The 105,000-nt window shown below is 42.2% G+C and overlaps 6 protein-coding genes across 6 annotated transcripts; 2 read left to right on the top strand and 4 right to left on the bottom strand.

Annotated features, from left to right (window-relative positions):
- Positions 1 to 22,368: 22,368 nt before the first annotated feature.
- irf8 (interferon regulatory factor 8) lies at positions 22,369 to 28,549 on the bottom strand. The gene is made up of 9 exons (XM_072695493.1): positions 28,474 to 28,549; positions 28,215 to 28,382; positions 26,957 to 27,140; positions 26,772 to 26,875; positions 26,456 to 26,564; positions 24,916 to 24,963; positions 24,306 to 24,692; positions 24,079 to 24,194; positions 22,369 to 23,041 (listed from the first exon to the last, which is right to left on the bottom strand). The coding sequence occupies exons 2-9, from the start codon at positions 28,380 to 28,382 to the stop codon at positions 22,853 to 22,855; spliced, it is 1,305 nt and encodes a 434-aa protein (XP_072551594.1). The 5' UTR covers positions 28,474 to 28,549; the 3' UTR covers positions 22,369 to 22,852.
- A 4,365-nt stretch (positions 28,550 to 32,914) lies between these two features.
- dusp22a (dual specificity phosphatase 22a) lies at positions 32,915 to 59,838 on the bottom strand. Its single transcript, XM_072695085.1, has 7 exons — positions 59,504 to 59,838; positions 58,357 to 58,390; positions 56,290 to 56,372; positions 55,659 to 55,708; positions 47,516 to 47,590; positions 46,536 to 46,707; positions 32,915 to 33,766 (listed from the first exon to the last, which is right to left on the bottom strand). Exons 1-7 carry the CDS (start codon positions 59,522 to 59,524, stop codon positions 33,569 to 33,571), a joined length of 633 nt encoding a protein of 210 aa, XP_072551186.1. The 5' UTR covers positions 59,525 to 59,838; the 3' UTR covers positions 32,915 to 33,568.
- A 934-nt stretch (positions 59,839 to 60,772) lies between these two features.
- Positions 60,773 to 63,690, bottom strand: cox4i1 (cytochrome c oxidase subunit 4I1). The gene is made up of 5 exons (XM_072694899.1): positions 63,633 to 63,690; positions 62,724 to 62,800; positions 61,445 to 61,609; positions 61,202 to 61,333; positions 60,773 to 61,096 (listed from the first exon to the last, which is right to left on the bottom strand). Exons 2-5 carry the CDS (start codon positions 62,797 to 62,799, stop codon positions 60,960 to 60,962), a joined length of 510 nt encoding a protein of 169 aa, XP_072551000.1. The 5' UTR covers position 62,800; positions 63,633 to 63,690; the 3' UTR covers positions 60,773 to 60,959.
- Positions 63,691 to 66,017: 2,327 nt separating this feature from the next.
- On the top strand, positions 66,018 to 70,897 carry emc8 (ER membrane protein complex subunit 8). The gene is made up of 5 exons (XM_072694898.1): positions 66,018 to 66,645; positions 67,760 to 67,836; positions 67,930 to 67,999; positions 68,115 to 68,209; positions 69,597 to 70,897. Exons 1-5 carry the CDS (start codon positions 66,433 to 66,435, stop codon positions 69,754 to 69,756), a joined length of 615 nt encoding a protein of 204 aa, XP_072550999.1. The 5' UTR covers positions 66,018 to 66,432; the 3' UTR covers positions 69,757 to 70,897.
- A 1,408-nt stretch (positions 70,898 to 72,305) lies between these two features.
- Positions 72,306 to 77,242, top strand: gins2 (GINS complex subunit 2). The gene is made up of 5 exons (XM_072695491.1): positions 72,306 to 72,460; positions 72,558 to 72,672; positions 74,640 to 74,739; positions 74,959 to 75,085; positions 76,300 to 77,242. Exons 1-5 carry the CDS (start codon positions 72,371 to 72,373, stop codon positions 76,426 to 76,428), a joined length of 561 nt encoding a protein of 186 aa, XP_072551592.1. The 5' UTR covers positions 72,306 to 72,370; the 3' UTR covers positions 76,429 to 77,242.
- A 1,014-nt stretch (positions 77,243 to 78,256) lies between these two features.
- On the bottom strand, positions 78,257 to 103,878 carry gse1b (Gse1 coiled-coil protein b). The gene is made up of 15 exons (XM_072695807.1): positions 103,869 to 103,878; positions 102,216 to 102,424; positions 95,319 to 95,485; positions 94,804 to 95,001; positions 93,599 to 93,778; positions 93,132 to 93,514; positions 92,545 to 92,875; positions 88,836 to 89,440; positions 88,242 to 88,354; positions 87,794 to 88,058; positions 86,347 to 86,460; positions 83,820 to 84,212; positions 83,134 to 83,448; positions 82,116 to 82,219; positions 78,257 to 81,588 (listed from the first exon to the last, which is right to left on the bottom strand). The coding sequence occupies exons 1-15, from the start codon at positions 103,876 to 103,878 to the stop codon at positions 81,451 to 81,453; spliced, it is 3,525 nt and encodes a 1,174-aa protein (XP_072551908.1). The 3' UTR covers positions 78,257 to 81,450.
- Between the last annotated feature and the right edge of the window lie 1,122 nt (positions 103,879 to 105,000).

Below are 105,000 nucleotides of genomic sequence, written 5' to 3'. Positions count from 1 at the left end.
TCTCATCCTGCTTGCCCTGCTGAAGGTCATGTGTGGTTCAGAAGGACCTAGACAGACCTCTGATGAATGAGGGCTCCTCTGCTTCTCTCAAGGAGAAGAGGCAGGAAACCGTAATTCAGCACAGAGCTCGCCTCTCTCTCTCTTTCTCTTTCCCTCCCTCCCTCTCTCTCTCTCTCTCTCTCTCTCTCTCTCCCTCTCTCTCTCTCTGTCTCTCTCTCTCTCTGTCTCTTTCCCACTCACTCTATTTCTGGATACAGGAAGAAATAAAGACGCTTCACTCTGGTAGGATTTTTCTTCAGCCTGGCTGTGACAGTGAGGCCTTACAGTGCAGCTGTGTGTGTGTGTGTGTGTGTGTGTGTGTGTGTGTGTGTGTAGTCAGTGTGTGTCTGCGTCTGAGTGTGACCCTGGATGTTGTCGGATTGGGGTGGTGGTGGTGGGGGGGGGTTGTGCTGCCCTGTGTAGGTACATAAATACCCATCTATAAACCCAATGACTGACACACTTTCTCTCGCCCTCTCTCTCTCTCTTTCACACACACACACACACACACATCCTGTTGGACACACTCACCATAAGACATTAATTGCAATCTATAAATGTGTCTATTCATACACACGCTAATACACACATGCGCGCACGCACACACACACACACACACACACACACTTACCATGGGTCCTGTGGGGTTCCTCTGCAGGCAGTGTCATCCTGAGGGATCCCAGTTGTCTGAGTGTTTACACCACACTGTCCCCATCCGTGCTCTCTCTCTCTCCCTCTCTCTCTCTCTCTGCACGAATGGATGGAGGTCGGATTAGACTCATAAATATGCCAGAGTGTGAGGGAGATGGTCGTTGATGGATTTACACTGCTGCTGAATTTAACAGCGCCGTCTGTCCGTCTGTCTTTCTCCCGAAATTCAGAGAAGCTTTATTGGCATGTCTGTAGTAAATTGTGGTGTTGCCAAAGCATGCAAATCTATCACACACACAGTTAATCACACACATTCAGATATACATACATAAACAGCAACGAAACTCTGAGTATATAATTACTTGCATTTCTTTTGCTATTTACACAAAAAACATTGAGTATCAGAGCATCGGAGCATCGGAGCCAGCCCCCCGCTCTCCCCCAGGCTTTGTGAGCCTTGTTCGTATCCAGGACGTACGTAGGACGTTTCAACTGGAGCGCCCCACATGTCGGATTTCCTACTGGGAAAGTCAGGAGAGTCTTCTCAACTCCAAATTCAAAATCCAAGATGCCGGCTCTGTACATGAGCCTTTTCACTTGTTATCATGGGTCATGCTGCTCGCCATCAGCAGCCGGAGTCTGAGAGGGCATAATTGGCCTTGCTCTCTCAGGGGTGGGTTGATGGAACTTCCTCCCCACCTCATCACTCCTGGTGTGGTGTTGGTCAGCACAGGCGTCTGTATGTGTTGTTTCGGAGCTGGGGAGCCGTGCTTTCCTGGGCAAGCTGACTACCTAGCGATGCTACATGTGCTAGTCTTCACCCTCCTGGTTTTGGGGGCATTGCTAGTGATAGGGGAGTCCACATGAGCAGGGATTGGAGAATTGGCTTTCTTAATTGGGTAAAATATATACACTACATTTACATAATATAGAAATTAAAAATTGACATTACGTATAGGGATGTCCTAATCGGGTTATTTTGCTCATCGATCCGAGTCTTAATGCTGAGTGTTAGCTGATATTAATCCAATCCGATATAATCCTGATATTTGCATGTGTATAAATAATCCAGCCCCACAGTTTAGATCAGATCAGCTGCTGAATAATAGGTTCAGTAAAATCCCTTTATTTTTAGTGGCAGTTTCTAATGGCGCCTTGAGGCCAGCAGATGGCGCACTGAACACTGTGGTCAAAACAAAGACTTGGAGCTGGATTAAGATTAAAATAGGCGATAATGTGTGTAATGTGCCATTACTTTTGCACATTGAAGGTCTTTTGGGCGACGTTAGGGACATAAGTGGGGGAATAAGGGCAGATGCTGTGAGTGGACAGTACACCACGCTGAAAGGAGGTTCACAGGGTTCTCTAAAAGAGCGAAGGCTGGGTGCGGCAGGTTGCTCTTTGCTGATCTGTATCTGGACCTCTGGGACAGGCGCTCCAGAGAGGGATTCAGGGATCAGATTTCTGTTAGTGATGGAAGTGTGAAGCCTGTGTGTGAAAGTGAGTTAACACTGACAGATAATGTAGTCTGAGGGGAACTTTTTTAGGGCACAATGATGGAGGTCACAGAGGTGAACAGCCCATACCGCCTGTCAGACCATCACCAATCCACTGCATGGAAGAAGGAGAGTGGTGCACTGTTTCACTGTGCAGCGTTGCCTGCACAAGCACAAGCTTCCAGAAAGAGTCTGGAAAAAAACTCTGACGTGCTGCAGAAGATCAAGAGAAGCAGATGAGTTCTGGAGGACAGAAGTATTGGGACACCTGCTCATTCATCGTTTCTTCTGAAGTCAAGGGTATTAAAAGAGCTGATCCTGCTTTTGTTGGAGTAACTATCTCTACTGTCCAGAGAAGAAGACTTTCTACTAGATTTCCTTTTGGAGGAGGAGCATTGCTGTGAGGATTTGATTGAGCTCAGCGACAAGCGCATAGTGAGGTCAGGAGTGTTGGCTGATCACCACCTCACCTCATCATCCCCAACTCCATATTCCAGAAGTATTGTTTGGAGCTCCACCATCATTCCAGAGAAGTCCCAGCAAATTCTGGATGCAAATATCAAAGCAGCTGTAAACAGGATGAAGCTGAAAAGAGAATGACTACTGCAACAGCATGCTAACGACCCAGACTACGCCTCAGAACCACCACGGACTACCCGAAGAGACTCCCACTGAAGCTTTTGGGATGGCCCTCACAGTCCCCTGACCTAAACATCATAGGAAATTTGTGGATTTGAGGCCTTCTCCAAAACTGAAAGTCTCCCTCAGTCTGTGTCCAAACTTTTGCACAGACCACACTGATTATTATGAATTTGTTCAAGGGTGCCAAAACTTTTGCACAAAACTTTTCATATAATCTCTACTTTGGCTCTCAGCTCTGCCCAGACCCTCCGCAGGCTCAGTGACTCCGGCTCCTCTCGCCGAGTTCATGATGAATAACTTCCCGTCTAGCGCCCTCTACTGGAAGTGCACGCACATGGCCGTCTGCAGCCCTCTCCAGCTTGTTCCTTTTCTTTGACATCAGACTTCTGGGGATAAAAATGAGCATGGATTTACAGCGCTTTTAAAGCACATTTATATAGCGTGTGTCCATTAAATAATGACATCATAGGTCAACTCTAGCGTCTAATGGAAGAGGAATGGCCGTGACTGATCAGTATTCGAGGCCTTGGCAGGCACTTAGCCCTGAACAGCACAGATGAGCCTCACGCTGCCAACTCTTCAATTAGAGCGTTGAGCAATTGGGTGGTGGAGATAAATGAGAGAGCATCATTAGGCTGCCTGTGGAAAGAATGGGGAAAGGTCCTGCCCTGTCGCGGTTTCTGGGCGACTCGGTGGGGAGCACTTTTTAAACATATGACGCACAAATAAACTGTATATACTGTCCACATGAAATCGTCAGGGGTGGTCAGCGCAGCTATGGCCTTCTCTAGGAAAAAGGAGAATTGAGGTGATTTCATGCTGATTCGGCCGGCCGTTGTTCGCTGTAGCACAGATCATTTAATGAAGTTGATTCTGAAGTAAATGTATCTGATTCTTCATTTTCAGATGTAGTTTAGTTCAATGACCTTATTGACCTCTTTAAAATGAAGGGTTAATGTCTTTAGTCTGTTCTATAGAAAGCCTGTGGCTCAGCGGGTTAGGAGTTAGGGAATGTAGAGTACAAAACTTTATTTCTCCATTTTCTAAGACTTTAATTAAGAAGATTAAAAAATACTTAAAATAATCACCTAATCTTATACACTGTCTCTGTCATGCAAAAACCTTTTATCTCCAAAAAGTTGCAGGACAAGCAGAAAAAACTTTGATTCCAGGTCATTTTGGTAATTTTTAGTGATTTGGGAGCATTTCTTATTGGTTTATTCATTATTAACCAAATTCAGATTATGTCAACAAAATAAAAACACCAATAAATGGAGAAACAAGACATTTGTTTGATTTTTTACTGAATATTTCAAAAGCTGTTTTATGTTTTTTACGTTTTACCTTCTCCTATAAAAGTGTCATTTTTAATATATGACTTTTTACTATATATATATATATATACAACACTATATGTTACAATTCTGTACATTCGAACTACTGATAACATTAATAATTATCTTTATTTTTTGTAATAACTCTGGTAATTAAAAAAAGTCAACTAAGTTCAATGTAATATAATGAAAAGCAAACCAAAATGTATATATAAATCCAATCAAATTAGAGTTTGTCACATAGATAATTATACATTTTACAAATAGTACGGATTTATAAAAAATGATAAAGGTATTAGAATAGAAAACAGAATATAAAAAAAACACAAAACAATCTTTAATCAAATCAAAATTATATATATTTAATATATATATATAAAAGTATATAGCAAGAAATGTGTAAAGTAAAAGTGCACAGTTTTAATGTAGCAGAAGCATGGGGTATTAAGATGATTTTTAAATATAATAGAATCATCAGTGTAAAGTTATTTTCGGTCAGGTTTTCTGCCTCAGAACACTCTGGTAAATGAGGCATTCTGGGTATTAGTTTTATTAAAATGATATAGAAAATGTATCCACTTCAAAGACGTCCACTTAAAACCAGACGACTATTAGAGAGATATGAAACCTCCATCACAGCCGTTTCCACACGGGCCGATCACACAAAAGCAGTTCTGTTCAGCCCGAGAGAAAAGGAGCTCCGCTGTGGGAGTTCTGACCCTCGTCTGATGAGTCAGTTGTGTTATTTCAGTAATCCTCCATTCTCTCCACTGTGGTGAGGATGAAGCCACAGATGCTGTATATGCGGCCAATAAGACGCCAAGCTTCCAAGCTGTAGCGTCCCCTACCCTCTGTAACAGTCTGTCCCTCAAAATCCACCTGAAGCAGTTGTAATTTTTTTAAAATTCTCTCCACCTTCAAGATATGTCATCACAGGGGGCTTTCCTGCTCTCTAAACCACAGAATCTCTCACTCTCTCTCACTCTAGAGATGGGTCGGACACTGCTGCAGCAGACGAGTGGGCGTATCTGCAACAGGTGTAGCAGTGGTGCAGGTAAATCCCCTTAAATAAACAACATCCCTTCTGATCATTCAGCTCAGATCCCTGTAGAGAAGTACTGCCAATAGAATAGGACTCTCTGGAGCAGATCAACATGACCCTATTGGCTCCATGCTGCCTAATAATGCCAGGCCAGGTGTGGGCTAGAGGGGTATAAAGCCCCCCCAGCATTGAGGAGCTGTGGAGCAGTGGAAGAGCTGTGTTCTCTGGAATGATGGTGGTGGAGCTCCATCCAGTACTTTCATTGTAATGAGTTGGGGATGATGAATTGGGGTGGTGATCATCCAACATCCTGAATTCACTGACATACTTTTCACTGAATGCAGTCAATCAAATCCTCACAGCAATGCTCCTCCAAAATCTAGTAGAAAGTCTTCTTCTCTGGACAGTAGAGACAGTTACTCCAACAGAAGTAGGATGAACTCTTTAAATATATTCAAAAGAAACAATGATGATGAGCAGGTGTCCCAATACTTTTGTCCATATTGTGCATATAGAAAAAATCTTATGTGTGATTATGTAAGAGTGTAAGAGCATTAGAGTGTAAGAGTGTAAGAGTGTAAGGGTGTAAAAGTGTAATAGTGTAATGGTGTAGGGAGTGTAAGAGTGTAAGAGTGTAAGGGTGTAAGGGTATAAGGGTGTAGGGAGTGTAAGAGTGTAAGGGTGTAAGGGTGTAAGGGTGTAGGGAGTGTAAGAGTGTAAGAGTGTAAGAGTGTAAGAGCGTTAGAGTGTAAGAGTGTAAGTGTATAAGAGTGTAAGAGTGTAAGAGCGTTAGAGTGTAAGGGTGTAAAAGTGTAATAGTGTAATGGTGTAGGGAGTGTAAGAGTGTAAGAGTGTAAGGGTGTAAGGGTGTAAGAGCATTAGAGTGTAAGGGTGTAAGGGTGTAAAAGTGTAATAGTGTAATGGTGTAGGAAGTGTAAGAGTGTAAGAGTGTAAGAGCATTAGAGTGTGAGTGTAAGTGTATAAGAGTGTAAGAGTGTAAGAGCGTTAGAGTGTAAGAGCGTTAGAGTGTAAGAGTGTAAGTGTATAAGAGTGTAAGAGTGTAAGAGCATTAGAGTGTAAGAGTGTAAGTGTATAAGAGTGTAAGAGTGTAAGAGCGTTAGAGTGTGAGTGTAAGTGTATAAGAGTGTAAGAGTGTAAGAGCGTTAGAGTGTAAGAGTGTAAGTGTATAAGAGTGTAAGAGTGTAAGAGCGCTAGAGTGTAAGAGTGTAAGTGTATAAGAGTGTAAGAGTGTAAGAGCGTTAGAGTGTAAGAGTGTAAGTGTATAAGAGTGTAAGAGTGTAAGTGTATAAGAGTGTAAGAGTGTAAGTGTATAAGAGTGTAAGAGTGTAAGAGCGTTAGAGTGTAAGTGTGTAAGAGTGTAAGAGTGTAAGAGCGTTAGAGTGTAAGAGTGTAAGTGTATAAGAGTGTAAGAGTGTAAGAGCGTTAGAGTGTAAGAGTGTAAGTGTATAAGAGTGTAAGAGTGTAAGTGTATAAGAGTGTAAGAGTGTAAGAGCATTAGAGTGTAAGTGTGTAAGAGTGTAAGAGTGTAAGAGTGTAAGTGTATAAGAGTGTAAGAGTGTAAGAGTGTAAGAGCGTTAGAGTGTAAGAGTGTAAGTGTATAAGAGTGTAAGAGTGTAAGAGTGTAAGTGTATAAGAGTGTAAGAGTGTAAGAGCGTTAGAGTGTAAGTGTGTAAGAGTGTAAGAGTGTAAGAGTGTAAGAGCGTTAGAGTGTAAGAGTGTAAGAGTGTAAGAGCGTTAGAGTGTAAGAGTGTAAGAGTGTAAGAGCGTTAGAGTGTAAGAGTGTAAGAGTGTAAGTGTGTAAGAGTGTAAGAGTGTAAGAGTGTAAGAGCGTTAGAGTGTAAGAGTGTAAGAGCGTTAGAGTGTAAGAGTGTAAGAGTGTAAGAGCGTTAGAGTGTAAGAGTGTAAGTGTATAAGAGTGTAAGAGTGTAAGAGTGTAAGTGTATAAGAGTGTAAGAGTGTAAGAGCGTTAGAGTGTAAGTGTGTAAGAGTGTAAGAGTGTAAGAGCGTTAGAGTGTAAGAGTGTAAGAGTGTAAGAGCGTTAGAGTGTAAGAGTGTAAGAGTGTAAGAGCGTTAGAGTGTAAGAGTGTAAGAGTGTAAGTGTGTAAGAGTGTAAGAGTGTAAGATTTCTACAGTGTTATGGTGGTACCTCCCCTCCCCTCAGCCCCCTCAGTTGCTCAGACCTTATCTGCTGGAGCTTTTCCTGTGTGTGTTTCCTGTCAGATTACTGTAATTGCTGGGATAACAGCTGGGACTGAGGGACTCTACAGAAGGGAATGCCCAGGTACTGCACCCTGCAGCTCTGCTCTTCTGTGGCACCTCTCACACACTCTTCCTGTCATTCGTTTGTTCTCTCTGATTCATATTTGAAGAACAGAACAAAATATAATGTAAAAGCAACCCAAAAGCTTTCTAAGGTGAAGAAATCTAATGCCTGAATTAAACTGAATCAGATTTTAATCAGAATTTCACTTAATCAGGACAAAACTGAAGCAGAAAGACCCGTAAAAGGCCTGTAAAGACCTGGCAAAGCATCTCAATGGAGGAAACTTTCGGTGCATTCAGGACCATCATGGCTTCAGACTTCAGGAAGTTGTTCACTGCAAAGTATTTGCATCCAGGCTTGTCCAATTACTTTTGAGCCTTATTTTTAGGAATGGAGACACTGTAAAATGCCTGTAATTCCTGATCGGTTAATTTAATATTTGTGTTAAACCTATTAAATTTAAGCTGAATTAAATTCTGAACTTCACGTCCTAACTGCTTTATTTCAGATGTGTTGTCAAAAGGCAACAAACAAATGACAAAAATTGTGTCGTTGTCCAAATATTTATGGTTCTGACTCTCTCTGGCACGACTTTTTTAATATTCACTAAATGCCAACCTTAAATAATGCCTTATAAATGTTCATGAAGAGCTTATTAAGCATTTGCATGTCTCTGGTTTAAGGAGATCTTTCGAAAATGACAACAGCTCCCTCTATAAACAACGACTGAAATCTACGCAAATGATTGTTCAGAGTCGCAGAGCAAAACCAAACAAACAAACTGCAATAGATGCTGATTACCAGATACCATCTGTTTGTCCTGAAGGAATCTGCAGGACTTCTAGAAAATTAGGGAATGGAATAGATTTCTTCGCATGCGTCAGAAGCTCAGGCATTTGACCCTTCCTCTTACGCAAAGCCCAGGAGTCCAGCAGGTTTTCGTCCACCAGCACTCTAAAAAATGAAGGTGCTACCAAAGGTTCTTTGAGCGATACCACAGAAGAACCATGCTTAGATCCGCTTACTTTGTATGAGTAAACAACTTTAAAGAGTTCTTCTTTCCATGTCCAAATGTTTGTGGACACCCCTTCTAATGAATGCATTCAGCTACTTTAAGTTGCACCCATTGCAAAGCTACAGATCTGCAGATCTACACACACACACAGCTTGTCTAGACCCTGTAGATAAAGAAGTACTGCCAATAGAATAGGACTCCATTGGCACCAGGCTGCCTAATAATGTCAGGCGTGGGCTAGAGGGGTATAAAGCCCCCCAGCATTGAGGAGCTGTGGAGCAGTGGAAGAAGAACTGTGTTCTCTGGAATGATGGATGGTGGAGCTCCATCCAGTACTTTATTATATGGGATGAGTTGGGGAGGTGAGGCTTAAAGTTTCATTTGATTGCATACAACATCTTGACCTCACTAACGCTCGTGGTTGCCGAATGCAATCAAATCTTTAAGCAATGCTCCTCTAAAAGTTAGTAGAGGACAGTAGAGACAATGAATGAGCAGATGTCCCAATACTTTTGTCCGTATAGTGTATGCTTAATTTTATTCTTTAAGAATATAGAAACCCATATAGCTGGAAGGTGTTGATGGTAGATATTGTGTTTATAGATCGTAGATTTGATGGACACTTCAGATAAGGGATAATATCTGTGGAGGAAATGTCATTGTGTATGTTTTCCACTGTAAATACGAAACTGTCCGAATGGGGAAGTGGTTGAAAATGAATAATAACACAAATTCTTCATCAGCTTGTTGAAAAGTTGAGAATGACTGTGTGGTTTCAGAGCCGGGTGCACATACTGAGGGTAAAATTAGTTGTGTTATGTCAAAGCTGTTGCAGCAGAACTATCCAGGACTAAATGACTGTAATACTCTGCAGGTGCTGATGGCCAGTCATGCAATGCACTGTATGGAATACGAGCAGAGCGACACTAGAGGGCGACACTGGAGCAGAAACTCTCAGAGAGTTGCAGTGCTGGTCAGTGAAGCAGTTCCTCCTCTCAGGTTGAAGCTTGGCTGACTGCATGAACACCACCATGAAAACCACCTGCCTTATAGGTCCCATAGAGGCATGACCTCCACAAGGCCTCTGAAGGTGTCCTGCTGTGGTATCCTTTAGGTCTTGTAAGTTGTGAGGTGGACGGAGCCTCCATGAGCATCAATGAGAGCCTTGGGCACCCGAGATGGTTGTCCTTCCTTGGAGCACTTTTGGTAGGTGCTGACCCCTGCGTACCAGGAACACCCCACAAGACCTGATGCCTGGTGTTCAGAACAGCCAGCAGTGCAGCACAGCATGCCATCTAGTCCATGCAAATTGAAGGAGCCAAGGGATGTTGCTGCAGTGCCTCAGGTTGGTCTTGATGATATTTTTAGATTATTCAAATGTCAGCATCCTGCTCCTGCCAACCGATCTGGGTCCTCGCTTCAGAAGCACTAAAACAGACACACAGTCCTGTACTGGTGTAAAAGTACTGCACATACTGTATAAATACATCAGCCCGTTCAGAACCGAACACTGGATCTTTCAAATCCAAAATAATAACTAAAATAATTTCTAATAAAATACAGTACAAATGCTGTGGTTCTACATACAGCAGTAAAGGGGTTACACTACATCCTTACATCCATCCAAAAGGCTTCTACATAGTACACACACTAAGAAAGAGTTCAATAGAACCAATTTTGCTGAAGATGTAGTGGAACCTTTTAACCCTAACCCTAACCCTACACCTAAACCTAACCTTAACCCTAAACCTAATCTAATCATAACCCTGCACCTAAACCTAACCCTAACCTTAACCCTAACCTACACCTAAACCTAAACCTAAACCTAAACCTAACCTTTTAACCCTAACCCTACACCTAAACCTAACCCTAACCTTAACCCTAAACCTAATCTAATCATAACCCTGCACCTAAACCTAACCCTAAACCTAATCTAATCATAACCCTGCACCTAAACCTAACCCTAAACCTAATCTAATCATAACCCTGCACCTAACCCTAACCCTAAACCTAAACTTAACCTTAACCCTAACCCTAAACCTAAACCTAGCCTTAACCCTAACCCTAACCCTAACCCTAACCTAAACCTAACCCTAACCCTAACCCTAACCCTAACCTAAACCTAAACCTAAACCTAAACCTAACCTTAACCTTAACCTTAAATTTAACCCTAACCTAAACCTAAACCTAAACCTAGCCTTAACCTTAACCCTAACCCTAACACTAACCTAAAAAATAAAGGTATAGATGTTCTGCGTCTGTTAAACAGTTTTTATTTCTGATCTAAATTGAACAGATTTAGTGATTCATCACTTCTGCACATGCTTCAGAATATTATATTTTATAAACAGTAATCAACAGTAAAGATGTGCAGAAGTGTCTCTGAGGAGGATGGGCCTTATTTATACTCACAAAAAACACCAGCAAATTATTACCAAATATCATATATTCTGCAGTGTGTGTGTGTGTGTGTGTGTGCTGGAGGGTGGCGAGTGTGTGGAAAAGAGAAGCAGGAGTGTGTGGTTGTGCAGGTCAGAGTGCTATGCTGGAACAGGTTGGCTGAGGTCTGACCGCTGCCTCCTCTCAGCTGCAGCAGGTTATTTTAGCTCTCTTTTAATATCCTGAGTGCAGCACCTGTGGCCTCTGCGGTTTCTCCCGGCGGAGGGGTTGTGTAATCGCAAATACGCGGCTGAACCCCTCGGTGGGCGCCTGGAAAAACACTGGTTTCATCTCAAGATTTCGTTCCTCATTCATTTGTAACATTTCCAGTTCTATCATCCAAATTCATCCATGAACTAAATCAGAAACCATCAAATACATAAACTCTCTCTCTCACCTCTGCCTCACAGGCTCCCGGCTCTGTGGCCTAGTCCCTGTAACGTCCAAACACTACAAGAACCTCTTTCGCTAGGGGGTTGTGGAACTCCCTTAGTGCTATCTAGAACCTTTCAGTGGTATATAAAGCCACTTTAGTGCTGTATAGAACCACTTTTACTTTAGTGGAACCCTTCACTTTCTGTGCTATTCAGAACCATGTATCCAACTACATGTAGTGAAGTGGAACCATTTTAATAGTATTTAGAACCATTTTAGTGTAGTGGAACCCTTTTAGTACTACATAGCACTATAATACTGAGCTGAGATAAACAACTGAGCTGCATTCATTCAACCTGCTGAAATAACAGACAGATCAACACATTTAACTATGAATTAACAATTAATCAACAAAAATATTTCTGCACAAAAATACTTCATATTCAGTTTTAATAAAAGAAAGCTGCATTACAAAAAAAAGTCCATTGTAAAACATAACCCTGATCAACATAATGAGGTGAAGATGATATAGTGACCTCTGTTTAGTGGAATAGAGTAGAACATCATGCACCTTACCTTATTATTTTATAGTGTTCAATTATTATTATTATTGTTGTTGTTATTATTAGCAGTAGTAGCAGTAGTAGTACTGTTGTTGTTGTTGTTGTTGTTGTTGTTGTTTTATTAGTAGTAGTAGTAGTAGTAGTAGAGATCAATAATGTGTTGTCTTATCTTCTTCTTATTATTGTTATTATTATTATTATTATTGTATTACTATTATTATTGTTGTTGTTGTATTACTATAATTATTGTTACTGTTGTTGTTACATATTGTTATTATTATTAATAATAATAATAATAATATTGTTGTTGTATTATTAGTAGTAGTAGGAATCAATTATGTGTTGTCTTATCTTATTCTTCTTATTATTAGTAGTAGTAGAGTAGTAGCAGCAGTATTAATATTATTATTATTATTATGTGATGTGTTCTATTTCTGTCATTATTTTGATTGTTTCTGTCATTAATTACATTTTTTTTGTTTTATTTATACACTCTCTTCCTCTTTAATATTTGTGTGCTTTGGTAACGCTGTAATTAAAACACAGTCACGCCACTAAAACCACAGAATTAAAATGAAATTCAGTAAATAAAGAGAAAAATGTAGAAATTGATCAGTAACTCTTTCAAAGCGCGAGCAGCTTCCCTTACTTCTGTTCTTTCTGAAATCCTTTACAATCAGTATAAGGTGGGTGAACGCACATCACATCTATAAATATAACTGCTGTGTGACAGTCACCCAGTCACCTGTGACAGCCCCCCCGCCCCCCCCTCTGGGGGGTAACCACACTCAGAGATGTGCAGATCAAGTTCTCTTTCGGCAGAATATGAAACAGGGGTGGCGTGGGACGGGCCCAGCTTCACATAATACTGTCTCATGACTTCAATTTTTACATCTGCGGTGTGTGATAGCGGCATGCTCGGCTGCTCACACACACGGCAGAGTGTGTGTGTGTGTGTGTGGAGCAGAGAGGGACTCGGCAGAGATCTGTAAAGAGGTTATTTATGGAAGCGAATTTCACTGATTAGTCGTTTCTGCAGGTGAAACTGGGGACGAAAGCAAAGCTTTTGAATGTGACATAATCCCACAGCGAGGCGAGTTCAGAGGTCACCGCCCGCAACTGATCATACATGCTGCTGTGAGTGAGGGCTTGATGCAATCCCTTGTTGAGCAATGCTGTATTTTTAGGACAGTAAGGCCTGTTTTTAAAAAGAGCAGACGCTGTAGCGCCTCCTCAACCCAGAACTCTTCCCCAGCCCAGGCTTTTAACCTGTTAGCTGAATGTCACAGCGTCTGCTGACTCCGTCGAGGCCTCAGTTCGGGCCTTTTTTAAACGGGGTGAGGGCTAACGAAGCGGTACACACCCTGTTTGACCATGTACTTTTCCATTAAGCATGTCTACACGCAGTCCCGGTCAAGTGGCCACTGCTCTCCATGACTAACACCCAGTTGCACACGTAACCGCCCTCCTTCCTCTTTTCTTCTCCTCTTTAGAGAAGTCCTTCCTCCCCAGGTTTTTCCTGTTGTGTGTTAGATTACACACTCAAGGATCAAATCAGGGTTTCTTCATCAATCCACCGTCGCTGGGCTTCATTATCAACATGTGATTCATATCAGCAGGTCAGCGCTTGGCTTAAACACTCGAGTCCTTCCTCGTTCTTCTGAAAGGCCTCCAAAAGGACCCACCACACGCCCCCACGTTCACAACAACACAACCTGCAACGCTGAACTGCAACACTCCAGCATCCCCGCTGGAGATCCCAGACCCCGAATACACAATAAGGCCAAAAGTGTTGGGACACCTGCTCATTCATCGCTTCTTCTGAAATCAAGGATAATAAAAAGAGTTGGAGCAACTGTCTCTACTGTCCCCCTTTATACCCCTCTAGCCCACATCTGGCACAGTGCCAATAGGTTCATGGTTATCCGCACCTGAGAGTCCTATTCAAGCTGTGTATGTGTGTGTGTCTGAGCTAAAAGTAGCTGAATGTATTCATTAGAAGGGGCGTCCACAAACATTTGGACATGTAGTCGTGGAATATTGTAAAAAATGTTTGTTGTTATAATTATGTTCAATTATGTTTATGTTTGTTGTTTTTTTGGATGCACTAGAAGTGTAATCATCTGATCCAACTAATCACTAGTTCTTGATTAGCTGGATGGGGTGTGTTAGAGGGTAGCTCTCCAGGAGGAGAATTGAAAGATCACTTCCTTATGTGGAAATCAGAGAGAGAGAGAGAGAGAGAGAGAGCGAGAGCGAGAGAGTGTTCAATAAGATGCTCACTCAACCATTTGAGTATAATTTTAGGGAAACCCGGTCCAGGTTCACAGCAGACCTTCAGACACGGGTTCTGTGCTTTTAGAATGTGATAACACTGCTTTCAACACGGGAGACGGCAGGAAATTAATTACTGTAACACTAATAACCACTGACTCTGCAGCACTGGTGAAAACCACATTCCCAGTGAAGCAGCTGACTCTAGCTATACCTCACAGTTTCCCGACCCGGAGGAATGTGGTCACTGCGTTGCTTTCTGAAGAAGCCCTGAGGTCTGAAACGTGACTCGGCCTAACTGTGCCTGACTACTGAGATAAACCCGTAGAAATCAGAAATCATCCTACTATCTTTTATTGCTCACTGTCCACCCCACAAGACCTGATGTCTGATGTTCTGGAGATGTTCTGACCCTTCAGTCATTGTCTAGAACATCACAGTTTGGTTCTTGTTAAAGTGTCTCAAATTCTTACACCTGCCCATTTTTCCAGATAATCAAAATATATATAAAATAATGCATGATTTTAAATAGTAAACAAAATAATATATATATATATATATATATATATATATATATATATATATATATATATATATATATATATATATATATATATAGTATGTTGTATTATATAATCCTAAGAATTTTATTAGAAGCATATTTGTGGCTTTTACTCCTGTATTTATAGCTGAGGGTCTTCACACACGCTGAAGCCGCTGCAGGTACTGCTGTGAGCCAGCAGAGGCCTAAATTGGTCGCTCTGGGTTTCGACTGAACTGATACTGATTTGAGGAAATGTGTCAGTACCTCTGGTCAGTAAGTGGAGGGTGTGGTCAGGTGTTTGTGGGCAGCCCCCACTTTCCCTCCACCTGCTGCACCTCAGACACCCACACACACACACACACAAGCTTTTCTCCACCACTCTCACAGTTCCCCTCTCGCGTCAGCACACACACGCCCCGCTCTCCCCAGAGACCCCAAAGCCCCCCGATTCTCAAGCTTCATTACATAATTCATGCAGTTGTTTTCCCAGAGGATTCAGCAGCGTTTCGGCTCTGATCTGCCCAACTGAAGCAGGCTCTACACCCCCCTTCAGTTCAGACATGAAGTCTGGAGTAATTACTGTAATTACATTACTCTTAATAATGTAATGAATTACTTATTTTGTGGAATTGGTGATGAGTAGATTCTGCATTATTTTGATTGGTCTGTTTTAATGTCAAATAATATTTTTTAGGGAAAGTAAAAACAAAAAAGATTTTATTCCATATAATTTTATTGGTCCATAAAAAACAACTGTGTGTTCTAATGATGTATAATTCTTATTGTATTTTATTATTTGGGGATATCAATTTGAATTGAAACATTGATTCAAAATATTATATTTATCTTTAGTGAATCACATTATTTCCAATATGTATTCCTTTAAATAAATGTTACATCTAAGATTAAATAAATATACCTAAAAAACATAAATATATTTGCTTTTATTCAGAATATAAAAGGCATTTTCATCCATTTCTTTTTTATTAATTGATTTGATTTTGACATTCAGTGCACTGAGGTGTTGAGTGGAATTTACACACACTGCATGTTCCTTTATATGATATATATATATATATATATATATATATATATATATATATATATATATATATATATATAATGACAATTATCATAAATGATTATATTTTTGTTTAATATTTAATTACAATTTTAATAATACTCTGTGTATATTACACAGTATTTCTTAAGTTCTGTGCAAAAAGTTCCCTGCCCCCAAAATTAGAATAGAAATAACTTTAACTTTAACTAAAATTCAAATCTGAGCAGTAAGTATTACTCAGAATAAAAATAATATTAATAACATCCCTACAAAAAGCTCTCAGAACGTCTCCAAAGTTCTCCTCATGGAGTCTAGTATTATTTAGAGTTCTCCTCAGATCAACACCTGGTTTGGTGGTAAATCAGGGCTTAATGATGGTAAATCAGGTGAGCTGCTGCTGCTGCTGCTGCTGATGATGATGATGATGATGATGGAGTTGAACACATCCTCCACGCTGTGCTGGCTGGACTGGGGGGCGTCCAGGAGTAACCTGGAGGAACCAAGCTCTGTTCTTCAGACTAGCTCACCAACAAGATCTCACTACTTTCTTTCTTCAGAATGAGAAGCTCTTGTTTCTCCTTTTTACTGGATTTATTTATTTATCTGTTCTGATGAGATCTGGAGCTTCTACTGTAAAACTCCCTCACTGCTGAGAGACGGGGGGTAGAGTGATGTCAGTAAGGGGATTAGGGGCCTAAAGCCTCTTAACTGTATATTTACTGTGTTCTTTGCTGTTGTTTCCTCCGTTTAATGTGAATTCAGTGTGAGGTTCTGATAAAGCTCACAGTGATTATTTTTAAATATCGGTTCATTTTTTCCAGTAATGTCATTTTCTTGCATGCAAATAGATCCTCTGAACTGATCAGTTGTTTCTGGAGATACTTTGACAGCGGATCCTCTTTTCGGTTGCTCCGTCCGTAGACGTTTCAAAGAAAAGCCGAGTTGACAGACAGTACACTTCCAGAGTGTGCGGTGATTGTGATGCAACCAGTTGCGGGGATTCACATCTTCAGCTTAATTCTGGGGAAATCAATGCTGACGCTGCAGCCACAGCCACAGCCAGCAGCCTTCTTCTCCAAACACCAGCATCAGCACTATGGAGTGATGCAAACGGTGCATGCCACAGGAACCAAGAGGCTAAATGGATAGCATGCACAGATGACTTACTTCTTCTCCCTTCATCTCCTTTCCAGGGGCCGGTGCACGTGCCCACTCAGACGATCGCTCTGATGTGCAGGACCGGCGACCGGGGCCTACAGATCGGCCTCTGGTGGCATTAGAGAGGGCTGCAGAGTGCAGCTCCCTGCATGGGGGCAACTGCAGACGGGTTGCTGCACTGCTGTTCTCCCCAGCTTTGCCTTTTCTTGTGGAAAGACGCTGTCACCACAAAGCAGTGTCGCAATCCGACAGACAAGCCGACAGACAGTGCAGCAGTTAGCAGAAAACGTCTCACGTGCTGATCAATCCCACAAACCCCAAACCCGAATCTTCTCCATCCTCTTTATACTGTACTCTCTGCAAAATCTGAGAGATCTCATAGAGATTAGATGTGCTTGTGTTGCTCTCTGCAACTGCATACAATACACACAGCATGGGCAAAAGTATTGGGACACCTGCTCGTTCAGTGTTTCTACTGAAATTAAGGGTATTAAAAGAGTTGATCCTGCTTCTGTTGGAGTAACTGTCTCTACTGTCCAGAGAAGAAGACTTTCTACTAGATTTTGGAGGAAGAGCACCGCTGTGAGAATTTGATTGCATTCAACAACAAGAACGTTAGTGAGGTCAGGATGTTGAATGATGATCACTACCCCGACTCCCCATTCAACTCATCCCATTCAAAAGTACTAGATGGAGCTCCACCACCACCATCACTCCAGAGAACACAGTTGTGCCTGGCATTAGGCAGCATGGTGTCAATGGATTCATGTTTACCTGCTCCAGAGAGGCCTATTCTTTTTCCTATTAACCCACATGATCATAGCTCCTCCTAGCAGTAGCACTAGGACTAAGGACTAAGGACTTAACACACTTAACACATTAAAAGTCAGCCACCGCCTCTTTTCCCACCGCTGGAGGAAAGTGCCGGGGCCGCAGCTCCACTGCTTCAGCTAACAGACGCCATCAAGAGAACACGGCCTCTTGTGCTCCCTCAGACTCTGGCTGCTGATGGCAAAGCGGCATGGTTCGGGATTTGAACTCGTGACCACTGAGCCACTCAGAGCCCAGGAACTAGCAATGTTGACGAAAGACCTCAGAGATAGTCCAGACAGTTAGCAGCAAAAGACTCTAGTCTGTTCTAGGCCTTGAATCCCAGGAACAGTGGTTACCCATTATTGGAGAGTAGAGTTGAGTATTGGTGATTGGATACCCTTCCTGTTGTAATGTCTTTAGACTGAACTCATTAGAAATGGTCAGCTGATGAAATTCCAAGGAGTAAAAAATACTCTACAACCATGAGCTCCTGTGAGCAGCTGGCTGAGGAATTGAAAATGAAGCTGCATGCTGCTGCAGTGCAGAGGAAGCCTATAAAAAGAGGTGTCCAGCCTGTAATTTCCTGCCATTAAGAAATTACAGTTAAAGGGAGCTGTACAAGGAAAGGCGAGATCTGAATGATCAGGAAAACTTAGAACTAAGCTGGAATAGAAAAAGTAAACCGCACCGGCAGAAGGGTTCGACCAGTACATAGGCGCTGGTGCACTATTCTACTGTGCAGCATTGCTTGATCTGTATGGAGTATTCGGTGGGAAATCGTACCTCGTAATAAAAAAGTCAGTGTTTGCAAAATAATGATCATCAATCATTTGTTGTTTTCTTTTATTAGTTTTTTCTCTTTTTGAGATCATTTGAAACTGGCAGCAGTTCTATATTTAACACATAACATTTAATTTGTTCTTTATTAAAGAAATAAAATTATATATAAATGGTCTAATATGTATATAGTTATATATAATATATATACACATAAAATCATATAAAATCTTATACTTTATTTGACTTTTAGAATGGCTTGTATTAATACATTTTGAGATCCTGAAAAAATAATATTACAACTTCAAACTTTTAATATTCCATAAGCAATTTTGTCATCATAATTATACACAATTATACATCATAATTATACTGTAGTGTGGCAAATATTTAAAATGCTTATATTTCACAGAAAGTTCACCAGCAGCAACCAATAGAGAGAATTAAAGAGGTGCAATTATAATAGAATTATGATTTATAAATCTTATTGTTGTTTCTGGTTTATTTTTATTAGCTGTGCATAGATTATGAATTTAGAGAAAGTATAGTACAGCTAAGCCGTACATAAACAAACAAAACAAACAAACAAATAAACAAAATAAATAAAGTAATATGTAAAAATAAGAAAAATGTCTACAAACCACATATAATTCATATTCATCTGTTCTGATAAATCTGAGTGATTTGATTTCTTTAATTTCTATCTATTGATGAAATTATTAAACAAATTATTTCCAGATGAGTATCGTGGCTCATCCTATGTGGCGGTGTGTGTTGCCAGTCTTGTGAGCCTCTGTTTTGGGTACTTTGCAGAAATCCCCTTTGCTCATCTAACCTTCTGTTTTCATGTTCCAGAGAAACGCCGGACTGTGAAGGCTTCCACCCACACATTCCACTGTCTCTCAGCCTCGCTGATAACCCCAGCCTTTTCATCAAAGCCTCACAAAGCCTGGAAGAGGAACAGAGAGTGAGAAAGCGTGTGTGTGTGCTGTGTGTGTGTGTGCAGTGTGTGTGTGCAGTGTGTAAGCAGAGAGAGTGTGTGTTCACTCTTAAACAAAATAGAGCTGAAAATGTTTCCTTTGCTTCATCAGACGACAGTGGGAAATATGATCGATCAGTAACCGTGAAATTACAGGTGAAGGTGACTGTTTCACACACTCTGCTCTTACCTGAGGTGGTCAACTGTTTTACTGCCCAGTACTGCCCAGTACTACTCAGTACTACTCAGTGCTACTCAGTACTAACTAGTGCTACTCAGTGCTACTCATTACTGACCAGTGCTACTCAATACTACTCAGTACTATACTGTAATACTTATCGCTACTTAGTGCTACTCAGTACTACTCAGTGCTGTTCTGTGCTACATTGTACTACCTAGTACTACTCAGTACTACCCATTGCTACTGAGTACTACTCAATGCTACTCAGTACTACCCATTGCTACTGAGTACTACTCAATGCTACTCAGTACTACCCATTGCTACTGAGTACTACTCAATGCTACTCAGTACTACCCATTGCTACTCAGTACTACCCAGTACTACTTAATGCTACTCAGTACTACCCAGTACTACTAAGTACTGCCCAATACTACATAATGCTGCTCAGTACTACTTAATGCAACTCAGTACTACCCAATACTACTCAGTACTATCCAATGCTACTCAATGCTACTCAGTACTACTTAATGCAACTCAGTACTACCCAATACTACTCAGTACTATCCAATGCTACTCAATGCTACTCAGTACTACTTAGTGCTACTCAGTACTGCTCAGTACTATCAAACGATAGTGCCACTCAGTACTACTCAGTACTACCAAACGATAGTGCTACTCAGTACTACTCAGTACTACTCACTACTACTCAGTACTGCTCGGTATTAGTCAGTACTATCCAATGCTACTCAGTACTACTCAGTGCTGCTCTGTACTACTCAGTACTATCAAATGATAGTGTTACTCAGTACTACTCAGTACTACTCAGTGCTGCTATGTACTACTCAGTACTATCAAATGATAGTGTTACTCAGTACTACTCAGTACTACTCAGTACTACTCAATGCTGCTCTGTACTTCTCAGTACAACCAAATGATAGTGTTACTCAGTACTACTCACTACTACTCAGCACGACTCAGTCATTATGTAAGGCTGGGGCCTCCTTCGCAGTGGGATGGGATTCCATTCCTCTCTGGGAGCTCTGTGAGGGGATGTGTCAGCAGAGCAGAGAGAAAGTGAAATAGGGATGTTTGTGAGTGCGTCATCAACAGGGATCACTACATCCCAGCAGTCTCCCTCTCTTCCTTTCTCTTCCTTCTTTCACTCTTATCCCCTGACGACCCCCTGGTCCCTTCCTTCCCTGTTTCTGTGGGCGGACACATTCACAGGCAGGCCTGTGATGGACTGGTTTAGGTGGTTATACTGAATGCCCTGTATCTCACTGTTGGAGTAATGCGTGCAGAGTTGAATTGAAAGTACTGCAGAGTGATGTACAGTACTGAGCAGCAGCCAGAGGCCACCCTTCAAGAGGTGAAGCTCCTCCAGGATCACACCAAACTACCCCAGACTACCACAGACTACCCCAGACTACCCCAGACTACCCCAGACTACCAGAGACTGCATACAGTACAGATGTGGAACACATTGTGTGGACACACAAAAACCAGGCTGCAGAGATACAATATATGTCCAAATATTTGTGGACACCCATTCTAATGAATGCATTTAGCTACTTTAAGCTGCACCCCTTGCAGACACAGATGTGCAAATGCACACACTCACATAAACATGAAACTATGCTGCCTAATAATGCCAGGCGTGGGCTAGAGGGATATAAAGCCCCCCCCCCCCCCCCCCCCCCCCCAGCATTGAGGAGCTGTGGAAGAACTGTGTTCTCTGGAATGATGGTGGTGAAGCTCCATCCAGTACTTTTGGGATGAGTTAGGGATGATGGGGGATGATTTTCGTCGCTGAATGCAATCAAATCCTCACAGCAATGCTAGTAAAAACCTTTCTTCTCTGGACAGTAGAGACAGTTACTCCGACAAAAGCAGGAGAAGCTATTTTTAATGCCTTTGATTCAGAAGTAACAGTGAATGAGCAGGTGTCCCAATACTTTTGTCCATATACTGTGTGTAACACATTTTTATTTCCAGTTTGAATCTTCTTTCAGTGCACCTTCATTAAAGCTTCCATTTTCAGTGTTTCTGCAGAGTCTCCAGAGCCCCAACACCTCACCCGTTAAACAATAAGGTTCAGTATTGGATTTTGGTAATGGTGATATTGAGTGGTGAGTTATGGAAACTCCTGTTATGTCATTCAGAATTTCCCTACCTTATGCAGGTGGACTATCACGATCTTCTCTGTATCTCCTGAAAACTGAGTAACTGAAGAACAGAACAGCAGCTTAACAGGAGGAGGAAAAAAACCTTAACTTTCAATGAAGGCTAAATGCCATAAATGTAAAAGATTTGATCAAATTCTGATACAAGACTCACTTTCTATGAATTGTTCTTTTTTACATTGTGTCACATTTTCATGATGAATGGACCAATAGAAATGCGATGGAAATATTTTTTAATGTCATAAATGGAATGAAAACAACAATTATTTTGTACTTTTGTACTTTTTTGATCTTGTAATTGTAACTGTAATGTAAATAAATGAAAGATTTTTCACAGTACTCTATATAAAATACAACTTTTCATCATCCTACTAGTCATGGCAGCAATTATTTTAAAAATGAAAATATATTTACAATCTTTTACATTTGTTATATATTTTTTATGAAAAAAACATAAATAAATTTTTTTTTTATTTTAAAGTTTGTTTAGTCAACTCTTAAAAAACCAGGCCATAATACTAGTATAAAAAATGTTTATTTCAAGAGTATTAATACAAAACACCAGGATAGTAAAACCTATCTACTTATCAGCTCACAATAAACAATCTTTCATAAAGAAAAGGAGAAAAATAATCATAATAAGTTGGTCATATGCAATTCTACAAACATCTTGCAAGAACTTTGTCATTTCTAAGCTTTAGGACTGAAATACATTTTTTCAAAAGTTTCCCTGAGAACATTTTCTGATTTGCTTTGAACTGCCGTCCCTGCTGGACCTGAGAGAACGCGGTGCTACATGTAGCTTCATCTAACTGCTGTTGTGCTAATGCTTCCTGCTGCCATGCTGCCATGCTGCCATGCTGCCATGCTTTACAGACACGTTGTAAAGTACTGCAGAAGAGTCTTCCTGGTCCTCGTTCACTGTCTGAGTTTTAAAAGGCGTCACTGTGAGTCAGTTTCTGAAGCTCCTCTGGATTTCCGCTGATCTCAGAGCTGTGCTTCAGGCAGTGATGGGCAGGTTGTCCCGGTAGCAGGGTGCCCGCTGGGGAGGGTAGTTGCACAAGTCCTGGTAAATGCGAGCCATCTGGTCACTGGCCATCTCATCGGAGAGCTCCAGGCTGCTGCTGCTGTACTGAGCCCTCCTGGACATCACTGCATCTAACAGCTGCTGGCAGTTGACTGCTGTGATCTATTCAGAGAGAAAGCCCCAAGTTTATTCCCACCCAGCCTTACAGCAGACTGAGCAGCACTTCCTTATTCAAACAACTACAGATCTAGCAGGCTAGTTTTACAGTGGCCACTGACAAATTCACAGTACTTACTTAATAACCTAGAAATCATGGAATAATTGATCATTTAATGGTATTTACTGAACCATTTTTAGTAGTTAGTAAAAACCTAATAAAAGTTACTAGTGCTTTCTAATTTATAATAATAATATTACCAGTAATTTATAGTATTTATGAACTAATTTAAAGTTGTTTAACAATAACATAATAGTTACTGAAAAATATGTATTAGTTACTGAATTATTTATATTAATTACTGAATTTATATAAGGCACTGAATATTTTATAGTAGTTACTCAATAGTAACTAAAAATAGTAACAATTTATAGTAGTTATAATAATTCATAGAATTCGGGGTATTTACTGAACCATTTATACAAAATAAAAAAATACAAAATAGAAGTTAGAGAGTAATTAATAGTATTTATGAACTAAGTTATAGTCGTTAAGCAATAACATAATAGTTACTGAATATTTTCTATTAGATACTGAATCATTTATAGTAATTACTGAATCATTTTTATTAGATATTGAATCATTTATAGCATTTACTGAATTTACATTAGGCACTGAATATTTTATAGTAGTTATTCAATAGTAGTTACAGAATAATTTAGAGATTATTAAAATTACATACTTACATACTTACAGAAGCTAGCTAGTAGTTTCTGAATGTCTTACAGTAGTTAATCATTTGTATAAGTACCTAAATCATTTATTGAATTGCTTAATAAATGTTATAGTAGTTACTGAATTCCTGCAGTAGTTACTGAATAATTAATCTTAGTATTAATAACTAAATAATAACGGTTCATTTATAATTTATTATTAATGTTAGCAGATAAGATATTAATGAAGATATTAAGACTAAGACCATCTTATAATGTTCACAGATTTCAGACATATGGGGACAATAGTGAAATGTCCTCATTCTTACCTGCACAATGATTAGCTTGCTCTTGGCTGTGCTGAAGTCATTGAACTCCTCACCAAAGCACAGAGAGACGGTGGGATCTGGGGCAGGGTACTGATTATCCTGATACAGCTGCAGGGCTAAGGAACACAGAGGTCCAGAGAAAACTCAGACTTCCAACAGACCAAAACACTGTAATCCAATCACATCCACCAGACTAGGCCGAACACCTTCATCAGAGCTGATCTTACCTTGAAGAAACCTGCCAGTATCGAAGATCTTGACCACAGCGTCTCTCTCCAGCTTGCTCGGGCCAGGGCTGTACTGGGCGTCCTGCCCGCTCCAGAACACTCTGCTCTGGCACAGGCGCTTGATGAAGATGCCCTCGCGGTTGGCCCGCAGCAGCACACCGCGCTCCAGGTGTCCGAAGAGCTTGCGGGTGACGTGGCGCTGCCGCTCGTGCTCGATGAGCTCCACGGGTGGGAAGCGCACATTTTGGAGACTGTCTGTTCCATACACCATGGGGTTGGAAATGGGAGGCTGACCGGGAGAGATCCGGCAGCCCTCTGGATGACTGGTCAGGGTGGTGGTCATTAGCTTTCCCCCATAGTAGAAGGAGATCATCATTTGAGAGAAAGCTGGAGAGACAGAGGGAATACACATCTGTGTTTACTATCAATACTGTACACATAATAATAATAATAATAATAATAATAATAATAATAATGTGATTTTTTAAGTTATAGTTTGAGGATAAAACGGTATGTTAAAGGTAAAGAGAAGGATGAATCTTCTTATTCTCTTTAAGAGTAAAGAGGGCATTTAAACAGGAATAAAAAGGAGGCAGCAGACTCCACTTACCAGCATTAAATGTATTTACTGGGGAGGGATCCGGAAGCATTGGGAGAACTGTTTATTTAAAAAGAAAACAAATGTTTTTATTAGTCAAATTTCCTTTTTCTACAACAATGTACAGTAGTTACCAACCATTAACAGTCTTTACTAAAGAATTAATAGAAGGTCCTATTACTTTACAGTAGTTACTGAATCCTTTCTAGCAGCTATTGAATCATTTCTAATAGTTACTAATAATTTCTAGTATTTACTGAATCATTTACAGCAGTTACTGTTAATTTTAAGTATTTACTGAATCATTTATAGCAGTTATTTTTCATTTCTAGTATTTACTGAATCATTTATAGCAGTTACTGTTAATTTCTAGTATTTACTGAATCATTTATAGCATTTATTTTTTCATTTCTAGTATTTACTGAATCATTTCTAGTATTTACTGAATCATTTATAGCAGTTACTGTTAATTTCTAGTATTTACTGAATCATTTATAGCAGTTATTTTTCATTTCTAGTATTTACTGAATCATTTATAGTATTTACTGAATCATTTATAGCAGTTACTGTTAATTTCTAGTATTTACTGAATCATTTATAGCAGTTATTTTTCATTTCTAGTATTTACTGAATCATTTCTAGTATTTACTGAATCATTTATAGCAGTTACTGTTAATTTCTAGTATTTACTGAATCATTTATAGCAGTTACTGTTAATTTCTAGTATTTACTGAATCATTTATAGCAGTTATTTTTCATTTCTAGTATTTACTGAATCATTTATAGTATTTACTGAATCATTTATAGCAGTTACTGTTAATTTCTAGTATTTACTGAATCATTTATAGTATTTACTGAATCATTTATAGCAGTTACTGTTAATTTCTAGTATTTTCTGAATCATTTATAGCAGTTATTGAAACATTTATAGTAGTTACAGGATAATTTATAGTGGTAAAATAATAATTGATTGTAGTTACTAAACTTACAGTAGTTACTGAATCATTTATAGCAGCTGCTGAATCAATTATAGTATATACTGAATAATTAACGGTTGATACTGAATAACACAGTAGTAGATTTCCACTTTGTGCATGTATGGTAGAAGACACCACTGCAGGAGCAAAAACGTGACCCTTAACACAAAGAATTTTATTCAGCAAAACCTTATTCAGCTCTTCCAGCCAATGCTCATGGGACTAACAAAGATAGAAGCTAAGTCAGCAACGTTCAAACGGAAATTAGCCAATCTGTCTCCCTTTGCATGCAAAGCTGAGCACAAGTTTTTTTAGCTCTCATTTAAGCAGACTAATAACACAGACTTTGCACAACTTAGTAACACTGAAGCGTGTGCTGAGCGAGGTTTTACAGACCCTTTTACTGAGAAAATGAATCAGGACTCAAGACAAGGCTTCGATTATTAGAAGAAAGGGAGTTTTTTTCCTGTTCGCTTTAAACTGCATTTACAGAACACTGATGGTACTTTGTTCCCGTTTTCCCACGACGTGCACATCTCAGTAAGGATGTTTTGGTCAGAGTATAATGGTCTTACCACTGGGCGAGCCCTGGTGCCACCACTCCTGTGTGGGCTGCACATTGCTGTTCTCATCCATGGGAGAATGGCTCCTCTTGATAATGCCGATGTATTCGTCGTTCGATGACTGCACAAACGAGAGCACGGCCATTCAGATCAAAGCTGCACAAGCCAACCTCTACAGATATGACACGCCTGGCCTTGCTGTTCTACTGTTTACTGTCATTTTTGGATAAACAGAAATGCTCTATACACTTCTCCTGTAACGCCGACACTGCGCAGATACGAGGTTTCTATACCAGTTCCATTACACTAGGTGGAATAAAGCGCTCACCTCTTTGATGAGTCGGTCCAGATCTGACTCTGCCTGACTGCACTCCATCTCAGCTCCTTCGTTAGGGCAGCTCATGTTCAGGGTAGTGGTGGTGCTCTTGCACACTGGAGAGAGACACAGCTCGGTCAGACATTGGCAGGCATTAGTGAATACAGCACACACACAGAGGAGAGACACACACTCACACTTCTGCTCCTCCTCAGGGACAATCCTGTACACCTTGTAAGGCTCTGAGATGTCCAGCTGTGAGCGGTCCGTTACCTCCTCGAAATCTGGACTCTTGTTAAGGGCACATCGCAGCCTGGTCTTCCATGTAGCTGGTTCAGCTTTGTCTCCCTCTTTAAACTTGCCCTTAAACACTGCCCAGGCCTGGAGGACGCAATGTTATATAGTTACACAGTTATAACATGTAATAACAAGCTATATACATTCAAATTAACTGCACAAGTGTAAATGTGATATTCGCTATAGTACACACAGCATATTAAATGCATGTAAAAGGCCTATGAACTTATTTTATGCAGTATTATATTGCTATGAATTCCTCAAAAGCGAGTAATAATAAATGTGCAGTGGCTTCAGGGACTATTCAACATGTAATATTATCAATAACTGCACAAATCCTGATGCTGGCATTTTCACTACACTACAAATGAATGCTCATTAACAGTTAGTGTACACACAGCACAACATATGCATATATAAGGCCTATAAAGCTGTAAAGCCTTTTTATGTATACTGTAGAAAAGCACATGACTTAAATACTCCTATAGATCAATTCCTGCTCCTGTTGACCTTCTCCATATGTGGACTCTTTTCCACAAAGTCCAGCTCATATATAACCGTAGTGCACTCCGACACCATCAGATGGCACAAGTGTGTGCACCAGCTGCTCTCTGAGCATCCACCTTGCGGATAAGTCATTTACCCAATCTTATAAAGTTTAATTCACTACAAACTGGAACAGGGTCACATTAGGGCCATGAGCATGATCTCAACAGCCTGCATGAGCTGCTTCTGCAAGTCTTTACCCATTATTGATCTCTGACCTGTACATTATTATTTACAGCCCACCTTTATGTGAATTTGTTGCCCGAGTGTTCTCGGGTACATCGAAATGCATGTGGAATTACAATGATCATGTAAATATAAAATAAATTGTAAATATATTTGTATTATTATTTATTGGGATTGTGTTAAATATGGTTAATGCTAATATTAAATTATCAGCATTAAAAACTGAAAGAAAAAAACAATTACTGATTTTATTTATTTAAAACTGCATAAGATGTATGTAAACTATTCAGTTTATTCTACTTTATTAATATCTCTAATAATTGTCTTTTATGCAGCTGCATTGACTGACTTTGAAAAAATTTTATCAATATATCTACCTATATCTTAATGAATATCTAAATGAATAAATAAAGGAGAGATGCTTACTTTAAAAATAGATGCATCCACCTCTTGGTTGTAGTCCTGCTTGCCAGCGTGTTTCCACGGGATTCTGAACATGGTGTGATTCTCATCTTCCCACAGAAGCCCAGAGTAAACAGTGCTGTTGATCTGCTCGATCAGCCACTGCTTCAGTCTGCGTCCCCCTGGATTCATCTTAACCCCCCCACCAAATCAAAACACAATCGATAAGTGATGGATCAATCACTGATCTGCTACAGCTGCTGGTTGCGCGCGGGTTACTCACCTCCGCGCTGCTGCTGCTGCTGCTGCTGCTGCTGAAAGCCTCCGCACGAGCCCTGAAGAAGCTCTCTCTGCTTTCTCGCGCAGGAAAGTAGTTCAGTTCATTTTGAGTGAATGAAGCGCTGGCCACGCCCCTCGCGCTTACGCACCCAATTAAAAGCACGCCCACCGGTGTGACGCCTCCGGCACGGAAAACTTCCTCGAAGCGGAGGCATTTACAAGAAATCGCCTTAGCCTTCATACGGAGGTGTTCGCAGGGCTGCTGGGGTGGGCTTCACTGACATGGAAAAGGGACTTTACAACCTTCTACATGACCAGCCTCTGGATCCTTTGAAAGCCTTACACACACACACACACACACACACACACACACACACACACACAGAGAGAGAGAGCATTTCTATATAAAAAATCATAATCAAAATCCAGTAGAATTGGAATTTTTCCTTTAAAAAAGTGGATATGATAATAATAAAGTATAAAGTATATTGCATTTCTATATACAAATCATTAAATGCAGTAGAAATACATATATAATAGTATATATAATATATATAATATAATAACACATATATATATATATATGTATGTGTGTGTATATATATATATATATATATATATATATATATATATATACACATTCGATTCAAATGCTAGGGTGACCTTTATTTATTAATTTCTTTCCTTCCAAAAAGAGGATACTGAGGACACACGGATACCCACCACAGTTAGGATGTTCATGTCATGTGTGTGTATGTGTGTGTGTGTGTGTGGGGGGGGGGGGGGTAGGGGGGTTAATAGGGGGTGATTTACATGAATGCATTCATATTTACTGATTTAGCAAGACCAACATATTAATAGCCTTAATAGTCTATATGACCCAGTCACCTGAGGAGATGAAGATCAGCATACATTCAGCCGGGTGTGTCCAAACTTTTGACTGGTACTGTCCATAAATTGATATTTCCACTTTATTATATTTTTTGCTTTTGGTCCTTAGGGAGAGTCTTATCTATATACATGATATTTTATACTATATGTATTATGCAGTATATTACGATCACTCATTTTAGACCGTCGCTAATTATGACTCGTCCTATCAATGATCAATTATACAAACAATAAGCTACTCAGAAATATATATATATATATAAATATATATATATAAAGAAGGTTTAGCCTTCACTGTCTAGGCAGCACTGTCTCCCTCATTGCATCCACTTATAATGGACACACACTCCGTAAAATAAATCAAAGTAATATGATTTTTTTTACAGTAATATTGTAATATGATTAGGATACTGGTACTATATGATCAATATATTAGACAACCCTTCTAATTAACACAGCTGAATTATACTGTTCTATTTAACACAATTGAAATAATGAAATAACACAATTACTTGGCATTTCTTATTAATAAACTACAATATAATCATAAAATAAAAAATAAAGTAAAGAAATGTGTTCTTAATTTAGGATTAAAAAATGCTTTACACTTATACCAGCTTTATATGTTTAACTAATGCCAACACTGTCTAGGGTATTGCACCACTTTCAATTATAATATAATTTTGTATTTATAAAATTAATTTTTACAGTAATATATAATATTTCTCAGATTTTACTGTTATGATATCTCACCCCTTTTCATTAGTGCCTTCAGCTACTTCAGGCTGTGCCCACTGCGTGAACACACACCTTCTAAAACCTCACTGGAAAGAATTGCTAATAGACATTATGCCCCTGGTGGGCCCTATGACACCATGCCAGCATTCAGGATGTGGAGCAGTGGTGTTCTCTGAAGTGATGGAGCGCCATCCAATACCCCTGAGATGAGCTGGAGCGGTAAGTTGGCTGAATGCAATCAAATCACCACATAGCGGTCTCCTTTCTAGTGTGACGCCTTCCCAGAAGAGTATGTTTACATGTACAGCAATTGGCTGAGTGAAGCTTGAGTCACAGGTAGGTGAATGTGGTGTTGTGTAGGAGTCTTGCACAAGAACTAGGTGTAGAGTGGTGGACTTACCCAGCCGTGGAACTGAACCCCAGTCTCCTGCAAGGAAGGCGGTGCTGTTACCCATTACACTGCACCAACCACACGTCACCAGAGCAGAGGCTGCTTTTGCTTCAAAACCGGGGCGAACTCAATATTAATACCCTTGATTTCAGACGAAACGTTGGAGGAGATGTCTACAAACTTCTGAACATCTGTGCTTGGTTTCCCAGACAGGTAATAGGCTTAGTCCTGGACTACACCGATTTTCAATGGAAACTTTGCATTAATCAGCCATAACATTAGTACCACCTGCCTAACATTGAGCAGGTCCCCCCTTGTCCTCCCATGACAGATCTGAACATACGAGGCATGGAGACCACAAGACCTCTGAAGGTGTCCTGCTGTGATATCTGGAGCACCAAGACTAACGTCAGCAGCAGATCCTTCAAGTCCTGTAAGTTGGAGCATCAATGAGCCTCGGGTGACCATGACCCTGACGCCGGTTCACCCTGACCACTGCATACCGGGAACACCCCACAGGACCTGATGCCTGATGTATTCGGAGATGTTCTGACCCTTCAGGCGTCTAGAACATCACAGTTTGGTTCTTGTCAAAGTAAAGACAAGAACACATCACCTTCAAGACCTGACGGTTCACTCGCTGACTAATATGTAGATCCACCTCCTGACAGGAGCCTCTGCAGAAGATAATCAGTGTTTTTCAATTTACTTGTCAGTGGTACTAATGTTATGGCTAATTATTGCAGTCCAAGACTATGGGAATCCGTAGTGGCCGTAGGTGTAGACACAGGCCCTGCTCTAGAGCATATGATGGGCTTTAACAGTCTGGCTGTAGATGATCATGTTCTGAAACAGTTAATCTTTCATGCCAACCTGAAGTCTAACCTGCAGCCAGGAAGTTAAATATCATCTGGAAACCAAGAAAAGCGGATCTGGGAAAGGAGAGGTCACATGTTCTTGGTTCGATTCAGGATGTGAGCACAGGTTGAGGTTTTGCTTGTCTCCGAGGTGGAGGTGTTCTCTTTATACAGCCTTTGTAGGCGGAAGCCGGGGATGGCATCCGCTGTAATAAAAAGAATGCTCCTCTATCGTAGCTCTACAAGGTCCTTCAGGGCCTGCTAAGACCGTCCATTCCATATTTCTGCTCAGGCTCAACCCATAACAGCTTCGGATTGAGCAAACACACTTAATGCCCAAATGTTTGTGGACACCTTTTCTAATGAATGCATTCAGCTACTGTCTTTGCACAGATGTACAAATGCACAAACACAGCTTGTCTAGTCCCTGTAGAGAGAAAGTACTGCCAATAGAATAGGACTCTCTGGAGCAGATCACCATCATAAACCTATTGGCTCCATGCTGCCTAATGCCAGGCGTGGACTAGAGGGGTATAAAGCCCCTCAGCATTGAGGAGCTGTGGAGCAGTGGAAGAGCTGTGTTCTCTGCAATGATGGTGGTGCTGGAGCTCCATCCAATCCTCACAGCAATGCTCCTCCTCCACAATCTAGTAGAAAGCCTCTAGAGAAAGCTCTTCCCTGGACTGTAGAGGCAGTTACCTTAACTCCTTTTAATACCCTAGATTTCATAAGAAACAATGAATCAGAAGCTGTCCCAATACTTCTGTCCATATAGTGTATGTGGCCCTGAACACCAGGTTAAAACCACTGTTCACACCCAATGGAGACTTCGGTAAGGGTCGACACCGATGTTGACACTGATGTGCAAATGCACACATAAACAGATTGCCTAGCCCCTGTAGAAAAGTACTGCCAATATAATAGGACCCCCACAAGCAGATAACTCTGAAGGACAGATCTTTTGGCGCCATGCCTAATGCCAGAAGTGGGCTAGAGGGGTGTAAAGCCCCCCAGCATTGAGCTGTGGAGCAGTGGAAGAACTGTGTTCTCTGGAATGATGGATGGTGGAGCTCCATCCAGTAATTTTGGAATGAGTTGGGGAGTTGGGCGAATTAGTTGGGGTGAGGATTACCCAACTTCTTGACCTCACTAACGCTTTTGTCACTGATGCAATCAAATCCTCACAGCAATGGTCCTCCAAAATCTAGTAGAAATCCTTCTTCTCTGGACAGTAGAGACTATCCAGAGAATACTCTTAATACTCTTGATTTCAGAAGAAACACCCAACAAGCAGGTGTCCCAATACTTTTGTCCATCCTGTTTATATGTAAGTGCACAGAACTGCACTTAATTCTGAGCACGTTTTTTTTGTTGACACCCAGGCTTCTTGCTCTTGAACATCTGGGTTTCCTGAAAGCACCTCAGCTCAAAGATGCCTGAACACTCTCTCTCCACCAGTTTAGATGATCCTAACACTAGGATGCTTTTGGGAAACTGGGCCCAGGGCTGTAGAGATGGAAGAAGTAAATGTATGGAATAGTAAAATCAGCTTTTCTGAACGAAAAAGGTTCATAAATACTGTTTAATTACACAAGATTTGCACAGAACAAAAGTACAAATTTCTGTAATAGAAAGGTGTGAACCGTACAGTGTGCTCTGACACCACAGAGCTTGTACCACTTCAGACTGAACCACAGGCCTAAACTCCATTGCTTTTTCTCCCAGCATCCTTAAACATAATATTTGGTATGGCTTTGGCAGACTGTCTTACTAATGTCTTACTATTGGTGTGCATTCAGGACCAGACAGCCAATCAAAAAAGGACGAAGAAAACCCAAACAAAGAAAAAACTCATATACTCAACCACTGATCTCTCACTGTTTCCTATAGGCTTTTGTAAGGTACTCAGCCTGTGTAGATCTACTAAACAGCTCTAAAACAAACGGGCTAAAAGTTCTCAGCTGTTACATTCAAGGGTTAAGTTATATAGTGCTGTATCTCAGGCCGACCTACTGTATTCAAAGGCCTCAACTAAGGGCTAGTGCAAGTGGCAATGCTGAGCCCAGCTAAGCAGCTAAGCTACTAATGTAGTCTGATTTACAGATGAACAGCAATCGTTATGAGCCCAAAGTGACTTGGGTGGTGGTAGTGTTGGGGGGGGTCTTGGGGAAGTCTTGGGGGAGGGTTGGGGTGTGCGTGGGTGGGGTGCTGAAAAGGGCCACTCATCTATTACAGCCTGAGCTGCTGTAACGGTCATATGGCAGTGAGTAGACGCTGGTGGACTGGTTCATCCAGTCGTGTTCACCTCGTCTCTGTCGTTCTTGGGCCTGCTGTTCTGCAAACTGGACCAGCAAGGCCGCCACCTGCTCCTGGTCTCTGAATGGGCTACGCCTGTAGCTCATTCGCAGCCAAGCACGATACTGAGAGAGCGAGAGAGAGAGAGAGAGAGAGAGAGAGAAGAGAAATGTTAAAATCTATTAAAAATTCACAATATGTCCAAAAGTTTGTGGACACCCCTCTGAAGGATAGATCTTTTGGTGCCATGCCTAATGCCAGAAGTGTGCTAGAGGGGTGTAAAGCCCCCCAGCATTGAGCTGTGGAGCAGTGGGGGAACTGTGTTCTCTGGAATGATGGATGGTGGAGCTCCATCCAATACTTTTGGGATGAGTTGGGGAGTTGGGTGAATTAGGTGGGGTGAGGATTACCCAACTTCTTGACCTCACTAATGCTTTTGTCGCTGATGCAATCAAATCCTCACAGCAATGGTCCTCCAAAACCTAGTGGAAAGCCTTGTTTCTTGTACAGTAGAGACAGTTACTCCAACAAAAGCAGGATCAACTCTTTTAGTAGCCTTGATTTCAAAAGAAACACCCAACAAGCAGGTGTCCCAATACTTTTGCCCATCCTGTTTATGAGTAAGTGCACAGAACCGCACTTAATTCTGAGCACTTTTTGTTGTTTTCCAGTCACATAATCAAAGGAAACAGAACAAAAACCATATAAAGGTTCCTCAGAATCCATTAAATCTCTGACAGACCTTGAAGTTCCCCACAATCAGCTGACCACTGAAACTCTCAACAGGTTGTACAACCTTACTGCACACTCTGACGCTCCGGAGACCAACACAGACCCAGCACTTTCACTTTTGACTGTGTTGGCAGGTTGAGCTTGATTTTTCACTGCATCTGAAGCTACATTGTCTCTCCTTTTCCATTCGGATCTGATTCAGAGCAGATTCAGATGTTCTTCAGGGTGAATTAGAGCCTGGTGAGAAGATGTAATTACAGTGGGGGGCACGGATGGGGACAGAGTGGGAATTCCCTGTCTCGGAGCCCTGCAGTGGGAGTGAGGTTGAACTGGGAGGGAGCGAGGACTTCCCGGCACTTTCCAAGGAAGCATTCTTTCCCGGACGGTGAAAAAAAAAAAGAAAAAAAAAAGAAAGAAAACATTCAGTCATGCTGAGCACAGGCCTTTCAGGAGCACTCAAGACTCTCACAGTTTCCTTGTGCAGAATTCTTCTTAAAGTCAACCGCTTTATAATACGACTATAAAAGCATTACATTCATGCATATTAATGAGGCCACAAACACCATACAGATCATTAATAAGCAGTTCTAGCGCAAATAAAAAGATCAACTGTTAAACTGTTAAAGCTCGGACGTCTCCACTTCCGGTTCTTCCTTTGTCCTCTCTATCAGTCAGAGATAAAGCTCTCAGCTCCAGCAGATCCTTCTCAATAGGTTTCTACCACTGAACCCAATCAGGATCAGCCTTTTACTCTGCAATGGTTAGTTGTGCCCATGCACACCAGAGTGTACAGAGAGCGAGAGAGAGAGAGAGAGCTATCCAGGACTGTAATGAGTACTTCAGGTGCTCGGCCCAGGACCACCACCATCATCATTCCAGAGAACACAGTTCCTCCACTTCTCCACAGCTCCTCAATGCTGGGGGGCTTTATACCCCTCTAGCCCACACCTGGCATTATTAGGCAGCATGGAGTCAATAGGGTCATGATGTTGATCTGCTCCAGAGAGTCCTATTCTATTGGCAGTACTTCTTTTCTACAGGGTCTAGACAAGCTGTATCAGCTGAAAGTAGCTGAATGCTAAGTGTATTAGTCTATAATGAAAAGCAGGTCGTTTGGCTGTTAGCATATATGATTAAAAACATATTAAAGCAATAAAAGCTCAGATTTCTCAGGAAAAATGAGCAACAGAAATGAATGGCTGTATGAGTTCCAGCTGGACAGTGAAAACGACTGTGGTGGATGACAGAGAAATTACTAGACGTGAAATCACCAAAACCTCAAAAAACAGGCAGCCTGTCATCAGCATACAGTGATGAAATGACAGATTACAATGAGGCCAGTATTACAGCCCCTGGACTCTCTAATGACCGATGATCTGAACGTAAGGTTCTGGATAAAAAGGTTAAAGGTGCACGTATTTGTCACTGTACAGTGTACAGCGAAATGTGTCCTCCGCATTTAACCCATCTGGTAGTGAACACACACACACACACACACATGTGTTAGGGGCAGTGAGTACACACACCCAGAGCGGTGGGCAGCCAACTCCAGCGCCCGGGGAGCAGAGAGGGTAAAGGGCCTTGCTCAAGGGCACAACAGTGGCAGCTTGCCGAGCCCAGGAATCGAACCACCACTGCCCTAAGATAACAGACCAACTCTGTGAGTCACTAGGAGGCAGGGTCTTGGGTGTGTGTATGGCTCACTCTTTGCTTCTGATGATGTAACTGGTATCTAAAAATTTTACATCATCAGCCATAACATTAAAACCAGCCTAACACTGTGTAGATCCCCCCCACCCCCCTTTTTACTTTTATTACTTTTAATGTCTTCTGTTTTCGTTAATGGTATATTTTTTAGAAGACGTCAATTTCTTGCCAAGGAAACTGAAGCTGAAACACTCACAGAGGGAAGAAGAACTGAAAATATCTGTAGTAATGGTTTGACAGAATATCTGGAAAATGGTGTGGGGTGACGGTCAGCGGGCCGACAGGTCTGTAACATCCTGAAGTTTTGTCTCTTATTGTTCTTCTTTCTTGAACAATACATTTAAACCTGTTTAACTGCTCAGCAAAAACAATAATCCATAAGTCATATTCTCGGTTTTAAGAGTTAGGAGATCTATTCATTATTAGTCATTATTTTTTTTTATAACTGTAAGGTGCCAAACAGGGTCAGACGCTCCCAGGGGATAATCACAGTCCCAGTTCGTAGTCGATACACAATCCAAGCTCAAGGCCAAAAGACGAAAAGATGAAAGGCAAAAGCACAAACATCACACAGAGCAATGAATCCAAAAGTGTCATGAACGTAACCCACAGTACAGGTAAAGCGTCATAATCACAAAACCAAAACACAGGCAAAGATCCAAAGGGAAAAGACAATAGGCAGAGTTGAAAAAGGTCAATACACGGAAAATACTCATGGATCAATAAACACAGAGATCAGTAGATCTCCAGAATGGGACACAATACCTCACGAAGAGCAGAGTTTAAAGCCCAGGCTTAAATACTCATCTAAGATAATCACATGATCCAAATACACAGGCGCTAGTCCTTCGAATTCTGGAGAGTGAGAATATGGAAAGAAGCTTGAAATCACATGAGGAGTCATGTGATCTCCTGGAGAATTCTGGGAGATCGAGTTCGGATGTAAATGATTACGTTTACATTAAATTTAGCAGCATTTAGCTGACGCTCTTATCCAGAGCGACCTACGAGGTTACTGAGTCTGACCCATTACAGTAGTGGACCAATGCAGTGTTCGGAGTCTTGCCCAAGGACTCTTTTGGTGTAGCGCAGCAGAGCCACCCAGACCTGGAATCGAACCTGAGCTGCCAGGGGTGGCAGCTCAGTGGCAGGTAGTGGTGTTATCTGTTGTGCCACACCCACCACAGTCTGCAGTCGGCAGATGTGTGACATTAATACATTGTAAAACTGATTTCACTGCTTATAAATACAAAATATTTGTACAGACTTGATAAAAATTTCTGCAGATAATTATTTTGTTTTATTTTCTGGGGATTTTTATTTAAGAAAATTATTATAGATTAAAAGATAATTAGAGAGTATAAGATAAGAGTGTGGCAGTAATCTGAATAAAGATATGTCGGTTAAAGGATACCCTCGTGAATGCCCTTTATGGTCCAGAGGTTGTCAGACACTCTTTCACTTCCCCTCCGACTCTCTCACACTGAGAATCCAGGAGATAGTAAACAAGCCCTCACATCTAAAACATGCTCAGACCACAGCTGACCACTCTTTACTTTGTGCTGAGAGCTCAAATCTGCAGCCGTGTTACTGATAAGCAGTTTTATCAAACACTATGTGGACAAAAGTATTGGGACACCTGCTCATTCATGGTTTCTTCTGAATTCAAGGGGATTAAAAAAGAGTTTCTCCTGCTTTTCTTGGAGTAACTGTCTCTACTGTCCAGAGAAGAAGACTTTCCACTAGATTTTTCGAGAAACACTGCTGTGAGGATTTGATTGCATCAGTGACATAAGCGATCACCACTCCACCTCAACCCCAACTGCCCAACTCATCCCAAAAGTACTGGATGGAGCTGCACCATCCATCATTCACACAGTTCTTCCACTGCTCCACAGCTCAAAGCCATTTGGGGACCATTTGAAGCACCTTTTTTAGAGTATACTTCACCTTTTAGCAGGACAGTGATCCAAAGCAGAAGGCTAAAGTAGAGCACAGAAATGGTTGAACAACAAAAAAGATGAACGTTCTACAGTGGCACCCCTGAGCCAACTGTTATATATATATATATATATATACATATAATAAAATACTTTAAGATAAATGTATTGAATGATTCTAATTTGAGAACACACTTTGCTAAACATTATGCATTTCTATTACTTTACAGAAAGTTGAATAAAATAATTGTAAATGGATTTAAATAATGTCCAGAATGATTGAGTGAGCTGTGTGTGGGTGGTTCTAAAACGAGCGATATATGATATGAAACATATCTAAAATACCTGTATTTCAACCCCTTAATCAGCCTATGTCCTGCCGGAGGGCCCAAAGTGTTATTACAAACTTCTATTAGAAAAGAAGAGCCCCACCAGAAGACCCTGTAGTTACTGAGTAAGACGCCTTGGTGTGTAAAAAGCCTCTCTGTTGTTTTAAAACACGCATCTATATATATATATATATATATATATATATATATATATATATATATATATATATATATATATATATATGTATATATGTGTATCTATATGTATATGTATATGTATATGTAAGCTTTTAATAAATTGAGTTTTTTTCTAAATAATATAGGACCACGATGGAAAAAAGAGTAAAATCCAACCTTTAACTCAAGTGAATTTATTCAGTAGGAAAAAAATCCCACATTAAGAAATAATCAAATCATGTGTGCCACAATTATTGGCACCCCTGATGTTAATACTTTGTACAACCCCCTTTTGCCAACAAAACAGCACCTAATCTTCTCTTATAATGTTTCACAAGATGGGAGAATACAGATAGAGGGATCTTTGACCATTCCTCTTTGCACAATCTCTCTAAATCATCCAGCGACCTGGGTCCTCTCCTCTGCACTCTCCTCTTCAGCTCACCCCACAGGTTTTCAATGGGGTTGAGGTCTGGGGACTGAGATGGCCATGGGAGGAGCTTGATTCTGTGTGTGGTGAAACAGTTCTGTGTAGATTTGGCCATATGTTTTGGGTCATTATCTTGCTGAAAGACCCAGTGACGACCCATCTTCAGCTTTTGGGCAGAAGCCACCAGATTTTGTTTTAAAATGTCCTGGTATTTCAAAACATTCATGATGCCATGCACCCTAGCAAGGTTCCCAGGGCCTTTGGAAGAGAAACAGGCCCACAGCATCACTGATCCTCCCCCATATTTCACAGTGGGCATGAGGTGCTTTTCTGCATCCTCAGCTCATGTGTTATGCCAGACCCACTTAGAGCATTTGTTGCCAGAAAGCTCTATCTTAGTTTCACCTGACCAAAGCACACGGTCCCAGTTGAAGTTCCAGTACTGCTTAGCAAACTCCAGACGTCTGCGTTTATGACTGAGTGAGAAAAGGGTTTTTCCGTACATGCCTCCCAAACAGCTTGTTGGCATGCAGACAGCGCCTGATGGTTGTTTTGGAGACTTTGTGACCCCAAGAAGCTACCATTTGTTGCAGTTCTGTAACAGTGAGCTTTGGAGAGCTTTTTATTCCTCTTATGATCCTCCTCACTGAGCGTGGTGGCAAAATAAACCTGCGTCCTCGTCCAGGCTTGTTTACCACTGTTCCAGTTGTTTTAAACTTCTTAATAATTCCTCTGACAGTAGATATGGACAGGTGGAGGTGAGTGGCTATTTTCTTGTAGCCATTGCCTGACTTGTGGAGGTCAACGCACATCTGCCTTACTTGAATGGTATGTTCCTTTGTCTTTCCCATGTTGAAGAGAAATGGCCTCTGTATCACGTCATATTTATACCCCAGGGAAACAGGAAGTCGTGAATTACTAATTAAATGTTCCTACATACTCTGATCAACTTCGTAAACTACTGTAGAATTGACAGAAATACTTTAATTACGTTTATTTCCTAAGAAATGTTAGGGGTGCCAATAATTGTGGAACAGGTGATTTTATGAAGAATAATTATTTCTTAGTCATTTTTTTTTTCCCCTTAAAATTCACTTGAGTTAAAGGCTGGATTTTACTCTTTTTTCCATCGTGGTCCTATATTATTTAGAAAAAAAATCAATTTATTAGAAGGTAAAGAACACATCTTAACCAGGGGTGCCAATAATTATGGAGGGCACTGTATATAGCATTTATTTTTATAATGTCATATATATATATATATATATATATATATATATATATGACAATATAAAAATAAATGCAAGACAAACATTTCTCGTAGGAGAGTTCTTGCCTCTCGTGTACAACGCCCATGCAGCCTCCAACAAGCCGAGAACAAATGCGACGCGTCTGGACAGACAAGTTATAACTGATAGGAAACATGACTCAAAACATGCCAAAAGTTATTACTGTGACAGCTGACTCTGAGTTCCAAGGAAGGCAAAGCTCACACTGTTATTACACCCCACTAATACCTGTACGTCACGTAATGCCATGAACGTTTACAGTGGCAAGTTAAGTGTGGGCACCCCTGGTCAAAAATATCAGTTACTATGAAGATTGAGAAAAAGATGACCTGATTTCCAAAAGGCATAAAGTTATAGATTTTAATTTAATATAAAATATTTTGAATATTTTAAGCAAGATATGTTTTTTATTTCCATAAAATAAAATAAAAAACTCTCGACCCATCCTGCTGCACTGCTTTTTTTGAGGTCTATCCACATGGCAAAACCTCCAGCTGACCTCTTTTTCAGGTAGTCCATAGTGGAATCTGAAGCTCATTCTCTTTTCGTCGCTCGTTTGTTAGTATTTAACTGATCCCACCCTTCCCTCTTCCAGTGAAGTGCTCCTTGTGTCACTGGCTGCAACACAAACCCAAAGCCTGACTGATCCACCCCTGTGTTTAACAGTTGGAAAGGTGTTCTTGTCATTAAAGTCTGCCCACTTTTTCCCTCAACGTACTTTCATCAGTCCTCAGAACTTGTTTCCAAAAATGATCAATTTAGTTTAGATGTTCCCTCTGACTTGTGTGGTGGGGATTCCATGAAGCCCCAGAGTCTGCCAAATCTTCCAGACTTCAACTTGAGCTCCACCAGTCCTGATAACTGTCATGTCTTAGATCACAATCTGAGTGAACATCTACATCTTCTCCTGCTTTGTGGAGCATCGGTTAAGGTGATGTTCCTAACTGAGTGCTCAGCAGCTCCTGATTTTTGGCACTAGGTTTGAGGTGGTATGTCCTATGTGGTCTCTGTTGTCTGCTGCTTGTTACTTTCTAGATCCAGTCCATCCAGTCCAGGATCCAGCTGAACTACTCCACTCCAGTCCTCTGCTCCATGGTTTGGTTCCCAGGGCTCTCCAGCAACCTCCTTGTGTTACCCTCTTGCTGTTGTTTGTGTTAATTCTACTGTTGTCTACCTGTTTGTTTGGCTTTTGACCCTGTTTTGTGACCTGACTACGATTGAGACGTCCCCTATGTATAATAAGCTGTATATACTCAGTATTCTAGTTGTATATACTTTGTACTATATTGTAAATAGAGAGTTAAAGATAGAGAGTTTGTTGCACACAGGTAAGCTAGGTGTTAGTGTGGGGTTTTATTCATTGTTTTGGCCTGGGTCACTCCTGAAGTCTGTTCCCATAATACACATCTTAACCATAATTCCGATTGGTGTGTCAGTCAGAGTTTTTATAAAGCTTTAAAATTTGCATCACCTGAACTTGCATAACACTCTTCACTTCACAAATCTGCAGCCGTGTTACTGATTACTGCAGTTTTATCAAACATTATGTGGGCAAAAGTATTGGGACACCTGTGCGTTCATGGTTTCTTCTGAATTCGAGGGGATTAAAAAAGAGTTTCTCCTGCTTTTGTTAGAGTAACTGTCTCTACTGAACTGTACTGAACTGCCTCTACTCACCTGAACTTGCATAACGATGCCTGTGAACAAGCCATAGCCGCAACAGGCCAGTTCATGTCTAGTAAAGGTCATGCCGGAGGCCGAACCTCTGCACGGTACTCCTTGTCAGTTCAAATCAGTTCATCTTCTTATCACTTTCACAATAACAGAGATTTTGAGCAGGGATGCCCAAACGTTTGCATACCACTGTAACTTCAGGAAGGTAAACTACTGTAAGCTGTAGCGGCTGTGGCGACGTTTCTTGGGCACTGGGTTTTTAACAAGCTTGTGGAAAAAAAGGAATTCCCCTTCAACACCCATCAGTTCCGTAAAGCTGTGACGGTGCCCGTGCCCAAATTTTTAATAAAGACAAAAGCTATATTTCACACACAGAACCTCATGTTGCAAGCATCAAGCAGAAATGACATCCACGTGATGAGCAAGACACCGCTAATGCAATTTCAGCAAGTCCCCCGAGTTCCCCTAACTCACTCAAGTGTGTCCACGCGCCTCCCCTGCAGCATTATGAAGGCTTATGGCACACGGCAACAGTCACACGGCAGCTGTGCAAAGGGCCAACGGAGCCTCAAACACAGGAAAACCTCTCTCACACCTCCATCAAGCCGGTGTGTGAACTCTCATATACATGACTTCCAAGTGCAAACTCACAAACCCCTGCAAACATCCGTGAGTGCAAACGCTGACATCCTTTAATCCAGCGTGGAGTCAAACTCCACTCATACAATTCTCCACTTTCAATCAGACCAGACATGTTTAGTGTTTATTTAGTTGAAGATGAAACAATATTTTAGTATCAATTAAAGATTAAACATTTATTTCATATTTTAAACATTGATTACTTTTAATAATAAACTTTAAATAACTTTAAATTTAAAAACGACACATTTTGAGAAGTCTGAGAGTCTTGGGTCTACTCACAGAGTTGTGATGATGGGGACTGATCAGTGAGGGGGACTGTAAGGGCCTGGCAAAACCTTCAGCTTGCACCTCTAGAGGTAGTCCATACATCCATCATGGACTTTGAGGTGTGATTAGGATCATGATCCTGCTCTAGAAGCTCCTCCTCCTTTCATCATCAGCAGTTTTTTTGCTGCTATTATTGAATCCAGGCTTCCCTCTACCAGTAAAATGCCCCTGTGCCACTGGCTGCAACACAAGCCTCCGCTTAACAGTTGGAAAGGGGTTCTTATCACTTAATCCTGCAGATATACATCTTCACTCTAAACCGCAAAAACATCATTCGATCAGTCCACAGAACCTGTTTCCAAACTGCACCAGGCTTCTTTAGACCTTCCTTTGAAAGGTTATGATGTTAAATCTCGTGGGGAGGGCATAGGACAGGTTTTTTTCAGAAGACTTTTCCACGATGAGCTGCGATGTCTAGTTAACTAACTAACTGAATCTTCCACAGTCAAATATTTACACTTCCATTAATTCGCCTCAGGAATAAAACTGAAGATGTAACTTTCAGACACCAAACATGATTTCTCTGATTGAGGGAATTTGTTGTAAACAGGTCTAGATTGTGCTGAACCGTGGCTGTATTACACTTCCATTCTTAGGTTTTTTTTCGTTTGCAGTTCTGCTAAAGCTTCTGCTTTATTATGACTGATAGTTTCTTTCTGATTGTTAATCAGCGATATTAGCTAGAAAAAATGTGGCACAAATGTAGCACTTAATAATGCAATAATAATAACAATAATAATAATAAATAACTAAACGCATTAATTTTCCAAAAATATAATAAAATACAATGTTGCCCTTTACTTTATACAAATATTACAAATATTATAAAACCTAATGTGACGTAATAGGGTATCACAAAAATTCAACCTGAAAATGTATAAACTTATCAATAGTGAGCTGAGGTATAAATATTACATTAATGGTTAAAAGCCTGTATTACATTATTAGACAAGTTAATAAATTATTAGCTTTTATTAAAATTGTGATCAGGCTAAAATCACAGTTTTATGCATTTTTAGGATTTTATTACAGTATTGGGAAGTTATTTTTATTGTTATAAGTATTTTTCAAATTTCAAGATGTGCAGACTAATACTACTTAAGTGTCTCTAAGGATGGGGACCCGAGTGGTCCAGCACTGGCACTCTGACCAGAGGATCGCTAGTTGAATCCCTGTCATGCTGCTAGCCATCAGCAGCCAGAGCCCCGAGAGAGGACAACTGGCCCTGCTCTCTCCAGGGTGGGTAGATGGCACTTTCTCCTCACATCACTTCAGTGTGGTGCTGGCCGGTGGCGTGGCACATCCTGTCCCCTCTGACGTCATCTTACAGAAGTTATGTAGATAACTGTTGCTAATATTTGTTAGCAAGCTAACATACGCTTAAGTAACTAGCTCGATAACAGATAGCTAGCTTTACCTGTTAGTATCAGCTTTATATGCCAGCATGGCAACAACAATAAAATATTGTTGAACTTGCTAATAAATGCGTTTAATAAATAAAGTTAAATAGCGACGCTTTATCCAGACAAAAACCTCCCAGTACTGATCAGTAAATATCTTTCCATAAATTTTAATCTGGTGTATAAGTACGACAGCTGTGTGAAGATCTGTGATTAATTACATGTGCGATTTTAACCAATGGAACAGTCGGGGGGGATAGGATGTGTCACATCACCGGCACTGGCGCCTCACGTATCTGAGGAAGCATGTGTCTTCACCCTCCCAGTGTTGGGAGAATTGCATGTGATAGGGGGAGAATATGGGATGGGTAACTGGCGATCCAAATTGTGGAGATATAATGAGAAATATTTGTAATATTTAATAATCTGTGCAATGATTGGGTGTGCATGTACTGTTACAGAGGGATCACAGTCGGGGGGGGTTTACAGCTCATGTAAATACACACGCGTCAACTGCGGTTTTGACTCATTTAATTACACAAGTGTAATGCAGCAGTAGTAACAGCGCAGCCTCTGCTCTGTGATTATAAATGTGTAATAGAGAGAGGACAATTACATGCATATGAACCCCTGCTGTTTACTTTACTGTTACATCTATTGAGACGCGTTAATTAGATGAATGTTTAATTAGAGAAGCTGTACTGTAACAGTGACAACATCACCTGCAATTACACTGTTAATTTAACTCATTAATGGAGATTATTAATGTGCAATTACAAATCAAAAAGCATATATATATATATATATATATATATATATATATATATATATATATATATATATATATATATTAGAGCTCTGGGCTATTGATGACAGGGTTGTAGGTTCGATACCTGGGATCGGCAAGCTGCCACTGTTGTGCCCTTAAGCAAAGTGTGTGTGTGTGCTCACTACCATAGATGGGTCAAATGCAGAGAACACATTTACATGCACCTTTACCTTTCTACCTTTACCTTTTATACAATGTGCAATAGTTTTACAGACATCCTGTGTAATTCAGCTTTTAATTCAGTGATTTTTCATAACTGCTGACTGTTTGGATTTGTATTGCTTTTGTGTTGAATGCATGACTAAAAGACTGGTGAGACTTCTAGTCCCAACTTGATTCAGGTTTCTTTCAATGGTTGCATCATCGTGTGTACATCAGGGCGGCAGACAACTGGGCAGTAAACCAAAAAAAGGTCTGCCTCAGGTTAGGTTAAGTTAGGTCTGTGTGTCAGTCTGAGAGCAACTCTGAATAACCTTTGGGAAGAAGTGAATAACTGTTATAGTCATATGTCAACAATTGCCATAGATGTAGAGTCATTTCCAGCAACCGAACATCTACACATCTGAGCAATGTTTACTGACACAACCATTAGTTCCTTATTTATTCAACTAATTTAGCTTTGAATAATATCTGATATTTGTGAGGAGCATTGAGCAGGGGCGTATGTATGTAGTTTCTAGTCCATTTCTAAAAGAACTAGAAAGATTCTCAGGGTTGTTTGTCTGTTGTTAACATCATCTAAATGATTTATGGAGCTCATAATACTTCCCAAACTCTTGAATGGGAACTTATTTAATATTTGTAAAGCATGGAAATGAGCTACCCACTGATTAGACTGTACTAGACGTGAATGTTAAATTACAAATAATAATAATAATAATAGTAATAGCAAAAATATGGAGGGTTCTTGTGACCTCCTAGCTAGGTTGAAATCAAGGGTATTTAAAAGAGTCTATCCTGCTTTTATTGGAGTGACCGTCTCTACTGTCCAGAGAAGAAGACTTTCTACTAGATTTTGAAGGAAGAGGATGGATGGGAGTATTTGATTGCATTCAGCAACAACGGTGTTGATCAGTGAGGTGAAGATGTTGGATGATCACCATCCCAACTCATCCCTAAAGAACTGGATGGAGCTCCTCCACCATCATTCCAGAGAACACAGTTCTTCTACTGCTCCACAGCTCCTCAATGCTGGAGGGCTTTACACCCCTCTACTAGCCCACGCCTGTCATTTATTTATCTGCTCCAGAGAGTCCTATTCTATTGGCAGCACTTCTTCTCTGCAGGGACTATACAAGTTGTGTGTGTGTGTGCATTTGCACATCTGTGTCAGTCACAGGTGCAACTTAAAGAAAGTAGCTGAATGCATTCATTAGAAGGGGTGTCCATAAATATTTGGACATATAGTGTATGTCTACCTCTGAGACTTGGGTCATCTGGAACTGCTGTAGCTGCTGCTGGAAGCCATAGTTAGGGCCTACGAAGGAGCGAACAGCCTTCACTGCTGAGAGACAGTCCTCCCAGCCATAGTTGGTGACAGTCATCAGATAAGCCACCACCATTGTAGTGCTGCGGGAGACTCCAGCTAGGCTGAAACGGAGCAAATGTTGACAAGAGAAAAAGGGTCATAATAGAGAGTCTGATCTTTCTGGCTAGACAGGACAGTGTACCAACAGGTACACGATTATGAAACAACCATCCAAACCAAATTAGTGGGGCTAAGTCAGCCTAGTGTTCCAGTAAAGGTGTGCTCCTGGTTATGCTCAGACGTCAGCACACACTAACACAAACAACACGTTATAATTATTGCATTACATGTTCTACCGTGTTCATATTGCACAGTTAATTGATGTTGCACAGCATGTTTGCAGAGAGCCTGTTCAGGAGATTGAGCTACAGCGGCACTGGGATTTGGGATATGGAAATTCTGGGCTGATACGGATACTGATATTTTTAAATATGTACATATCTACCGATCCTGACACATAAACACTTACAGAACAAATATAGAAAGTGAAGCTACAGCTATCTGGACTGGCATTACAGAGAACTGTTTATTAGTAGAGAGTTACAGGTGCATTAAAATACAGATATTTTGGAGCAATAACCCAACATCACCTAAACACCTAAAGAATATATATCCTCAGACTTGACTCAATATCTGTCCAATGCTGATCATTCTTTTAAAGCAAATATCTGCCAGATATGAACCTGATGTGAGTATCCCTACAGTAGACTAATAATACTATTCATTATAATAATGGTTCAGAAATTATAGATAGTAATATATATATATATATATATATATATATATATATATATATATATATATATAAAAAAATTTTTTTTTTTTTTTTCACCCAAATATTCACTTAGTCTTAAGAGTTTACCAACTCACCAGTGAACCAGGCAGGCTCCACCATTCAATCTGCACTCATGGATAAAACAGATACACTCTTTGAAATGTTGTAACCTGTAAATAAAAACAATTTTGTCTTTAAAAATGCAGAAATATTAAGTAAATTTGTACAGACAATCCTAAAAAAGTTTCTTATTTATATTTTTATAATATATACAGTACTGTGCAAACATCTTAGGAAGTCTTATCTTAGCAGTCAGTAAGAGTGTCTACCTATAAAACTCTATATAACATTAGAATAAACCCAAATAAACATAAAGTCAGTGGTCAGTGAGAGTGTCTACCTGTAATTAACTCTATATAACATTAAAATAAACCCAAATAAACATAAAGTCAGTGGTCAGTGAGAGTGTCTACCTGTAATTAACTCTATATAACATTAAAATAAACCCAAATAAACATAAAGTCAGTGGTCAGTGAGAGTGTCTACCTGTAATTAACTCTATATAACATTTGAATAAACCCTAATAAACATAAAGTCAGTCGTCAGTGAGTGTCTACCTGTAATTAACTCTATATAACATTAAAATAAACCTAATAAACATAAAGTCAGTGGTCAGTGAGAGTGTCTACCTGTAATTAACTCTATATAACATTTGAATAAACCCTAATAAACATAAAGTCAGTGGTCAGTGAGTGTCTACCTGTAATTAACTCTATATAACATTTGAATAAACCCAAATAAACATAAAGTCAGTGGTCAGTGAGTGTCTACCTGTAATTAACTCTATATAACATTTGAATAAACCCAAATAAACATAAAGTCAGTGGTCAGTGAGTGTCTACCTGTAATTAACTCTATATACCATTTGAATAAACCCAAATAAACATAAAGTCAGTGGTCAGTGAGTGTCTACCTGTAATTAACTCTATATAACATTAAAATAAACCTAATAAACATAAAGTCAGTGGTCAGTGAGAGTGTCTACCTGTAATTAACTCTATATAACATTTGAATAAACCCTAATAAACATAAAGTCAGTGGTCAGTGAGTGTCTACCTGTAATTAACTCTATATAACATTTGAATAAACCCAAATAAACATAAAGTCAGTGGTCAGTGAGTGTCTACCTGTAATTAACTCTATATAACATTTGAATAAACCCAAATAAACATAAAGTCAGTGGTCAGTGAGTGTCTACCTGTAATTAACTCTATATACCATTTGAATAAACCCAAATAAACATAAAGTCAGTGGTCAGTGAGTGTCTACCTGTAATTAACTCTATATAACATTAGAATAAACCCACATAAACAGAAAGTCAGTGGCAGTGAGAGTGTCTACCTGTAATTAACTCTATATAACATAAGAATAAACCCACATAAACAGAGTCAGTGGTCAGTGAGAGTGTCTACCTGTAATTAACTCTATATAACATTAGAATAAACCCACATAAACAGAGTCAGTGGTCAGTGAGAGTGTCTACCTGTAATTAACTCTATATAACATTAGAATAAACCCAGACAAACCCAACAAATTAGGCTCTGAGCTAAACAGATATGGGGGCATTAGTCCAGGGTGTGTATATTTTTATTTTAGATTCAGCAGATTATCCACTGAACATTAGTGTGAAAACCTTTCTTTTCATGTGTTTTTGGGAAATCTATCAGTATTGCAAAACTCTAAGCCATGTGTAGGTTTGCTTTAAACGACCGATTTCTCAATCAAGCTCCACAGCACTGTAACTACACATGCCTCCATTCTACTGCTGTAACTGACACCATCAGCACTTTCTCATTTCCGGAGTTCTTGGTAGACGTGCAGATTTTCGTTTATAAACTCACTGAATCCCAAACCGCGTATTTAAAGGAAATGTATACTTACACAGACTGAAATTGAGGTAATGACGTGACTCGAAACTAATTGAAGTACCTCAATTTACAGTTTTATATTTATATATATACACACTGTATATAGCACTGTGTAAATGTTTGGGGCATCTAATAACTTTATTTAACAGCATTTCTCTCAGCAATAACATTGTTATTGCACTTTGCACTTTGTAAGTCGCTCTGGATAAGAGCGTCTGCTAAATGCCGTAAATGTAAATGTAAATGCATTGTTTCTACAGTAGAAGCTCCAGATCTCATCAGAACAGATAAAGCAGGTGAACATAAATCCAGTAAAAATGAGAAACAAGAGCTTCTCATTCTGAAGAAAGAAAGTAGTGAGATCTTGTCGGTGAGCTAGTCTGAAGAACAGAGCTCGGTTCCTCCAGGGTTCTCCTGGACGCCCCCCAGTCCAGCCAGCACAGCATGGAGGATGTGTTCCACTCCATCAGCAGCAGCAGCAGCAGCAGCAGCTCACCTGATTTACCATCATTAAGCCCTGATTTACCTCCAAACCAGGTGTTGATCTGAGGAGAACTCTAAATAATACTAGACTCTATGAGGAGAATGATGATGAATGATGAACACAGTGATGGAGAACCACCACCACGTTCTGTTTATTCTAATATCAGTGATTTACTGAGCAGATACTGAGCTTTACACTCCGATGTTCAGCTGGTGATGATAACCTTTGCTCAGTCCCGTCTACACATTTCACAGTGATTCAGAACCACAGAAATATATTTTTCTCATCTCATGTTAGAAAATGAGGAAGCAACAGTTTACCATGACACCATCAGCTAAGCTCAGCCAAATGAGCGTTGATCTTATTACCATGACTCAGCTGAAAAAGGACAAGCTTTCCCTCAAAATCTTCCCAAAAACAATAAAACTGATGATTCATGTGAGGTCAAGACTATACATAATTCTGTCTTCATCTTACAAGAGCTCCCCACTGACTGGACAGCTTTCACTGAAATACAGTATGTGTCCAAATGTTTGTGGACATCCTTTCTAATAAATGCATTCAGCTACTTTAAGCTGCACCCATTGCTGACACAGATGTGCAAATGCACACACACAGCTTGTCTAGTCCCTGTAGAGAAGAAGTACTGCCAATAGAATAGGACCCTCTGGAGCAGATCAACATCATGACCCTATTGACACCATGCTGCCTAATAATGCCAGGCGTGGGCTAGAGGCGTATAAAGCCCCCCAGCATTGAGGAGCTGTGGAGCAGTGGAAGAACTGTGTTCTCTGGAATGATGGTGGTGGTGGAGCTCCATCCAGTACTTTAGGGATGAGTTGGGGAGCTAGGGATGATGAGGTGGGGTGGTAATCATTCATCCAACATCCTGCAATAATGCAATCAAATCCACACAGCAATGCTCCTCCTCCAAAATCTAGTAGAAAGTCTTCTTCTCTGGACAGTAGAGACAGTTACTCCAACAGAAGCAGGAGAAACTCTCTTTAATAGCCTTGATTTCAGAAGAAGCAGTGAATGAGAAGGTGTCCCAATACTTTTATCCTTTTACTGTACACATCTAAAACAGCGACACCTCAGGAAACGACTTATTATCTAATCTCGGTCACTCAGACAGCAGTTTATACAGTCTTAATCTGTGCCTGAACGTGTCTTCAGAAGAGCCTGAGGGGATGATGAAACTTGGAGACTGGCCGTTATCCTTATTTTTAAAGCTGTAGGATTGTGACAGAAGGGTTTTTAATAGGTTTGGTGGCCACTGCTGGCTTCCTTCCTGCTGCTGGATTGCAACAGTGGGCCAAAGCCCCCCAGTAACCCTAACAACAGTCATACACCACTAACCCTAATCACACTGAACTGGGGAGGGATTCCTTCATACAGGCCTCTACCTTAATGTCACTCTCTAAACAAATCATACTGGTGCCAGTAAACTACACACTGGATGCCTTTTGACTTAAATAGGCTTTAAAGGTTGATGCAGTGTTAAATAATCTACATCATCTTTTATACTGTAATTATATTAATTCTATATTTCTTTATCAATATAATACCAGTTGTCCTGTATTTATTCAGAATTCACCATCAGCCAGTTTAGAGTGTTTCTTAAAGGGAGTCTGAGTAACAGGACATGCTGGAGGCACCCAGTGTGTTGTAAAGCAGTGATAGTAAATCTAAAGGAAGAGAGGGTGTGAATGTGTTCACAGTGAGTCAGAGAAAAGTCACCAAGAGACAAGGAACCGTCTCATCTCAGCCAACTCTTTCAGTCTTTGCAAGGCATGAATATTTCTGGTGAGGCTCATAAATCCAGTAAAAAGGAGAAACATGAGCTTCTCATTCTGAAGAAAGAAAGTAGTGAGATCTTGTCGGTGAGCTAGTCTGAAGAACAGAGCTCGGTTCCTCCAGGGTTCTCCTGGACGCCCCCCAGTCCAGCCAGCACAGCGTGGAGGATGTGTTCACCTCCATCATCAGCAGCAGCAGCAGCAGCAGCAGCAGCTCACCTGATTTAACACCATTAAGCCCTGATTTACCACCAAACCAGGTGTTGATCTGAGGAGAACTCAAAATAATACTAGACTCCATGAGGAGAACTTTGGAGATGTTCTAATGATGAACACAGTGACGGAGAACCACCACCACTTTCTATAGGAGTGTTATTATTAGTGTTTATTCTGATATCAGTGTTTTACTGAGCAGATACTGAGCGTTACACTCCGATGTTCAGCTGGTGATGATAACCTTTGCTCAGTCCTGTCTACACATTTCACAGCACACTCACTGTGCAGAAAGTGGAAATGAGAAGGTGTGAAAATGCTTTGGAGAGGTGAAACAACACACAGGCCTAACTGAGAATGAGAGAGAGAGAGAAAGAGAGAAAGGAGGCCTTGACAATGGTTCTTGAGGGCTGTTGTCCAGCACAGTTACCCAATGGCAAAGCTTTAGAAATACTCTGACTTCTCAAACTTTGAGCCAACATAAGCAGCCATGGGCTCCTCTGAGCAGCTGCCCAGCACTCTGAACATTGAAGACTGAAGACTAGAAGAAGATGTGTCCTTGGTTCCTAATGGAATGAATAAGTTGTAGTTGACAGGAACGGTGGAGGTCAAGCTGAGGTCTGAAAGACCAAGGAAACCTTCTAAAGGAACTGCTTGTAGGATCGATAGAATGGCAAATCCCAATTCCAGCTGACTGCAAAAGACCTTTATGAAGATTCAGCAGACTCTGGTGAGGTGGTGCACTGTTCTACTGTGCAGAGACTCCCTTTATGAAAAGAGTCATCTTGTGTTGTCACCACAAAATTCACAAAATTGTCAAAATTCAAAAAATGTGCTTCATTTCCTTACTTCAGACTAGATTTGGTATTCTTCAAAAAATCTTCTTTAAAAGTTTCAGAAAAAGAAATTTCTTAACTTTTCACTTAAGTAAGATTCTAGGAATAATTGGTTTTTCTAAATTGTTTATAGATGTATATGTGGGTTTTTAAATGTTTTCTTACCCTTACGACGGCCTCACGCTTGTCTTAGACTTCAGAGTTCAGAAGTTAAGCCTCTAAAATCATCAGTTTAAATTAGTTCACTTCTAGCTCTCGTTTACTGAAAATGCTTGATTTGTCGTTCAATTTGCTCTTCACTGCACGGGTTTAACTAAATACTGGAAAATGAAAACGTCACTTGGAATTTTTTAGGATAAGCTGTGAAATACAGCATAAGTCTTTGTTACAGTCGATGTTACTAAATAAGAAAATAACCTCAAGAAAGTGCCTCAAGAAAATCTTATGAAAATAATTAAGAATTTATTTTTTAAGAGAACCTTTGAGAACTTGAGAACTGCATTAAAAACATTGTTTTGCGAATCTGACCCCAGATGTTTTCAAAGGAACATCTAAACAAACCTGATGCACTTTCTAAACAAGTCCTGTGGACTAATGAAACTTTTTTTTTCAGCCACAATGAGAAAAGGTCCACAACTACTAATGAGCGAAAGTAAAGAACAAGAACTGAAAGGCTCTACAAAGTGTTTACAAGCTGCGCAGCTACGTACTGACCATGCAAGGTGACCAGGCTGTCTTTTCTAAGTAAAAAACAGGCCACATTTTAGACTCTGCAACTGAGAGTTGCTGACAATCATCACTGGTTCCAGCACTGACCCCTGAGGAACACCTCAAACACCGATGTACAGCAGAGGTTCTGTTCCTAGTTCTTACAGCTGCAAATTCAGCACACGTTGGAGTGATAGTATCTTGCACACCTTACCAAACATAAGTAGAACTTTTAATAACTAATAAATAATAAAACTAATAACGCAAAGGCGTAGAATGTGGGACTTCACCAGGACTGGAACTGAAAACTCTGTGTACAGTCATATACCTTTTTAAAGGTGCGCTCTGTCAGGCAGGAGTGGGGCTAATCTAAAGCCTCACTAGAACGTCCAATTTTTTGATTAAACTACATCTCCATTCTCACCCTCAAACTCGAAATGAGATCTGTTTCACTTTCATCTTTCAACAGAAAACAACCTGTTACCGAATAAATAGGAGCAACAGGCCCTTATAATAAAGCCTGGAGCACGAGCACAGAGAAAAATAAACTGTGGTAGGGTCTGCGCCTCATCTCACCCCAGCACTGAGATATCACACATGGAGAAAACACAACCTCACTCTCTTACACTTCATTTCACACACACGTTAAATGGGGAGGGAAGTCCAAGTCTGGTACAATGCAGCAATGTTCACTGCTGAGAGCCATCACAGGACATGCATGTGACCCTAACAGGAAGAGCCAGGGTTTACAAATTACTGCTGACCAGTTTCATGCTAGATTACTACTCCTCAAACCTTTCCCTACTGAGCTGCATTCATACATAATCAACACTGATCAGCCATAACATTAAAACCATCTGCCTAATATTGTGTGGCTCTCTCTCTTTTGTGTCAACATAATATCTCTATCCCGTCGAGGCATGGACTCCACAAGACCTCTGTGGTGTCTGGCACCAAGACTAGCAACGTTAGCAGCAGATCCTTTAAGTCCTGTAGATTGTGAGGTGGGCGGAGCCTCCGTGAGCATCAATGAGCTTTTGGCCCTATGACCCTGTCATTAGCTCACTGGTTGTGCTTATTTGTAGGTACTGAGCACTGATTACCAGGAACACCCCACAAGACCTGATGCCTGATGTTCTGGAGAGGTTCTGACCCATCAGCCACTGTCTAGAACATCACAGTTGGGTTCTTGTCAAAGTGTCTCAGATACTTACTCTCAGCTTCCAACACATCACCTTCAAGACCTGATTGTTCACTCGCTGCCTAATATGGTGATATTTGAACCAGATGACCAATGTTATTCACTTAATGTTATGGCTGATTGGTGGTAACAAGGATTAAGTTTATAGATGAGGTTGTTTCATCATTATTTAGTTGAGGATATTTAATAAATCAACACTTTAGACATTAGATTAACAGGGTTGATTCTATATATAAGCAAAAAACGATAGAAATGGGCTGAAATATGACAGATAACTTATTTATTATTTATTATTTCACAATCTACCACTGATTTCAATAACTCAAATTAAATTTCCTGGAAGCTCATTTTATGACTCTGGGCACGTTATATATAGACGTAGACTGAGCTATGTGACCTAATTTGACATAAAGAAATGTAATTATTAAGTAATTTTATTTTGTAATTTGTAATTAATTAAAATAAAAAGTAAATTGTCAGGCAATACTGTTAAATTTACTTTTCAGAGCCTAACAGGCCATTGTATTGTATTAAAAATCAGCAATAGGATTTGATTAGGCTAGGCCAGGTTTAGATTACTCATCAGAGGTTGGATATCTGGAGTAAAATCATCAGTGATCATCAGCATCTATTATAGTTTTATTTATTTTTTGCTAAAATAGTGAAATTCAGAAATTCAAATTCAGGAAGTTCAGTTATGAATGCTAAACTGCAGCTGATATAATAAGACAACACATTTGTAAAAACAAGAAGCTACTGTTTTTAGTTCTAGCTGTGGAAATAATCCGTGGAGTGTGAAATACACACTATTTTTAGATGCACGGTGTAAAACACAATGAGTGGTCTTGGTTCACATGTCTTCTAAATACACCACCGCTCATCTGTAGCCAAACATCGAGTGAGCAATTTTCCTGAACGCCGGGAAAATCTGCTGAGCTTAGGCATGCTTATGGGCCTGCTGATAAAACGTTGAGTAAACTCTTGTCAGGGTGTGTGAGCATGCTGATAAGAGTGTGTGTGAGTGTGTGTGTGTGTGTGTGTGTGTGTGTGTGTGTGTGTTTGCATCACTCACAAGTTCTGATTAGAGGCGTCTGCTGCATGAATACAAAGGTAGGTCATGTCCTAAGAGAGGGGAAGACAATTAAAATAACATGTGAGCAGCCCAGAGCGCAGAACACACTCCCACAGCACAATACAGGCGACTGAACACAGCTTGGATTGTTTGACCATACTGCCCCCATGTGGCCAACACACTATTTTACAAGCCATCTCCTCTGAGATACCCTGACTGTACGTTCATATACACCAGTCAGCCATAACATTAAAACCACCATCTGCCTATTATTGTGTAGGCCCACCTCGTGCCACCAAAAACAGCTCTGACCTTCGAGGCCTGGACTCCACAAGACCTCTGAAGGTGTCCTGCTGTGCTATCTGGCACCAAGACTGACGTTAGCAGCAGATCTAAGATTCCACTCGCTGTAGAATTTGCTTTTCCAATCATTTTAGACAATAAATAAAGAATAACTATGAATTATGATTAAATAACAAAAAGAAAAAGGACATTATGAGCACAGCACAGTCCTGCAGAGTTATTGTCTGTCTTAACATTTAATTAACATTTAACCTCCTTAATCAGGATCTCTGAGCAGCAGAAGCACCAATACTGCACACAGGAGCGCATGAAAGGCCACGATTCTTACCTCCATCACAGGCTTGGCATTGTTGTACACAGAGAGGATGTGGGTAATCCCGTTCTGGGACAGACTTTCTCTGTTCTCTGAGTCTGTGGATGAAAACAATCAGGGACAGACTGTGACCAACTTTGTAGAGCATTAATATCACAGCGTTTTTAAGCCATATCAATTCGTCAATGCAATCAGTCTATTGATAATCTGTGAGACAGGTTTGCTTAGTAAGACCTTTAAAGCACTAGTCATTGTGAAAGCTCGATGTGGACGAGTGGTTCTAGAATTATACTTAATACTTTTACATAATACTTTTATGTCTCCAGGTTCTAAAATCACATTAGAAAAATTTTATTAAAAAATACATAGGCATAATAGGTATTAAATATTCATTATTTATTTTCTGCAACAACAAAAACAATGATGACACCAAATATAATTTTATAATTATATATAAATATTTATTTCATTTTATAAGTATTTCCATTTTTAATGTTTCAAAGATCAATATTTTGCTACTTTCAAAATGTATACTCCAATAAAATCATACAAAGTGATGCATTTATAACAGTCACAGTGCATGCTTCTGTTTAAATTAATAACTAACACAGAAAATACTACTTACATTCATATCTGCACAACTTATGCATATTTCTTATATATATATATAAGACAAACAAAGACCAACAGGGGAACAAACACACCTGCCATGACAGAAGAGTGACATGTTGATGTATGGAAAAGTGAGTCATTTAATCATGACTCCTGATCATAGCGTAGATTTATTTAGTGTTGTTATTAGTTAGTGGTAAAAAGAAATATATAAAAAATATATAAAAAGAATAATAAGAATAAGAATAAAAATGTTGACATTATTTATATGTATTTAAAATGTATCTTATACTAGCTGTTGAAAAGTGTTAGGAATCCCCCAGGGTCGGTAATGACACCAGGTGATGGTAATGGTCTTATTTATTTTGTTTATATATTTTTTTCTATATCAGCTCAGTCCTGGCCTAAGTCTTGACATAATTAAAACAATAGTACTGCAAATTTTTACTTAAAATGGCAAAAAAACAGCCCCCAATTGAAGAATCACCAGCATGCACTGAGCACGCTGTGAAATGAAGCTCACTGGGCACAACAATCATCCGATATAGCCCTGCTGGACGACCACAAGTATCACCATTAAAGACAGCTGTTGAGTGTCAGTCAGAGACTGGCCAACTCTGCAGAGACTGGAGAGCGGTGGGTGGGTGGGCTGTGGAAGGTGAAACGGTTGAATGAGCAATTCATAGCTGTTGGCTTTTTCACTGCTTCATAACTGCTTCTTTTAGCCTTAATCGACCTTCCAGTATTCCTGTTCATCCGCAACATTAAACCCCCCTGCATAATACTGTCAGAAACGCTCTCAGTCCTTTCAGTCCTGTAGGTTATGAGCTGGGACTTCCATGGTACTGACCAATGCATACCAGGAGGGAACACCCCACAAGACCTGATGCCTGATGTTCTGGAGATGTTCTGACCCTTCAGTCATTATCTAGAACATCACAGTCTGGTTCTGATCAAAGTGTCTCAGATTCTTACGTTCGGCTTCCAACACATCACCTTCAAGAACGAACTCCTTCAAGATCCACCCATTGGTTGTAATGTTATGGCTAATATCAGTGTAATAGTTTATAGTTATAGTCTCCTTTTATTATGTAAATATATATGCTTAAGATATTTTACCATAAAACCATAATGAGGATCACCGAACTGTCACAGCCGGGACGGTGAGGGTCATTAGGACGTTTTCCTGGGATCTATTTTTAGTTAAAAAAACAGGGCAAACAGAGCAAAGACCAAAATATGCGAGCTGATTTCGAGAAGCCTAGAACTGAGGGCTGGAGAAAAGCAGCATTCATATATTTATATTGATATATTATTTATATATATATTTATATATTATACTTATATTAAATATTTAATATTCAGTTTTAATGAGGGGGGATTTGACAGACAATCAACAGCAACAGACAACAAACATAACCCTTAAGGCACAACACAGTGAAAGCATTAGAAATCTAATATACTGCTTACCTCTTACATTCCCCAAGTAGAGGCCATCAACGACCTGTGAAAAGAAGGGGGCAGTGAAAGCAGTGAAGGTCAAACCACCAGCCTGATGTTTTAATGAACACCCAATAAACCCAAAACAACAATAAAGGCAGCAAAACAAGGGTATACTTATCTATCTATATAAATTATAAATCTGTTTATCAATCTATTTGTACACTATATGTCCAAATATTTGTGGACACCTCTTCTAATGAATGCATTCAGCTGCTTTAAGTTGCACCCACTGCTCACACAGATGTGCAAATTGAACAGCTGGTCTAGATCCTATAGAGTTATTGTCGCACTACCAATAGAATAGGACTCAACATCATGACCCTATTGGCTCCACGCTGCCTGATAATGCCAGGCCAGGCGTGGGCTAGAGGGGTATTTATAAAGCCCCCCAGCATCGAGGAGCTGTGGAGCAGTGGAGGAAGAAGAACTGTGATCTCTGGAATGATGATGGTGGAGGAGCTCCATCCAGAACTTTTGGGATGAGTTGGGGAGTTGGGGATGATGAGGTGGGGTGGTGATCATCATCATCATCATCATCATCGTCCAACATCCTGACCTCACTGACGCTCTCGTCTCTAAATGCAATCAGATCCTCACCCCAGTAGAAGACAGTTACCCCGATAAAACCAGGATCAACTCTTTTATTAGCCTTGATTTCAGAAGTATTTTATTATCATAGACATGCTTTGCTCTGCAGTGTCCTGATCATGATGTCCATCATCCACTGTACATCAGTCTATATAGGGCCTTTATTTGGTCTCCACTGTCCACAGTAACAGCACCTCTAAAGTGCAAAACCAAAATAAGCCTAAACAAAAGCACACACACTGAATCAGGGTTGAATTATCTGATTATTCGAGAAACGTGGTTCCTCTGGTGGATCCCCAGGCCAGGCCAGGTCAGCTGCTGACCCTCTACAGAAACTGCCCAGGCATTGTTTACAGCTCCACAGCAGCCCAGCGCAGCCCAGCCACAGCGCAGCCCAGCCCGGCGCAGCCCAGCCCGGCGCGCCCCTCTGCCTCCACTGCTGCTGCCGCTGCCGCTGCCGCTGCCGCTGCATTCCGGCCACTTCCACGCCCATATTTCTGCACTTTACTGATATTATGGAGATTACCTTATTCATTCCGTTCCCCATGACTGTGGGGAGACCGCTGTACCTCTGTATCTACTGTCCTCGGTGTTGTTGTTGTCAGCCTGCTTCACATGGAGGCTTAGCTCAGACCGCGCTAGCCTGCTCTGCACATTACAGGCGCTGAGAGGAGCCGGGCCGCCGCTCTCCGAGCCAAAACAAGGGGGAAAATGACGTCCCCCGGGCTGTGAAGGGTGTCCTTCTCCCTAAACTGTCCTTCAAGCCTCACTCTGGCTTCCGGGCTTCTACTGAAAATGATTATTTTGAGCGGATATTCCTCCAATATGAACTTTATGACATCACAGCAGGGCATGGAAGTTAACCCTGTAAACCCTGGGATTTCTGTCGTACAGAAAGTGGTGCAGGAAAGCATATACAGGTCTTATATATCAAAAACTGAGCTAGGTTTCACAATTATGACTCTTATATGGTGGAGGGAGCGTCCCACTCACACTCCCCCTACAGCAGTCCAGACTGGGTATAGTACTAGCATGGCTTTGGGAAGCTGGGCCTTGGCCTTGTAGATGTTTAAGCACTGGTAATGCAGTCTTATTCACTGTAGGGTAAGAATAACTTAATAAGTATAAAGTAATAATTCAGTCCAGTTCAAGGACTGTAACCCACGTTTTTCCTGGGGCGCTCCAGTACGGCTGACCCTGACCTCGGCCTGACCTCGGCCTCAGGCTCCCAAGCTGAAGGAAGAATTTTGCTAAACTGTATGAAATAAAGTGTATGTCAGTAAAAGCACTTTCTTTTCTAATGTATAAATATAAGCTTCAAGAAATGATCAAATCAATGTAAAACTTCAATGACTACTTCTGAGTCTTTGATGATAATCATGATCTGTACTCCAAAACCCATCTACAATCTTGCCAACCAAGATGCTTTTGGAGATACAGGCCTAGCAGTTATCATATAGGTTCTCTGCAAGGGCAAAATGTGTAAGCATCAGTACTTGGACCAAGTCTGCATCATTAGACTGATAGGTTTTAACATTACCAGAACCTTTAGGCTCAAATACATGACACTCCAAGCTCTAAATGTCCATAACTACACAGTTCTCTTCCCCAGAAAATACACTGCACCTAGTACCTCAGAGACATGATGTCGAAAAGCAAAACTGCCGGGTCAAATAAAGCAAAACAAATAAATAAATAAATAAATGCATGAATGAAAATGAGAAATAAAACATGACATTACAAACCACTGAGCCATGTTGACCCTGCGCATGATGAGGATGCAAAAACACAGGTACATGGTAGACACTGGAATTTTATTTTGTAAATTTTACACAATAACCTTAAGAGGAAGTGGTCTTCCAAAACGCATTCACTGAGGTATTGCGGACAAGCCATAAATACAGACATTTTTTCTGATTTCTGTGTTGCCTGCTTAGTAAGAAGTTGCGTAACATGGTCCAAAGACAGAGATGAATGTGAACTTATTTCTTCCAGGCTTTCTTTTCATAGTCCCAGTTAGCTGAAAAGCCCTCAACAGGGTTGATCCTCATATCCAGCATCCTCTGAAGCTCCTTCTCCTTGTACTCAGGGTCAAAGGTGTGAGGAACATCTCCATAGACTGTAGGAACAAGAGAACAAGAGAACAAGACAGAAATACTCTTTAGTACATTTTTTTTTTTTAAATCAGACTAGTATTAAACATGTGTAAGACTGGAAGACGTACCGTATTTCCTCTGCCACAGCACAACGAGGCCAGTGAAGCCAATGAAAAACAAAACTCCACCCAGCACAGCCTTCCACTCCCCTGTGCCTTTGCTCATCTCAGCAAAGCTCTCCTTGAAGCTGATGCGGTACACTGTAACAAACAAGCAGGATCTTTTGAACAGCAGGAAAAAGCAAAAAAGGAAATGAAATAATAAAAACACACAAGAGGTAAAGTCTAAAAACGCCTGTCTCAGATACGTACATGCAACTTTCTCCTCATTGGACAACGCAGTCCAGGACCCCTTCTCCTTCTCCTTCAGGGACTTCTGCTCGGAGCTCAATTCCTTGATGAATTTGATATCGGGGAGAGGGACCTCCCGTCGGTCAAAATATGCGGGGAGACTGTAGTCCTCAACCTTGGCAACTCCTGAAAGAAACAATAAAATATTAAATGAAGCTTATGTTAGAAATACTGAAATACATGGATTTAACTGCACAGATGTTATATATTTTATCAATGACTGCACTAAAGATGCATTGGTTGTTAGGATTTGGACAGTATTCCGATATTTATTTAATATTCCGATAACAACTCAGTATTGCACACACCAGCACTAAACTAATCCATCATGTTCTCAACCTGCTTCACAGTATGCACTATATTACAGAATCCACTCCTTAAGAGGTGCTGCACAATATTGTATATATTGTTTCAGCACAGTCATCGCAATGTGAGCCTTCTCAAAAGTCACACCACAGGATGTGCACAGTCTCAAAATGCATATTTAATCAAAACTATGTGCGATGACTTTAAAATCTGCACTGTTCTCATTTCCCACAACATATCTACCAGAGGAATATTATATCAGTCTAAACGCATTTATTTTACTTCAAACTTGATCCACAGAGGGCAGTATTAACATACCATGACATGTCGGATCTGGTGAAAAGTCCTGTATTTTTTAAATATGCCAATATATATATACACACATCCCTATATATATATATATATAATCAGTTCTGAGAAATAGACACAGAATGAAGCAACCGGCACTTATCAAGAAAAGGGACGATCCACTGAAGTGCTTATCAGGAATACTGAGGGGGAAGCGGTGGAGCTTTCACCCAGTTAACATTCAGAAGATAATGGTTTGACCTTCTCCAGCCTTGCATTTCCAAATAATCAACAGCATAGTTTTTAAAATGTTTATGAGAGAGTTAAATAAGTGACAGGTTCTTCCACAATTACTGGTATTTACAGACTGTATTGTGTGGTATTGTCCTGACTGGGGAAAGTTTGTTATAGTTTGTTATATTACAACACAGCTTAAACCATCTCTTTTCACTTTAGCTTAATGTCACACCTTTCTTATTGGTTATGGTTTCTAGCCTTATTTTATGAAATATCACGTATCCCTTTAAAACTTTAAATACCCTTTTACTCAATGTTTCTTTCAGCAATTCAGAAATCTCTGCCTTCCTCGTGTGTTTCATGTAAAGCACAGTAGCTGACTATAATCATGTCAAATAAAAAAACGTACCATGTCCCCCACGCAGGCACACTGAAGTGGACAAGGCGCGCTGTCCAGCAAGACGAATTGCCCTGGTTGCCAGCATTCTGCAGGGAAAACAAGACCACAGCACATTCAGAAGCAGGCGGTCATTTCTAACAGTTAGTAATACTAAATTATACACCATCCCAGATACGAGCAGTGACAGTTCTGCGATTAATTAGCTACTTAAACTGACTGACCATATGTCAGTTATGAGGCACTTGTCCCTACAGTGGTCAGTGCTGTGAAACCCCACTACACCACCTTTACTGCAGTAATGCGTTAATCTGATTCATCACACTGACCACATTTCAGTTACAGGCGGACTACACAGTATTTAGGCATGCTCACGAAGGTCAAACCCCTGCTTCTGCAGTGTTATGCAGGGTAAAACACCACCACGGCACCACGGCACCACATTTACACAGCTTCTGCCTGCAGCACTGCCTGGACTCCCTGTGTTAGCAACAAGGCTACTAGCTAGCTAGCTAGCTCCGGGAACTGCCACAAGGTCACATTTGGTTGGAGCTAAAGAGACTAAACAGCCCCATCACTTAGATAATGCCTAATTTTACAGCAAACCTCTGCAATAATCGCACACATTAGCGATGAAATGATCAGCTACTGAAAGCGTTAGAGGCTCAATTCAGGGCGTTTTAGCTGCGGCGCTAGCTAACGCTAGCTAACGAGCCTGCAATGTGAACGCGCCCGGAAGCGCCGTCATCCACCTCAATGTCACTGTCTGTTATTCAAGCTATTAAACATGTATTTCTACCCGGGCGCGCATAAATTAACACATTACAATCACGTAAACATGATAATTAAGTATTCTATCCATATTATTAAGACTATTTGCCAGTAGAATACGCAGTAAACCCTCGTAGCTCCGCTGCCCACCTCTCCGCTTTCGGCCGCTACTCGCAAAGGATGAAGGAGGACACGGGCAGGAAACGCCGGGAGCGCGCACTGAGAGCTCGTCAATAAGAGTCAACATTAAATAAAAACAATACATTTTTTTCGATACTGATCTCACTAACCGTTAATAAACATGTTGAAATGCTGTAATAATTTTCAAATATTATAAAAAACAGTAAAGTTAAGAAAATGTTTTTGTAGCTCTGTTACTGCCGCTGTTTTGCGACAGTGTGAAACTCAACAGTATGATCAGCCATTTTGGCTCATTTAAAAAATAAAAGTCATTTTACCAGAAAAAAAAAAAAACAGTCTTGTGCAAAAGTTTGGGCACCCAGGTCAAATTAAATATTTATATTTTAATGATCTAACATGATAATAATTGATGAGATATCCTGCAGGACTGTCTTCCTATTTTTATTAAACATTAAATACATTAATTCTTCATTTTCTTTTTCTTTATTTGTATACTTATTGTTTTCTATTATTATTATTATTATTATTATTATTATTGGTGGTGGCATGTGCACATACATCTTTGCCTATTTCTGCACACCTTTAACATCCTACCACATCCTTATTCCTTTTGCATTACACATTAAACTGCACATTTAAAATGAACACCTTTGACACCTCTACTCCTGAATATGTTATTATTTCTATATGTTTTATTTCTTATGTCTACATATGTTTTTTAAACCTTGCTACTTTATAGCATAGTTAATAATAGTGTATAACTCTGAATGTGGCAAAAAAAACTTTTGGATCTTCTTTTTCTTATTTGTATACCTCTTTTTTTCTATTATTCTTATTATTATTATTACTATTATTATTATTATTGTTATTATTATTATTATTATTATTGTTGTTGTTGTTGTTGTTGTTGGTCGTAGTAGTAGTATCGCTATAATCATCATTACATAAAAAATACAATGCTTGTGTTATTATATAAATGATAAATAACATAAAGAAAGAAATATTTAAACTTGAATAATTAAAGATAAAGATAATAATTAAAGAAAGCATTACTCGTTGCTTTGATCATTTTTACTTTAGATAATCATTAAAAATATAAATATCGTGTCTCTCTGTGTGTCTCTCTGTGTGTCTCTCTGCGTGTCTCTCTGTGTCTCTCTCTGTGTGTCTCTCTGCGTGTCTCTCTGTGTGTCTCTCTGCGTGTCTCTCTGTGTCTCTCTCTGTGTGTCTCTCTGCGTGTCTCTCTGTGTGTCTCTCTGCGTGTCTCTCTCTGCGTGTCTCTCTGTGTGTCTCTCTGCGTGTCTCTCTCTGCGTGTCTCTCTGCGTGTCTCTCTGTGTCTCTCTCTGTGTGTCTCTCTGCGTGTCTCTCTGTGTGTCTCTCTGCGTGTCTCTCTCTGCGTGTCTCTCTGTGTCTCTCTCTGTGTGTCTCTCTCTGTGTCTCTCTGCGTGTCTCTCTCTGTGTCTCTCTGCGTGTCTCTCTCTCTCTGTCTCTCTCTGTGTCTCTCTGCGTGTCTCTCTCTCTCTGTCTCTCTCTGTGTCTCTCTCTGTGTCTCTCTCTGTGTCTCTCTCTGTGTCTCTCTGTGTGTCTCTCTCTGTGTCTCTCTGCGTGTCTCTCTCTGTGTCTCTCTCTGTGTCTCTCTCTGTGTCTCTCTGTGTGTCTCTCTCTGTGTCTCTCTGCGTGTCTCTCTCTGTGTCTCTCTGCGTGTCTCTCTCTCTCTGTCTCTCTCTGTGTCTCTCTCTGTGTCTCTCTCTGTGTCTCTCTGCGTGTCTCTCTGCGTGTGTCTCTCTCTGTGTCTCTCTCTCTGTCTCTCTCTCTGTGTCTCTCTGCGTGTCTCTCTCTGTGTCTCTCTGCGTGTCTCTCTCTCTGTCTCTCTCTGTGTCTCTCTGCGTGTCTCTCTCTCTCTGTCTCTCTCTGTGTCTCTCTGCGTGTCTCTCTCTCTCTGTCTCTCTCTGTGTCTCTCTCTGTGTCTCTCTCTGTGTCTCTCTCTGTGTCTCTCTGTGTGTCTCTCTCTGTGTCTCTCTGCGTGTCTCTCTCTGTGTCTCTCTCTGTGTCTCTCTCTGTGTCTCTCTGTGTGTCTCTCTCTGTGTCTCTCTGCGTGTCTCTCTCTGTGTCTCTCTGCGTGTCTCTCTCTCTCTGTCTCTCTCTGTGTCTCTCTCTGTGTCTCTCTCTGTGTCTCTCTGCGTGTCTCTCTGCGTGTGTCTCTCTCTGTGTCTCTCTCTCTGTCTCTCTCTCTGTGTCTCTCTGCGTGTCTCTCTCTGTGTCTCTCTGCGTGTCTCTCTCTCTGTCTCTCTCTGTGTCTCTCTGCGTGTCTCTCTCTCTGTCTCTCTCTGTGTCTCTCTGCGTGCTTTAGTGAATGTGAACAGCAGGGGGCGCAGCGCTGCACTTCCTCTCTCCCAGCCCTGGAGCCGAAATGGAGGCGGGCTGGCTGTGTCGCAAAGCGCCTCGGTCGTTGCCGGTGAGCAGGACAGCGGCTCCCCTCTGAATCAGCGTGTAATTAGGAAGAAGACCCCGGAGCTCCAGCTCTCACCCCGCGACCCTCTGCTTTACACAGCGAAGAGACCGGCGGAGCGTCCCGGACAGAGGCAGAGCCGCCACAGAGCTCCTCAGCGGCCGGTACAGGCGGAGTGTCGGAGCTCGCGCGGTCTGATCGTCGGGGACGGTCGGTATGAAATCGGGAAGATAGCTAATAGCGAGTTAGCCGACCTGTTAGCCTGTAGCCTGCTCAGACATCGGCTGTAGATCGGTGATCGGCCCGGTAAGCGCTCTGCTTTGTTAGGAAGCCAGTCTGCGGATCCAGCAGGAGCGACCATGACGATTAAGCTGACGACCCAGGCCTACTGCAAGATGCTGCTGCACGCCGCTAAGTACCCCCACTGCGCCGTGAACGGGCTGCTGGTGGCCGAGCGGCAGAAGGAGCGGAAGAGAGAGGGGCTGTCCGGCTCTGTGCTCTGTGTGGACTGCGTGCCGCTGTTCCACGGGACCCTGGCGCTGGCCCCCATGCTGGAGGTGGCCCTGACCCTGGTGAGCAGCTGGTTTAGCCTGAAACGCAACCAGTGATCCAAACTGTGTTTATACTCATACTAGAGTCTCAGATTCAGGCTTTAATGAGAAGCTTTCACTGGTAGAAAGGATCATTTCAGATATTAATGGTGAAAAATTCACTGATAATTTCAGATCAATAAGTCTGATATGACCGGTCATCCTGCCAGAACCACTTTTTTGGTCTATGTTTTTAATCAGTCATATTTCCAGCTCTACGTATACGTAATTCTCAATTTATCCTAATTCAATTCTACAATCCTTAAAGCGTCCTTGTAGAAAACGAATATTTTCCCCTTGTTTTAATAAATTGTTCCTGAATCGTCCTCTCTAAACACATGGAACCATTTATTAAACCATTTATGATATTTAAAAAGCTTTGTAGATATAGTCTCAGATACCAGCCATGATATTTTACTAGAAATAATGTCTATAAATCTATTCTGACACTTATGCACTTTCTAAAACATCATTACTGTATATTTATTTAATTAACACCTTCCAAAGCATGTGCAAAAGTAATGACACATGATATATATATATATAAGGAATGATATTCCTTGTAAATCAGTGGTAACATTCAGAAATACATTACAAATAAGCCATGGTGGCAAAAAGACCAGTCAGAATTACAGTCTGCTTCAAATATTTTGGGCACCTTTATTCAAATGACACGTTGGTGCTTATCTGAGTGTAAATAAGTGAAAAAAAATTATTTTTAGCTAATTTAGACACCTTTTTATTTCTCATATGGGAAATAAATCCTAAATAAAATATATATAAGCACCAACATGTGTAATTTGAATAAAGGTGCCCAAAATCTTTGGATCCTAATGTATTTCTGACTAGTCATCTGTTACCATTGATTTATAAGGAATATAATCTTTTTTTAATTATAATTCTATTCATAATAATATTTAAAATTATTTTTTTAAACTGTAACTCCAGAGAACTGCACCGTAACAACGACCCTATAAGCGCTACTGCATCTGCAGATGTGTTCATGACGAGTCCCGTATCGGCGCATCCCTGTTAGTGAATCTCAGCGGTTTGTGCTTCGCTGGTTATGGTTTCCCTGTTTGTTCTCTTTCTCCAGATTGACACGTGGTGTAAAGAAAATAAATACATCATAGCTGGATACTATCAAGCCAACGACCGTGTAAAGGAAGTGAGGTGAGTGCTGGACTGCGGTAGCCTCAGCGCTTGGCTCGTTATGCTTTATTTAATAATGTTAAATGATGATGTTCATCTCTCCACCTTCTTCAGACCCAACCAGGTCGCTGAAAAGGTAGCAGCAAGGATTTCAGAAAATTTCAGTGAAGCAGCTATGATAATAGTAAGTTGCTCAAAGTGGCTGAAGCGTGATTACAGATGGAGCTAAATATTAAACATAATAATAATAATAATAATAAATAAATCACTGATTTATTGAATGCGTTTTCTCTTTTCAGTTGGATAACAGTAGGTTTACCATGGGCTGCTTTACACCAGTCCTGTCCATCTACGATCATCTTGACAATAAGTGGAAGTGCAGAGACCCCAGCATGTGAGTACTTTTCCAATGAAATCGACAAAATCAGCATTAAAGCAAACAGATTTGACTGAATTTGCAGATAACAGTTTTATATTGCACAGATTATGAAGATTATGTTAAATAAAAGGTTGCATAGTGCTCATATTTGCTGTTTTTAATATGACAGTTCTGATTTAAGAGCACCAGTATGAGAACGAACCCAGTGGTAATGTGACCCAGTGAGTTTTCATACTCCGAGTACTTTACAGAGTGGAAACTGAGCTCAGTTGAGTATCTGCAGCAGATCACCCAGGATTTTTAGTGAATACAGCCCTAAAACACTCGCTTCAGCATGCCGGCCCAGCTTGTAGCACTAACCCCTCACAAAGTTTGATAGGGGAATTAATCAAGAAGCAAGTCTGACGGCCCAAACTGAGCTAAACACAGCAGTGTATTTCTCACTGTGTTCTAACAGTAGGTCTCCATAACCTGAATAATCTGACCTGAATCCAGTTTGATCCAAAACAAATAATAAAAATGGGAAAGAAAATGGATAATAGAGATTTTTACAGTACTGTGGGGACAACACTGTCCCTGAAACCAACACACTTCTGATCAGGCAGAAAAGTGGTGGTTTTATACCCTTATTTACTCAAAAGTTCTCAAATATCTCCACCCTGCAGGGAGACCGTCGCCTAAAACACCATGTTTTGTGGGTGGGAGGCCAGAACACACACACATGTGAACAGGGCCTGAGACCCCTTAACACACAACTTCACAGGGTTACAGTAGATGATGAAGACAAAGCGAATACGGACGGCTGACACAAAAACATATGGAACTATATGGAAGTAAAAGTATTTGGACACCTGCTCATTCCTTGTTTCTTCTGAAATCAAGGGTATTAAAGAGCTGATCCTGCTTCTGTTGGAGTAACTGTCTCTACTGTCCAGAGAGAAAGACTTTCTACTAGATTTTGTAGCAAGAGCATTGCTGTGAGGATTTGATTGCATTCAGTGCTACATGCATTAGTACGGTCAGGATGTTGGATAGATGATCATCACCACATCTTTTTTTATCCCCAACTCCTCCTATTCAAAAGTACTGGATGGAGCTCCACCACCATCATTCCAGAGAACACAGTATCTGCTCCAGAGGGTCCTATTCTATTGGCAGTACTTCAGTACAGGGGCTAGACAAGCTGTGTGTGTGTGCCTTTGCACATCTGTGTCAGCAATGGGTGCAATTTCATTTAAATAGCCAAATGCTTTCACTAGAAGGGGTGTCCACAAACATTTGGACAGATATTAGTCATGGTGTGTACTTTGTGGTAATTAAATAAACTACAGGATGAGCTCAGATGAAGAGTGTGTATAAAAAGCTACTGATGACTGACTGTGTATTTTACACCTCGTTCCAGAGACTCTTTCGAAGACTGGACAGAAGCTCAGAAGATCACGTCAGCCCTGCTGGAGAACAGGTCCTATGAAAACCTCATAGACTTTGACAACCACCTGGATGACCTCAGGAACGACTGGACAAACCCTGAAATCAACAAGTCTGTGTTGCATCTATGCTAAAGTCGTCCAGGGTGTCTCCTGTACCTGTTCAAGCCATCGACGCCAGAATGGGTTGCGTATTGTTACTGTGTTCAGTCCCGTAGAAAGGTTCTTCCCAATGGGAAAAGCTTGCGGAGAGGAAGCGTTTCTAAAGGGCAAGCAGGACACTGGTACAACGTGTGTGACGAAGGTGATTGAGATGATTGTGACCTTCATGGCATGGTTTCTTTTGGTCTGTTTTTCTTATTATTTTTGTTTATAGGCAGCAATTAATATGCATCCATTCGACGCACAACCATGTGGTGGCATTTCCGTCTGATCCACAGACAAATTTCTTTTGTTTGTTTTGATTTTTAAGCAAATTTCAAACTATCCCTCCTTCTCCTGTGCTGTTAGGTTTACTTTTACTAACTAAACTCTCTAAATTCTCATCTTCACTTTGTTGTTTATTTTGAGCAGTAAAACCTGAATCAACACGGATCCAGACTTTTCTTTTCACAGATACTAACCTGGTTGGGTGTGGGTATTGATTTCAGTCTGAAAAATCAACCATAAATCAGCTAAATATTGCATTAAAAATTAAATGGAAATTGCAGTGTTGCGTATTTTCCCCATTTCAGCTGAACTGCCTGGTCAGGCTGATTATTTACCACCTCAAATGATAGGTCAGCCCAAATAAGGTCAGCTTGAAGGAGATCCATACCCAGTACAACTGTAAATGCTAGAGAATGATTCAGAGATGTGTGTGTGTGTGTGTGTGTGTGTGTTTTCTTTTCTAACGTAATTGCTTGTTTGTTTTCCCTGAGGACTGTAGCCTTACAGAGATAATAACTGAATAATCTTTGAGAGCTCATGTTTAAGTAAAACCTTCATTTCATGAGCATTTGTAATGTATAGACCTCCTTTAAGACGTTAACGTTAAATTAAGCTTAGTCTTAATATGTAAGCAGTTTTGATGCTCTACCAAATCTGACTTTAGTTCGTTGAGGCACGGGATGATACTTCTGTTCAAAAGCTTGATTTGAAAGTTGCATAATTCAGTAATATTCATTAATGACTGATAGAATTCTAATCTAATTTCCTTATGATCATAATCTGGATGGAGATGATTGAACTTAGCTTTTGTAAAACTAAATGTAAGAATAAAATCTTTTTAAAGAAACGGGTGTAGTTTTTTTTTCTTTATTGGCTCTGTGTTGTTTTTTTTGGCTCTTCGGAAACAGAACCGGTCCCATGACCGCGTTTCTACTCTATATCTTCTTCTCCAAAGATATTCGTCCATTCATTTATCTACAAATCTTATTTTGAGACACACTGGATAAGTTTTATTATATAATAAACTTTAAATCGAATATAATTACAAATCAGGATGTAAATTGGAACTTTTTAGTATACTCCACATCTGTTATCATAGTGATTGAGCATATTATGGATATTGTTATGGATAATATTGATCAAAAAAGAAATTATAAGCCATCTTTAACCATCAGAAGTGTGACCAGCTGCATAGCAGCACAGGAACCGAAGTCAGACGTGGGCTAGTAGAGGGGAATAAAGCCCCCCAGCATTGAGGAGCTGTGGAGCAGTGGAAGAACTGTGTTCTCTGGAATGATGGTGGTGGTGGAGGAGCTCCATCCAGTACTTTTAGAAGGGGGAGTTGGGGGTGATGAGGTGAGGTGATCATCATCATCATCATCATCATCCAACTACCTGACCTCGCTCTAATGCTCTTATCGCTGAATGCAATCAAATCCTCACAGCGATGCTCCTCCACAATCCAGTAGAAAGTCATGACTAATTTAATCTAAGATAATGAAAACAAATCCCTTTAGACAAATAAAGAGGTAAAGGGAATAGGGAGGTTAGTACTGTTGGCAGTACTCTGGGCACTGTGCACAGAGCATGTCAGTAAAGTTACATGTGCAGTACTGTGCATCATCATAAAGTGTGGAGGAGCTAATGACTAGTTAAACTGGATAAAACTTACATTTCTCCCTTCACAAATACAGCTGAGCAGAGGAGAATATTATCTGTAAAAAGTACAACCCCATGAAAAATGGAATTTTATTACTCTAAACTGAGTAAATTATAGCATAGAATTAAAATATGTATTTTGGGGCTAAGCCCTTTTCACAATACTGAATATTCCCATACTCTGCTACAGTATAATGCCCTTTCTTAATTTAAAAAAGACAAAAAATTAAATTTAATAAATTATTTAATAATTATATTTATTTATTGTTTATTTTTAAATCTCCGCTCTGTCGCCCCCTGGTGGCCAAACCGCGTGCTGGCTACAGGCTGCGCCGTGGAAATATGTATTTTGGGGCTAAGCCCTTTTCACAATACTGAATATTCCCATACTCTGCTACAGTTTAATGCCATTTCTTAAATTAAAAAAAGACAAAAAATGTAATTTAATAAATTATTTAATAAATACATTTATTTATTTATTGTTTATTTTTAAATCTCCGCTCTGTCGCCCCCTGGTGGCCAAACCGCCGAACTACAGGCTGCGCCGTGGAGCGGGGTGACGTCACTCAACAAGTCTGAATAATACGCGGGAAAAGCGGAGCTGGGTTTCCGGCTCTTCGCGGGGATTAATCTCGGTTTTTCTGCCGAAGTTTTATAAAAGATGGATCCTTCTGAGGTCGAATTCATCGCTGAGAAGGAAATGGTGAAGATTATCCCAAATTTCAGCCTGGATAAAATCTATTTAATCGGGGTGAGTGGTTTAGTTTACGTTAGCTTAGCATAGTCTCGCCTCAGACAGGCAGAGAAGGAGGCTAACTGATGGCTCTTATGAACTGCTTCGCTTTTAGGGAGACCTGGGTCCCTTTAACCCGGGTCTGCCGGTGGACGTGCCCGTCTGGCTGGCCCTGAACCTGAAGCAGAGGCAGAAGTGTCGGATAGTCCCCCCGGAGTGGATGGACGCAGGTACCCCGACCCCGCGCTGCTGCTGCTTAGCTAGCTTTGTGTCCAAATATTTGTGGACACCCTTTCTAAAGAGTGCATTGAGGAGCTGTGGAGCAGTGGAGGAAGAGCTGTCCTCTGGTATGATGAAGATGATGAAGATGATGATGATGATGATGAAGGTGGTGGTGGTGGTGGTGGTGGTGGTGGAGCTCCATCCAGCATCCTGACCTCACTAAATGCAATCAAATCCTCACAGCAATGCTCCTCCAAAATCCAGAGGCAGTTCCCCTTGATGTCCTCGCCCTGCACCTGCACGGGTGTACCTGGTTCCTCCTGCAGCACCTGCTCCATATAAAGTGTCTCAGTGGAGCTGCTGACCCTGAGCCAGCTGCCCTGATGATGATGGAGTTACTGGGTTTGAGTCGCTACAGAGGCTGTTGATCAAATCGGGTGATCAGATCCTGTTATTTTCTACGATCAATACTCTACTGTTGGCTGTTCGTTCATATGGTTGGTGAAGATGAGCGGTCTCAGACCTCTGGATCCTGATGAATACGGGAGAAATGTAAATGTTAGAAATGTATTACATTGCATTGCTTCATTATTCGGGTCGTACCCAAGCTGCTTTCTCACCCCCAACCTTGAAAATGTGGCATCTGCTGATACCGAGTACCAATACCACCTCTGACCTAAATACTTATTATTATTATTATTATTATTATATATATATATATATATATATATATATATATATATATATATATATATATATATAGTAAGAATTACAGCCGTCCGTTCAGTATTTAGTATTTTTGGGGGTGAAAAAGCAGCTTGGGTAGGACGGGCAGTGGTGGCTCAGCGGTTAGAGCGCCGGGATATCGATAACAGGGTTGTGGGTTCGATTCCCGGGCTCAGCAAGCTGCCACTGTTGGGCCCTTGAGCAAGGCCCTTTACCCTCTCTGCTCCCCGGGCGCTGGAGTTGGCTGCCCACCGCTCTGGGTGTGTGTCTGTACTCACTGCCCCTAACACATGTGTGTGTGTGTGTGTGTGTGTGTGTGTGTGTGTGTGTGTGTGTGTGTTCACTACCAGATGGGTTAAATGCAGAGGACACATTTCGCTGTACAGTGACAAATATGTGCACCTTTACCTTTAATAATTAAGCAATGCAATTTAATACATTTCTAACATTTACATTTCTCCCGTATTCATCAGGATCCAGAGGTCTGAGACCGCTCATCTTCACCAACCATATGAACGAACAGCCAACAGTAGAGTATTGTTACTAGTAAAAAAAAAAAAGAAGTTTGTGTGTGATCTCTGATCCCAAAATAAGGTCTAAAGCTTGAAAGATCAGGTCACTGGTTGAGAAACTTTCTGAGCTAAAAAATATATAATATATATATTTTCACATTATTGCAGAAAAGTGTGCAGGAAGGAAAGCGTAATCTTGCTCAGCTTCACCCAACAACTTTTAAAAAAGCCAAAATGCTTCTGCAGCAATTTCACATTCAAGCACACGTCCCTGTGTGAAGAGGTACTTAACATGGTCTTTAAACAAGCTGCTGAAACTCAACTTTTGGTTTCAGAACCACATAAAAAGTGCTAAATATTAAATATTAATATCCATTACATTTCTGTTTATTGGTAATAACGATTTGTTTGTGAATTGGTTGTTTAAATGTTTGGTTTCTGAACAAAATAATCAATGTTCTATGTATTTATAAAAATAATTCTGTGTATATGGTGTCAGTAAGCTTCTGGGTATCAGTGTTTTCTAATACAGATACTGTGTGTAAGTGCCAGTATTGGCACTGATGTAGTATCTGTGCAACACTCCTCTTAATTACATAACGGTCTTATCCCAATCTAGACCCTCATTTCTTTTCGTGTAGTGCTTTGACTAACATCGTTTTACAGCCTAATGTCCTGTTTAGGTTTGATCGTGTTGTCTGTAGCTCTACAAATTCTCTCTTGCACATGGCTTCTAGATAAACTGGAGGAGATCAGGGAGCAGGAGAGAAAAGAGGACACCTTCACTCCCATTCCCAGTCCTTACTACATGGAACTGACCAAATTACTGCTGAACCAGTAAGAGCTGAAGCTTTTTCCTCCTTTATGTTAAAGGCCTGTAGGGATAACTCTGATTATGAATAAACTGAGGCTCCTTCTGCAGTTTATGAATTGGAATTAAATGATTAACACCAGAGAGCAGAACTAAAATTAAGAATCGCACTGAAGGTTTAGACGTCTCCTGTTTTCCAAAGCGTGTATATCCTCAATAAATTCTTTGTAAAATCCTCCGTGCAGTGCTGCAGACAACATCCCCAAGGCTGATGAAATCCGGACTTTGGTTAAGGACATATGGGACACCCGCATCGCAAAACTGCGCCTGTCCGCCGACAGCTTCATCAGCCAACAGGAGGCTCATGCCAGGGTAAACTAGAGATGATGAACGTAGTCACTTGCTTTTGTTTTTATTTAGTTTAGCATCTCTGTTTTGTTTTGTAATGGATGTGAGGCTAAAATTATTATCAACAATAATAGGGGCGTCAGTCTCCAGTACCTTGTGACCTGTACACAACTTGAGTCCCTAGGCTCCAGTGTAAGCTGGCTGCCAAGCTTCTACCATAACGTCGCATCCACAAAATGTTAAATGAACAAATTTGAACCTTTTTCATGGTTCAAATGTTATTCTAAGGTCCTAAAAAGGGAAACGTTTGTTTCCAGTATTAGCAAATCCAGTTACACGCTGACATCACCTCAGACTGTAAGGCCATTTTCACACCTGCTCTTTTTAGTCCAGTTAAATCGGACTCTGCTGTGATTAGTTTGGGCAGGTGTGTATACATTACAGTACTCTGATGCCACTGAACTCTGAACCTTGAGAGGCTGTAGTCTCAGTCCGGTCCCGAATAAACGCTGGAGTGGTTCCTTTATGGTGAGAGCGGGATCTGGCCCAGCTATTTGATGTACTCCGTGGGTTTGAGCTAATCGGTAGTTTGACCTGGTCTGCTGTTCAGGTTATTACTACAGCTATAAACAGTTGCCATGTTTCCCCTTCTGCTCCATATTAAACTGCACAGAAATCACAGAAGGTTTTTTTTGGTTTAATAGGTGATCAGTAATAAGGTGATTCTGTTGAAGCTATGACTTGAAAAGGCAGTGTTCTAACTTTGTTGCAGTATATATAAGATGTATACATCTTTAGTTACACTAAGTTACTTTTAAAACTCTCTCTCTCTCTCTCTCTCTCTCTCTCTATATATATATATATATATATATATATATATATATATATATATATATATATATATATATATATATATAAAAATGAGATGAACCTGCTGCTATATTATTTTTAGTTTATTTACAAAAAAGAATTGAATTGAGATTTTGTGGATTTTTACAGGATCTAATATGGTAATGAGGAGGTCCTGAATCCTCAAAGATCACCCTTGTATTTTTGCACCCTGTCAAAATCAACACACACACACTTTCCTCAACTTGTTTATGTGGTTTCTGAGTCTGTATGATGCACTGTTATCTGTAAACATGGACAAACTCTTTAGTAGTAATTTATTATAAAAAAAAAGTAATAATTACATACAAGTGTTCTCTGTCTCTCTCTCTCTCTCTGTCTCTCTCTAGCTGGATAACCTCACATTGATGGAGATCAACACCACACGCAGCTTTCTGCTGGACTCCTTGAATTGCATGTACAAACTGCGCTCCAACCTTCAGCCAGGCTCTGGCACGGGCAAGTCGCAGGATTACTAAGCTGTGGTGTTATGACAGGACTCTCTGGACCACTGTAACTTCATGTGTGGTGCAGGTAACCCTTCTAGAGGTCCTGAGCAGCATGATGAATATTTCATGCTCTGGAGGAAGTGGCTTTCATTCACATGCATCCACACTGTGTCTGAGCAGTCGGGCTGGATACGGTTCTTCTGACTAAGCGCTGAGATTTCACCTCTTTCACAGACACTGAGCTGCAGAAGCGCCAGAAAGCCAATTTGTCAAACACGTAACGGAGGCAAATTGTTTCAAAATAAGACATTTGGGATGCTTTTAAGTCTTGGGTTGGTTAAGATGGTGGTCCCAGTCTGTGGAAACTCTAGCACAGCTTGCTCTTTGATTAGTTAGTTGATTAGTTAATGCAAAACCTAAATCTAGCCATAAACTGGGCATCTAGGGCTAGAGCTGAGAGTCAAATTAATGTTTTGTACAGAAAACTATCTAAACACTGTCTCCTAAACCCTGTCTGTCAAGTTTGTAAATGTTTGTATGGGGTACAAATACAGTTAAATAGACTGATGTCATTGGTGTGTTCATTTGTAATATCTCTGTTTACTGAGCTTGGATTTGTCCATCCTTCTGTCCCTTTTCTGCTCTGTAGGGCATACTGCCTCTACTCCTGTGTATACATGTACGCCATGTTATTTCTAAATGTAACAATACTAATGGATATTTACCCGCTGTTACTGGGGATAACTATCCCTTTTATTCAGCACAAAATTGCAGTGCATAAACGTTATGCCTGTATTAGAGGGCTGTTCTTAAACGAATATGATCACCGCACCTGTTTCTTGTGCTACAGTCTGCAATGGAATGATTTTTTTTTTAAATAAGTTAATTCTGTACATGTTTTCAATGTTCATCATACACAGATCAGCTACAACACTAACACCACCAGTTTAATATTGAGTAGATCTGCCCTGTGCTGGCCCAGCAGGTCTGACTTTTACAGGCATGGACTCCACAAGACCTCTGAAGGTGTCCTGTGGTATCTGAAACCAGGACTAATCCTGTTGTGAGGTGGGACCTCCCATGAGCATCAGTGAGCCTTTGGTGCTCATGACCCTGGCATCAGTTCACCGGTTGTCCTTCCTTGGCGCACTTTTGGTAGGTGCTGACCACTGCATACTGGGAACACCCCACAAGTTTTGGAGATGTTTTGGAGATGTTCTTGCCCAGTTGTGTAGAACATCAGGTCGTTTTCAACGTGTTCTTCGACTTTCAGCACATCACCTTCAAGAACTGACTGTTCATTTGCTTGCACTTATCATTAATTATTATTTTATTTTTTTTAAACTGGTCAGTGGTTGTAATGTTATGGCTGATCGCTGTGTGTGTTAATAGGATAACCTGAACAGCAGGTGTTGATTTAAAAGGTCAAACACTGAATTTCTAGTTAATAACTGGTTTTGTTTGAGGTCTGAAAACCTCTGAAAGTTCTCCAAGATTCTGAAACTCAAGATATCACAGAATTAGATAGAATTTTACTGGTATGGCTTCTATATCTTCTAAAAGCAAATGTAAAGCATCCATACACATAACATCTCATTTGTGTGAATTTAATTCCCATCATTTACAAATCAAGATAAAAAATTTAATTCCCTTGTAAAGATATAAATAAAAATGCTTAATGTTTAAGTTTGTACGTTCACTTAGAAGAGCTACACAACCTGTAATTTGCACAGGGCTTTCAAACTTTGGTGTCAGATTTGTTTGATCCGTGGCTGAACAAAATGAACCATAAAGGTTGATCAGACTGCTTGAAACACTAGGACACATCATTTTTGAAATATTTTATTTTTTTTGTCTGAAATTACAGCAATATATTCATAAATACCTAATTACTACATTCAACAAAGAATATATTACATTACATTGAATTCAAACAAGTACATTTTCTTAGAAACATGATTTCACAGCATCTAGACGTCCTCCATTGAATTCGGGGGCTATTGCGTGTGCGTGCGTGAGTTGGGCAAGGGAGAGAGGGCGTTTCCCTGCTCCTGGACAGGCAGTGGTAGTGCTCGCTGAAGCAGACACACACACACACACACACACTCGCACACAATCAATGCTCTTTAGGGCCAGCCTTGGGTCTGTAAACATGGAACCACCTCCGTAACCTGCCCATCCTGCGGGCCTCTGAGCGCGCTAATGACACAAAACCTGGGATGGGTGAGGGGTCCAAGCATAAAGCACAGCCTCTTATCAAGTAGAACAGCATGGCCTCGCACTCTGTAGAGACCGACGGCCCGGCCTGGTTTGGAGGAATGCAAAAGCAGCAAACGGCCATGCGTACTATTTCCGGGCGCTTGCTAAGTCAGCCTGTGGATATAAAGAGACGGCTGCCGTTTTGGTCTAATGCTGACAGGACGAATGCTCCAGATGGCAATCTCTTAACGTGGTGAGACTGACTGGCGTATATAGACCTGCTGAGAGCAGCGATGAGAGGACAGGTCGAACAGGTCATGAAACTGAGGGGGGAATCGTAACTCGAGAGTTCTCAGAGAATCAAGCGAATTAACAGAGGCGAGGCCTATACTGACTCCAGACACCGCCGAATAGTCTGATGGGATGAGATTAGCAGGGTTTCAGTGGAGACAAACGTCTGTTAATCTTGGCAAAGATGTTCTCTCCAGAAGCTCTGATCATTTCAGGTTCTAGATCCGCACATTTTCTTACTATCAAACTTTTGGCATGACTTCTCCGTGCTCATGGTTGGGTGGGTACCTTTGGCACTCACTGATGAAAGGAGAGATCGCTCAGATACAGAATGCTCATACGCTACCATTCAAAAGTTTGGAGAAATTGGTCAAATCGATGGCTACTACAGACACATCATATGTTTTATTCAGCATTTTACAGTTACTGCTCTGAGCTGATGCTCTTATCCAGAGTGTCGTACATTTGAATCACAACTTTTAGAGACAAGTAGGAGAATGTATGAATGAGTTGGGAGTCCTGCCCAAAGTCAGGCTGGGGAATCCAACCCTAGCCTGCCATGGTGAAGCTGCTATTTCTTTGAATGGGGAAAAACCAAAATACTGGAAACTGAAGGTCAGAATTTTTTAATCACTGATTAAATCTGAAGAAACCTCATGAATAATTCAGGCGTTTGGCTCAATAATGCAGAATTATTTTTTTTTTACATTTTCAGCTGGCTTCTGCCAGAGTGGGGCTTTCCCCACTAGTATGTAGACCCTTCTTGAGTACCAGAAAGCTGTTTGGCTCTTTTTGTTGAAGGGTGGGACTTCATCCGTAAACAGACACCATGTTGCGCTTTACAAGAACTCCCATTCTTATTAAAAGCAGTGACCGGTTTCCTCATTTACAGTGCCTCTGGTGTTACCCACTAAAATATATATATATATAAAATATAATATTACTCCACCTATCTGTGTTGATCGGTTTTCTGCCCAGACATTCGCTCACCATTTCTCAAATCATCTCTGACGCTCAAAAACCTTTTTTTCATTCTTCTCTTTTTTTGACATGACATGAATCGGGCAGTTGTTTGTTTATATTGTATCAGACTTTCCTAATTAATGGACCAATAGAAATGCTCCAGAATGACCTGGAATACAATCTTTTTACATTGACTTTCATCATTTCATTTTTTCCCTCTTCCTCAGTTATTAGGAGTTATTGAACTCATCTTCAGCTCCGTTCCAATCCATCGCAGTAGCATCATAATAGAACCATGTCTCTGTAGAAACTGGTAGAAAATGAGCAAAAACCAGGTTCCTCACTGGAATGGTAGCATATGTGCTTTAGCAGCTTCTCCGACTTGTCTGTTAGATGTTCGAGATGTTCACTGTTTGGGCTCGGGAAGAGTTATGAATATGAAAAAGCTCAGTTCTGAGAGACCAGACTGAGAGTGGTGTTCTTCTAGAGAGTAGAGAGGGTCTAGCACTACCTCTGGGGTTCTGATTGATGATACTGTAGCATACACGCACACACACACACACACACACACACACACACACACACACACACTCTCTCAAACATTCACACAGGAGGAGGGCATAGAGCTCGTCCTTCCTTCGTTATCCTGACCAGCAGCAATACAAACACTAAAAGCAAGGCTTCAGCTTAACGCCCTAATTTAAAAGCACGAGCATGTTTAAAAAAACAAAACCAAAAAAAAATGGCAGGCTTTTTTTGTCAAAGAACAATTACTGTATTTAAGTAATAAAAACATACAAAATTCTTTTTTCGTTTTGTTTGGATATTTACAATACAAGGCTGAAGCACCTCTTTAAAAACTTTATTCTCAATCCTCTATCTTGAATAAAACATTTTTCCATTATTATTTTTTTTTCACAAAATGTGCATTTTTTATTATTAAGTTCTTCCCTAATTCGAAAGGAGTTCCTTGTTAGAACACAGTACCTCCAGGTAGTTCTTCTGCTTTTCCTTTGTCTTTTTAAGTGCATTTCCAGTTGAAAGCTCCTTGGATCTCCAGGTGAGATGGTGAGGGATTCGGAGGCTGAAACATGCTGATAAACTGATGATAAATAGGTTTGGGACTTGGTGTGTGTTTATTTTTAGGTCACTTTCATTAGGACCATTCAGTTTGCTCCGAGCGTCTGGGCCGTGTCTGAAGCTTGCTTTGACTCTGTGTAGCTATGGTGGGCTTTGGACTACTGCTCTGTACCTCTGTTGTCTCTCTCTGTCTGTGTGTGTGTGTCTGTGTGTGTGTGTGTGTGTGTGTGTGGTTTTCAGACAGAGGACTGTCCAGATGTTTACTGATGGTCCAAGCTGGGGGTGGATGTTGGTGGGTGGCACCAGTCCGCCGCTCATGGCACGTTTTGGGGGCTTGGCCTTTTTTAAAATCAGCATCAGTCCTTCTCAGTGTGACCACTGCGCACCATCTCTTAACCTGTCTCCACGGAAGGCGGGCAGCAGGTTCTGCTCTCGCGCTGGAGGACCAAAAGGGGTTGAAGTCTGGGCTTTCGAGGGGAAAGGGAGAGTCAGGGAGGGTTCGTTGACGCAGTGGAGATGTCACCTGGGAGGATAGCCCTTGAAGTGAGCCCTGGACCAGGGAGTTTGTGGTAGGGTCAGGCACTTCCGGAAGTGCTCCAGCTCGGCCTGTAGCTTCTCCCTTTCGGCTGCTAGCTTCTGCTTCTGAGCCATCAGCTCCTGCAGGCACATGGAGAGCAGTTAGGAACAGCTTGTTAGGAAGGAAACAGCCAGCAGGCCAACAGAAATCACATGGACAAAAGTATTGGGACACCTTCTCATTCAGTGTTTCTTCTGAAATCATGGGGATTAAAGAGTTGATCCTGCTTTTGTTGGAGTAACTGTCTCTACTGTCCAGAGCAGAAGACTTTCTACTAGATTTTGGAGGAGGCGCATTGCTGTGAGGATTTGATTGCATTCAACAACATGATAATCACCACAAACATACCAAGGCCTGATTAATAGAAGACCTGAGTAGTCTCATTTGCTGGTTAAGTGAGGAGCATCTAAGCAGCTTGGGTGGCTAGAGCAGAGGATGGATTCGGCAGAGAGAGGCAGACTATCCACAAAGAGGATTTAATGTGGCCGAAGGGGGAAATGGGATTAAGAGACTAAAGCACTCTCAGCGAGGTGGGGCGCGAGAGCAGATCAGCAGAGAAAATAAGTAAGCGCGAGTGTTTAAATGTGTGTAAGAGGTGCACACTTACCCCCATAGAGAGAGAGAGCTGTTCAGCAGTCAGGCTGAGGTTGTAGTGTTGGGCCTCCAGCCTCCTGCACTGAGTGTGCAGCACCTCACGCTCAATACTTTGCTCTAGGATGAAGAGGGAGGGAGATAAAGAGACAGGGAGACAATGAATAAGTGAAATCACCTTAAATCACCAGCTAATATATATAATATCTCAAAATGAGCTGATAGTGATCTAATAATCTGACAACCAAAACTATATTCCTTCATAATGAGAGAATTCCAGCACACAATTAGAAATGGTAGGTACATTAAATCGGCAAAAGTATTGGGACACCTGCTCATTCATCGTTTCTTCTGAAGTCAAGGATATTAAATAAGTTGATCCTGCTTTTGTTGGAGTAACTGTCTCTACTGTCCAGAGAAGAAGACTGTCTACCAGATTTGGAGCAGCACTGCTGTGAGGATTTGATTGCATTCAGCGACAAAAGCGCTAGTGAGGTCAGGACGTTGGATGATGATCATTACTACCCCACCTACTACCGCATCCCACTCAAAAGTACTGGATGGAGCTCCACCACCATCATTCCAGAGAACACAGTTCCTCCACTGCTCCACAGCTCCTCAATGCTGGGGGGCTTTATACCCCTCTATAGCCCACGCCTGGCATTAGGCAGCATGGTGCCATAATGCTGATTTGCTCCAGAGAGTCCTATTCTATTGGCAGTACCTCTTCTCTACAGGGACTAGATAAACAGATTAAGTGTGTATATATATAATTTATTTACTACATAAAAATATATATATATATTTCCCTGGTTAAACTGAAAGTCAAATAGTATTGATAACTAATTCTATCAATGTATTATTAGTTAGTCTGCGTCACAACAGGCTTTCCATACAGCATGTAAATGCATTTGCCAGTCAAAACAGGCCTGACCCACAGATAAGTAACAGCGCCATCTGCTGCTCAACATCTCAACTACAAGCTGCCTTAAAAAATTGGATTTCTCTCAAGTGTCCTCATAAATCCAGCTCACCTTCAGCATATTCCTGATAAGCTTCAAAGATAGCCTCAATCCCCTGCCACCTGGATCCAGGAGTCTCCTCCTCCTCCTCCTCTTCCTCCTCCTCTTCTCCATCCTCCGAGTCCTCCTCAGCAGATAGCTCGGGCCGTGTGGTCAGCGGTGGCCCGTCACGACGGGATACTGGTGGGCAGTGCTGGCCGTTGGGCTGGTGTGCAGCGTGTATGTGAGGGTGTGTGGTACGGCCTGGGCCGCTCTGGAGCTCCGGAATGTTGTAGTGCACCGAGGAGTCCACTGTGTGGTTGGGCTCGGAGATGGCTGAGGTGCCACCTGGTGGAGGGAAGGAGGAATGATGAGTGTTGAGAGAAAAAGAACGGGGGAGAGAGAGAGAGGGTCGGTCTGATCATCTTTGGTAAACATCTAACAATTGCCATGCTGGCCTCTGATTGGTCTAAAGGCTTCTGTTAAATGGTTAGACTCATTCCTTGAAATTTGAAATATGCTTGAAAAGAAGAAACCGACCAGCTTGTATCTCAAATCACCCCTCCCACCCTCCCTCCCTCACTCGAGAAGTAATTCCACATCCACAGGTCTCCAGATGTTTCTCCAGCAGTTTCTTAAAGCTTCTTCCAACTGTGACAACCCGACTGTGAGCTCCCTCACAGAGCTGTACACCGGAGTGTAAAATTGGAGCCGCCTACCTTTGTGCTTCTGCAGGGCTTTCTGAGTAGACTGCAGCACTGACTCGTGGAACTGCTGAGCGAACGCCTCCGCAGTGAAGCTCTCCCATGGCTTGGTCCTGCCGTTCAGACTGCTGGAGCCGTCTTTGGGGTGCAGGGGCGGCCGCATGCTGTTCAGCAGGCTGGAGGGCTTCTTGCCAGGGACTGTATCGCTGCCTCTGCTTTTATCTGGGTGTGAGAGAGGCAGGGGAGGCTCCTTGGCTCTGTGAGAGTCAGGGAGAGGCCTGAGGTGGTCTGGAGTAGCAGAGGAGGGGTCAGCTGGAAGCGAAGGCCCGGCGGCGGGGGCTGGAGGACTGGGGGGTCTGGCACTGACTGGATCACTGGTTTGGCCAGGAGATGTCGACGAGGATGGCTCTGGAATAGCAGACAGAGGAGGTGCACGATTCATTTAATCAGGAGTTTTCATTATTTCCTTAATTAATTCAACATAATCTAATGTGATGTCGATGAGTTGGCTTACTGCCTCGGTTTGAGACCTTTTTTTCCAGTCCAGTTTTGCTTGTATTTTGTAATGGAAATCGTACAGACCAGTGTTATTAAATATAAATATGTTATATATAAGGAATATATGGACTTCATAATGATCTGGGTGAAATGATGGTGAATATTCATGCTTTAAATATTGAGCGCAATATTCATTAATATGCCACTTCAGCAGAACATACATTTAATCACATATAAATTATTTATTATATAATAATTATATATAATTACATATTATTAACCTTTATATTTATATTAATAATATTTAGCTGACATTCCTATCTCCTAGCACTCTTAGCTCCCCAGAGCCCTAGAACTTTTCCGGTCTTGGGAAGGGGGGTGTTGGTACCAACTACACTACACTGAGCTCATCAGGTCTGATCAATACTACGGACGATAGAAAATTACAATCCTGAAATCCAGGGGGTTCATAAATAAAGTCAAATGATTCTTGAGCTTTTTGAGAAATGTCTAAACAGTATTTAGGGAGCATGGAATTCCAGCACTATCTAGTGCCACCACTTTTTTGAGAGTGCTCTTAATGAAGTGTTAGAAGCTCTCATTCAGCTTTCAACATCTGGAGCTGTCACCGGTCCTCCACACACCATCTGCTCAACAACACTGTATGGAGTTGACGGAGTGAGCAGCTCTGAGCTTTGAATCTGAATCAGAGTCTGTGACGGCGTGTGGGTTTGAGTGTGGTAGAACAGACCCGGCACCGTTAATCCTGATGTCTTCATTTCCAGTCCAACACCACAACCAACAATCCCTCATTATGAGCTATTGTGAGCATATCACCATTTATGTCTGTCTAATTTCCCTCCACCACACCAACTCAAAAACAATACCTGGGGACTTCATGCTGGTGTAGCTCCTCCCAGATGGCAGGTGGTGTTAGAACTGTGTCTCAGCGGGACGCTGTGTTGGCAGTGTTTGAGCAATGAAGGCTACAGGTATGTCTAACACATCAACTACACGGCAGCTTGTTGAACCTCAAGCTGTCAACCAGCTACAGTTTAAAGAACAGCTCTGTCCTTCAGAAATCCAAACAGAACTAATTCCACCTCTTTACGGTTCTCAAAGGTAACGACTGCCCACTGGTTCGGCATGACGCTGAAGCTGAGAGAAGACGGTCTAGGATTGATGCTTCCTGAAAACCATCCATTCCCAGTATCTACCACACTCCACACCTTCACACTACGTGTGTGTGTCCCATATGCCAACACTGGGACGTATGATGGGACTGATTCAGCATAGACCATCAGACTCTCTCAAATAGACTCCAGACGATTCACACAGACTCCAACAGACTCTAATAGACTCCAACCGATTCACACAGGCTCCAACCGATTCACACAGGCTCCAACCGATTCACACAGGCTCCAATCGACTCAAATAGACTCCAGCCGATTCACACAGGCTCCAACAGAATTGAAGCTGATTCACACAATCGACTCACACGGACTCTTCTACCTATGTAATTTTTTTTTTCAATTGACGCTCTCACAATTCAAACTTTTTAAACTTCCCATAATACACTGATGCTGTCATTTACATGTACTTGTTAAAATCAGAAGATTCATATTATTTTTATTAACCAATAAAAATTTAACTATTATAATTATTACTGCTACTACGGCTAAGCATTCCAATGATTCAAGTAGTACATAATGCATAAAAATGGACTTAAACGGTAATATACTGTTTATTGGTCATTTATAAGAGGTGGTCAAAAAGGTCCACGCTGCAAATCTTGGTTCTTGGTTTGAGGAAGTTTCATAAGTTTTAACATTCGTTTCCTTTATGTGTTATTTCTGGATTTCTATAAAACTGCTTTGCGATATCAGGCTGTAAAAAAAATTCACAATGAAAACAATGTTCATCGAGCCCCATCTATAAGAAGCAAGGCAGGCACCGGCAGATATAAAGGACCGATCTGATCTACAGGGTAACCGTTTAATTAGGACACCTGCACAGGTGTGAGCTACGCATGTGTAAATCTTACCAGAGTGATGGGCCGAGGGGCTCTTGCACAGTGGGTAGGGGTTGTGTCTGATATTGTCTAGAGTCACACTCTTCTGTTTAATGGCTTGCAATAACTCCACCATTCTTTCATTCTCTGTCAGAGAGAGAGAGCGAGAGAGAGAGCAGAGAGAGGAAGAACCCGTTAGAGCCGGAGCTGGGCAGCACTCAGGCCATGCGGCCGGGAGGTGGGAGTGTGGTGTTGGAGAGGGCTTCAGGAGAAGCTGTAGGCAGCACCACATTTGTGACAACCATCACAATCAAAGCACACAAACAGACACGTACATGCACAGCGCGAGTGCCCCCCTCCTGAGAGTGTGGGAGGCTCCCTGCCATATGCAGGCCCGTTCTGGAAATCTGCTCGGATTAAAGTACAGATGAAGCTGCTTGCTCTGAGCTCCTCAGAAAGGGAAGCATCTCCATATGGGATGTTAAGGGTGGGCGATGCAGCAGAAATCTAACAGCATGAGACTCGGAAGACGTTTGAATGATTTCATGGTACTTCAGTTTAACGTTCCCAACAATGAAGTATTATGAAGATACTATACTCTTGTCACTGCCACACAAAACCATGTCTTCACTCTAATCTGACAGCCAGTTCAACTGTATCAGACTTTCATGATAAATGGACCAATAGAAACGCTTCAATGGACTCAGGAATTTGAAATCAAATCTTTTTCCATTGATTTACATTGAAAGTGATGATTTTCAATTTTCAAAAGAATCTCAAAGACACTTACTGCCATGTCCTGATGCCTCCTCACAAGCATTGGTAACGTGTAATATACACTATATGGACAAAAGTACTGGGACACCTCCACACTATTCCACCTGCAGGAGGTGTTATGACCTCCCATTCTAAACCCATAGGCATTATTATTAATAAGGAGCTGGTCCCCCTTTGCTCTAAGCTCTACCAGCAGCAGCAGGTCTGGAGCTCTGCTGCAGTTACTGAGTCAGTTGGAGGCTTTTCTGCACTCTGCTCTGAGCTCAGCACTCGGCCCTGACCCCGCTCTGTAACTTTACGTGGTCTGACAGACACTCGGTGGACACTGAGCTGCTCTCTGTGAGCTGTTCCTCCTAAACTCTTCCACTGTTCAATAATAACACCACTCACAGCTGATGGAGGAAGATCTAGGAGGGAAGGTCTAAATTTCACCAGCTGACTTCTTGTAGTTGTTGGTGCAGCGGTGTCTCCTATTACATACAGAACCACGCTGGAGTTCAGTGAGCTCTTCAGAACCTACCATTCTACCACTGCAGGGCTAGGGGCTTGATTTTATACACCTGTGACTGAATGGGACTGAATCAGACACCTGATTTCGGTGATTAAGTGGTGTGTCCCAATACTTTAGTCCATATCGTGTATGAAGCATGAAGCACTGCCTATCCCTATGTGACGGGGTTGTGTGTTCGTGTGCAGGTAGTACCTCTCCTCTGCTGGGTGGTGAGATGGTTGAGGCTGAACATGGTGAGGAAGCGTTTCTTGTCCTCCAGCTCCGGGCTGTTGTCCATCTCCTCAGGTGTGAAGCGGGTGCTGAGGAGGGCTGGCGGCGTGGGGCGCTTGTTGGCCACGGCTGGAGGGGAGGGGCTTCGCTCCCTCAGCATCCTCCTCCTCTTCCTCCTCTTCTGCTCCAACAGTTCATCCCGCCGAGACACAGTGGTCAGACCAAACATCCTTAGAAACTCCAACTTCTGCAGATTGTGTGTGTGTGTGTGTGTGTGTGTGGGGAGAGAGAGAGAGAGAGAGAATAAGCATTTTTTCGACCTCTGTTGACATCGCTCTCAGGGCTACTAATTATCGACAGTTCAGTTATTGCGGTCGGAGTGTGTGAAGTGTTTTGGAGTGGGTTTGGAGTGTGTGCTGCAGTGCATTACCTCTGTAGAGTCGTCCAGTTTGAGCGCCGGCTGCTCGGCTACTCTCCTCAGATGAGCTCTCACCTCCTCTTCATCACTCTCATCATACGACTCGTCCAGCTCGTAGTAATAACCTGCACACAAAAGCACACCTGAGCACATGCCAGCGTAATCCACTTCTCATCTCATCACTGGGTGGAGGACATCATTCTGAGGTCAGACATTACATCCCTAAATGTTTGGATACACAATATATTGGACAAAAGTATTGGGACACCTGCTCAATCATAGTTTCTTCTGAAATTCCTCTAGGAGAAGCATTGCTGTGAGGATTTGATAGCACTTAGCAACAAATGAGTTGAGTGAGAGTGAGTTAAGGATGTTGGATGATCACCTCATCATCCCCAACTATATCCAACAACTCATCCCAAACAGAAGTACTGGATGGAGCTCCACCATCACTACCATCATACCAGAGAACACAGCTCTTCCACTGCTCCACAGCTCCTCAATGGTGGGGAGCTTTATACCCCTCTAGATGGGGTGTCCACAAACATTTGGACATATAGTGTATCTGCAACCACTTATGATTAACAATTCTTCTCAGTGACCAACCTTTCTCCCTGGCCTCTCTCCTCCTCCTCTCCTCCAGGTCCAGTTTGCTGACAGGCCGCCTGTGCTGCTGCAGGAACTCATCATACACCAGCATGGACTCAGGGCTCGGGCGTGGTGGCATCTGGAGGCCCTTATGAGTCCCGCTGCTTTTCAAGCTGCTGCTGAGGTCTCCATATTGGCTGCTCAGGCTCAGGGTCGCCCTCTGCTGGTTCAGGAAGGTCTGAGTGGACTTCTCCAGCTCGGCCAGGAAGGTGCTGGGCTCCGAAAAGCCCGTGGGCCGGATGGGTGGGAACTTATCCAGCAGGTCCTTCCTACGAGGCCCGTCGTCAGGCTTCTCTGAGCCATAGTGGCGTTCGGGTTTGATTTGGGGTGGAGGGTGCCGGCTGATGTCGTAGTGGCCCAGGCCTGGAAGGTCATGCAGAGGGCGTCGCGAATCAGAGGAGGTCTCGATGAGTGCGGCGGGGTTCCAAAGGGTGGTGGGAGGAGGAGGGACGTGGTCTCTGTGCTGGGGTTTAGGAGAGATGAGAGGGGGTGGAGCTCCGAGATGGGGGTGGATGTCGCGCTCTCGGTCTCTGCTAGTGGGATCATGATGGTTTGGAAGAGGCCTGCATTGGGAAAAGATAGAAGAAAGAAAGAGGTCATGCACAATGTGGACAAAAGTATTGGGACACCTGCTTGTTTATTATTGTTTATTCTGAAATCAAGGGTTTAAAAAAAATGGAGTAACTTTCTACTAGATTTTGGAGGACTTGAATTGGCTCCTCAATACTGGGAGGCTTTACACCCCTCTATATCCCACGCCTGGCATTATTAGGCAACATGGTGCCAATAGGTTCATGATGTTGATCTGCTTCAGAGAGTCCTATTGTATTGGCAGTACTTCTTCTCTACAGGGACTAGACAAGCTGTGTGTGTGTGTACTTGCATATCTTTGTCAGCAATGTGTGCAACGTAAAGTAGCAGAATGCATTCATTAGTAAGGAGTAGGGAGTGTCCACAAACTTTTGGACATATAGTGTATACTGACTGGGTGGATTGAGGAATAAGTGCTTTTAAGTGTCTATTTATTAAATCAACTCCAAAAATATGGAAATTAGCTTTTCCACGATATGCGCCTGTTCAGACAGAAGCTGGCTCTCCACTTTCTTCTCTCAGACACACACACACACACACACACACACACACACACACATACTGGGTAAGCCTGAGAAAAGGGAGGCTAATCATGGGGCAGTTGGGGCTTTGTGGATAGAGAGGGGATTTGCTGGGCTCAGACCACACAGTGCTGTGATTCTCAGCTCCAGCTGTAGGCCTTTGAAGTGTGTGCTCATCTCCCACTGCAGGGACGGCTATTAGAGCAGGACATGCTCTTCTTCTGACAGGAGACAGACGTCTCCTCCGCACACTCACAAACCTCAAGATCTATCAAAAGATATTAGAAATAGATCAGAAATGGCTTATTCTGTTATCTCTAATTCTCTTTTTCTCTCTCTCTCTCTCTCATTCCATGTCGTGTATGTGTGTGTGTATGTGTGTGTGCACACACTCACACACACAAAAAAAAACTGGCTCATTAAATCTCTCTCTAGCCCTCAAATAAGCTAATCTGATCTGAGCGTACTCCCCTCTGGCCCAGCTGGCTATCAGACATCTGCAGGCCCACAGGCAGGAACGACTGGAGCACTGTAATTATCAGTCTGGATCACACACACATGCACACACACACACACACACACACACACACCTCCAAAGCCTTCATTAGAGCTGACCTCTCTAATGCAACAAAAGCCCAGGCCGTGCGGCTCCTGTTACGCAGGCAGGAAAGGTCGGCACTGAACAATGTGCGCAGACTTAGCCGTGAATTAAAGCTTAAGGGGTGGCTGACCTTCTCTCTTCTGGACCGCGAGTGAGGTCCAGGCCTCACCAGGTGACCAGGTGAGACATAAAAGATGGTGTGTGTTCCAAAAAGTCATGCGACAGATGTCCCACCTCTCCCGGTAAACGTGGCGGTCTCCCACATACTGAAAGCGGCTCCCTGACACCCCCCGTGTTATATACGCCACACCAGACACAGAGAGCATCCTGATTGGTTCACGGTGCACAGAGACCAATCAACTTTCTCTGTGGATGGGGTTAAGACTCTACTGTCCAGGGAGGAAGGCTTTCTTCTAGATTTTGGAGGAGCATTGCTAGCGAGGTCAGGATGTTGGATGGAGATCACCACCCCACCCCACCTCATCATCCCCAACTCCCCAGCTCATCCTAGAAGTACTGGATGGAGCTCCATCACCATCATTCCAGAGAACACAGCTCTTCCTCCACTGCTCCACAGCTCCTCAATGCTGGGGGGCTTTATACCCCTCTAGCCCACGCCTGGCATTATTAGGCAGCATGGAGCCAATAGGGTCATGATGTTGATCTGCTCCAGAGAGTCCTATTCTATTGGCAGTACTTCTTCTCTACAGGGACCAGACAAGCTGTTTCAGCAATGGGTGCAAGTAGCTGAATGCATTCACTAGAAAGGGTGTCCACAAACATTTGGACATATAGTGCAGGTATGTATGTATATATGGGGGGATGCTTCCTCAGGGTGGGATGTCTGCTGTGATTTAGCACTTAGCAAAATAAGCTCTGAAGAAGTCCACTGGGACCACGGAACTGTTCATCTCCCAAACTGTCAGCTCAGTCGCTTCGCACCCGCGCTGAAATCAAACAGAGACCATCTTCATCTCGCTCTCCCTCTCATCCTACCTGCACACACTTCAAAAAAGCCACCCAGCAGTGCTGACATCAGACGAAGAGTAAAGAGGTCTGTCTGAGAGAGAGAGAGAGAGAGGCGTGCGACAGACTTCCAGCTAAAAACTGCACTCTGCAGAGTCCCTCCAGTCACACCCCGGCAGCTGATTTACAGCACAGAGGGAACATCACACACAGAGGAAAGTATGTCGCTGACTAAAGGGAAACGGGGTAGTGCTTCCACGCCCACAGACATCAGGGAACGTCTCAGGAGAATAAAGGCAGCTCTGCAGGCGTTTGTAGGGAGCGTGTGCGGTTAGGGGTGGGTGATATGACGGTGTGAAATCGGTTATTTTTGTAGTTTTACGACTAATGATTCAGTAACTGCTGTAAATGATTCAGTAACTGTTGTAAATGATTTAGTAGTTGCTGTAAATGATTCAGTAACTTCGCCAAATGAATTACTAGCTGCAATAAATGATTCAGTAGCTGCTGTTCACTAACTGCAGTAAATGATTCAGTAGCTACTGTAAATGATTCAGTAACTGTTGTAAATGATTCAGTAACTGCTGTAAATGATTCAGTAGTTGCTGTAAATGATTCAGTAACTTCGCTAAATTAATTATTAGCTGCAATAAATGATTCAGTAGCTGCTCTTCACTAACTGCTATAAATGATTACGTAGCTTCTGTAAATGATTCAGTAGCTACTGTAAATGATTCAGTAGCTGCTGTAAATGATTCAGTTGCTGCTGTAAATGATTCAGTTGCTGCTGTAAATAATTCAGTAGCTGCTGTAAATGAATCACTAGCTGCTATAAATTATTCAGTAGCTGCTGTTCATTAACTGCGGTATATGATTCACTAACTGCTTTAAATGATTTGGTATCTGCTGTGAATGATTCAATAACTGCTATAAATGATTCAGTAACTGTATCACCATTTCGACAGCTGCCAGAATAAGCGCCCCGTACCTGTGTCCCTCCGTCCGTAACTCTGCCTCGGCCGGCCTCCCGATTTCTAGATGCTGCTCTAGAACTTGCTGCCGGAATTCGGACACCTGGTACTGTCTGTCCTCTTTCTCTTGCCGTAGCTTCCTCTGCCGGGCCTGCCACCGCTCCTCTTCGTTAGCACGCTGCAGCGCCATGGCCGGCGTCAGAGGACCAGGGCCCGCACCTCCGGGGCTGAGATACATGCCGTGAGCGGAGACCAGGGTGGGCACAGGATGGTGGGCGGAGCTTAGTGAAGCGTGGAGGCCTGGCTGGATTGGCTTTGGAGCAGCAAGGGCGGGCTCTTTGGTTTTATCTGGAGAAGGTAAAAGCCAAAATGAGCTTAAAGGGGTCGATGGTGCCTGAGAACAGGTGTGAGCTGTATGTGAAGACTGCAGGTGGGACAGATTTCTAACATGGGTCAAAGGGTCATCTCATGGAGCCTGATTGGACTGTCTTTGCTCAACCTCGCTTGTCCTAGATTATAGGTGGTCAGAGTCTGGGCCTTCTGATTTAATCATGGGCTCGTTAATTCTGGGTCTGGACCTGGATCAGTGTAGGGCATGCCTTACCGGCTCTGTTGGGGGTGAGTCTCTCTCCAGCCTTCGCTCTCTCCTCAGTCTGGCTCCTCAGCACGTGCAGCCCCGCCAGGTAGTGACCCTCTATGGCCTTGGACACCTGGAGCTCCTTCTCGCGAGCTGCTCGCTCTTTCTGCCTCTCCAGCTCTCTCTCCCTCTCCCTCTCCCTCTCTCTCTCCTTCTCCCTTTCCCTTTCCCGTTCCCTCTCTCTCTCCCTCTCCCTCTCTCGCTCTAGCTCTTTTTCTCTCTCTCTTTCTCGCTCCCTCTCCCTCTCGCGCTCTTTCTCTCTCTCTGCTTCCCGCTCTCGTTCTTTTTCTCGCTCCCGTTCTCGCTCTCGCTCCCTCTCTCTCTGACGGAGCTCGTCCTCCATCTGGAGCCTGTGAAGACGAACGGAAAAGGCCTGTTAACACGTATGCGGATTGTGTGCATGTGTGTGTGTGTGTGCGTGTGTGTGTGCGTACCTCTCAGACAGGCGTTCGGATTGCAGACTGGACAGCGAGGCATGGCTAAGGTCGCCAGGGTAACGGACTCCTGGGATGTGCATATGCACAGCAGAGGGATGCAGTGGGGGCAGTGCACCCCCTGCAGGTAAGGGGTAAAACGGAGACCTCAGAGCTGACAGACAGAAGGGGTCATCCATCCTGGAAGAGAGAGAGTCAGAGAGAGAGAGGCTCTGCTGTGATTCTGCTGTTAACATTCATTAAGCCGTGCTCTCGGTTTCCATATGGACACATTACTGTCTGTCTGTGCCTTAATGAAAGTTGACACTGCCTGGGTACTGACCTCAATCAGTGTGTGGGGCGTTAGGATATCAATATGAATAACTGTGATCAATAGCTACACAGATATTCTGTGTTCAATACTGTGATTCAGAAATTGCAACAAATGATTCAGTAACTGCAGTAAATGATTCAGTAACTGCAGTAAATGATTCAGTAAATGCAGTAAATGATTCAGAAACTGCAGTAAATGATTCAGAAACTGCAGTAAATGATTCAATAACTGCAACAAATGATTCAATAACTGCAACAAATGATTCACTAACTGCAACAAATGATTCAATAACTGCAACAAAAGATTCAGAAACTACAGCAAATGATTCAGTAACTACAATAAATGATTCAGAAACTGCAGTAAATGATTCAGAAACTGCAACAAATGATTCAGAAACTGCAGTAAATGATTCAGAAACTGCAACAAATGATTCAGAAAGTGTTATAAAAGATTCAGTAACTGAGGTAAATGATTTAGTAACTATTAAAATGATTCAGTAACTGCAGTAAATGATTCAGAAACTGCAATAAATGATTCATAAACTGCCATCAATGATTCATTAGCAGCAATTAATGATTCAGTAGCTGCAATTAATGATTCAGAAACTGCAGTAAATGATTTAGTAACTGTTATTAATGATTTAGTAACTTTTCTAAATGCAGTTTACTGCTATAAATGACTCAGTAACTTCAAGTTCATCCTATGCCTGCCCTAAACCAAGCCCATGCCAACAAGATGTTCAATATAAAACAGACTAGCTTAAGTGGTTTCTGATACTGTTCGACACGCTGTTCTTAAAAAACAAAAATAAAACAATAGCCTAAATATTTTTGCAAATTTTGCTCTCAGTCAGTTTGGTTCCTTCTTGTAGGAAAGTAATGCGGGCACCTACCTGTAGGGGGAGAAGGAAGGGTGGGGCAGGTATCCAGGATGGTAGTAGGCTGCAGCGGCTGCAGCAGTTGCAGGGTCCAGGCCTAGTGGAAGGGAGGGCATGCGCAGCTCATCGGCTGTGGCATAGGGCCGGAAACCTCGCAGGTACTCCTCTGGCACACCAGCAGGGGGCACTGCATGAGCCATCTGCCTGGGAAGACTGGTACACATGCAGAGAAAGACGGAGGAGGAGAGCGTACAATCATCTGCTAGGATCATCCATATTTTTCTCTATGATAAGTTTTATTATTAAACTAGACATAATAACCGTCTGCTCCAGTGGTTCCCACCCCTGGTCCCGGAGAACCCCCCCCTGCCCTGCAGGGTTTAGTGTTTAACCCACTTGATCCAGTAAACCTTCTACTTAACGAATCCTCCTGAGCTGAAGGTGGAGCGTCACAGCAGAGGGTTCTCCAGGACCTGTTCCAGGTTCTGTTCCAGACAAATGGGTCACCAGGTTGAGAGGGTCCTACTCACTTTAGGGGCTGAAAGCGCGAGTCCTGCATCATGGATCCTGGGGGCAGCCCAAATGCGTATGGAGTTCCTATCAGGTGCGGAGGAACTGAGGTCCCTCCTTTCTCCTGAGACGGAACTCCCTCGGGCCCCAACCGGTCCCTGCTGACCCCGCGAGGGCCTGAATCCGACTGTGGGGGGAGGGAGGAAGAGAAAGAGAGAGTTCGTTACTGTTGTGGAGATACTGGGAATGACACGGCTGTCTGATTAGATTGGGCTCACAGCATTTAGGAGTTTGCTGACCAGCAACCAGCTCTGCTCTCCAGGAATGTTTCCTCGCTGAACACGGGAAGGAGAAGTGAAAGGGAGGACTGGAATTCGAAGTGGCCCGGAATAACGTATGGAAGTAATGGTGTCCAAATGTTTGTGGACACCGCTTTCTAATAAATGCATTCGGCTGCTTTAAGTTGTACCCATTACCCTGACCTCCCTAATGCTCTTGTGGCTGAATGCAATCAAATCCTCCAGCCTTCTTCTCTGGACAATAGAGACAGTCACTCCAACAAAAGCAGGATCAACTTTTAATTTGAATCCCCTTGATTTCAGAAGAAACAATGAGAACAGTGAATAAGTGTCCCAATACTTTTGTCCATATAGTCTAGAATTTTTAGTGAAGTTTAAAAGAGGGCTGGAATTCGAAGTGGCCGGAATATCGCATGGATCGCATGGTCAGCGTTGGGGTGCGATCCCGAGCCAGAGGAGATGTGGAGCTGCAGTGAAGGAGGAGATAAAGAGGCAGTGAAGAGAGACAGATGAAGTGAGAGCTGATGGAGCAAAGAGCTGCTGTCTCAACACTCCGGGGAGACTGCTGACAGGTGGAGAGGGAGAGAGTCAGGCCCACACCACTCAGGGGAGGGGGTCAGTGCCCCTCGATTAGAGCACTGTGCCCTTTCAGCTTTCCTGCAAGGCAGCATGAGCTCATGTGTTTTCGGTTGACATTCGGAAGGCTCCGTTTTTACTGGACCTGGTGGAGGCCACAGTCCTGAGCCTTGCTCACAGCAATGTTCCTCTAAAGTCTAGTAGAAAGTCTTCTTCTCTGGACAGCAGAGACAGTTACTCCAACAAAAGCAGGATTAACTCATTTAATCCCCTTGATTTCAGAAGAAACAGTGAATGAGCAGGTGTCCCAATACTTTTGTCCATCTCTTTTACGGATATAACTGCATATATACAACTGCATATATACAACTGCTGTATGGGTCATAATGGTCAGGACGTGGCATCTATAGCTTACTGTGAGTGCTCGTAGATGACCAGCTATTCAACCCAACGCTTTGAGCGCCCCCTCATGGACAAGCTGAGAGCTCAGGATTTTACACTAATATGACTCTATGGGTTCTGCAGTGTTACACATCAGCAGTTCTGGAGAGAGGTTCTCTTCCTGCAGCTCCACCACCAAACCTCCATAGTGCAGTAGCAGCAGCAGCGCTCCGGCCCGGAGTGGGAATGACGGAGACGCCGTTCTCCCCCTGTTCCAGTCAGCAGAGGGGGCTGGCGAGTGTCGCTCAGCTGGCCATGCTGGAGAGAAGCCCATTTAGAGCACCATTACCTCCGCGCTCCTGTCCCAGCCAATGACCCGTCCCCACTCAACACTGCTCACATGTAATATTAAATGCCTCCACTGCTTGTACTTCCTTTCCTCCACCGCCCCCCCCCCCCCCCCCCCTCCACCACCCCCACCTGCCCTCCTCCTCCACCCCCTCCTCTCTTTTTCTACGTGTTTAACGCGCTTCACTTAGCAGCGAGGCGGCCCACATGTGCCCCCTGACCTCCTTCCGCCTCTTCTGAGCGCCCCTCTCCACTAATGGCTTTGTAAGCGCTGGCGGGGAGCAGAGGGAGGGGGGGTGGAGAGAAGGGGGGGGGAGGGGGGGCGCTTCTCCATGTGTGCAGCCGTCCAGAAAAGTGCTTCAGATATGTCAAAAGAAGTCAAAATCACAGGACAACCTGAGCCACGTCTCCAAACAACAGCACCCACACACACACACACACACACACACACTCCCCCGACCCCCACCAACGTCTACAGCCATCGACCGCAGGGATCAGGCGGGCTGAAGCGGCACACACCCGGCTATTAGTCGTGCTGCTTTCCCTTTATTTGTGGTGCGGCTCCTGACATTTAGCCGCCGCACCCCGGGCTCCGAGCTCCACGAAAGCCATAAAGCAGCATTAGAGGAGCTCGGGCTCGGTGCTGCAGCGGCCCGCCGCAGCCTCGGATCATCAGTCTGTGTGTTCTCGCTCTCCTCCGCTGGAAATTGACAGGCCGTCCGTTTCTATTTTTAAACGACATCTGCTCAAAAGACAGTCAGGGGAAAAAAGAAGAAGAAGATCTGGTGTGTGTGTGTGTGTGTGTGTGTGTGTGTGTGTGTGTGTGTGCGTGCCGACTCCTGATTCAATCACTCCCCACCATGAAGCGTTAGCAGCGAGTAAAGTCTTGATTGCTTTTTAATTTGCCTCATTAAGATGGCTGTGCGCGACTCTCTGCCGCGAGGCGACTGTCTGCCGTGAGCTGGTTCAGAAGATTGTGGAGGCCCTGGGACTGCTGCACCTCAGCATCCTCCACCTACATCTGACTCCACCTTCAGAACACACTCCACACAGCACTTAGAAGGTCTGGAATAATGACCCTGTCACCCTCAAAGTGACATTAAATCAAGAAAATAGACACACATTTGGACAAAAGTATTGGGACACCTGCTCGTTCAGTGTTCCTTCTGAAATCAAGGGGGTTAAAAGAGATGATCCTGCTTTTGTTGAGTAACTGTCTCTACTGTCCAGAGAAGAAGACTTTCTGCTAGATTTTGGAGGAACATTGCTGTGAGGATTTGATTGCATTCAGAGCATTACTGAGGTCAGGATCATCATCCCATCTAAAAGTACTGGATAGAGCTCCACCACCATCATACCAGAGAACACAGTTGTTCCACTGCTCCACAGCTCAATGCCCCTCTAGCCCTTCGATTCTACACTTTCACCCCTTTCCGACCAATGTAGAACAACGTGGATTGGGTTCCGTTCCTCCAAGCTGGAACCAAAGAGTATACTAGAGGTTTTATTGTTGATGCATCCTTGGTTCTGTCGATACTTCTGCAAATGCAGACTGGGCTCGCTGAATAGCACCATGGATCTAGGAATCCTAACAGGACCAATTTAAGACCCAGAGGTCAATTTATTAGGTCAACATGAGAGAAGCTCTATGCAGACCTCCGGTCTCTTAAACAGATCCAGCCTGTGCAAAGATGTTGACCTTTGTGCCCTCTGCTGGCCACTTAGCTATACTGCACTGCATTAAGGAACCTCTTCACAGCTTGCTTTGTGTGTGTGTGTGTGTGTGTGTGTCTCAGAAGGCTGGCAGGTGTGTGGTGGGCCAGCCCACATTAAAAATGAAAGAGCAGTGTGCTGTGTAGGAGCCTGGGGCCTGCCTGCTGCCTGGCCCTGCTCTGCCTTTGTGTCTTTTGTCTGCCGGTGACTGGCGCAAAACAAGAGACGACTCCTCCGAAGAGGCACGACCCCCACTGTACGAGGGTGCTCGCTTACCCTCCCACAGGAGCCATGCACTCCAACAACACGCCAACCAGCACGGACGGATATGTGCTGATGGAGGAGGCTCTGCTCTCAGGCACTTACTATATTATATACTATTATCACTGCATTGCACATTTCATATACACTACATGTCCAAATGTTTGTGGACACCCCTTCTAATGAATGCATTCAACTATTTTAAGCTGACACAGATGTGCAAATGCAAACACAGCTTGTCTAGTCCCTGTAGAGAAGAAGTACTGCCAATAGAATAGGACTCTCTGGAGCAGATCAACATCATGACCCTATTGGCTCCATGCTGCCTAATAATGCCAGGCGTGGGCTAGAGGGGTATAAAGCCCCCCAGCATTGAGGAGCTGTGGAGTAGTGGAAGAACTGTGTTCTCTGGAATGATGGTGGTGAAGCTCCATCCAGTACCTTCTGATCAAATCCTCACAGCAGTGCTCCTCCTCCAAAATCTAGTAGTAAGCCTTCTTCCCTGCACAGCAGAGAAAAAAACGAGCAGGTGTCCCAATACTTTTGTCCATTTAAAGAACCATAAAAAGAAATGCTTTCATCCCTATACATTACCTATAATTAATTATTTGGAGGCTTGAGAAGTAGCTCTTTTATAGTTAGAGTGTGTGTGTGTGTGTGTGTGTGTGTGTTCCTCATTCTGTGCAAAAAACATCCAAAAGGGTTCAGGAACTCTCACCTTTTCCTGACCTGAGGATTCACAGAAAAATAAAGCCCCCCTCACTTAAAAAAAGAAAGCATCTGCATACACACACACACACACACTTGCATGCAGTGTGAAGGCCTGGTCCTTTGCCCTCTCCGTGGGGAGGGGGTGGGAAACCTCCGTGCATCAGAATGGTATTCATTTGCGTCACTCAGATGGAGCGATAAATTCAAATTGCCAATTAAAAAGCAATTACAAGCCGCAGCAGCAAAAAGACGCCCTCTCATTAAAAGCAAAACAACGCCACGGTCTTTCGCATCTTCTCGCCCACCCACACACACACACACACACATGTGCCGCACTGCACACCTGGGGCTGCTATAACCTCACACACACACACACACGCATGCACAGAGACGCTCCAGCCATTCACAGTAAATTAGGCGCCGGACAGGCTCTGGCCACTGACGGGACGGGGCGACCGGCCCTGCATTTCAATGCAAGTAAATGGCGGGGCCTCCCTGCGTGCTTATGCAAGCAAGCGCAGCCCCGGGTCAGGGTCCAGGAGAGGCAGGCCAGGCGGCCGAGCCCCAGCTCAAGCACTAATTGAATTGACAGCTTAGGAGGGGGCGAGGACACTCGCCGGGGGGAGGGGGGTCCAACTCAAACGATAGCGTGACCCCTTCACTCAGCACTGATTAAGAGTGAAGAGCAGACAGAGCGCTCTTTGTTCAGTATGTGAGGGGTGTGTATGTGTGTATGTGTGTGTGTGTGTGTGTGTGTGTATGCGTGTTGAGGTTTAGCTGAATGGAGCTTGGCTGGGCCTGATACACCCACGCTGCCCTAAGCTCGCCCCACTGCCCTCTCAGACTGGCTGACCCCACCCCTGGTCGCTTGGCCCCCCAAGACCTCCAAGATTTAGAGCACATACATGAGTCTGGGATGACCCCTCTCTTCCAAACCGACACCTTCTGCAAGGGAATGGTCATCACCATGGGCTGACCTCTGTGTGTGTGTGTGTGTGTGTGTGTGTGTGTGTGTGTGTGTGTGTGCGCAAATTAAGGCAGAGCCATAAAGACAAACATTTTCTCCATAATGTCTCCACGTCCCCAGGGGTGGGCTATAGAGGGGTATAAAGCCCCCCAGCATTGAGGAGCATGGAATGATGGTGGTGGAGCTCCATCCAGTACTTCAGGAAGGGATGAGTTGGGGAGTTGGGGGTGATGCTTAATGCAATCAAATCCTCACAACAATGCTCCCCCAAATATTCACCCCCTGACAGTAGAAACAGTTACTCCAACAAAAGCAGGATCAACTCTTGATTTCAGAAGAAGCAGTGAACGAGCAGGTGTCCCAATACTTTTGTCTATAGTGTTCAATCCATATCAGTTTAAATGAAGGTTGACTGATTGATTAATTGATTGATTGATTGATTTTCATTGGCTGTACAGTGATTCAGTTCATATATATATATACATTAACATTTTACAATTTCATGATCACAGACAGCACCACGATAATGATTAATAAACGAGACACTGTCCAGCTCTGGGGGAAATGCAGTCTTTTCACATCAGAGCTGTGCAGGCGTTGGGACGATGGCTCTGACTTCCTCGTCCACTCCCTGCCTGAGGGGTCCCGCTGCTCTCTGACCTCTTCTGGAACACTGGGCTAATGGAGTCGGTCACGAGGGGGCAAAGGCCAAAAACGAGACGGGAAGGACAATGGCCATGGCTGTCAGTAGCAGCGAGCCGGTCTACCGGGTAACGAGCTGTGGCTGTGTGGCGGAGGCCACCATTAGCCAGTGGGTGCAGATAAGAAGGATTAGAGGATTGCCATAATCCTTTAGCCCTTATCAAAGCGAGCGAGCGAGAGAGAGAGAGAGAGAGAGAGATGGAAGGAGGCAGGGGAAGGGACGCACTTGACTGCTGGGGTCTGGACAGTGGTAGAGGGGGTGAAAACAAGCAGAAGGGGGGAGAGGGCACAGATGTTGGCTGCCGTTAAAGCGGTCAGCTCTGTGGCCTGCTGGCGTTGTTTAACGGGGGGATGGGGGGATGAGTAGGGGTGGTGCCACCGGCTGCGACACATCTACATATGCCACATACACTACATGTCCAAATGTTTGTGGACATCCCTTCAAATGAATGCATTCAGCTACTTTAAGCTGCACTTATTGCTGACACAGATGTGCAAATGCACACACACAGCTTGTCTAGTCCCAGTAGAGAAGAAGTACTGCCAATAGAATAGGACTCTCTGGAGCACATAAATAAACATGAACTTACAGCTGCCTAATGCCAGACATGGGCTAGAGGGGTATAAAGCCCCCCAGAATTGAGCTGTGGAGTAGTGGAAGAACTGTGTTTTGTTTGGGATGATGAGGTGGGGTGGTGGTGATCATCCAACATCCTGACACTATTGTCTCTGAATGCAATCAATCTAATCCTCACAGCAAAGCTCCTCCGAAATCTATCAGAAAGCCTTCTTCCCTGGACAGTAGAGACAGTTACTCCAAAAAATGAGGATCGACTCTTTAATTCCCTTGACTTCAGAAGAAATACTGAACGAACAGGCGTCCCAATACTTTAGTCCAAAAATATGCTCCAATACTGCCCATCCAAAAAACTTGAGGACGCGTGTGAGCGAGATCTTACCTCTCGAACAGGCCGACTCTCGCTCCTCCACAGCCCGTTGACTGTTTTGGTGGGGGCGATGGTGACCACAGGTGGGGTGCTGGGCACACTGTGGCCTCCAGGTGGCACTATCACTGGACCCAGAGGGCCCCGCTTGGGTGTGCTGACTGGAGAACTGTGGTTAGTGGCTGGAGATGAGACTGGAGATGATTCACTGCTGATAGAGGAACCTGCTGAGAAAGGGGAACAAAAGGGGGGGGGGGTTAGTAACTAGTTTATTTTTTATTCTCATTTTAAAGCTTCAGTCAGATGAAGCTGATATCCATCAGGAGGCTCCTCCTTGTGCTCAAGTCTCAGATGACTGCAGCAAGCTGTCAAACACAGGAAACCACATTTCTCAAACCGATACTGCCATATGCACACCCACACAATGACCAAGAGTGCAGCAGTGTCATCACATGCAAACTCACAGAGCTTACCAAAGCAGCAGAGCCCAATAACACTGAGGTGCTCCATCACCTAGTAGTCTTCCCGACTAGCCTGACTCAGAGCGAAACCGATTCTTTGCGGTCTGACTCGGTTCTGGGTTTCACCACACCAACCCAAGCAGTAAATAACACTTTCCGAGGAGCGGAAATGTACAAAGGCTTCGGATCATTGCTCAGAAATACCTGGTCAAATCATGTTCTCACTACAGGAGAACAAAACAAAACACCCAGTTTAACCAACTTTAAAACGGACTTTGGAGGTTCTTTCGTTTTTAACTGTGGAGGAACCTTGAGTTTCCTCCACAGTTTCAAACTGAAGAACCTCCAAAAGTTCTCCAAGTTCTCCAAAAGATGTTAGAATAAACAGAAAGTGGTTCTCCGTCATTGTGTTCATCATTAGAACATCTCCAAAGTTCTCCTCATGGAGTCTAGTATTATTTAGAGTTCTCCTCAGATCAACACCTGGTTTGATGGTAAATCAGGGCTTAATGATGGTAAATCAGGTGAGCTGCTGCTGCTGCTGCTGCTGCTGCTGATGGAGTTGAACACATCCTCCACGCTGTGCTGGCTGGACTGGGGGGCGTCCAGGAGAACCCTGGAGGAACAGAGCTCTGTTCTTCAGACTAGCTCACCGACAAGATCTCACTACTTTCTTTCTTCAGAATGAGAAGCTCTTGTTTCTCCTTTTTACTGGATTTATGTTCAGCTGCATCTGATCTGTTCTGAGGAGATCTGGAGCTTCTACAGTAAAACTGGGTTCGGGTTAAACCACACATAAACAAACAGAGCTGGGGATTCAGTATCAGCAGATGACTCAGTCCAGGCAGGCAAATGAGTGCTGGGGGAGGGAGGGCGGCTGTGGCATGACCGCAGGCAACACAGGACTTGACAGAGAACAGCAGTGGTTAAATAGGCCGCACACACACACACACACACACACACACACACACACACACACACACACACACACACGCAGGGCACAGATGGACGGCCCTGGGCAGCCATTAGATACTGACAGCGATGGTGGAGAAGCAGCAGCGGCAGCAGCACTGCTCATCCACTCTCGCTGTCTCCATCTCGCCATCATCTTCCACGGCCTCTTATTACCGACTGACTGTCAAACCCACTCCCCCCAAAGACCAGACCCCCGACAAAACACACAGTACAGAGCCTGTGGGATCTGTACCCTGCTTCATCGCCGCCCTTTGTCTTCCTCAACATCACTGCAGCATCTGCTCGAGACATACTCTCCCTCTCTCACTCTCTCTCTGTCATACACACACATTCAAACTGGGTCACAAGATCCACCATGCTGCTCAGAGCTCTTCTCGTCTAGCGCAGAAGTGGTGGATATACAGATGGGAGGCGCTTGGAACCCCTTTAGAGTCATAATAATAATAAAAATAAAATAATAATTTAAAAAGCAATTATATATAATAAAATATAATTTAGATTAACCCCTATATTAAACCACATAACATATAACTGAACCAAAAAATAATGGTTGCTTATTGAGTGTTTATTCAACCTTCTGACCAATTATTTATAAATTGATAGAATATAAATTAATATAAACAAATAAATTATATTATTAAGACTGTACATATTTATCTGGTGCATGTGGTGCACAGAGGAAACCACAGAAGAGCAGAATTTTATTTATTTTTTATTTATAATTTTAATTATTTTGTTGTTTATGTAATTAATTGTTTAGTATATTTAACATATTATATATTATATTATTATAATAAGTAATTATTTAATTATCATGCTGTTGGTGCAGAGGTCTCAAAAACTCAAATATGATACACTTGGCTTCACTGGTTAAATAAATAAATAAATATTACATAAAAATGATATTTCATATAATATATATTAGCTGTGTTTTTATTTAATTAAAAATCACGTTAAAGTCACTGACTGGAGCCTCTGGAAGGCTCTGGAAGCACTGGCCACATCATCGGGAGATTTCCCAAAATTCGGAAAGTCCCGGGAGCTCTGTCTAGGTGGGCAAGATGGTCCACCCTCTCCCCAAACACTCCGGTGTGGGCGTCCTTCAGCTAGCTGAGCTGCCCAAAGACTGTGTTGTGTTAGCATGTCCCAGCACTGGTGTCTTTGGTGGCACAGTGGGACAGTGGGATAGGGGGAGCCCTGGCTACTGGGTGGGGATAAGAAGTAAGTGGGTTAAAATTCTAAAAAAAGTCAGTGAAGGAAAACAGCCTGTGAACCAGAGAGTCTAGGAAAGCAAAAGGGCGAAGGTACGTTATTGTCACTGTACCTACGCTCTCACAGTCCCCACACAACCAAATCCCAGCTTA

The sequence above is a fragment of the Salminus brasiliensis genome, chromosome 13 (assembly GCF_030463535.1).
Source record: "Salminus brasiliensis chromosome 13, fSalBra1.hap2, whole genome shotgun sequence".
NCBI lineage: Eukaryota > Metazoa > Chordata > Actinopteri > Characiformes > Bryconidae > Salminus > Salminus brasiliensis.
This window is presented reverse-complemented; position numbering and strand designations above follow the sequence as displayed.

Coding starts and splice junctions, on each gene's coding strand:
- irf8 (XM_072695493.1), bottom strand. CDS start 28,382: ATGAATCCAGGGGGACGCAGACTGAAGCAGTGGCTGATCGAGCAGATC. Junction 26,565..26,771: donor TGGACCGACTCATCAAAGAG/GTGAGCGCTTTA, acceptor TCGTTTGTGCAG/TCATCGAACGACGAATACAT. Junction 24,195..24,305: donor TACTGGCAGGTTTCTTCAAG/GTAAGATCAGCT, acceptor TGTGTTCCTTAG/CCCTGCAGCTGTATCAGGAT.
- dusp22a (XM_072695085.1), bottom strand. CDS start 59,524: ATGGGGAACGGAATGAATAAG. Junction 55,709..56,289: donor ATGCCAAGCCTGTGATGGAG/GTAAGAATCGTG, acceptor CCCCTCTCTTAG/GACATGACCTACCTTTGTAT. Junction 33,767..46,535: donor AGATGACCCAAGTCTCAGAG/GTAGACATACAC, acceptor TCGCTCTCTCAG/TATCGTGCTTGGCTGCGAAT.
- cox4i1 (XM_072694899.1), bottom strand. CDS start 62,799: ATGCTGGCAACCAGGGCAATTCGTCTTGCTGGACAGCGCGCCTTGTCC. Junction 61,334..61,444: donor CAATGAGGAGAAAGTTGCAT/GTACGTATCTGA, acceptor TGTTTGTTACAG/TGTACCGCATCAGCTTCAAG. Junction 61,097..61,201: donor GCTGTGGCAGAGGAAATACG/GTACGTCTTCCA, acceptor TTGTTCCTACAG/TCTATGGAGATGTTCCTCAC.
- gse1b (XM_072695807.1), bottom strand. Junction 93,779..94,803: donor CCTTCCTTCTCCCCCTACAG/GTAGGTGCCCGC, acceptor TCTCTCTTCCAG/GATGGATGACCCCTTCTGTC. Junction 84,213..86,346: donor CCCCTCGGCCCATCACTCTG/GTAAGATTTACA, acceptor CTGCTATTCCAG/AGCCATCCTCGTCGACATCT.
- gins2 (XM_072695491.1), top strand. CDS start 72,371: ATGGATCCTTCTGAGGTCGAATTCATCGCTGAGAAGGAAATGGTGAAG. Junction 72,673..74,639: donor CCCGGAGTGGATGGACGCAG/GTACCCCGACCC, acceptor CATGGCTTCTAG/ATAAACTGGAGGAGATCAGG. Junction 75,086..76,299: donor AACAGGAGGCTCATGCCAGG/GTAAACTAGAGA, acceptor GTCTCTCTCTAG/CTGGATAACCTCACATTGAT.
- emc8 (XM_072694898.1), top strand. CDS start 66,433: ATGACGATTAAGCTGACGACCCAGGCCTACTGCAAGATGCTGCTGCAC. Junction 66,646..67,759: donor TGGAGGTGGCCCTGACCCTG/GTGAGCAGCTGG, acceptor CTCTTTCTCCAG/ATTGACACGTGGTGTAAAGA. Junction 67,837..67,929: donor GACCGTGTAAAGGAAGTGAG/GTGAGTGCTGGA, acceptor CACCTTCTTCAG/ACCCAACCAGGTCGCTGAAA.